At 41.5% G+C, this 144,179-nt stretch overlaps 3 protein-coding genes and 2 long non-coding RNA genes across 7 annotated transcripts; all 5 read left to right on the forward strand.

Annotated features, from left to right (window-relative positions):
• The first annotated feature begins 1,475 nt into the window (after positions 1-1,475).
• LOC105933816 lies at positions 1,476-37,214 on the forward strand. The gene is made up of 5 exons (XR_004933160.1): positions 1,476-1,938; positions 8,820-8,870; positions 29,976-30,091; positions 33,433-33,484; positions 36,139-37,214. It is a non-coding gene; the product is annotated as an uncharacterized LOC105933816 (long non-coding RNA).
• A 2,774-nt stretch (positions 37,215-39,988) lies between these two features.
• On the forward strand, positions 39,989-54,738 carry pparaa (peroxisome proliferator-activated receptor alpha a). 3 transcript variants are annotated; one of them, XM_012873528.3, is made up of 9 exons: positions 39,989-40,324; positions 42,607-42,677; positions 43,896-44,129; positions 45,477-45,631; positions 49,156-49,294; positions 51,722-51,921; positions 52,825-53,091; positions 53,190-53,433; positions 53,513-54,738. In XM_012873528.3, the coding sequence occupies exons 3-9, from the start codon at positions 43,907-43,909 to the stop codon at positions 53,755-53,757; spliced, it is 1,473 nt and encodes a 490-aa protein (XP_012728982.2). In that variant the 5' UTR covers positions 39,989-40,324; positions 42,607-42,677; positions 43,896-43,906; the 3' UTR covers positions 53,758-54,738. The 3 variants fall into 3 exon arrangements, with proteins under 3 accessions (XP_012728982.2, XP_012728983.2, XP_021177723.2); XM_012873529.3 differs by lacking the exon at positions 39,989-40,324 and adding an exon at positions 41,952-42,478 and having other exon boundaries at positions 53,513-53,757; XM_021322048.2 differs by lacking the exons at positions 39,989-40,324; positions 42,607-42,677; positions 45,477-45,631 and having other exon boundaries at positions 43,942-44,129; positions 53,513-53,757.
• A 2,083-nt stretch (positions 54,739-56,821) lies between these two features.
• cdpf1 (cysteine rich DPF motif domain containing 1) lies at positions 56,822-58,207 on the forward strand. The gene is made up of 3 exons (XM_012873531.3): positions 56,822-56,999; positions 57,192-57,303; positions 57,394-58,207. The coding sequence occupies exons 1-3, from the start codon at positions 56,887-56,889 to the stop codon at positions 57,520-57,522; spliced, it is 354 nt and encodes a 117-aa protein (XP_012728985.1). The 5' UTR covers positions 56,822-56,886; the 3' UTR covers positions 57,523-58,207.
• Positions 58,208-60,142: 1,935 nt separating this feature from the next.
• cdkn1ba (cyclin-dependent kinase inhibitor 1Ba) lies at positions 60,143-61,989 on the forward strand. Its single transcript, XM_012873530.3, has 3 exons — positions 60,143-61,094; positions 61,445-61,627; positions 61,918-61,989. The coding sequence occupies exons 1-3, from the start codon at positions 60,710-60,712 to the stop codon at positions 61,923-61,925; spliced, it is 576 nt and encodes a 191-aa protein (XP_012728984.2). The 5' UTR covers positions 60,143-60,709; the 3' UTR covers positions 61,926-61,989.
• A 41,728-nt stretch (positions 61,990-103,717) lies between these two features.
• LOC118566641 lies at positions 103,718-107,996 on the forward strand. Its single transcript, XR_004933174.1, has 3 exons — positions 103,718-103,758; positions 105,396-105,490; positions 106,422-107,996. It is a non-coding gene; the product is annotated as an uncharacterized LOC118566641 (long non-coding RNA).
• The last annotated feature ends 36,183 nt before the right edge of the window (positions 107,997-144,179 follow it).

Below are 144,179 nucleotides of genomic sequence, written 5' to 3' on the forward strand. Positions count from 1 at the left end.
TGTAGGCTATAGCCTACATGCTCAGTCCATACACTACACACACACACACACACACACACACACACACACACACACACACACACACACACACACACACACACACTCAAGCTGTAATCCTGCAGGATATTTCTGTGCTTATGGATATAGGGTGCAGAGCTCGGTCACTGAGTTCAGCTGTAATATCACTTCAGTGCAGCTTTACCACACACACACACACACATACACACACACACACTCCTGTAAAGCATGTGTCATTAGCTGGTGCTGGTGTGTGTCCTTTAAGCAAAAAGACAGAAAAACAAACTGTAATTTTAACTTAATTAATAATATTAAAGTGCTATATTTTTTATGTAAAAATCTCCTGTGAAACGTTATTTTGAGAGAAAACTGTAAAGAACTAAATTAAGAATAAAAAAAAAAAAAATAGAATTAACTCCTTACATAATATATATTTTTTGATATTTCAAATCACATTTAAAACATTTATTTGTAAATAGGTGTAATTATTCTTTTTATATAAATTTCTGTATTTATAACATTTATTAACTTTAATCAGGATTAAAAAGCATAATACACTTCAAGTGATAAAGTTGCCCAACTTTAGTTTACTTATCAGTGAGTCTTTAGCATAATTTTTGTCTCATTTTTCACTATGTTTTTTGCAATATATTAATTTTTTTAGTAAATAAAATATTAGACTATGCTCCACTCAAACTTGAACCCTTATAACAGGTAATAGAAGCTGCTCTGATGGGTCACATCACCCCTGGCTTTTACACTGCTGGGAACCTGCTGTAGATGTTGGAGTGGTCCATGGTTTCCCATCTTCTCCCCTGATATTTCATCAGTTATGCGTCTAGGAGACATGCTGGGTGACAGGAGCAAGTCTGGACTTGTCTGTAAGGTCACCTGTGACGCCAGGGAGAAGCAAACCTTTATTAACTAACACCGAGGAGACAAAAGCAGTAGGCCTTTACAAGAAAAGGGAACTAATTTGCGAGCGGATGAACACATTTCACTAGTTAATTAATTTATTGTGTTATTCGGTTTTTATCGTTTATTTTTAGCTAGCTACTGTGGCGTGATAAACGTTTTACACGGTGTTTTATTGTTGTGTTGTGAGGAAGTGTTTTACACCATGCAAGATATGATTTAAAATTATATATATATAAAAAAAAAACAATGAGCAGGATATTTCCAAAATCATCACGGTGGAGTTAAAAGTTATAAGTGACACTGTGAGCTTTGGTACATCCTTAAATAAAGTTGTCTATTTTAAGGTGTTTGACTTTATCGTTGGAATTGAACTTATAATATAAAAAAAAGACATAATAGGCTATTTTTCGACAACACAAATAATTTAATTTAACTTTATGACCACTGTTTTTGGGGAGTTCAATAAAGCAAATAGTGCTTTTTTTTTTTGGAGCGGCGGAGGGGGCAGGAGAGGAGGGGGGGGAGTGAGGCTGCCTCTGACAGCCATCTCAGCTGAAGTCTGCTTTTTACGCGTATTTCGCCGTTATGAGTCGCCTTCTCCGCTCTCTCGCACACATGTGGACACATTAAATCAGACCGAGGGTAGCACCGTGTGCGTCTGCTCACACACCGGGAGGGGGGGGGAGGGAGAGGTTGTGTAACTGGTTCACCTCAGCTGAACTCGGCGCATCTGCGTTCGTCGGCGGCGAAGGACGCGGCAGCCTCTCCCCCGCGTCCCCGGTGAACTCTGCGAGGGGGGCCCGCCGGCGAGAGAGACACCGGACCCGGGCACTTTCTCTCGATATGTCCGCTTATACCAGCCTCGTTCGAGCCCGCATTGTCGCCTTGAGTTTATTATTTTTTATTTATTTATTTATTTATTGCTGCTGGGGGGAAATAGTAGGAAATAGAAAGCCCCGCGGAGGAGGAAGAGACCGGCCAACTTGAACTTGAGACGTAACGGTGAGTTTTTACGTCATTTTTTTTAAATATATTTCTCCATTTGTTTAGTTTGTATCTCCGTCATGTGTGTAAAATAGCCGGGTCCACACGCCGCGAGCTGCCTCAGTCTCGCGGCCCCGGACCGGGTCAGCGGATGGCGACGCGACCGAAACAGTCCGCGGTCTCCTCTGCCGCGCGCGTGGAAAGTTCCCCGGCGGCAGCGTGACAAACCTGCGCTCATATTTTGGACCGCGTTGTCAGTTTCAGCGCAGGCGTCCAAACGGGAACGCTGTCAGCATATTATGTGAAAAGATGTCGCCGTTTCGTGCCCTAGTTTCTCTGCAGCTGCATTTTGTTTCCCCCCCCCCCCCCCCCCCCTCTTCTTTTGTGTTGTCCCCCCTCGATCCAAACCCAGATGAGGCATCGGTCACATCAATAAAAGAAGCGGACACTTAGTTTTTCACTATGAAATGTGCGTTTAATTAAGTGGCCCCAGATATAAAGCCTATAAGACCCCAAAAAGAACAACAACACATTGCTCTGTGCCCCCCCCCCCCCCCCCCCCCCCCCCCCCCATCTATGTGTCACTGTGGCTTCCTTTTAGAGAAGTTTTCACGATCTCAACCTAGGAGATATAACCCACCACATACTATCCAGTTGTGTGTGTGTGTGTTTTTTTTTTCTTGGTCTTCTTCCCTCTGACAAATGTAAGCTGATTTATATATATTTTTTTAAATCATAAAGCAAATAATGGTAAAAAAAATACACATTTACACTGCAGAATTTCACAAAAATAAATAAATAAAAATAAAGTGTGGATGAAATTGCAAAAGAAAAAGACTGATAGTTGTGCTCCTCGTGGATTCGGGTCAGTAAGATCACAAGATGTCATTTAGGATGACTCTGAATGGACCGAGATGTTATCGGGCCTGATTGGTGATCAGGAGGTCAAATAGTTCAATAAAATAAGCCCCCCCACCCCATCTTATTTATTAAATGCAACAAAACTAAGACCCCCCCCCCCCCCCCCCCCCATAACACATCAGCCAACAGCATGCACATTAATAGACTTTTTCAAGTTTAATAAGCTTTGATTTATAAGTGGCAATGATCTCATATCTCCTTTTTATTTTTATTTTGGGCTTAAATACCTCTATAAATAAACTTTATGCGCTTTTTTTTTTTCTTAAGGGAAATGCCTTAAATAAAATAGAAAAATAAAAAATACCTGAACCTGCAAGTCAGATCTTTAAGAAACATGATTATGCTGCTGGCACATTTTTTTTTTTTATTTAGTTATGTGTTGTAAACATTTTTTTTTTTTTTTTTTTTACTCACAGCTAGACCTACACTGCTGGACTTTAGAACAGGCTTAAGTTCTTCAGTTGTCAGAATGGGCTTTATTGGGCCTTTGTCGTGTGCACAGTCAGGGAACTGGACCTGGGTTACAGTGCCCACAGCGCCCACACGTTAGGTCTAAATATACGAACAGTCGACTGAAGAAAAGGAAACGGTTAGTTTTGGTTTGAGTGTATTCACATTGATGACATCACAAGAGGCAGAAGAATCAAGCTAATTAGCCGGCGTTGGAAAGCTACATGGCAAACCAGCGACCTTTGACACATTTCAGCACAGGTTCTGAAACATTAGAGGTTCAGTCTGTCCTGGCTCTCTTTCTAAACCACCTCCATGTGTTTTTGACTTGGGCCACGTTCACACTGCAGGGAAAGGCGACCCAAATCCCATCTTTTTGCCCATACGTGACCCATATCTGTCTTTTTAATGGCATTGTGAACGGCCCAATTCCGATTTGGACCACTTCCATATGTGGTGCTAATTCGAATACGTACCAGATATTTTTCAAAGCGTCCGCTGTTGAACGGTCACATTTTATCCACCTGTTATGTCACTCTCCTGGCTCTCCCTCCACATCCACACACAGTAGTAGCAGTTAGCGCTCCACGTAAGGCTAGCAGCTTTCTTCGTACCTTAGGTCTTGCTATGATGTCGTCTTAATATTGTCGGCTCCCATTGCTCAACAGCTTTCTAATAAGGAGAGAACGCCGGCCGGTATCCGCGAATCTTAATTTTTATTTTTTTAAAACAAAACTTTATTGAACACGGTCTTAAACCGTTCAGACAGCAGTCTGATTGCGGTCGCATTTAATAGTAATATGAACGGCCACCTAAAAAAAAAAAATCAGATTTCAGCAAATAAATAAATAAATAAATAAAAATCAGAATTGAGCATCAAGATTATGAACGTAGCTTTAGAGATGCACTGATCCGACTTTTTCTGGTCGATCGCGATTTCCGATTTATTTCTAGGTCTGACCCACAGATTAGTCATCCTCTTTTTTTTTTTATAGTACATGTTGTTTTATACACGCTCTTTAGTTTATTGAATAGTGTTTGTTTAATCAATATTTGACGTGCCAATCATTGGTGCATCTTTTATTGTGACCAGATATTCCTGAAATCCTGTTAACGTTCTCAAAAAAAACAGCTTAGGTGTTACAATGCAAAATACAATTAGCCACATAAAAAAAACAAAAAAAAAACTTGATAACATACAAAAAACGAAAAAGACAAAATCGCTTGAACCGATCCTTTGCCTTCTGCTTCTTGTGACGTCATTAAATGTATTTACTTGTGGAAATGTTTTTGGAAGAGTAGATTTGATCTTGACGACTAAAAAAAAAACCAAATTAACAATAAATATCCCGTTATGTACGTGAAAAACTGTCCCTTATGTAGGTTTGATGGATTTCCCAGAAAAGCGACGAGTAGCTTTAATGCAATAAAGGGTCGCTCCCCTTATTTCAGATAAAATGTTTAATAATTACATTAAATACGACAGTTCGCTCTGACTTTATGGCCGTGGTCGTCCTGCATTCAAGGACTAAAATGCAAACATGCGTTTAATGCTGCAGACTTTTGCTTTACACTCAATATATTTTGCAGGGAGACTGAACAGAAGAGCATCTTCAGTGCAGAGCGAGTACTTTTGGCATATTAGTTAAACTGTGCAGAAGTTTAAACGTGCACGCATGCACAGCTGAATAAGGGCTGCTGGTCCCTTCAGCTCCTCTCCTACACATCTGCCTTTGTATTTTGCTTTGTGTATGTGTATGCTGGGGGGGGGGCAGCAGGCTAACATTCTGCTACTATCAGTTTTCCAAGAAAAGATCTGTGCCTGGTGTGAAACACGATGACATTCTCTGTGTTTTTCTTCTCCCTCGCTCTCTGACTGGCCAGAGGAGCGGAGCTGTCAGGAGGCAGAACACGAACTGGGTCACGGTGACCCCCTTGGCCGCCGCTCCGGCTGTCGCGCTCTCCCGCGTGATGTATTACTAGCCCCGATGCGGCGTATTTATAAAGCGCAGCCGCGGCTATAAACAGGAAAGCGTCATTGTGCCTGGGAGAGAAACGGAGCAGGAACACAGGTGGCCCTCAGACAATGGGCTGGCTCCCGTTCCTCGGCGTTGTGGCGGCGACACGGTGAGAGCTGAGCACCGCCGCGGCTACCTTCTGATCACCAGGGTTCAGATGTGGCATGTTGAGGGGGGGGGGGGGGGGGGGTGATTCACCCACATTTTCACTCATTAGCTTTCAGAGCTCCCTCTCCCCCCACACACTCTCCTCTCTCATATCTCACGCAATTGATTGAAACCCTAAACGTTGAGATCAGGCCCAGCGCAGCTTTTCTATGAATAGTTGATTGGATGTAATGGCGATGGCGTGTGTCGTTTCTTGCAGGGCGTTTCAGGTCACGGGCTCTTGGAATTCACCCCCCCTCCTACCCTCACCCTCCCACATGCATGGCTGATACTATGGCCAGACACTCAGAAAGTCCTGTAAATCAGGGCTGCCCGCTCTGGCTGCACCGATGCGCCTAGCTTTTGCAGCGGCACCAGGGGCGGTTCTAGACAGGGGCGAACAGGGGCCTGTGCCCCTGTAGAACTGTTCCTGGCCCCTGTTATGGCCTCTGTACTAAAAACATGATATTAAATTTCTTAGGATGATAAATGCTGACAAAGACACCGTGACTGACTGGTCATTTGGATCAGTTGTATTTTTTTTCTTTATGTTTTTACCCAATAATAAAATAACAAAATAATAAAAAAAAAAAAAAAAAAAAAAAATTAAGGTGTTTCATGTTAAGCTCCCGCTGTATTAAGAGAAGATCAGGGGTCTGCAACCTGCAGTTCCAGAGCCACAATTGGCTCTTTGGCTCACTTAATATATTAAACAGTGAAATGTTGACCTGTTAAGTCCCCCCCCAATCTTGTGTTCTGTGCCCCTGTGAAAAAACACTGGCCCCACCCTGGCCCCCCTGCTAAATTTGGTCTAGAACCACCACTGAGCGGCACCCAAATGTTTCACAGCTCCTTTAGCGGCGCGACATTACAGAGTTATAAGTCGCATTAATGCAGGTTGGGTTGCTCATAGTTTGCGGCGTTTGATGTGAAAATGATTGGTACAATAATGAGGCCTGCGCAACATGCCAAATAAACAAATAAGGCCGATTTCGGTGTCAGGTTAATCGGCCGTGGTGCACGCAGCGCGTCTCCCTTACAGTTGCTGGGCTGGCCTGCTGGTTTTTTACGAGCAGAGAAGCTCCTGGGAGCTCTTGATGCCACACCAACCGTCATTAGGAACATTTAGGCTGCTCGTCAAAGTAAAGACAGATCCTTGACCAGGTCCCATACGGATGGCAAGCTGGTGAAAAGTTTATGAGCCAGCAGAGCGTATACAGCCGGCTTAGCGTCCAGAGGGTCAGGTTCAGCTGAACTCACGTCATTCTGCTGCAGGCTAGATCGCCGTGCTTCAGGTGTGAATGGTTTTACACTGCAAAAAGGGAACAAAAAGCAAGAACATTTTTCTTTTTGTCCTTGGTTTGAGCAGTTCAATAATATAATTTCTACCTCTAAAATAAGATAATCAGACACACTGCACCTGAGATTGAGTTGTTCCTATTTTATGTGCAAAAATCTTATTCCCTTGGCAGATCATTTAAACTTGCCTGCTCAAATGAGGGACAAATGCATTAATTTCCAGAGCATTTTACTTGCTTTTAGTTCCCTTTTTGCACTCGGCCGCCTTGGTTCTTTATGTGAGCTGCGCGGACAGAAGAAAACCCATGAAGGTCTTTCTGCTCGGGATACAGACTGCGTTTTATGGTTACCCTTAAAGCTGGTGCATGTCTGTGGCGGCAGCACATAAGCCAACCTTTAAGTCATCTTAGTTACCTTTTGAGTTTGTTTTTATTTAGTAGTTTTCAGTTGTTCCTCTATCGTTTTTCTGTGGTGCTCAGATCTGCCCCGATGGAAGCCACGTTTAACTGCAGGTGCTTATTTCCATCTTCACTGGAGTTATTAGTGCGGCCAGCCACACGTGTGCGGCTCATGTTTGTGTGTTTTAGTTTTTTTTTTGTTTTGTTTTTGTTTTAAGTGCAACAGGCGCCTGTTTCATCCACATTTGTTCCTCCGCCGCGCTTTAAATCTCAGTGCAGGGCCATTTAAGTGCTTGACCTAATTTCTCTGGCAGCGAGGAATCCGCTGGTGAAGGCCTTCCTCTGTGTGCCTCCGCGCGTGTTGGTGTGCGTTTGTGTGCGAGTGCACTTGCATATTGCTCTGGGTGTTTCCTCCTTGCCTTTCTAACAGGAAGCTGATGTGGAGTTCAGCTGAGGACAAGGAAAAGGCCTTTTCTTTCCACTGTGAATCATTCGAGAGAGAGAGAGCGAGCGAGAGAGAGAGAGAGAGAGAGAGAGAGAGAAGTCAGGCCTGCATTGATTTAACCCTCTGTAATCTGGCCTGCTACTTCTTTCTTTTTACCTTCTGTCCGTTCTTCTCTTTTTATTGTTTTGTGTGGGTTTACACATTTAGAGGGGGGTTCTTCCGGTTACATTTTTAACAAAGTGGCAGCACAGCGAATCTGAATCAACAGGAAAACAGACGCCTATGCGTTCTTATTAAGGCCGCTGATGTAAGGCTGCGGTTTTCTGAGGGTTTCATGACAGAAAAGGACAAAAAGCTTAGCTTACTGCCAGCCTGGAGCCGCGGCGGTGTTCTCCGGGTCGAACCTGATCTGGATTCATTCGGTCTGAAGCTCATAAAGTGTAAATAGGCTCTCCGATAACTCAGGAACTGAACTCGCGCCAGGGGGGAAATGGAAGAAAATGTTGAAACGGCCTGACCTAAACCCTAATTGCACATAATCCTCACCTTCAAAGTGCGGTGTGCACATCGCGGTTACGGTCGCCTCTGGGGAATTAAGGCCGGCCTAATATTCAAACTGAAAACCACCTACTTGGTCCTCTTTCATGTGTTGTGCAATGCCTCCCGATGTGTTTGAACTGTGAGCCTGCAGGATTGAAGCAGGAACAGGAGTTCTTCAGGGGCGTGTTTGGAGAGGGGTCTCAACCAGCCGCGCTCCCTGTCTTCACTCGTCGCGTGTTTGTTCAGGCGGTAACGAGCGGGCCGGCGGGCCGGACCCCCTCAGGAGCCACGTCTGCCCCCAGCAGCAGATGTGCTCGTGCATTCAAAGCCCTTAATGTTTCACGTTTTTTCCCTAATTCACGGAGGGCTGGATGTGATCCGGGTTTGAAAAAGATGAGCCAGTGTTACCTGGAAGCATCACTTATGATTCTGGTTAAAATAAATGACTTGTCAGCAAAAAAAAAAGCCCGAATGGACTGAAGCCGGCTCCCTCGTCCAGCAGAACGACAGCATTGGTTAAGAATGTCCTGTTCCCGAGCCGAGCCGAGCTGGCCGGGTTAGTGGGAGAACGGCACGGCGCTCAGTAACGTCTCCCAGAGCAAGTTGAACCAACGGGCAGGCGCCGTTCCCCTGTTCGCGTTACGCTAACGCTCCCTTTTCTGTTTTGTGCTTGTGCTGCAGGACGAGAGACGGGCCGAGGGAGGAAGGCCTCAGAGACACGCTGCAACCCAGGTGAGCACAGGAAAGAGAGGCAAATCTGGATCTTTAAATGGCAGCAGGACAGACGACAGGACGACTAAAGCTCAGCCTGATAGCATGTCGTTGTCGTTGTTTCCTCCAAATATTTGCATTAATGGAGCAGAATGAGCACAGTCAGATGCTTGCTTTTAAATTTGTGTCCAGCGACGAAGCGGAGCTCTGCTGTGAAGCAATTAGCTGCGTGGAAGCAGGAGAAATGGAGTCTGGTGGAGCATTACAGCAACATTTTGGTCCATTAATGGTTGTAAAAAACAATTTTTGGCCAACTCTAATCTGCCTTTGAAAGCTACACCGTGTGCGTGAGAGAGCGAGGACTCACCTTAAAACGAGATTTCCCTCCTTTTTGAAGCATTTCCTTGTCTGGATTATTTCTATTAAAAGGACAAGTCAGCAGATACAGAACGCTTCAACGTTTGCAGCTGAAGTCAGTCCCCAGTTGAGCTTTTTTGCTGCATAAAAACAAGCAAAGGCAAAGATGGAAGGAGTTGACTTTTTCAACTCTCTTTAACATCGTAAATTAGCGATTAGCCAAGCTGGTGGGGTTAGCATTTCTAGAAGAGCAGACTGCTTTGTTGTCCCTAGAGAACGTGGATGGTTGCGTAACGTTGTAACGGAGGCTGAAAGATAAAAGGACGAATCGGAAGCGGTCGGCTGTGCTCTGATCAGCCTTTCAGTCGTCTGCTTGTGCCTTGGTTTTCTCTAAAGTTGAGGAAACCGCAGATCTCTCAACATCAGCGCTGAGTGTTATTAGAAAACCACGCGGTGGCAGCGTTTTTTTGGTCAGCATTACGATGACGGTATCAGTGGGGATAAATCCAAGCTTTCATCCCGGCCAGACCACGGTAGTTATCAGAAGTCTCGGCCCCCGCAGGCAGAATATCTCCTCATCATGCAAAGTTTGACCTCAGAAATGGCTCAGCCAACAGTTATTCCATACAAAAGCCCAAAAGCCGCACCAGATTGCACTCATGTGACGACGGTACATTTGCGATTATATTGTACAGCGCTACGTAGGAAAGCACAAAATATCGGCATCAACATGGGTATCAGCCGTCTGTCGTCTGTTTTGGTCTAATAAGTTAACTGCAGCAGTTTAAGCGTTGTGGTAGGGCTGGGCGATAAATCGACTTCATCGATTCATTCCAATTTACAATTTATTACGATTTGATTTTTTTTTTTTATTTGGCCAATAGATTTGGCCAATAGATTTATCGGGCTTCCGTGAAGAGAAGAGCATGCGATGCTGAATAAATGTTTAGGAAAATATGTTGTCAAAATATTGCAAAGAGAGAATAATAATAAATTTTAAAAAAACAAGACAAACACTTTAATTCTTTTACTTACTTTTTTAAAAATTTGTTTCAAGTTACACAAGTGAAATGAAGCCTGTTGTTAGCTCATTGTGTAAAACCACTAGCAGCGAACATTTAGTGTTGTTGTCATCGTTTACAGCGGCAGGGCCGCCATCTTGTTCCGCAAGCTTGTTTCACAGCGCGTATTTAGTTGCACTTTTAATTCTGGTCAACTCCCAGACGAAAGTTTTTAAAATAATTTCTCTCAAAGGACGAAAATAAATCGATCGGACATTTTATCTGTAAGCCATATCGCACAGCCCCTCGTTGTCACTTTTTCACGCTGTCGGAAGGGAAGAGAAATCTATGCACTGGTAATTTTATCATCCGTAACAACAGTAATGCTAATAATATATCAATATTGGCCCAGTGTTTAACATCAGCGCTTCCCTACCCAGCGTCTCATACAGAATAGTTTCCTTTTAAAGAGTTTTGTGCAGCTTTTGTGCTTTTAAACACCTCGCTGATGCTGGAAGAGGCCAACTTAGCATCTTCTTCCTGCAGTAACTGCTGTGGTCAGTGCAACCTGGCAACCCCCCCTCCCCCCCCCCAAGTCTCTGATCCACTGATTATTGCTGAAGTTATCGTCCAGTTCCCACATCAACATCCCGTTTCTTGGTGCATCTCTGCAAAATAATCACAAAATGTTCTTTGTACGAATTTGGTTGATTTATTTTTTTTATTTATTTTTTGGTTTTGTGGAACAGGATCCAGATTAAGGAACTACATCAGCAGCTGTTATCATCTGGCTTAGAACGCTACATTTGGTGTCGTCTCTCTCCCCCCCCCCAAAAAAAAATCATACACATTACTCAAGCTAGAATACCTGTTGTTTTTTCTTTTTTTCCTTTCAGCTTTTGGTTTATCACGGTTGTTTTAACTTGCACTGCAGTTTGGTGGAATTTACTGCTGCAGCATAATTCCTCTCCCACAAGATCATTATCTGTTTCTGAAGAGTTCGCTGTGTTTGCTCGAACAGAGCACAGGAAACTAGATGTTCTCCTTAATCTTCTTCTTTGTGCTCTTTCAAGTGGGAAAAGACCCCCCCCACACACACACACACACACACACACACTAAACAGCGATGATACATACAGCGCTCTGTATGAAAGCCACAGAATGCAGTAATTGTATAGAATCATCCAGTCTGCGAGTGCTTTTTGTGGCTGCAAAGTATGATTAAGTGGACACAGTTTGCATGTTTCTGTGTCATACAGTAATTAGTGTGTTTGGAAACAAAAGGGGCTTCAGTTGAATTTGAAATAAAGTTGTGTGGTTTGGAGCGCGGCTCGGCTGCAGGCTCGTCTTCTGACTGATGGGGTGGGACTGTTTGTTCTGTTTGTTCAGTCAGCTCCCATAATCTCTCTGTGACAAGGGCACGCCGTCTTTTTTTCTTCTTCTTCTTCTTTCTTTTCTTTGTTTCATTCCTTTGAAAGGTTCGCCAAAAGATTGTCAAACGCTCTGAATGGTAGTCTAAATATTTAAAATATTAAGCCGTGGGTCTGAGCAGGGACTTGACGTTTGATCAAACCCAGCTTCCTTCAGAGGGATTGATCCTCGGTATCGAGAAGGTAAGAGTTCATCTGCGACACGTAAACCCAGAAATAAGCAGACTGAGCGTAACTCTGGTGTAAGAGGTAGAAACGTGGCCTTAAGGTGGAAATAAAGACAGCAAGGTGGACAACCATGAAGGATAGACGCGTCTTTTCTGTCGCCAGGAATTTGCTTCACAGATAGTCAGAACCTGGAAAACTCAGAGTTTTTCTTTTTTTTTTTTTTTTATTAAAGTGGAACGCTAGGAATAAGGTCAGAAACCAAACACCAGGAAGTGGACGTAGATTCCTGCTGTATAATAAACCGGAGTGGAAATACCACAGCTCTTCGTGCCGTCGGGGGTTAGAACCAAAACGGATGACGAGATCTAACTCCATCCGTTTAAAAACTGGGCAGCTATTTCCACTACTAGTCTACACCTTTGATTATTACACTTGTATTGATAGTTATTTGTAGCATCTTTTTATCGTTTGACATTTAACAGGGTTCCCACGGGTCCTTGAAATCCTTGAAAGTTTGTGAATCTGAAAAAATTTATTCAAGGCCCTTGAAAGTTCTTGAAAACAGCCAAAAAAACACCTTGTCCTTGAAAGTCCTTGAATTGTTTTGTGGGGTTGAAAGTTCACACGGATGACGACTTGTGTCATTATTTTACTACCACACGATCTTTTAAAATTATGTTGACTTTTAATTTGCAAAAGTACGTTGGCTCTTCTTCGTTAGTTGGTAGGCTACGGTTTAGGCCTACGTGCGTCCAATAGGTTACATTCACGCAGTGTTGCCAACTCACCGACTTTGTCGCTATATTTAGCGACTTTTCAGAGTCAAAGTTAAAAACTAGCTTAATCAAAGATGAAAGTAAGTGAAACAAATTGATATAATTCTGAACATCTCAATGCTGCACTTTTTTCCATGAAATTCCATGAAACGGTAGGCTAATGTACGTCTTATATGTAATGTAGTATGGCATAGCCATGTACTGTGGATATAAATGTAGGCTATGAATATGATCAATATCAATGTAGGCTATAAATTAAGTCCACTTTCTTGCATTGCTTCTGACCCAACAACTTCTATGCTGTTTAGTCTTTTATTGAATTTGCATTGTATTAAAATATGATAACCTATTCAGAGGTCACAGTAGGTAAATGCCGCCACGTGTGGTCCTTGAATTTGAGGAAATTGGTCCTGGACAGTCCTTGAAAGGTCCTTGAATTTGATGTTCACCAAGGTGTGGGAACCCTGATTTAAGCAGAAATCTACACGCCCTGATTTGGATCGCACTCTTTAAGGGCTTTAAGGGCTGCTCCTTATAGAAAGCGCTACGTCAGACAGGTTGGAGCGGGAACGAATGCATCCTGATGACCTTGCTTTTTAGACGATCCTCCGCTTCTTCTTCCACGTCTGGGTGGAAGCATTTCTGATATTTGTCAGGGTTCAAAATATTTGAGTTTGGCTCCACGCAGCCTTCGTGTGCCGTTTTGTGCTTCTAGTGCAGAGGCTGCTGGTTGCGTTCTTGCTCAGCCGTCTCCTCCTTCCTCTTTTTGCGCTTCTCAAAATAAAGTTTGGACATTTTGTAAAGCCGATTCAGAGTCGTCCATGTCTGCATCCGTGATGCATCTAGAAAAGGCATCCTATCCCCCGCCTCTAACGGAAGGCCCTGCTTTACTCCCACACCGTGCTCGTTCTTGTTTGTCGAGACCAGGGTTGCCAGATTGGGCGAGTTTCCACCCAATCAGGCTATTTTTGAACACATTTAGCAGGAAAAAAATTGCTTCCTGGCGGGTTTTAAGTATTTGGGAAGCTTTTCACAACATTTGGCGGGGTTTTAGAAAGAGTTACTATCAAACTATATCAAAACAGTCATAATGTGTCAGAAAGCTAAAAACTTTCAAATTGTCATGACTAATTTTACTAGTTAATTTATTTTTGAAATGAGTAAAATGTGTCAAACCTGACATCATCAATAAATAGTCTGGTTAATCAAGCGTCGCTGTGAGACTGTATTGGGCAGCAAATCGCCCCAAATGGGGGTGAGTTCTACTGATCAACCTAAAATGTGTCATGGCTGTGTGTGAAAGAGACATTTTAAGACTGATCTTTGCTTTTTTAGAGAGATTAAGTCAGATTTACAACTCATGATGGGAGGCTATTGAGATATTTACTCCGGTTGCCTGATCGCACATTTTGTGGTGAGCCTCTATGTGCAATGTGTCTTTTTTTTTTCTTTGCTTCAGTGCAGTTGTGCTCTAATAGCGTCTACTTTATTATGTGTTTAAGAGAGGTTGAAATTTAGAATTTTTTTTTTTAAGTTGGGTGGGTTTTGCTCTGTGTTTGGGCTGGAAACAGTCAGATCTGGCAACACCGGTCGTGACTGGAAGCGTTTCAAACAGCCGGATTTATCTTTCCTGTAAGCGAGGGAAAACTGCCGTAGCTTTTGTTCAGCTAGCTGACAGGCAGTGCTCAGCAGGATGCAGTAGGAAAACTAACTTTCCAGTCCTGGTGCATATTAATGGCCTGAAGCTGCCCATGCCTGAGAGCCAGGTCTGACCCACAGAGCAACATGGAGGAGGTACAGAAGACCGGATTATAGGGCATTAAAATTTTAATAAACACGTCCAGTTGCTCTGCTTGAAGAGTTGTGGGACGAGAAGATCTAGTTTTCACTCAGAGAAAACTAGATCTTCGCTGTTTCCTGTCCCGAGGAAGATAAAGATGGGATGAATTAAGCCGGTTTCTTTTCTTTTGCATGCAGATAATCCGAGCCTTCCCCGCTGCAGGGCCGCGGCTCGGCTTCCTGCCGCCGCAAACTTATCTTTTCCTAACTCTCTACAAATCTCTCCCACCATTTCTCCCCTGACCTCAGGATGTTTTTGCAGTCACATCAAGGAGAAGAGCTTATGAAAAGACAACAGCGTGCAATTCTCATTTTGCTTTTCCTCCTTCGCTGCAGCTCCCGTGTCTGTGGCGCTTCTCTCCTCCCCCTGCTGGCTTTCAGCTCATGTGTGACCTCTGCAGGCATCTCTCTATACACGCCGCACATGAAATCACACCGAGTATCTTCTCCATTTGGGGGGGGGAAAAATGAACTAATAATTATACTTATCATTCTTTCTAATGAAATAACCTGAAATCAGCTGCTCAGACGACTGGAAATCCAACTCGCTCCTGTTAAACACACTCCATCCAATAAATGGGTACGAGATTCCCCTCGGCCGGCTTTCTGATTGGGAAGATGAATCCAGCGAGGGGGACAGCGGTTGGGCTATACCTCCCACTCCTTCCTCTCTCTGCAATAAAACCCTTCATTTGTGAAACGCGGCTCAGTGGAGGTCCGGTGGGCAGCCCTCCCTCACATCAGGTGTTGTCCAGATGTGCCGATGAGAGCCATCCTCTGGGCTCTGCTAATCTGTCATTTGGAGACCTGAGAGAGATCACGAAAACAACCAGACAGGCTTTAATCTGTTTGGACGGAGGGAGTTGGGGGGGGGGGGGGGGAGAAACGCTGCGTCGTGATTATTTTTGTGCAAATTCAGCAGGCTTAGTCGATATTATCACGCTTTTGTTCGAACATGTTGAAGATGAGCTGAACGACCACGTGTTGAGGTTATTTACCTGGAGACATTTCTCCATTTTGCTTTTATTATTATTAATATACACAATGTAAGCTGTAAAAAAAAAAATAGAATTATGGTAATTTTTTTTGGATTTGATCGAGCAAATATGAGGTCAGTGTTGCCTGTAGCTAGCCTGTCCCGATTGCTGCTGCTCTCCGTCTCCCTTTATCAATAATTCAGGTGTTTAGAGCAAAGCGATTAACTTATGAAGCAGGAGAACAGCTCTTTTTTGTAAGTTGTGAAGCGGTACCGCTGTTAGGCGAATAATCAACAAGGCGTATCAACAACGAGAGCAGGGAAGCTAACGTTAGCCCGTCGTGTCCTCAGAGATCAGCACAGATCCTCAGGCTTCCTGAGGACCCCTGGTAGCCATGTTTGCAGAATCTGACAGAACCAAACCTTAAAGTTACATGTGTTTTAGAAGAAGTGTGGTTATAACACAGCAGCCCTTTTAAAACCCATTAAAGCCAAGTTGAATCAGAGAAGAGCACCATTATTGGTGAGTTGGAGCACATTCACAGCTATGGAGCAACTACTGATAAAAACTTCTTATCTGAAGGTTTTTATTATGCAAGAAAGATTTTTTTTCCTGCACTTTTATATGAAACTTGCTGCTATTTTATTACAAGAATATTCATAGATAACCACCAGGTAGATCTTTAAGAACACTGGGGGGAAAACAGTTAATTAATAATTAATAAATGTATTATTTTTTAGTATTTCTATATTGAACTGTTGACATTTCATACATTAACCATATATTTAAATATTTTTTTTAGATTAAAGAATGTGTTTACTTTGTAAAAGATGGAATTATAAACATACCATTTACATTTAAAGCTATGGCTCCAGGTTTTGGCAGCTCATTGAAGACAGACGTCGCCTTTTAGGCTGCAATCACTCAACGCTGACCCTCAGCTTTCTTTTTATAGTTATAGTTCACTTTATTTATTTATTTGTTTCTTCTTGGGCCTTAATAAAAATTACTTTATTTGTTGGGCCATGAAAAGTAAGTTAGATAAAAGTATAAAAGTACTGTACTGCACTGTCAGCAAATACGGAGCAGCTTCTGGTCACAAGGCTGTTTATAGATCACAAAGTACCTTAGTTTTTATCTTTTTTTTTTGTTTTGTTTGTTTTTTTGCCTGTAAGTAGTGAGAAATTTTAATGAAGGGGATTTTCTCGCCCTTTGATCTTATCAAGCGATCAGATTTGGACCTTTGAACGCGGGTCCCTGCTCCAGGAGTTACCGTCTGAAGCGCTTACAGCCGCATTTAAGACGTGTTGCACTTCGCTGGTGGAAATATCTCCGCTTGGCTTTCGCTTCCTTCCACTAACATCAGAGACAAATGCTGCCTGAGAGTTTTTAATGCTGTCGTCACCCAATATCGGAAGATAATTTCACTTTAAAATGGTGAATCAAAACCTTAGGAAACTATTAAAAGCTTTTCATTTGATGGGAGCAACAGATATTTTGATATATTTATACTTTTGTAAACATGAACAAGCACATTATTATGAATTTAATATTATAGACATTATGATAGAAATAGGCTGTTAAGTCTTTTTAGCCCACTGTATATCCAGTTGACAGTGACTTGTGTTGGTTGTCTGATATCAAGCGACGCTACCGGTGGATATCCGTCAGCGGGAAGCCCCGAGACGCCCTGCCAAAGGCAAAGGGCGTTAACAGCGTGCGATCGGGTCATTCATAAAACCGGAGCAGTTCAGGTCAGCAGGCGCACTATCAGACCATCACATCATTATGGTTTAAAGTCCAACAAAGTGCTGCTGTCTTTGGCATTTTATTTGTATTGCAGGAGAGCTGCAGACATGCGTGTGTGTGTGTGTGTGTGAGAGGAGGAGCAATCAGAGTGCATGATCGCCCTCCGCCAGACGACCACAATGCGCCGCAGCGAAGCCAGAAAGAATCCCTGCCCTCTGTGTCTCAGACTGGGGGCCAGCCCAGCCTCCACGGAGCGCTCGGCCACCGCCGCATTGTGGGCCCGGGGCCTCATTTGAATGGCTCTTTAGTATTTTTCTGTGAACAAGTCATCGCTATTTGCATTTGTTCCAGTCACAAAGGTTTTAACAGGTCAATAGGGACTCGCTGGCAGAAAACTAACACGCTAGGGTAACTGTTTTCCTCCTCCCCTCACCGGGGTTGTCAGACGCCCAGCCGGCTTGTCCTGATAATATGTAACCCAAGCATGTGGCGTGTATACATCTCCTGCACAAGTGTGTGATTGGTGACAGCGGGGGGGGGTGTAGGGTCAGAAAACAGAAGCTTATACACTCTCAGCTCCCCTGAAAAGTTTAATTAACATGCAACTTACGGCAGCAGCCTGTCTGAGCTGCAGAGGGGGTTTGTTTTGTCTGCTAACCTCGCTTTCACACACCAACTCGACAGGGTTAGCAGGCCTGCAGGCTCTCATTTCCTATTCCCCTCGCTCTTAATAAAACCTATAGCTCGGCGAGGAACAATACGAGAACATACGTGGGGGCCGTTCAGTAGCAATCACTCGCCGCTTGAAACTGCATTTCTTTTCCTGTTAATGAGAATCCACCTGTTTGTGTGGAGAAACACCTGAAGCTTTTGGCTCTCACTGTAGCTTCCTTTGCTCGCGACTAACCGAGACCGCTGCCGTACGTTTGCCATGCATGCTTTGCTAATCAGGATTTTTTGAAATTTTGATTTACTCACTTAAACGTGAAAAGAAATCTGATCATTTTAACAAGTCACATAGAAAACACAATTAGGTTGCGCCTTTTAAATGTCAGAGGGCAAGAGTGCAGTTCTTGGTGCAGAGGTGCTTTCTAGCTGTGAGATTCTCACAGTTTGGTGACCTTGATTTAAAAATGCCACATTACCACCGTGTCATGGTGTTTACACACAACAAACCTCTATAATATGATCTAATTACTTTTATTAATAACAGAAAAGCAGTGACCTCTAATCCTGCTGGGAAAACAATCTCAACATATTGATCATTATTGGTATAATGGTTCAACAACTGATTTTAATAGACTAAAGCACATTAAAGAATACAAACCTGCAAGGTGTAGACGTAGTTTTCATGTTTTTTTTGTTGTTGTTGTTGAAAGGATGTAATGCCTTTTGCCGTTCTGCTCCTTATAGAGCAACAGAAGTTTAACAATTTCCTGTAACGGGTTACCTGGTGGGCCCGTCTGCCTCGGTAGCCACTCTGCAGTCGACATCTCTAGTGTCCCAAAAGGCTGGCTTGCCTTCATGTTCCTCATCCTGGCTTTTTCTATTTTTGTTTCGCAATCATACATATTTCCAATATGTCTGCCATTCATTTTTTTTTAGTAATTTTTCTCTTGTAAGCTGAAGAAAAGTGTAGCTGCCTGGTTTCAGCAAGCTGACCAGCAGTGTGCAGCAACAGGTGGGGGAGGGTCTTTGCTGTATTTTTTCTTAAAATGTTGTACCTGCGTGATGATGACTAAGGCTGCTTTTCTTCAAATAGAACTACTTAAGGAAAACATGTTTTTCTGTCAACTATATAATCAGATACAGACAACAAGCTAAGACTGAAAATGATCTGAATATTCCAGATCTGTTGTCTAATTTTCACCCAATTGGTTCAGAAGCACCCGTGATGTCAAAGGGCTTCGTTACTCATGACCACCTCGTTTGCTGCTCGACCAATCAGGTCCGTCCGTGCGCCAGCGATGGAGATGGGCCAACTTTCCCCCCCCCCGGCCGGCTCCCACCTGTTCATTAAATGCATGAAAACTGAAAACTCTGTCAAAACACAAACAAACGGCGTGTTCTGGGAAGGACCTCGTTTGAGGCTTAGTGAAAACGCAGAGAAAGGTCAGCCTCTTGTGTTTCGATGAATGAATGGAGGTGTTGTTGCAAATCGCTTTCGTTTTCTGCCGAATTCAGAACTGCTGCTTCTATTTAAGGACCCGTGTGTTTTTGTCCTTTGGAGAAAAAAAAAAGAAACAGACCTGAAATTAAACCAGAAATCTCTGTCGGCCTCTAAAAGCCTGACTGCTGTGACCTTAGCTATAGAAAAATCAGAGAAACACATGCCGGGCTCAGATAATGGCTTTGTTATCGCAACCAAACACATTATGATCTAGGAGCTTCAAACCTTCCTCCTCAGAATAAAATTAGACACATACAGAAAGATCTGAGCTATTCTCAGCATTAAATATGTACAAAATGAGTCAATATGATAGTTTTCCTGTTCCAGGCAATAACTTGTGCAATTATTCTGCACACTTGCATATTCACAACAAGGAGCCTCCGGCAGTGACTTGGCTCTCATAATTCAAACATTGCAGTAGACGCGGACTTACAGTGTAAACAGCAGGGACTAAAGCACAGTGCTGGACTCAGTGCACACGGCTGTCTTTAAGGCCTCCTGTGTCCTGTGGTCTGCTTTATCTCCCCTCGCTTGTTTGTGCTGCTCCGTGCGACCGGCCGCTCGGACCTCCGTCCCATTATCTCTGCAACAAACCCCCCTTCCTCCCCCCCCTCCCTTGCACCAGGGTCCCAGGCAGAAGAAAGGCAAAGCCCAGCGTCAGGTGCTCCAAGCTGCTAGCTAGGCTTGCGGCCAGGCCCAGAGGTCCAGAGATCCAGACCTGGCAGCTCCCAGGCTGCGACGTGTGAAACGGCGAGCACAAAGGGGCTCGCTCTATCTGTATGCACCCTACATAGGCAGCCTTTTGTTGCAGCCAACAGGCACATGACTGCTAGCATCTTAACCCCTGAGAGCCAGCGCCTACGTTCCCCTCTCAGTGGACCGTACAACCAGTCAGGGCTCAGACAATAAGACGACTCTTTAGTTCAGCACGCTGGCTTTGTTTTAGTGCCGATTCATGTCTCTTTTTTTTTGTTTGCGTCAGGAAAGTACAGTGTGCTCGAATTTACCAAATCTAGCTCCTTCACTTATGACTAATCCGGTCCTCACCAGATTAATTAAATGTAGGGCAAAAATGTCACATTACAATTTTTTTTAACTGTAGAATCATAACTCTATCACGGTTTGTTTTTTAAAAAAAAGAGTTTACTTTTAAAGAAAATGACATTTCTAAGGTGGGTTTAATCTGTTTGTCTCAAATATAACTGACATTTAAAAAAAATACTGAAGTACAATCTGTACAATTACATAAAAAAATTTAATTAAAAAGGTAGAGAAAGATTAAAGTGCTACATAAATTTAGCTTATAGGGCTGAATGAGAAGGATAGAAATCAAAAGGTAGGCAGGGCCTTAACATTATTCACAATTTGCTCTCATCATATCACCCAGTCCAGATTAAATGAAATTGGGACAAGAACACACAATCCAGGTTCTACACGTCATTATTTATTAAACAAAGAAGAAGCAAAAGGGAAAGGTTTGTCTCCAAAATGAAACAGCACCCTAAAAATCCCTGATATACGTTCAAAGGATTTAAAATAGATTTTTTTTTTTTTTATGAAAGCACCTAACACATTATAGCTGTAGGTATCTGCTCATGTTTCTGAACTATTCAAATGTGAACATTAAGGGAAAACCCTTGATAGGGAGAAATAAATGAGATGCACTGTTAGAAGGCATTATAGGGCTGCTGGAAGTTAGATTAAAACTACATGTCCATTCAAACAACATACTTGTACCAATACCCATTTACATTTATTTTAGGATATAAAACCATATTTTATCACCATGATTTACGCACTCTTGAGGTTACAGGAGTAGAACTGAATAGTTTAATAGGACATACAGTGCACAGGCAAATTAAAAGTGCTGAAGCGCCGATGGACCAGAAATGATGCCTGCATTTTAGAATAAGTTCCTGTATTTAGTTTTTACCAGAATGAGGCTTTTACGCTGACTGCTGGCTTTAACCAGGGATGGTAAAAGAATTTATTAGGTCTGAAACGGCATGAAGGTGAGGTTAAAGAGTTAAATCAGGTCATTACTCGACAGAACAAACAGTAACGGCATGTGAGCTTTGTCATGTCGTCCAGTAGATAGTTTAATTTACATAATCTGCAGATACTCTATAGAAGTTATTTATATAAAGTTTCAGCTTTACACATGAAGAAAGGTAAAAGTGTGTGTCCTTTAATAAAACATGTGTAAATAAGCCCATATAAAATCAGGAGGGTGTTTAAAAAGAAAACAGAGTACCGACTCTCACTGATTTAAATACAGCCACGGATAAAAAGATTTTAAAATTTTCTTTAAATATCACACAAACATCCCGGAGACCAATTTCTGCTTTTTCTCTATATTTAGAAACATTTTCTTAAAAAAAAAAAAAAAAAAAAAAAAAATCGGGGTTAAAAGAAAACAACTATTAATTTAGCTGTTGATTTATTTTATAAAATTGTAATTGAGTCAGCTTTTAATTTGGTAAATTGTAATTAGCCCATTTTTAAATTTGTTTGAAGATAGTTGGGTGCTTCCCCCGAGCAGTGTGTGTGTGTGTGTGTGTGTGTGTGTGTGTGTGTGTGTGAGACAGTCTCTTTCCTACATCCTTATTTAGCTGATGATGATTTGCAGAAATGAACACGCTGCGTTTTAGATTCAAATAGCATCTTGATTTTACGTATTTATTTATTTTTTATGAGCAGGAACGATGTGAGTCACATTAGAGCCGGTCAGCCCCATTAGCTCCTCCATCGTTCGGGCCCCGGCGGGGGGGCGTCCGGGGTGCGAAGCCTCCCCATTCGGGCCGAGCCAGGTGACCTGGGCCCGTCCGGGTGGCGGAGTGCTCTGTGACGTGGCACCGGAGTCGAACCGACAGCAGGTTCGAAGGCTTTAAAAGCTGGAAGCGCTCCGCCAGAGGGCCAGAGAGCCGCAGGAGGCTAGAGAGCTGACGTCCGATGAGCGCTGCTGATATAATCATTTATTAATGTGGGGATGGAGGCTGGAACGTGAGCAGTAAGTAGCTGCAAGATGGGAGGGGAGGAGATGCTTTTAGTGGGTCTGAAGGAGGAGAGGAGGGGAAAGTTAGACAAGAAAAAGGCTCATTTTTATTTCTCTGTTGCTCTTCAGTCTCTTTCCTATGATCATTTCCAGGGGTATTAAGAATTAGGCTATTCCTGGTTTTACAGGTTGCAGGAGCTTAAAGTGAAAAGTTATTTAGTTTTGTTTGGAAATTTTAACTTTTCCATTCTTAACACGATATTTCCAAGTTACATAAAAGAGTTAGATATCGTATTAATAAAAGTTTCTGTTGTCTTTCGGATGGGCTGGGTAGCCTGTTTGCATAACTAAAAAAAAAAAAGTTGAATAAAATGACCCAAAGAAGCTGAAAGTAGGACAGTAATATTCTCCAAAAACTGCCCCTGTTTTAGTTTAGAAGGAAAAAAAGCACCTAGGCTGTCAAGTTGCTGCTTCCTTAGGATTTATTGTCTCTTGGGCTGTTTAGGACGGCCGTCGTCTGTAGCCAGCGACCGCTCCAGTTCGCCTCTCCTCTCCTCCAACCTTTGCTCTGCTGTGCTGCAGAGCAGGCTCCCCTCCACCCAAACCAGCTCGGCTTTCTGAGGTGAGTGGATTAATGATTGTCAGCAAAACACGTCGGAATCAAAGTTAACGCTGAGCGCCTGATAAAGGTCGTGTGTGTGTGTGTGAGTGTGTGAGCAGAACCTGGGAAGATGATTTTATCTGGCAGATCTATGCTGCTTTGTCTAATTGGTTGATCTTCTCCTTTTAATTGCAAGAAGCAAAACTTTTATGCTTCGTTTTTCTCGTACAATTAAATACAGAAAGTTTTAGAAGCAACCACAATATTTGTATTTGTGATGTTGGAGCATGTGAAACATTTGTGATTAGGTCTGATTAAATTACTTTAGTGGGAATATGTAAAAGTATTTCTTATTCTCTAAAGTGTTAGAAGTTAATTGGTGTTTTTTTTTTAGGATTTCACATTGTTGAAGTTTCAGGTGTTGTGAAAAAGAAATTTTGCAATAAATTGCACTGAAACGGGGGGAAAGAAATCAGTTTCCCCAGAAATAAATGAACACACGGTACAAATAGTTCATAAAATATACTTATCCACATTTTTATCAACCTGAAAATTAGATTAATTTAGAAAAAATGCACCAGATCCCCAATTTTTCTGTTTCAGGTTTATTGCTTGTTTAATAGAAATAGTAAAAAAAAAAAAAAAAAAAAGGATTTATTGTCAAATTCAGTCCAGTAAAATTAATTCCAGTAGTGAAAAATATATATGATCCTTTTTGGTTTGAAATATAAAATTTTTCTTTTCCATAATTGAAAAAAAGAAACTCACACATGCAAAAACATTTACAGGGGAAAAAACTTACAATTTCCTCTAATTAGTCAGTGTAAAGAAATTTTTTCTACCGACTAATTTAAAATTGTTGCTTTTTGAAATTGAATATCTAAACTTTCCTGCGAGTTGGAGAGAAATCCTTTAGTTCGGGTGACTCTGCTGTAGTTTTACTGTATTTCTGTCGGTTCAAAGCCACAATGTGAGTTTCTATCTGAGCTTATGTCTCAGATCAGGATTTTCCTGTTTCCTGTTTCATCTGCTTTTTTGGAGGGGATGGGGTTTAATATGGTCTGTTTACACAGTAATGGATAGACTCAAAGAAATATTGCAATCCAGTTATTTCAATCATACAGTATTTAAAAACCTTTGTCCTCTGTTTAAACCGAAGGGGATGAAAAGCAGCCGGGTTAACCTGGCTGCTGCTCCGCATGTTTCTCCTGTGGATAAAAAAAAAAAAAAGAAGAAAAAAAAAAAGAAAAGTAGAGATGTCGCCTAATCTGCTGTTATTTAATAGCAGTTGACCACTTTATTATAAGCATTGTCCAAAAAGCTGCGTCCACCATCTTGTCTCCTCCTGTCCTCCATTTTGTGAGTTTTTTTTTTTTTTTTTTTGTTTCTCCATCCATCCTCGCTCTCCTTCGGCTGTCAGAGTTACACCAAGTTCCTTCTTTTGGTGGGAAAATAAAATGATTCACTATTTCTTTTTTTTTTCTTTATAGAAAATATGTTTTTTTTATTTTTTATTTTTTTTACCAGATTTCATTTTAAACCGTCACAGATTTTAGTTGCTCAGGTGCTTTGCTTCAGGAGTGAAATCTGCCAGCAGCAAGCAGGGGTTTGCTCAAGGAGGGCCACGTCCCATTCAGCTGGGTGCTTATCTCTTCAAAACAATTTGTCGGCGTAATCAGCGGCACTCGAGTCAGACTTTAGGTTTTACACCTCAGCAGCGCGAGCGACCGTGACCTGTGGCCCCATAATGGCCGTTGCGGGTCACGGAGGTTAATAGAGACTGATGTCTGAGGCCCCAGAGCGACATCCCAAAGGAGATGGCCCCTTAATCCTTATTAGGCCTCCATGTTAGTGATCCTTACCTTTCAAAGCAAACAGCACGCGCTCTTTGCCGCGGGGCCCCGGCGCTGCACTTCTGACCTCAGGGTCGTGGCCTTTTGTTCAGAACCCTTCAGAGGACGACCTTTGGGGTCAGGGGGGTAATAGAGAAGTTGTTGAGGCACGTGCCGGCGAGGGGCCCCCACGGCGGACCGCCTCACAGAGGGAGTCGGGCCGCGGCAGCAGTCACTGCAGAGAGGTGTGTGTGTGTCTGACGGACTGTTGACGGATAGATAGCTGGAACCTGCAGGTTTAATTTACTGCATAGGAAGTCCATGAGAGCGTTCACCATACAGGGCAGCTCTACGTCTGCAGCCCAAACACACAAGAGACCTGTTACATATTTAGATGTGTTACATCTAGGCAGGGGCAGGTAGCCGAGCCTCACGGGACGTAAAAGCACCAAAATTTTTTTATTTTTTTTTTTAAATTCAAAAACGACCGGGAGGATGAGAGCGACGCACCCTCCTCTTTTGTCCAGTCAGCACCGGGATGATTCTTTGTTTGCTTTTGCATTTATTTTATGTCATAAACTACATGAAACACCTGATAGCAATAAAGCAATAAACAGCAAAAATTTTTTGCAAAGCTTTAAAAAGCTTAAGATCTAGAAACGATAAATATTTTTGCTGCCACAAAAATACTAAAACATATTATTGCTGTTTTCTCAATATTATATACATGTCATTTTTTAGCTAAAGAAGCGAAGCAGGAATTTAGAGCGCTAAATGTAATAGTAGCTTTTATGTGCTTATTGGTCATGCTGCCCGCCTCGTCCGGCTCTCAGCCTGCCTGCTGTATTTTTGAGAGGGACGGGGGCCCGTCTTTGGTTTCTGTCATCCCTGACTTTCTTATTAGCGAGGGACATGTGTGAGAGTCTCATTTTCAGCCAGCTGACTAGTAGGGCGCAGCAACAAGTGGGAGAGGGGCAGCGCTGCTGTACTCGAGGTGACTTCAGTGCTTTCCCTGGCATCCGATTTAATAATAAAAAATAAAAAATCTGAGCGGTATGATGAACATCTCTCTGTGTGCGTTTTTGAGAACCGCATCTTTTTTAAAACCTCGGTGACGCCTTTAAACCGGCCCACATCCGGATAGAAAACATTTACGTTTCGGAGGGGTCGGGGGGGGGGGGGGGGGAGAAACCCAATAAATCTGTTGAAAGGTTTCTGCTTCCTTGCTGTGTCTTATTTTGCGGCTGTGATTTTCACCGTGCGCGTATACGTTAACCACAGAGCTGATGTCCCAGCTGCACCGGGCCCTTATGCATGTTAAGTGTTATCGTCTGCGGCTGTGCATTTGTGGGATGACTCATAAAGACGCGACAACACAGGGGGTCCGACGGGACCTCTGAGTTAACAGCTTCTCCGTATTAGTTCAGGAGGGAGTTAATTTTGACCGCCGTGCAACATGAGTTGCGCAACCCCCCCGCGACCGTCTGTGGGAGGTCGGTTTTTGCTAAGTTGTCTTTTCAGATCCCCCTCTTGTTTACTTTAATTCTTGCAGATCTGCAGGACTGTTAAAGCCTAAACTGCTTGTCTCGTCTTTCCGCACCTCCTTCAGATATGCACACAGTTTAGCCGCCCGTCGAATCCTAATAATGCGGCAAGCTTTGCTTAAACCTACGCTAAGGCCCGGGCACAGATTGCTCTGCCTTGAGAGGGGGAAAAGTTTGTAGCAGGCTCGTGGAGATGTCATAAACGAGGGCTGTTAATATTGGAGTTTCATCAATGGCAGCATTACGCAGGCCGCTCCTGCAGGGGCGAGGCCGCCGCTGAGGGCTTCAGTGTCAGAAGTTGGCAGCCGAGCCAAAACCAAAGCTGTATCCTCGAATGAACCCGAAGCAACAGGCTCTGCCAAGTTTTTTGAATTCCTGCCACATGTCAGATGGTAAACAAGCAACTCGCAGAAACAGTGTCTTAGACAGAGGACAAGGAGCTCAGGGGGAACTCTGCAGATCACACACGAGACTTGTGTGTGTTTGCACGATTGTTTGATTTATATTCAGGATGCAGTTGTAGTGGTGTTTTGTACGTGCAGAGATTCCCATTGGCTCCCCAGACGTGGCGAGATGTGACGTCACGGGGGGTTCGGGCCGGCGACTGTTCGGTGCTCGACCCATTTTTCTCATCGAGGGACACGAGTGCGTTTATATCCCCCCCGAAAAAGTGCAAAAGAAGCGGTCCGGCTGCTGGCGTCCGACCCCCGGTGCTGATCTGAGTCTCGCTCTGGTGTTTCTGCATCGTGCGACATTAGAAACGTCGAGATCCGTCCGTGGAAAGCTGAAAAGAGGACACTTTCCCTCTCTCCCAGTCACACATGCAGCAACGTAACATAACGCCTTCTTCTTTCAGCCTCCTAGACCGAGCAGCCATATTAGTTTGCTCTCCTGTTCTTCGTCTTTTATGGAAACGTGCGAAGGGGGGAGGCGGGAAAAAAAAAAAACCCAACCCGAAAGCATTTCCCCCACCGATCGTTTCTCGTCTCACTGAGGCTCGGAGGCGTGAGGGCAGATTTAACTCAAAACTGGGATAGCTTTGCTCAGAGATGTGAGATCCCAGTCAGTTTTCCCCTCTCTTTTGTAGGGCTGCTACTTCAGGGAGAGCAGAGAGAGGTGGGGTTGGGGAGGGGGGGGGGTGCTGTGTGGAGTTCTGGTTTCTTTTGGGAAAGAGATGACTGCAGGGGAGGGGAATTGCTTCCAAAAGAGAGGAAGTTGTCTTTTTTTTTTCTTGTGCCATGGGGGAATCTGTTGCAGCTATGGGGCATGACAGCGTTTCTGGACACACAGAAGTTTTTTCAGGGTGGGGTGGAGCGAAGGGGTGGTGGGGGCTGGCTGGCAGCAGACTGGCATGAGTAACCTTCAGCATGCTGATGCAGAGGTGAGACAGGAAAAGGGAGGGTAGGTGCTAAAAAAGATAGTCCTCGTTGCTCAGAGCGGAGCTGTTTATTAGTCTGGAAGAGAGAGGGGACAAAACGGAGCGGGCTGGACGCTAAACAGCCGGGCGAAGGGGGGCGGGGGCGCGGAGGGGGGGGTGGGGGTCTAGGGCTGGCCAGTCACGGCACATGCTCTGCGGTTGATATTAAAGGGTTTTTATTGCAGGGCGGACTGTTGCAATCACGGCAGCGTTGTCACACCCAGGTGCTTATCTGCCGTCGTCCGCATGCCAGAGCAGTCGGCGCAGCTCAGTGATGTTCCCCCCGTGATCCGGGAGAACGAAGACGGCGCCGTTGAGCGACCAACGTTCTTTCTGGCCTTGATGAAGTTGAGCGACCAACGCCTTCTCTCCCCTGGCTGGAAACCTTCCTGATATAAAGCGTGCGTTCAGGTCCAAAGATTAATGGCCGACGTCAAAGTTAGCCGAATCCTTGAATCTTTTGTAAGTTTATCTGCTTTCTATGACTCTCCTCCTGAAGGAGAGCAGCTCCTGACCGTCGCCCCCCCCACCCGCCCGCCCCGCCTCGTGCACACGTACGTCGCCGGACTCGGTGATGAAAACGCGTAGCGTGCACACTCCCACACGTCCCCTGTTTCATCATCAGCTGAGCTCTTTCTCCTCCACTCACAGCGCTCGTCCCCTCCCTCTCCGGGCTCCCTCCCCTCTTGGCTCCTGCTTCGGTTTCTAGCCATCGCTCCTCGCCTCCTCCTCCTCTTCTTCTCTCCCTGGGTCCCGGCCACATGCGAGAGGCTAGACTAGGACACTGCAGCTCTGAAAAAAAAAAAAAAAGAGGGGGAAAAACGCTCTGTTGCTATTTCTACAGACGGGCCCTCCCCTTAAGCTACCCTGTGCCAGAAGAGGGAGGGATTCTTCACTACTCGCAGTCCTGGGATTTTAACCCTCTGCCTACTCTCACTTCTTCTCGCTGCAAGATCTCTTCCTCAGTGTCGTGCAACAAGTGCCGCCGCTTCTTCGTCGTTCCTGCGCCGCTTGGGGAGGCACTTCCTTTCACACTCATTCTGATTTTCGGGTGGCCGAACTTGAAAGAATCTGCGTTTTGCTTTATTCCCTTTTCGAGCACGTGCTCCTTCATTGCTCTTTCCCACGAGAACCTCCCCCCCCCACCCCCCCTTCCACACGCACCTCCTGCAGCCGAGGACGAGCGTTCGACCGTTGTTGGACTGGCCTTGGGGATCGTGTTGCCTGAGCATTTACCTTGAATTCTCCTCCGATATTTTCCCATGCTCTTATCTGCTTTGCCCTCCACCTTCCATCTGTGAAACCGGTCCCTCTCTTTGGCTTCACTGCCCCACCCTCCTTTTTTCCCCTTACTCTCCCTCTCTCTCTCGCTCTCTTGCGCGCGGTCCCTCTCTTTCTCTCTCTCATGGGCAGTCTTGAGTGAAAGGGGAGCAGGAGGGTGGAGCGGCGGCCAGGCTTTTCTAGGACAGGTGCCAATTTCTAACAAAAGCCTCCAAAAAAGGGATAGATTCGAGCCAGGAGGAAAGAAACCGCACGCACCGAGCAAAGATCTGCAGTAGTACCACGTGTGGGCATGTGTAACTATTCGTCTCTCGCAGGAGATTTTTCTCTTCTTTTTTCTCCCCCCCCTCCATTGCAAGCACGAGCAGCCGCCGTGGAGATCTTGAATTCTCTCGCTCCCGTGGAGGCATTTGAGTTTCGAGCTGGGATAAGAGGAGGGGAGAGGCAGAGTTGGGGAAGAGGCAGAGAGGGAGGAGGCGGAGCCAAAGCACCCCCCCACCCTTCCCTGCATTATTCATGTTCCCGGGCCCGGCGCTGCAATCTGACTGGCTGCCCGGCGTAGCATTCATCCAACATTCAGCAGCTCTGTTTGCTAACATTCCTCATTCAAAGCCCGGTGAACTGCCAGACGGGAGGAGCACGCAACTCCATAGGAAACCCACATGGCCTCCCCTATTGTGGCGGGCCCACAATCGGAGGTGGAGGCACGGAGGAGAGCGAGACGAGCCGGTTGGTGAATATTAGCCGAGGGTCGCTGTGGGTTTTTGTGAGTCGCAATAGAGCGTTTGGGGCGATCGCAGAGGTGCGTTTGTGGCAGAGGGGAAAGGCTGATGTACGGAAAAAAAAAAAGGCGTCGGGCTCAGGCGGAGGAGGCTGATACTTTCCGGGACGCTGAATGGCTCTCAGGTTGGCGTGCCCGCCTACTCCTTGCAGCGAGTGCAGAGCTGTGTGACTGAAGCTGAAGCTCCCTGTCTCTGCCCCTTCTACAGGAAGGAAATGTGGGCATACTGTGTGCTGCTGCTGCTGCCGATGTGTCCGGCGCAACGAGTCGGTGGAGAATCCAGCGGTCTGGCCCGGATAGCTCAGTCCGGTTGCTCCAAAGTGGGTAAGTCAGGCGGCGTGCAGTTAAGGTGGTGTGAGCATGTGTGTGTGTGTGTGTGCAGAGGTTTTCTTTTACAGACCAAAACGTTGGGAGCTCCATCTCCATGTTCGCTTGTTTTCCATCATGTCTGGCCGCTCGACTATCCGCTCGGACGAGGATTAACATGGCGATTCTACCAACTTAATCTCTTTGTATTTTCTTTTTTTTTGTTTTTCCTCTTCGTCTTTTCGTTTTGCTTCCCAGAACTGTTTGTGTGTGAGGGAGAAGTCTTCCTTAGAGGGGAGCAGAGAGGGGCCGGCGCTGTAACGCAAGGCTGAGGGCAGGCCAAGGCCTGCAGCACAAGGCCAAGCTCACCCACTCTACATTGTTCCTCCATACATCCCTCTCCTTCCTGATCAGTCCCGTGATCGTCGAGCAGAACGCCATTAGCCATCGTTAAACTCTCTTTCTGGGTAACATCCACTTCTTTGCTACTCATAACAGTCAGGAAAACGTTTGGCAAATGGGTCGGCGCTGACACGTGGCTCCCCGCGGTTTTTATAAAGCCAGAACAAACCGTTTAGAGGTATCGATCACTGTGCCTTTTTTTTTTTTTTTAGACGACCAACTTTAAAACATTTTTATTTTTTTTTACAATTTCTCTTATACACGCTTCGATAAATATTTTTTTCTTTTGTCCTCGGGTAAATCGACCCAACTTTGGCTGAATCCTCATCATTAACTCGGTGTGGGTCGACCAAAGATCTGGGAACGCTGGGTCCTGCTTCATCCAAGAAGAAGAAGAATATGCGCAGTGAATTTCTCTGCGTGACGTGAGATTTTAGACGTAATTCAAAACCCGGAATAGCGCCACACCCCCTCATCAACACCACGGAGCGTAGCCGCTTTTAATCAGAGTCGGTAAATCAGGTTATTAGCCCTCCCTAAATGAAAATAGTGTGGCTTTGTGTTTTTATCTGCAGTAATATCTCTTCACGGTGCACATCAGAGTCGGCCATGACCAAACAACAGAGAAGTGGAGGAAGCGTGAGTCATCGCAGATACCTCCAGTCTCCTTCCCACCTACATCCCACATTTGATGGGCCCTATTCATCTGTCACTCTGGCACTACAGGGCCCTGCACAGGCTACTTCATCACTGTCAGCCTCACAAGAGGCTCCCGATGTGGCTCCCCTTATTTACTGGCTCTCAAGCCCTTTCAGCGAGCCTCGCCGAGGTGAAATTAGGAGGTAAATCAGAGGTGTTTGGACAGGGGAAGAACATCCCTGTTGCCATCCAACAGTCCCACAAGGAACAGCAGTAAAATTCAATATAGCATGTTATTGTCTTTTCCATTTCCTCTTTCACATTGCGCTGCATTAGCGTGCTGGAGCGCACCGTCTGAACACGCTTTGATTGTCTTTCCTCGCTTGAAAACGGCAGACTGTTTCAGAAACTTTAAGGGATTGACTAAATGTTTTCCGCCGACAAAACCCGGGCGCATCTGGCCCGTGGAAAGGCACGCGTTTTTTAAAAGTTTCTTTCTTTTTTTTTTTTTTTATTCTGACTGTACGTTTATCACAAAAAACAAAGAAAATCCTGCCGTTTATTCCGATTGCAAAATATTTTTGTCTGGACAAAAAGAAAAATAGTTTAAAGAAAAAACAAAACATCAACAGAAAAACCTCTAAGTTACACCAGACACACAGGACCCAGTCTCTCCCCCCCCCAACACACACACACACACACACACACACACACCCAGACACATTTGATGCTATGTACCCCACAATGAACCGAGCCTCCTCAGATGAATGGGGTTCCCACGCCTCTCCTAAGGAGTGCAGGGCACAGCCTCCTCCTTTGAGCATTCACACACACACACACACACAAACACACAAACACACACACACACAGTACATGCACTATAAAGGGCCTCACAGTCTTTCATAAGCAAGCACACGCAGGTGCATGCGAGTATGATGCAGTGGCACACACATGTATTTAAGCGGCACATTTCTGTAAGCAGGGACAGACTCCCTTCAAACGCTTATTTGTTATTCTGAACACGTCACGCGGCGATAAAGATTCGGTTTTAGCAACAAAGTCCGACAGGGGGATCTTTGTTGCAGTTTGGCCCCGAAATGCAAAATGGTTTCATTTGTGATGAGGAGTAACAGGAACTAATGAGGGGTGGGATGCATTCAGTGTGCTTTTTACTTTTCACTTAAACGTGAATTTATTTATTGTCTAAAGACAGTTTGCAAGACAAAAAAAAGGGTCATTTATTTTCCGAAATGTGGAATCGGGTCAAGTCAATGACCTTCAGACATACAGATTCAAATCATATGTCATGTGGTACTTAATATTATTATTATTATTATTATTATTATTATTATTATTATTATTATTACATGTTATACATTATTATTTTTATTATTATTTCCTGTGCTTTTTTGTAGAATAAAAAGCAGTTTAAATGCAAACTTTTATAGGATTGTCCAACTTCACCTTTTCTGAACCCTCAGTAAACTCAAACACCTAGCATACGTGAGTGTTTGGGGGTTTTGGAGCCAATTAATGTTAATAATAATAGTATTATTATTATTAATAATGATAATAATAATAATAATAATAATAATAATAATAATAATAATAATAATAATAATCTAACATTATATTCAAGATAAATATTTTCTAATAGTAGCTTTTTTTATTTCGACTATTTTGTAGCACAGTGTGTCTGTGCAAATTTTTGTTTCTTTCCTCAATGAAATAGTTTAACATGCTTTTGCATTTTAATTACACACACACATATATTTTATAAAAAAATTTAGCCTTTTATGATCTGTGCATGTTGCTACTGTTTCTTTTTTTTTTTAAATACACACGTATTGTTGCCGACATTAAGGCTTCTTTTATAGTAACCGCAACCTGAAAAAAAAACTAAAAATTAATAAATAAAATGGTAAAATTGCCTTTTTTTTTTTTTTAAAGTCAGGATTTAAACTCTCATTCTCCTTCCTGCTGCACAGTAACTCTTCTGGACTGAGAGATAATTATAGGGCTCCCTCACACTGGCCGGTCCACGGTACAGTAATAAAGTCTTCCAGGCTAAATTCAGCTGCATCATGCTGATCTCTGTAACATATGCACCATCAGCACTAATGGCTCACTCAAGTAGCTGTTTGGCAGCTTTACGACCTGACGGCTACAGGCACACCTTGGTGTGTGTGTGTGTGTGTGTGTGTGTGCGTGCGATCATATTAATGTGTTTCTGTATAAATGCCTTGAAAGCCCAGTGTTTATTAACGTGTGTGTTTGCAGACTGTGGATTTATTTATATTCTTCTCTTTCATTCACAGGCTCATTATTTAGGAATTACTCTATTTTTCCTGGCTGGAAGTCAAAATTGAGGTTAGTTTAACATATTTTTGCAAATTTTCTCAGCTTTTTTTTTTTTTTTTCTTGAAACATGCTTTGCCATTTAAAGTTGGATACGTTGCTCTCAGATTCATTTCTACGTGTGTGTTGATGAATAATGCCATTCCTGGTGCCCGGAGTTTGCACATTCCCATTAGTTGGTTTCTGCTTGGAGCGGCCTGCAGGCATACAAACACAAACTTCCAGTTTGCCTTTAATTTGTTGAGCAAAGTTGCTCGCAGCGCACAACAGCGAGCGATGCGTCTCGTCAATGTCAACTCGGGTGTATTAGGAAGCATGTGCAGCAGCACCAAGATAATCTCCTGGAGGGAAATTAGTCGGGGCAGAGAAAAAGGGGAAAGAAAAGCCGTCAGCCTAAAGGTCAAATGAAGATTAGAGGGAAACCTTACACGAGTGCACGCTGGCCTGCACCCCGGAACTGCACAAAGGCCTCATTGTGACCGAGCGCCGCTGCTCTGCACAGACTCCCCTCGGCATTCTTGGGGAGACATGACACCTGTTGGTGGTTTTGGTCAACTGCACGCAAAGCCTCTGTGGTGCTCGACGTTGACGTTTTTAACAGTATCGTACAGATTAATGCCATCAATTGCACTTCCTTTTGAGTCTTAAGTGTGTTTTTTATTTCCCACGTTCAGCTACTTCCTTTTTTTAACTGTACAAAAAAGAATAATCTTACAAAAGGAGGTCTGGATAAGTATTGCAAAAAACAAAGCTGAGCAAAGCATTAGTAGATTTTAGATTTTAGTGGCACTTATCTTCTGGCCAACGTCCATTTCAGGTTTTCTTTCAGGTCCTATTTGTATGGAGTTAGATGTTTTATTTTTCTAATGTTTATAACACAAGAAAACTACAAATGTTCCTTGATGGAGGTCGTAGTTTAGAGTCCAACAGAAGTTAGAGGAATTACACATTTATACTCGCTGTGTCCCTAACCTGTTTCTGATTTTGTGATTCCAAAATTTATATTAAAGTCCAAACTGTTGGTTGATGCATTTATGGACTGAAAAAAGTTGGGGATTTTAGATTGTGTTGCATTTAAAGACAAAATAATTCATTTTCTAGTATTTGAGCTGCAGATCTGCCATCAGAACAGATCGAAGGAAAACAGGCAGATTACATTCTCAGACCGACTGAAGTTTAAACATTTTTGTCAACAAAAAGGCCAATTTCAATGCCTTTTTCAACTCTCGACCTTTATGGTTACCTGAGCATTAAAGTAGAGAGAATGTGAGTTGGTTTAGATTCCAAAAACTGAAATAGCCCTTTAGCACAGCTCCGAATCCCAGCCTGGTCTTGTTTCTTCATTTGATGAGCTTAAAGACAAAACTACCTGCCTACTATACACTCTCAAAGTAAATGATTCATACTCAAATGTACAAAAACACTGGAAAAAATATGTATCTGCAAAAATGTTTTTCCCCCATGGTTCCCACTTATTTTAATTTCTAAGTTCCGATCTTTGAGCATTTGATTTATATTAGCCGTATTCATTGTTTGCAGAATTCGCTCACTAAAAAGCGACGTGACCCTGAATTTGTAATAACATCTTAACCATGCCTCAGTTTCTTTGACACAAACTGGACAAATCTTCTTTTGGACATTTAAGAGTTTAAAAAGTTTGAAAAAGGCTCTCGGTTTGGGACAAATTAATACTTGTAGAATATTAATTTATTGCGAGTGTTTACATCAGCCAAACTCTGTCTCTGTGGCAGTATTTCATAAGATTAAATCATCCTTCCTGGAATATTATCTCAATCATTCACATAATAAATGGTATGTAGATATTTTCAGGAACTATATTTTGAGCAAGTATTTGAATGTAAGTTTATTTACGACAAATCAAATAAAATTTCACCCATTTAATCTTATAAGTCCATTTTCTTGACACGTTGTGCACTTATACTGAGACTGACCTTTGGGCCTTTCCACTCCAGGATAAGAAAGGTCCTGCGTGGCGCTGTTCAGGATTAGCAGCGAACGCGTCGGCGCGAGCTGCACACGCTCGGCTCCGCCGTCGTGCCTCACAGGCTCGGACATTAAGTGGCTCATTCAGGGGATTTGGGTGGCATTTATGAGATAACTAAACCTGCTATAAAACAGCCGCAAACCGGTGTGCGCGAGAGAGGAGTTAATGCAGTGAGTCACTTTTATAAGTTCGACCCCGCTTCAGTCTCCTGTCGCTCGCCAACTCGAAGAGGGAAACCGCAGCAGAGCCGCAGCCTCAGAGCCCCGTCTCACTCAGGAAACTCCCTGAAAGCGCCGCAGCCTTTCTGTGTGACCTCTCATGCACTGTCAGACATGCATATTGATGACGAGCCGCTCCGTCTATTCCTGTAAAATGAAGACACAGAAACTGTTTCTGCAAATAGCAAATTATTTTTGTGTTTTTTTTCTTTTTTTACAGACTACAAAAAGAGGTAGTCAGGAGGAACAGGATGTTCTCAGGTTGTTCGTGGGCAGCAATAGAAATCACGTGCAGGAGTGTGCAGGCATCCAAACACAAACTCTTAAATTCCCCTCGCTCCGCGCGAGCAGCCAGGTTCACGCATCACATGGGAAGTGAAAGTGTGACCTTTGGACTGCAGGTCGACAGCGGCTCACTCTCTCCTCTCGTTTGTCTGCTTTAGGTTTAGGAAACCTGAGAGGAGGGGAGCTGAAGGAGCGCTCAGACCTGATACTGCAGAGGGGAAGTAACCTGAAGAACTCAAGACGTGACGTGCAGGAAGTAGACAACTGTGTTAAATTACCCCATTAACCCAGAAAAAAAGAAAAGATTTAGCTGCAAAGCTAACAAGCTTTATCTTTACTTAAACAACTTCAAGCGTGGAATCAACCCGGTTGGTATCATTAGATCAATAAGTAGAAAAGCAGCTTTACCATTTTTGCCTTTATTGTTTAGATTGTGTTGATTTGGACTCTGGTTTTAAAATATAAGACCTATAATAAATTAAGTGAACATTTATAATTGATACCTAGGATTCCTGACATTGGGCCTTGGCCGGTATGAGATTTTCACAATCTGACAACCTTGAGTAAAAATAACAGGATTTGACTATATTTACTAAAATAAAATTTGTGTAAAAACAACAATCAAATAAAAAAAGTATTCCTGCTGCTGCTGAAAAAAATAATAGCATATTGATTATTATAATAGCATTTATTTAAACGTTAATTAGGAGAGCTAGCTCCTCTGGTTGCTAGCCCGCAGTCCGCTGCTTATCAAACATGCTGCCAGTGGATTTACTGTCATTTTCAGTCTGCTCGCTATAGAAGAGCGCTGGGCAGTGTCCCTTTAATCATCATGATTTTTTTGTGATTGCAAATATTCCCAAAGACCTAAATATAGCTTTCCTGTAAGCGAGGGAAAAGTGCAGCTAACAGGCAGTGTGCAGCAGCAAGTAGCACCAGACCTGCATTACACTGTATCAGATCCAGTCAGAAAAATTATGATGATATGACGAAGAATTGTCGGACTTAAATACTAATATTTAAAATGAGCGACATGTTTGTTGGTTGTCTTTAAGTTTATGTTTCCACAGGTTGATGATGAAGAAGCGACAGAGGCGGCAGATAAACTGTCCTTTGGGGTGAGGTAGTAGGTTGTATAGTTTTAGGGTCGTTCCCAAGCTGTCAGATGACTATACAACTTACTGTCTTTCCTGAAGTGGCTGTGAAAGCTTCATCGTCGTGATCATCAGTCGTACAAATCGGAACTTGTGTGGAAATGTGCATTTTTTTGATTTATTTATTTATTTTGGCTGTTCTTTTGTTAATTATTTAACAGAGCAGAGATGAGGAAATGATCATCCCTTAGTATTGGAAAAGTCCACTTATAGTAACTATAATTAGAATTATGACATAAAATATATTGAAAAGCACCAACTTGCAACAGATGATTTTCATATTTTTTATGTAGTATACTTTAATTGTTATAATTCCCTACCTCATTGCCACTAGTTAATCAGCAGACAAGTTATTTTAATCACCTGTCAGTGTATTTTGCAGCTCCACACATCTTCTGTGTGCATGCCTAATGTAAATGATCATCAGCATTGTTTTGTAATTCTGCTCCAGAAATGTACGGTTGATCGTCATCGTATCTCGTGTCGTAACAAAGTTGTTTGGCCGTCATTCACGTGGCTTCAGCTTCAGCTTCACGTCCTCTTTCCCCCGGAGACTCATGGTGTTCGCACAGGGTGAGGTAGTAGGTTGTGTGGTTTCAGGGTTGTGATTTTGCCCCATCAGGAGCTAACTATACAACCTACTGCCTTCCCTGGAGGGCAGCAATACATCACAGGAGCGCACGCCTCTTTGTCTTCTTCTTTCTGATGACCGTCACAAAACGCGGCGCATGACCGCCATTCAGTTTCCCAACCGTCTCTGAATGGGTAAGTGTTTAATGTGCAACTTGACTCCTTGTGCAGACTGTACAAAAACCGTATGCGTGCTTTGTTCATTGATTTGCTATGTACCGCTTTCAGAATTTAATAAAGACTTAATAACAGCGTAAGAATGAGTAAAGTCGGGTCTTTTATCCTACTATATTCTACAGCAAAGATTATTATTGAAATATTTTCTCCTTGAAATCCTGACTTGCTAATCCCTTTAAGTAGCTCATTATATAGCAGAGTACTTATCTAAGAAGCTTCTGAAGCTTATCTCCTTATCTGTCTTCTTTTTTTTTCTCTTTTTTTTTTGCATTATCTGTCTTGCTCTGGAAAACACAAGCAATTAATTTGGATTGTGCAGGTTTAAAATCAAAGATAAGGATTTCTAGCAGATGAAAAGTCGAGCTTTAAAGATTGCAAACAATTAGGCTTTGATACACCAGCTTTTACGAAAAGATAATATCTGGATTTGGGGCTAAAATAAAATCCTGGGATTAGTACAGCACGAGTCTACAGTTGCCTCACAAACGGAGGAGGAGTGTCGAAGGAAAGACAAAGCGGGAACAGAAACACCCGCCGCTTTGTGTAAAACCCACTGAGCAGCCTTGCTGGAGTTTGAAGTCAACAGGAAGAGAGAGGACAGCCGAAAGGTTCGCAAATGAAATCCCAGGATGGGATGAGGACACATTTGAACCCTTGCCATGCATTCCTTCACAGTAGATGGCGCCAGACGCTGTCGGTGTTGGGAGGGCATTTCCACTGAATCTTGGTCGTCTGCACTAATGATTTTATTTCACACATCTACTGGCTTTTTTTTTAACCAGTCTGTTCCCCTTCGGAAGAACACACAGAAGAACAGTGATGGGGTCAAAATTCTAGGTTTCCTGTTCAAACAATGCCGAAATGGCTTTTTAAGTATGGAAGGCTGAAAGTGCCTCAACCCAATAAATATGGAAGTTCAATTTATAACGTACAAAAAAATACAAAAGATTTGCTTTATCATTAAATTATAACTTAAACGTGTCATTAACTGGCTGAAATTGAGAATAAAATATCACATATTGCACACAGGGCTGCATGGGGACGCATTTGGGTAGCACTGAAGCAAGAAGGTCTTGGGTTCAACTTCCGTTCTGCGTGGTGTTTGCATATTCTCCCCCATGCATCTGTGGGTTCTGACTAGTTAACGTGCCGTACAAGTACAAGCCATTTACCATTTCTCGCTGGGTACTCCTGCTTCCTTCCGGCAGTCCAGAAATGTGACTTCCAGATTCACTGGCCTCTTTAAAATGCCATTAGGTGTGAGTGTGACCTACACCAACCCCTATGACCTTGCATGGAGAAGCAAGTATAGACGATTGATGGATAGTACATACATTATGTCAGTAACTACATGTTTATTTGCACACAAAAAAAAATCTAATTAATTGTCTGAGATAATTGCTTGAAGGAGGACTTCCTGTTCAGGTTAAACAACCAGATGTGATTTTATCTTAATTGATCTGATAATGTTATGCTGCTCTACAGTTGGAAAAAGGTATGCTTCTAACATGTAATGTAGTCAAAGAATATTTTAAATGTTTTTTTTTAAATAATTTTAATAAGTACAAATAAATTGTCTTGATTGTGTATCACCACCACATGTAGCTAATGTATTAAATATATACTAAAAGTAATATTTCTTTGTTTTTATATTAGATGTTGAACGCATTTGTTGTTTTTGTATTTATTTTGCACAATGTACCTCTAAATATTTAAAACTGTAGCTATGGCTTGTCAACCAGCTCACTTTAATTTAATGGATGGCTTTTTAAAAAATGACCAAAACCTAATTAGATAGTGAAATAAGTATATATGCTTTTGTAAATTAAAAAATTGTACTTGTGCATCTATTGATATTATGTGTTTAATTATAATTTTAGTAAATTATTGAACCCTTGGGTTTAAGTAATGATATATTTGTTGAAGTTTTGTACCTTTAGCCCTCCATATTTACCATTTTTTTAATCTCTTTATTTCTGGTTTAATTAAATTTGACAATTATATGCAATAACATTTGTTTTATGTATTTATTGTTGATTGAATTTTGGCAGTTTGAGCCTGCTATACTAAATATCACTGCTACGATTAATTGAATGCATAGATCATGTTTAATTTAGCTGCGGTCCGGGCCTATGAGCAGCGTCTGCTCTTTGATTCGCCCGGTCTGATTGGTTGGATCTATAGGTGTGTCGGGGGGCGTGGCCTTCCCCGCACAGGAGACGCAGCTTGTGACGTTGGAGAGAGGAGGGGTGGGGGGAGTCGGCAACGCGTCAAGGTCCCAACTGAGCCGGTCACAGGACCAAAAACACCTCCCTCCCCTCTCATCTAGTCTCGGAAAAACTTTCAACACAATCTGGAAATGCTTCGAGTGGCAGGGGCGCAGGTAATTTTGAACTCCGTTGTTAAAACTGCATTTGTGCTATTATTTGAATGTGTTGCGTTGATTCTGATCTTTGCTGCTAACCGAGACCAGTTTCTGACTTTGGGCTGAACACTCCAACAAGCCTAAAATTAATATTAATATAAGCAAAAAAAAAAAAAAAAAAAAAAAAAAAACATATAGAGAGCTAGATTTAGGAGAGGTCAAAAACGTAGAAAGGTTTTCTCCTCCATGAATATCTAGTGATCCTATGCTGAGATCAGTTGTATCCTTCGTGTCATCTGGTAACATGCTTTGTTGAGTGCGGCAGGCGTCAGCCACCACAGCTTCTGTTTCCACTTCTCCTGCGGCTCTAAAGATAGAGCACGCTGGGATTGGTGTTCCTCAGGGGAGTTCAAACACAATGGCCTTCTGAGCTGATGAGGAAATGTAGGCAGCTGAGGGTCATCCCGAAGATGGGAAGTTAAGTTCCCTCAGCGTGGTCCCAAACTCAGCTGGTGGCTTGTTTAATAATACTGCAGCACAGAGAGACCTTGAAGGTGTTGACCTTTATTCCCTATTTTCATTTATACTATAGAATTCATTAAGTAAGCATGCAATAGAAAACGCAGATGAGAAACAAAATATATAAAACAAGCATCATTGTTCAGAGCCTCTCTCCTACTGTGGGTATGAAACAAATGGTCAGAGAGTAGGGTAGGCTTTTTTTTTAATTTTGCCAATTTAAATACCTTCATTCTGTACTTATGCGTCCACATTTTGTCTCTTCCTACTTATCAGTGCTCTGAAATCCTGGCATATCAGTTTATTACTCCTTATAGTAGAGTGTTGAATGAATTAGGGCAATAAATAGTCATCATGATGAGCAAAACTCATTATTTTTCAATACTTTGTATTACACCGTATTTCTTTGTACTAGGGTTCGGCTCTCTCTCTTTTTTTTTTTTGGGCCATCTGAGCCTTATGGATTGTTAAAGATTACAATTGCTGATAAATCTAAAATGGCTCTTAAATGACCGGTTGTCAAAGTAGGTCTCCCTGGAAGAATTGAATCACCTGAAACTCCCTGCTGCAAAGAGCTCCAGTTCAGACCCAACTAATTAGCTGCATGTAAAAAACAAAAAATGACAAAACGACACAGGGGTAAAATGAACAGCACCACACAGGGTCACGTAACCTGACCTCCTCAGCTCCCCTCACTATCCTCTACATGTCACACTTGTTGCTGGTAGACTAGATAGATAGATAGATTAACTTTATTGTCCCAAAGGAAATGGTGTAGAATGGTGTTGACGTGTCCAAATTTGTCAGCTACTAAAGCGGTTCTGAAAAATCGACGTAGAGGCACCGCATACAGCTCCATTCTGTAACCCAAAAATCTGATATCCAACAACTAAAGCTGTAAAAGCATGAAACGGTGAATGACTTGTTGATAGTATCCTGTTCCAGAAGGCCCAACTTTGTAATCAGGAGGGGAAAAAATGGGTACAAAGCAACACAAACTATACAAATTGTGAAATGGTGAGAGGTGAAATAACCAGCTTCTCATCACCCTTCACTGTCCTCTGCAGGGCTGTCCTTTTCTAGCTAGGGTAGGACAGACCACAGCACAGTAGCAGTAGCTCAACTCATGTCAGTCACCGCTCAACTCCTTTTAGAAGACTGAGCTCTGATTGGTTAGCTTGAACCTCTTCTGTGTGAAAGCTGACCAAACGGGTAATATCACAAACTCGATGAACTTGCTTCCAGACATAGCCATTGGGAAAGCTCTGCTGACAGCCAGAGGCATCACTCAGTCAGAGGGGGAGATTCTTCCCGTCAAAGCCTCTTGGCTCACCGTCAGCTGTCTCACTGCGGCTTACGCCATATCCTCCATACATCGTGTATTCTGCGATGCTCTGACGACTCCCGCGATCACAGACGCACGTTCTCGTTCCCCTTTTACCCAACTCTAGCGCTCTGTCGGGACTTGTTCCCCTGAAGCGCTGCAACACGGGGACTAGACAAACAAGAACAAGCCTGCTTTGATCAGTCACGTTGTCAACGTGTCACCACAAGAGTCCAAAGAGGCAGCGTGTTTCGCCACATGCAGACGTGATTTCACCCAATCGGCGGTTTCCAGCGGTCGTTCGTTAAAAGCGTCTGTTCATCAGATCTGTAAACTGAAATTCTTCTGTCACTGTTTTATTTTTACTTTTTTTTTTTTATAGCTTTTTTTTCTAGTCAGATTTCCATATATATTCATACCACGACATTAGTTACATCTCTGTTCCCTTGTATTACAGGAGGTTGGAGAGCATGTTTTGTGAGGAAGATCAAGACCAGCTCGTTTGTGACCCTGAACAGGATTAAGCAGGTAACGAGAATCAGTGAATGGATGGACAATGAGCTGCTGCTGACACACCGATTTAAAGATTTTACTAACTTAAAGCCTTGTGATTTATCCCCAGCCTGCCATCACAACCAGTCAGTCAAATCTGGTTGCCTGACTTGTGTGTCTGACGGAACAAATTTAGTCGCTTATGTTATATGTTGCTAAGGTTACACAGATGTGACACATAAGAACATGGTGAACATGCACAGTTGCTGTATGTGTTTGAGCGGTTCCAGACGCTTCTTTCCTGTTTGGCATCGTCTCAGTCGATGTTGATGTTACACAAATCTTTTCTACATTGTATGGTAATAGCGGATGATCTGTCTCCCCTGGATGATGTCACAGCTAACAGAACGCCAGACCAGGTGTAGCTACTGTGAAGAAAAAAATGACAGAGAGCAAAAAGTTAAAAGCTGAAATGACAACAAGCAATGCAAATTGGAGAGCAGTAGGAGAACTCAGCAGAGTGAGAGAAATAGATCCTGATGGCCGCCAGCAGCCTAAGCCTATAGCAGCATAATTACAGAGGTAGCTCAGAGTAATATAAGCCCCTCTAACCAGAAGCTTTGTCAAAAAACCTCACCTAATTTGATGAGTCGCGCTTCGTATACATCATACACTGCAAAAAGGGAACTAAAAGTAAGTGAAATTTTCTTGAAACCATTGTATTCTTCCTTAATTAGAGCAGGTAAATAAGACTATTTGCCAATGGAATAAGATTTTTGCACTTAAAATAGGAACAATTCATCTCCATCGTCTGATTTCAAGTGCAGGATATCTAATTATCTTATTTTAGGGGTAAAAATACTCATTCCATTGGCAAATAGTTTTATTTAGCTCCTCAAATCAAGGAAAAATACACTAATTTCAAGACATTTTTACTTACCTTTAGTTCCCATTTTTGCAGTGTATAAGTGATAGAGTGGTTTATTTACCTTCGAATCAGATGAGTGATAAAGGCAGTGTGATGAGCTGCTCAATGTTTAGCTGGGTTCTTGCGTCCGTGCCAGTTTAACTAGACCTGCACTATCAACATTTACTCTATTAAAAAGCCCTTTGGCTTCAAAGTGATGATGGCCCGGTCACGAGGTTTATCCTCCTTCCCAAGACATTAATGTTGACCAACTGATGTTTTAAAATGTTGACTTTCTCTGAATTAGGGTCTTGTTTAACCCTGCTTCTCCTGCCTTTCTGTTACAGTCTGGAGAATAATGGGTAATCCCTATAAGTTTGGATCACCGGTCTCCAACATGGCAATTGATCTCTACAGTCCTCCATCCCCTCTTGGGGAATCCCTCCTGGACAGTCCACTGTGTGCAGACCTGATGGGGAATCTTCCTGACTTTTCCCAGTCAATAGAAGATGACTCACTGGGATTTGATTTCCCGGAGTACGAAAACTCTGGTTCTGGGTCCAATAACTCTATCACACTGGGTGAGTAATGGTGTAAAGAGCTAACCAAATGCAAGCTCAAAGCTTAAAGGTGCAATAAGTAAGAAATTTACTGCAAAATTACCCAAAATCATTCTCATTTGTCACCCAGGATGGAAGTAATATTCCATTCTTAGTCACGTTTTTTGCCTTTCAAACCTAGAGGTACGGTCCAGAACTACTTCGGTGCAGTGTGTAGCCGGTCTTTACTTCCTGGTTCCTGAGCCAATCATAGGGAGTTCCCAGGGTTCCCAAAACCAAGCGCATCATTTTGATATTTTGCCTATTCTGTGGAAGTAAAAATTCACAACAGCAATGGACCGTTGAGGGAATGGCTGTTCTCTCTGAAGGCATTCGTTGTTCCAATTTGCAACACTAGGTGTCAGTATTATTGTTCTTTTAAAGATCCAGAATCTAATATGGCCATCATTGCAGGACTAACGGTTATGCTTTGTAATACTCATGGACTGATAAAGGAGATTAGAAGTTCAACACTGTGTCTCTGTTGTGTTGTTGCTGCAATCTTTGGCAAAAACTAAAAATCTTTTAGATATAGTGGAGAAAGCTACATGCAGACATTAATTCACTTAATGCAGTGTCTCCAGGAATATTGAAAATGCCTGGAAAATAGAACACATCTTGATTTATTAAATCCATCTCTCCCAGTCATCCGCATCTGTTTCCCTGTCATATTTGTTGTTTTGTACATTTTGGGACTAGAAATAACATTTATACAATTGTAAGAGCACTGGATTTGAAGGACAAAGATTAAAAGAGATGCATAGAGATGAAAAGCCACTTTTAAGTTAAAAATCTAGCGCTTATTTAGCTTTAGCTATTTACATTTTTTTGAGGTAAATTCAACTTTCCAAACTGAAACTCAGGTTTCAGGATGCATCCTAGTTGAATTTTTCTTTAACTTGAAACTTGAAAATCTGATTTCTTAGAACAAATTGAGCATGCCAAGATTGATGTTTTTTTTTAGATGTTTATGCTAACTGTTAAGCTAACATTGATCAAAGTGTGAGAGTTGATGAGCTCACAGAAATTCATAAAGACATTTAGACCATTGGAAAGTCATTAGATCCCCATTCAAATAACTTGTTACTCATTTTAAGTGAAATTCAAAGTCCAGATGCCAAATTGTGTGTTTATGTTATAAAAACAAAGTAAAATGAAAGCTAGTAATATGCGCTACGCTAACTGGCTGCTGGTTTAATTTTCACCAGAAAAGTGTTTATTATTACACAGTCAAACTATTCCTTAAAAGCTACAATTTTTATTATATTATCCATGAAATTGGATCAAAACTTTTTCTAGAAAATCCCTTTTCTCTGCTCTCTTTTATAGATACGCTAACTCCGGCCTCCAGTCCTTTGTCTGGGGTGTGTGGCGCATCGCTTTGTCCAGATGAGGGTAGTAGCCCCCTTAACCTCGAGTGCAGGGTGTGCTCAGACAAAGCTTCAGGCTTTCACTATGGCGTGCATGCATGTGAGGGCTGCAAGGTAAGAAATACAGAACGTAGGATTAGTTTCAGCAAACGACATTGCAGAGAGAGAAAAAAAATGGTACAAACATTATAAAGCATTTGTACACAAGCGCAAAGAAGGATAACATGCGTCATCCAAACACATGGCAGTCGCGGCCTGCAGAGGTGTCTGACCTCGAGGCCAAGTGGAAAGTTTCTGAGGCACGGAGGCAGCCGGGTCATGTGAGGTGGGTGACGTGGCACCCTTGGTTCTCTTGTGACCTCTCTCACATACGTGGGGAACAGTCTACGGCGCTGATAGTTTAGCTCAGCAAGAAGCCTAAGTGTGGTCATTTAATAAGCTTTAACACAGAGAACATTGTGTAACGGACCGTGAGCTGCCGTCATTAGATCCCCGCTCGAGTGTGTGTAAAACTAGCGCAGATATGTCTGGTCATGTGACTTTGACGTAGAACAAAATACCTTAAATAAACTGCTATTTGTTTTTAATCCAATGCTGCGTGTGCCGATTTTCCATGTCTTTTTCAACTTTTGTCCTTATCATCATCATCATCAACCATAATGTGCAAAAAAAAACCCAGAAACAATGTAATAACTTTTTTTTTTTTTTTTCTGTGGACTGCTTTTTCCTTCTCAAACCAATTTACTACAGAGGAGATAGGCACAGACAGGAAATTGATGTTTCACAATTGTTATCCATTTGTTTAGCTTTTGCTCAATGTTGTGTTGGTTACACAATACAAATTTGTCAGATCTGCGGCAAAAATTATAACAGCTTCCATATTTATTTATACTACATGGGTAGAGATATCTAAAAGCCAAATAGTCTCAAATTGACACATTTTAAACGATCCAACCTTTGATTTGGTCACATTTATTCAGAGGAAAAAAAAAACATTAGGAAATAAAGTAGTTTTTCTTTTCTTTTTTCCCTTTTACAATATCATCTGAGAAACAATTATTGACATCCCTAAGAAATTCTATAAAATATTTGCAACTAAAGGACTTGGTGCAATATGCTTAAGGCATGGCTCTGGGATTTCCCTTATACCTGTTTTAGCTCTGCACCATGGCCCTCATATAGGCTGTCATTCAGTGGTTTTCAGAGGTGGGGACCCAGGTTCAGAAAGTAAAAAGCCGGTCCAGAGATTAGTTCCAACCATGTGCATTTAGCTCTACGGCATAGACGGGGATTAAAATCTGGTTAAGTGAACAGGATGAAGGAAAACCAGGCAGGGCTTTTACTTTCCTGAAGCCGGACTCCCCTCCTCTGGTTCAATACAAGATAAACTGTGGTGCACCATCCTCAGCCTTATTTATTTCCTGCATCAGGTTTTGCTGATCTTTGTTTACGATGTTAATTGGTTGACTTTAACTTTGACTTGATATATTTCCCCTTTAATAGGCAGGCGTATGACTCACCTCCTCCAATAATGCTTATCTTGTCGTCAGAGCAGCTGCCTATGCTGGCCCAGTAATCCACTATGTCAAAGGGCTGCTGCGCCAAATTTGGCACGTGGTGACGTGGAACCTGAACCTGTTAGACGTGAACTCTGAAGGCCCTTTGCTCCTGCATTCCCAGGCTGATATTGGGCCAGCGTGGAAAAATCCTGCATGCTCTCTGGATCTTTTTCCATCACCTCGCTTTCAAAAGGGTAGCTCTCTCCTCACAGGGAACATGGGGGTTCTCTCCTCTAAAAGTGTGGTTCTCTGGCTTAAGTTTGTGCCTACTATATCAGAAGAAACTCAGATCCGTAGTAAGGTCTATTACATTAAGGAACTAAAATGTGTTTAGCATTCCGTTATGGTGCTTTTCGTCCATAAGAAATTTGCTAGAGGAACATTGAACCTTAAATCGGAAAGTTTTCTTTACTCTACATGCAAAATTTCCCTACTTGTCTCTGAGTTTCTCTGTTCCTCCAGTCATAGACAAGTATATTTGCACAACCACACGTTTACCCTCCCCTTACCCAGCTCTGCTGTCATGTACTGCTTTTCTAATACCTATCATATGGTGAACTTTATGTTTTGGCCTTCTCCTTTAACTGCGTTCACGAAGATTTCACCCAGTTCTCCCACAAAACCAGATGGTTCTGGTTAAAAAAACGACACAAAAAACGTGATATGTGACACATAATAACCTCTAATAGCAACGTGCCAAAACTGCTCCTCAGCATAAATGCAGCCAAGATGTTGTGCAGGATGATGGCTGGTGTGTTTTTTATGACCATGTGGCTCCAGATGCACTGCCAGAAAATTCATTTTTCCCTACTTGACAGTGAGGGTTGCAGAGTGTCCCGGCTGATGTTTCATTGATGTGTGCGGGTGAGGGTAAATCAGAGGATCACATGTTTTGGCACATGTGTGACATCTGTTTGCTTGTGTTGGCTCGGAGCCGGGAGCGAGTGTTGGAGGGTTGTATCCTGTCTCGCCCAATCAGGGACCTTCCTCAGAAAGATTGTTGTTTACTGCTTTTTTTTTTTTTACCACTTTGGTTTCGGTGCCTGCAGTTCAAAAGAGGATCAAATGGATAGAAAAGTTGATGCTGCAGGTATGTTGTAGGTATTTCTGAGAAGATGGGTACCATATTGCACTAAGAAGGGATTTGTTAAATTATCCTTAAACTTTTCAATGATGGATAGTAGATAGTCCCTTTAAATGAACTTGATGGAGGATGAAAATGTTTCCGTATGCATGGATGAAATAAAGGTAAAGTGATACCTGGTACCTGAAATGAAGTTGTCCATGCATATTTGTGGACTTTTTGGCCTCCAAAATGCTGTGTCTAGCAGAAAACTAACTCCACACATCAACCTGAACACAGGATCCCCCTCAGTGAAACATGGTAGTGGCAGTATTATGTTGTGGGAGATGACTTTGCAGTTAGATACAGGGAAATCCTGGAAGAAAACCAGCTTGATGCTGGAAAATACCAGATGCTATGTATACTTTCTCAGATATAGAAATTTTGTATCATTTTCATTCCTTTTAATAATTATGTGCCGCTTTGCTAATGTTTGATTTCCAGCTTGATGCAAGCTTTTAATTGATTCAAAACTATAGTAAATCCAAATTTGTTTCATAATGACATAATGAAGAACATTGCACCTCTGTAGGAAATACTTTTTTTTATCAGGCCAAATTCACCTTTACCACTTTGTTTCCCTGATGCTAAAAAAAAAGGACAAATCTTGCTTAACTCTGTAAAACATTGTAAGCTGAAGACTAGCTTTTGTTAATGCTTTACACAGCTGAACCTTATTGGGTTGACTAACATTGAAAGAAAAAAATCACCACACAAAACTGAAAATTAACAAAAAAAAAACAACAACAACCCTTTATGTATCTGCTTTAGCAAAAATTTAAGCAAAATTAAATCTGTTTAAAAGTTCTCATCAGGGCAATCCAGATTAGAGGCTCTTTTTTCCATGCAGAAGCTGGAAGAGCTTTTTTAAGTTTGTGTGTGTGTGTAATATATCGATGTGTATGAGCTCATTTTCAGATGAGGCTAAGCGGCAAATTTCTTTGTGTCTCGATCAGGGTTTCTTCCGGAGGACCATCAGATTAAAGCTGGAATACGACAAGTGTGAACGCAACTGTAAAGTCCTGAAGAAGAATCGAAACAAATGCCAGTACTGCAGGTTCCAGAAGTGTCTGTCTGTGGGGATGTCCCATAACGGTAACGCTTGTCCTAAATCTGTTCACTGCACACATTTCTCTGGCAATGCCGTTTAAATCTACCGTTGAGCTGCTCCTCCTAAGGCTGGTCCTCGCGGCAGGATTTTAAAATAGTCGGGCGATGTTCAAAGCCCGAGAGACCTGTGTGTGTTGTGTCCAGTCAGACATCACACGAGAACACATTTCCCTCCGGATCGATCAAATATTAAACGGGAAATCTTGCAAAACCTCTCAGAATGAAATGTGGGTACAGAGTAAATAAACATGGACGACCAGGAAGAAGAATGGCGATAGTCTGTGGACTGATTTTAACAGAGAAAAAACATTATAAAAAGAAAAGACGTTGGTTAAATAAGTGGAGACAATGCAAACTTTTGCTCCACTATGATATGGAGGTGAGTTATCTTTTTTTTTTTTTTTTTCCTCCGGGTTTCCCTCACCTTGCTTTCTGATTTGCTTACACGTCACATTCATCGGAGTAATAGGAGCTGAGAAAGTCCCCCTTTCTCAGCTCGTTTGTCCTCGGGGGACACGACACGTGCTAGGATATCGGGGCAAGGCAATTCAACATGATGAACATCCCCGATTTGAAGTCAGAGCGGTACAGGCGTTCCACAGAGTGGACCCGATCACTCTTAACACACCACACACGGCAGAACTATCGCTTAAGATTATTTTAAGACACACAACGATAGTCGTGGCCTGTAGGAAGGGGAAGATCGGGACAAAAATCGGCCACATTACCCTGCCGTGTGATCAAGCCTTTAAATGGACAACTGCAGATAGCCTTGCTAATAACTAAGTAACTAATCATTTGAAAACTGCAAATAAATGATGGGTTATTTTCTATATTTTGCTTCAGCAAATGTATCAAAATGAAAACAATGATCAACATGTATAGATAAAAACCCTGTTAGAACTGTAATTGACCTATTATGTGTATTTCCTCATGGAAATTATGGATGTAATAAAAAAAAAAATTTAAAAGCACAGTTACATCACGATCAAAACCTTTCTCAGTAAACCAAGATAATCTGAAGAGGTTGACGAATGTCTGAACCCAGGTTAACTAATTAACGATTCAAAGATTAAATATAGAAATATAAAATAAAATATTTGCCATGATTTTAAAAGACGTTTCATTTTGAAAGTCGACACCAGCATAAGAAAAACTCTTATCAGGCCACCTTTATGTTGAAGTGGGCCGTCTACATAAAGTGGGTAGATCAGGATTTTCCCCTAAGTGTGCTTGGAAGCAACGCTTTGCCGTATGTTGGTCGCTAACAAAGCGTCTCTAAGAGCCGGTTCTTTGAAATGAGTGCTGAGTCGCTTCAGGCTGCGTTGTTGCGCCTGTATATCCACATCGCTGCTATAGACACACGGGCCAAAAGCACAGGACTTCTCACACGTCTGCAACATGTATGTTTTTGTGGCATTGTTTTCAGGTGAAACAAGTAGTGCTTATCTAATGCACGGGAAATGTTCCAACACGTGAAAGGTAATGCGCTTTTGGCCCTTGTGGCGTACCGTAGTGACATGTACATGTGACAGAGAACAACTGCTGCAGAGACAACATGCAGAAAGGGTTACAAAATTAACCATTGCAGGAAATGCAGTGAAATTCGGATGGATTTTGATTACATCCGTAATACAAAGGCAGAATGTATTTTGCTGGGTCAAAATCTCATATTGAGCTCATTCCCCAAATAACCCGCTGGTGTCTAAGAGAGGCTACAGTACATAAGCACATAAGCAAGTACTTAATATAAATAAACAATGTGGGTATTTTTCATTCATAAGTCTTTTACAAACATTTTTACATTGTTTTAGTTAATAAATACATTCAAGCTTCAATAAAGTCTGAGTGGTCACTACTGCGACAGCCAGCTCCTTCTAGTGATCCGAGCCATAAGGACCGAGTCTCTTCAAAGAACCGGAGGTCCCATCACTACAAATCATAGCTGTGAAGAAACATGTTCCCATGTAATAGCCGCACGATTTATGAAGGCAATCATGTAGGATGACAGTGTGGAGATCTGTTTTTCAGTCAGAATCTTCATATGTGCTCTTTACAGCGGCGGAACATGTCCCTCTGTGATTTAGCTCCAGCTTTTACATCCTCTACCCCGACGGTTATTTATAGAAGCATGTCCCGATGCAGCTGGTTCTGTACTGCTCCACATCTGGTCCGTCACTTGCACTGACTGCAGAGAGGTCATTGGGTTTGTTACGCTGACCCCTTACAGCAGGTTGACACATGAGCGGCTCGGCAGAGTACCTTGAAGAAGAGAAATGCAGAACAGAAGGCGACACAAACGGGGTGACTTTATTTAGGCCCGTGCATTTACAAAAAAATCCGATCTGTATTGTGTGCTTTTTTTTTTACGACTATTTCTAAGCCTCTAACGGTTCATCTTTTATCCACTAGCCATCCGGTTCGGTCGGATGCCCCAAGCAGAGAAGCTGAAGCTCAAGGAGGAAAATAAAGTTGTCGAAACAAAACAAGAAGATCCCATCAAGGCCGACCACAAGATTCTGGTCAGACAGATCCACGAAGCCTACATGAAGAACTTCACCATGAACAAAGCAAAAGCGCGCCTCATACTGACCGGGAAAACCAGCAAGCCGGTAAAAAAAAAAGAGGAAGAAATTGAACACTTTCTGTTGCAACTGAAAGGCAAAAGTTTGGGATTTCCAAAGTAAGGCTATGTTAAAAGGTTTTGAGCATTAATAGCCTACCTGTCGTAAATAAGTCTTTGATTTCTTCATTTACTGTAAATAAAAGTTAGTTAGAGCGGGAAGATATATAGTAGCTAACGATTAAGACAGACTTCTGCCGTCTTAAAACGATTTTACAGCATATCAATACTATTTAAGAAGAGCCCTTGGAGGGTTGTTTATAGAAAAACTGATGCTTTTTGGCACAGGAAATAGATTTAAGAGATCATGCACCACCGAACATCCTCCTGCCTGAAACACGTTGCGTTCCCCGTCAGAAGTAAGATAAAAGTAAGAAAGTGTAAAAAGTCTTCAAAATGTTTTTTTTTTAATTAAGGGGCAGGAATATTTTTGGCCTTTTAAAGTTCTTTACATGTATATCTGGCAATAACTCTTAACTTAAAAGTCTTACACTGCAAAAATAGAACTAAAAATAAGATTTTTGCACTTAAAATGGGAACAACTGATGTCAATCGTCTTATTTAAAGTTCGGGATGTCTAATTATCTTATTTTAGGGATAGAAATACTCATTCCATTGGCAAATAATGTTATTTACCTGCTCAAATCAAGGGCAAATAGACTAATTTCAAGAAAACTTTACTTATTTTAATTCTCTTTTTGCAGTGTAGAAGCCTTTAAAGTCCCCTCTCTCAGCGCGTTTGACAGGTTCAGGGTTCCTGAAGGTTATCGGCGACACCCAGTCGCTCATATCCGTTTTAACAGAACCTCGTTTAAAACATCCCGAACCATCCCTTTTAACCCGGGTCCTGTCCACAGCTTGCAAACCGTGTCTCCTGTGTCTTCGCGAACAGCCTTTCGTCATCCATGACATGGAGACGTTTCAGCTTGCCGAGAAGACGTTAGCAGCCCACATGGTAAGGACGGAGTCCGCGGAGTCCGACGGAGACCTCCGAGCGGGGCAAATAATCCCGGCCATGGCGTGCGAGGAGCACCAGCAGAGGGAGGCTGAGGCGCGGCTTTTCTACTGCTGCCAGAGCACCTCGGTGGAGACGGTCACCGAGCTGACCGAGTTCGCCAAAGCTGTGCCCGGCTTTCAGAGCCTGGACTTGAATGATCAGGTAGCTGCAGGAATCCTTAACTTCTAACTTATTCTGCTGCCAGCTCATGTTTAATTCATTGTTATCACTTTTTTTGTTTGTTGTTTTTCCATCTGAAGGTGACTCTTTTGAAATATGCGGTTTATGAAACCCTCTTCACCCTCCTGGCGTCATGTATGAACAAGGACGGCCTCCTCGTGGCACGCGGTGGAGGCTTCATCACCCGCGAATTCCTCAAAGGCCTCCGGCGGCCTTTCAGCGACATGATGGAGCCAAAGTTCCAGTTCGCCACGCGCTTCAACTCTCTGGATCTGGACGACAGCGACCTGGCCCTCTTCGTAGCGGCCATCATCTGCTGTGGGGGTAGGACGCTTCCAGCGGCGCTTTTTAATTCATCTTTAACCGCCTGAAAGGTGCTTACTCATCCGTTGTTGCTTCTCAGACCGTCCCGGCCTGGTGGACGTGCCTCTGGTGGAGCAGCTGCAGGAAAGCATCATCCAGGCTCTACGGCTCCACCTGCTGGCCAATCACCCAGACGACGCGTTCCTCTTCCCCAGACTGCTGCAGAAACTGGCCGACCTCCGGGAGCTGGTAACGGAGCATGCACAGCTGGTTCAGGACATCAAGACAACGGAGGACACGTCGCTGCACCCCCTCCTGCAGGAGATCTACAGAGACATGTACTGACAGAGTTACTTCGAGTTCACATTAGGGTGAATGCTCCGAACAGACTGTCCCGGCCGTCACCTTCTGCACAAGTATTAACTAAAAGCCGAACACTGAGCTGAACATGCAGTCATGTACAGTTAGGTATACATACATTTATGCACAGTAACCGGATAGGATTTCTCTACATACATGCACTGATTTGAGCCCAGGAACATGAAGCACAGATTTCCTTAGGTGGGGTTGGAATAGTCCTATTTCTTGTGTGTATTTATTCAAACCGGCCTAATCTGCCCTTTTCTTTTTTTTTTTAAGATATACTGTTGGAGAAAAAACATAAATCCGTGCTTTAAATGTCTACTGCTTGAGATCAGGTTCCGTTACCACGACTTCTTCTATTGTAAACTGCAGTTTCTAATGTTGCAAATTAATATTAATCTTTCAGTGTGCTGCTTGAAAAGCTCGGAGATCGCCGCGGTTTGCCTTTGACCTTTTCAGGTTTCTAATCTGCCGAGTAGAACATGTCTTTGTCCAAGCCCTGTGAATTCAACTCACTGGCCTGTATTACATATTTGCACTAAAAACACAACGATCTGTAGAACTGGTTCACGTAATATTTTGGAAATATAACCAGAACCCATTGACAACAGAGAAAGATAAGGGGGCTACCAAAACAGGGAAGCTTGCTGCCTTATTTTCTCATTTCAGACATTGAGCCAATCTTGTATGTGCTAATTAAGCGCTTTATATTTTTTTTAAAATCATGTACAGTACACGCAATTACTTCTGTAAAAATAATTACTCTGTAGAAGCATAATGTGAATTTATATATTTAATTATTTTATGTACAATGCGGTGATTTATATCTACTGATGTTGTAAAGCGATTTATCTTTTTAACCACTCTCTTCATTAAAATTGAGTCAACACATTTTTTTTTTTTATGTTTTCATTCCTCACAGGTAAGCTGAACTGGTTTGGTCCCAATTGCTGCAATAAATAATTTTTTTTTTTATTTTTTTTTTTTGGTGAAAATTCAGTCATCCAAGTCATGATCAATCCAAAAAGGTTATTTTTTTAACCTTTTTTTTTGGATTCATTAATTCATATTGATTAATTCATTGTTGTATTGCAGATAAAATATGTTCTAATTAATGGGTGCTCCATAAAATAAAATAAATCTGTATCTGTAAAAGGATTATACATTTTCTGTTACATCCTGGACAAGGCCCTAAATTGATGGAGTACTAATAAACAACACAAGATACTGCCTGTACTGCCTGGCAGTCTATACCAATGAACTAGGCTGTATAACTGCATCACCCTATGTCCTAAAAACATATCAATCACCATCTTACTAATGCACTTGGATCGTTTTATGCTACAGCCACCAATTGAAGCTTATTCTATAAATGGTACTTAGCACTTAAGCATCATAAATAAATAAAGCAGGATTGTTCAGGTTTTTTTTCCCCCTTCACTATTAAACAAATCATACCATCAAGTGGCTCTCTCCGAAAAAAATTCCACCCCAGACTAGTATATTCAGTGAGACCTATCCTAAAATAAGTAGAATCAATTTAGGCTCAGATGTAAAATACTCTTTTTATAAATGACAAATATAACATTCTGTTATTTGTCTATAAGGAACTGAGAGGGTTTGGGCCTCTATACATTTCTGTATTACTGATTAGATATGAACCATCTAGACTCCTCAGGTTACCAGAGACCTACAGTATATAATCATTGTTTCTAGACTGTAACTAAACAAGGGCATGCTTCCTTTACCTGTAATTCTTACGCTGTTTAACTTTGGACGTGTAAGAAACTGTTGGCTCCTTTCAATCAAGACAGAAAACAGTATTGTTTCTTGCAGCTTTAATTTTCAATATTAATTTTATTTTTATTATTTCATCAGGTCTTCCCTTGTATTATTATTATTATCTTTTTTTTTTTTTTTTGCTTCTTAATGTTTGAGTAATGCCAAAATTCTGATGTAATTACCTTGTATTAGTTATCCTCTAGTGGCATTCTTTGATTCACTATTGTTTCTGTATTGTTGTAATTAGTTTATTTTGTCTCAGAGAAGTGTACTCAAGCTTTTAAAGTTCTCAGTATCACTAGTATCACTTATGAAACATGTTTTTTTTTATGGTAATATAGGTATGCATCTGTCCTGAATTAAATCACGCCTAACAGGAGGTAGTTTTTGCAAATGCATTTGTATTTTATTTAGGGGATTGTTTCTTGTCTGCTGCCTTTCTCCATTTTAGGTTTCCCAGGTATCCAGAATGTGTCCACTGTTTATCTTGTCAATCTTTGGGTTAATCTTTAGGGAACACAGTGTTTTTTTTGTTTTTTTTTTGGCACATTATATAGTAATTTTAGTTATTTTTTCTGTATATATTTTATTTTATTTGTCTTAATGGCAACACACTTTGGTAATGTTTTGCTGTTTGTTAATTAAAAGTGCTAATGAAACAAATTTCATATTGACGTTTGTATTTCTTTTACTTATGTGTATTTTTCTCAGCTCTTAGAAACATGTATTTTTTTTTATTTTATCTCACCTACCATTTTCTTTTTTGTCTAATACCACTCTTTCTGGGATTTTTCACAGCCATTTTATCTCTCATCCTGGACAAGCATGCATTATTTGAAAACATGTGCACATTTGGTAATTTTATTAATATCTGCAGCCATGTTATCATGCCTTTTATTATTCTACCGCTCATTTGCATTTACCCTGTAACTCTGAGATTTTCACTTGGTATATCCATGATTAACACGTGATAAAATGTTAAATAATGAGCAAAAGTTCAACGTTTTGAAACTGCTAAAAGATTTTAAAATACTGCAAATAAATAAAAATATTTGACCTGGACAATTCATATTTCTGAAGAGGAAATGTTGCCAGTACAGTCAAGTATATAATGTATGTTTACTTTTAGTGGCTGTGTGTTTAAAAGTATCAAACCAATATATGATTATAAAACAAATAAATAATAAAAGAAAATCACAAAATAATCCTAACATTATCAGAACACGGACGTCCCACACTGGTGTCTTTACAACTCCAGTCCAGTTGGGGGCGCTACTTCCTCACTCAACAGGATGGGTTCGTACTGAAACCAACTCGCAGCTCAGAGCGATGGAGCAAACTGCGACCGAAACCCCTCAAAACACATTCAGTTGTCAGCTGTGCGGACTGAGCACCTCATTTACGTACTACGGCCAGAAACCACCCAACACCAGAGCCATTGTGTGAGTCCAAACGAAGCTAAACACTCGTTTGAGAAGCGCTCCGGTGCTAGCCGGCGCTAAAGCTAACGCTACAGGAAGTAATTCCTTCAGACCACCTTGTGACTATAATGATACATTTAGTCATTGTTGCGCCTCTAAGAATAGCCGAGGCAACTGTAATTTAAGACACGGTGTTTTCTTGCCCTCGTTCAGGTTGCTTGAGGAATGTTTTGTGACGAAGGATCCCTTCAGTCCGGATAAGGAGAAGTTTCTGGTGCTGGGCTCGACGTGCAGCCTGTGCGGCAAGTGTGTCTGTGTGGGACCGGTAAGATGCACGGCTATGCATCTGTATCTGCCCTGCTACACACATTTCTTTTACTTTCGCTCACGTGTCGCGCTTTTTTGTTTTGCGCAGGACTGCAGCCTGTTCTACACCAAGAGGTTCTGCGTGCCGTGCGTGAACAGACACCTGGACCAGTTCCCCCAGCAGGTTCGGGCCGAGCTGGCGAAGAAGAGCCAGAGCTGCAAGCCCGGCGTGTCGTGACACACGAGGTCCCGCAACACGCTCACCAGACTGCGCCAGAGCTTGTTGTTTTAGGCTGAAAATGGAAGGAAAAACGTTCAGACCTAGACCTGCGGACGGAAGTTGTTTAAAAGAAAAAAAAAAAAAACATGCCATGGAATGCGAATGTAACTTGTTTCTGCTCTTATTTTGAAACTCCGGAGCGACCTTTTATGTTAAAGGGCACGCACTGAGGCTGCTGAGGCGCCCTTCTTCTTGAGATGTGAAGCGATCAGCAGCTGTGACGTCACAGAGGTGTTTGGGGAGCAGTAACACCTCTATTAACACTATGAAAAACAAATTAATAACTCCAATTATTCTGCTAGTTCGTGTTTCGAGGGGTTGAATCTGACCTAGCAGCTCAACAACAACATAAATTAAAAAATAAAAAAAAGAGAGAAATGTTTATTGCCATGCAAAAGAATTCATCCTCTTTGAACTTTTTTCACATTTTGTCAAAAAACAACAACAAACAAACCCTGAATGTGTCATGGTTGTATTTTGTTTGATGGTTCACAACACAAAATGCGGCGTAATTGTTTTTACTACTTCGCATTGAAAGTGGGGCATGCGTTTGTGTGCAGCCCGCGTTACTCTGACACATCTAAATAAAATCGAGATTGTCTGCAGAAATCACCGAACTGGTAAATCCACCTAAAAAAAAAAAAACACCAAAAAAAAACACCCTGCACCTGACCTTGAACACATGGTGAAACATGGCGGCGGCAGCATCATGCTGTGGGGCTGCGTTGATGGGGTCCTATTAGACAAAATCCAGGGCAATCAATAACCTTCATAACTCATCTATTTAGTAAATAAAATTCACTTTTGTGTCATTTTTAAAGGAACGAAAACGCTTTTTTCAGACCAGTTTGTGGAATTGTTCTGCATTATTTCGTCTTTTGATGTCTTAGCTGTTGCTTTTGTCTCCAAAGAAATGTTTATGCCTTTTTTTTGGGGAAATCCCTGCCTCCCTGTTGCTCGCTTTTCCCGCCCGACCAAAGCGAGATCGTGAAGGCCTGTTCGCAGCCCGAGTGAGGCTCGGTACGAGGCGGCGCGCAGTTTTCCGGCAGCACAAACACATTACGGATTAAGTGGCATCCTAAACCGATAACATCTATATAACAGATGGCCCCGGCTGCCTTTATCACGAGATGTTTCGAGCCTCCGCGAGGGTTAATTGAAACAGCATGGCCTGGAAGGCAGGCCTCACTATTATTTTCCCCCTTTACATTTCTTTTTTTTTTTTTTCTTTACTGGCAAAAAAAAGCTGCGGAGGAATCCAGATGATAATGACCGGCGGGGGGAAGAGGATGTTGGGACATTGTAAAACTTCTGTGAGGAGGACTTCTGCCTATTTAACTCACTCGCTGCAGATGCGACTCTGCTTCCAGGAGGGAAGAAGATCCTCGAGCTCACTGTGGATTTAGCTCCACCTACCCCTCCCCTCCCCTTCCCACCCCCCCCTCTCCTTTTCCCGTTTAATATTTAAGCCTACACTAGCAATTACGCCCAGTGGAGCACGCAAACCACACCAGTGCCAATGTCTGAGCGATAGGCGCCGGGCCAACGATGACGGAAGGCCTCCGCTCCACAGCTGATGTCATCGGAGGCAGAGGTGAAGCTTTTTTTTTTCTTTCTTTCCTCCTTCCTTTTCTTTTTTTCCTGTTCTCGTGGAAAAGTTTCACCAGAGGGACCCTGAAAGCTCCAGCTTAACACTGATTGAATCAAAAGGTGCCGTTTGAGTCGCGCCAAATGAGATCAAGCAGTGCTAACATGTAGGCTCTCACGCAGTGATTGCCTGATTGATCCGCGTGATAGAGCGACGCGTCATCGCGTTGTTACTACTACTATACTACTGCTGCAGCAGCGGGAGTCACGTGCTCACTGGCTGTTTTACCCCGGTGCAGACGTCCGTCAGTCAGAAGCCTTGAATCCGATGGTGGAAACACGGACTAGTACCTGGTAATCTCTTTTTAGTCACATTTCAGCCACAAACTTCAATCTATTGTATTGGGATTTTAGGTGACCGATACAGAGTAGCATAAAATCGTTAAATGTTGTTTGTATTCAGTCCTCTTCATCTGGAACGCCCTAAATAAAATACCCAGAGCAGCCAGGAGTCACACAGCTGACCTGAACACACCATCCTCATGTTGAAGCACGGCGGTGGCAGCATCATGCTGTGTGGCGATTCCTTTTTTTTTTTTTGCAGCGGGGTCAGGAAAACAGTCTTCATCTTGATCTTCATCAATGTCTAAACGTGAATAAAGGCTGAATAAAGTCGCAGGAGGTCTAGAACGTCCCACTTCCCCCTTCTGACAGAGCGCTGACCCCAATCACGCAGGTGTACTGCCGTTTAAAAAGTCTCCTTAGTGGCCCAGTCAAAGTCCAGGTAAAGAAAAAAAAAGGTGACTGAGAATCTGCAGCTGAAGTGGAAAAGTGCACCCTCCATCCAGTCAGACTGAGGCTGGGCCTCATTTTTACTGTAGATGTCCAAAGGAAGATTCCCCGTTTTATAGTTGTTCCACCCACGCCAAAGTCACGCACTGCTTTTTTTTTTTTTTTTTTTTTTTTTTCTGCCGGCCTATCCCATAAAATCCCGTTTTGAACACATTGAATCTGGGTGTGTGGAAACGAGGAGAAGAGGGGGGAGAAGAAGAAGAAAAAAAGGGACTCGTGGTTTACTTGAGAAAGTAGTGCAGCTCCAGCTCAGCTCTGCAGTTGTTGTTCCCCCCGCTCTGCGCGTGGGGCGGTGCTCCAGCGAGCGCTGACGATTCGCTTCTCTCTTTAAATAGTCCGGTTTCCTCCTTCGCTCACAACTCCTTTTAACGCCATGTTATGACCTGACTTGTTTTCATCAGACTTTTACTACGAACCTAACAGGAGTGGCTGCGTGAAAACACCCCCCCTCCCTTTTTTTTTCTCTCCCCCCCCACCCCTCTCCAGGAGACGTCCCGTGTTTATTAACGCTTAATTTGGATGATAGACGCGGAGGATGCGTGCGTCGTTCGTGTGACTTTGCGCTTGGAGGGAATACTTCTTTTGGAATAGCAGTTTTTAAAGGGACCGAGACCTTGTTTGTCTTCTCTTTTTTTTTCGCTGCGGGTTTGGGCTTCTTTCTTTCTTTTTTTTTTTTTCTTTTTCTTCCTCCCCCTCTCCTCGTCATATGTGCAACAAGATGTCAGACGTCCGCCTCTCTAACGCGAGCCCCACGGTGGAGCGGGTGGACGCGCGGCCGCCGGACAGCGCCAGGCCGGTGCGCAGGGTGCTGTTCGGCACACCTGACCCGGAGGAGACGCGGAGGCAGGCGGAGGCTCTGCAGCGGGAGGCCGTGGAAGCCTTCAGGGAGCGGTACAACTTCGACCCGGTGGAGGACCGGCCGCTGTCTCCGGGGGACTACGTGTGGCAGGAGGACGCGGACGCGCCGGAGTTTTACCGCAGGCCGCCGCGGGAGAGCCGGCCGCCCCGGGGCGAGGCTGGCGAAGACTGCCCGGAGAGGAGGACGGAGGCCCGGTCGGCTCACACTAACGGTTCGCGGAAACGATCCGCAGGTGAGGGGGGAAAAAATACTTTTTTTATTAAAACTGTCACGCTTTTTTTTTTTGTTTGTGTGTGTGTGTGTGTGTAGTTGCTGTTGTCGAAGCAGGGCGGAAATAGTAGAAGCGTCGCTGCGTTTGTTTTTCTACTTTTATTACAATTCAAATCACGGCTTTTTTTTGTTGTTTTTAAGTTTGCACGCAGATCCATATTTTTTATGTTTTTTTTTTTTTTTTTGAGGGGCTTTTTCTCGCACCAGAGAACAGTGGAGGCGTTTCCTGCGTGCACGCTTCTTTTTTTTTCTTTTTTTTCTTCCTCCTGCTCTCTTTTACTTTATGAATTGATCGATTTTTGGGTTTTCCAGATTGTCGCTCTGACGATTGCCCGAGTAAAAGCGCAAAGGTGCATTCCGACGAAGACGACGATGATGAAGAGCAGGCGCTCGGTGCAGGAAGCCAGGCAGAGGAGAGAGCCAGCAGGTCAGAAGAAGAAGAAGAAGAAGAGGAGGAGGAGGAGGAGGAGGAGGTCCCGTGCTCCACGGTGCCAGGTTAGAAACCATTTTCTCTTCATTGCTTTTTGAATGGCTGCTGCACGACTCCACAATGCGTGCAGAGAAAGTAGGAAATATGCATGCACAGCCGCTGCACAACATATGCACTCCCTGCTATACCCTCTCCCAAATCCCCCCCCCCCCCCCCCCCCACCCCACCCCTGTAAGTTTTCAGCTCTGACCTGTCACCCCTTCTCTTTGCTTGTGTGAGTGAATGCATGAATGACATTATGCATGAGCCAATGCATTTTGAACCAACAGTCCCGTTTCCTTTTTGCGTCCCACAGAGCACTGAGACCTGGCGCCGGTGGAATACTGTAGGCTTCCTCTCCATCCGACAGAAGACGCGGCTGGAAACATGAAAAAACGAAGCAGCTTTATCCGAGAGAAGGGAGGAGGAGGCTGCACAAGCACTGAATATGTACACTATCGACTTTTGGCACTCGTATTTTTCTATGATAAAATTGCCTCAGAAGCAGCAGACAATGTAGCAGTGTGCAAATTGATTTTTGCTCATACTTTTTTTTATATATAAATATATATATATATATATATATATATCTACTACCTATGTTTCAGATGTAGCAAATAATTGGTTTTCATACATTTTTGTGTAAATGCGTGTATGAGTGAGTTTGACTCAGGGAGTTGCGGTGCAATTCCCATCAGAGAAATCTGAAAGTTATGTAGTATACAAAATGCTAATTTGTGTCATTATTCAGGTATTTGATGTAAGTTTTTTTTTCTTTATTAGAAGAAGAAAAAAATGCAGATTTCAGACATCAGGGTTACGTGGAAACAAAATGTTCGCTTTTTCTACGGTGTTGTTGAAGGCCCCCCCCATGGTCCAAACTCTAAGTTGTGGATGCATGAAACTGGGAACAGCCATGATAGATAAAAGTTTACAGTCTTCTTATTTCCCCTATTTTTTTTAATTTGTTCTCTAAATGGGATCAGGTTGGGAATGGGGGTTAGGGTGCAGAAACTGTGCCATCCCCCACACACACACCTCCCTCCTGTGATTAAAACTGCTGAGCAATACCCACCATTTTTTTTTAAATAATAAAAAGAAACAAGTGTTTGCAAACAATCCCAAAAGTTCAATTTTATTTCCTAAAATTCGGCGACTATATTTTAGTGACACACATGCGCCCTCTCCATAAGTAGGTGCGGTCCAGGGTTACATGAATGGAAAAATAATGTTAAAACCACTGGGCTTCTCGTTATGCAAATATGTGAATCAAAGAGCGGTGTTTTGTGGTGTGGAAATCATGTGGAGCATGTCATTGATTGCACTATTCATTTTCTCATTTAGGTGAGGGCAGAAATACAAAGTGACACCCCCCTTCCCCCCCACGTTGTGTAAAACTTTGAAGTTTTTTTTGTTTTTTTTATTCTTGTTGATTTGAAAAACACTGTAAGACTATACTAACTTATTTATGTCTTTTTGAGGGCGGGGGCGGGGGGGGGGGGGGGGGGGGGGGGGTTAATGTTTAGCTTTCCAAAGCAACATTTTGTGCATTCTTGTAAATATAGATTCTTTTCATTGTTTTTTTTTTGTTTGTTTTTTTAAGATGAATAAATGAAATTGCTAAACTGAGCCAAATAATTGCTGTGGCGAGTTTGATTTAATTTTATTTGAAAAATCCCACAAAATGAAAAAGTTGAATTGCTGCACAAAGCAAACACCAGCACATATTTACATTTTTTATTTTTTTTTTCAACTTTCTGACTAGAATGACAAGGTCGTATATTTGCAAGTCTTGCTTAAGGTTCAAAGTAAGCCCAGGGATTTGTAATAAAAATACATTTTTGGGACAAGAAAGAGAAACGTGCACCTTTCATGCTTTGAAACGGCAGCAGAGTGCAGGCCGTGACTGCTGAATCCCTTTAGTCTGGAGTTAAAAAACAACACTGGGCAAGTCCTGAGGAAAGGGGGGGGGGGTGGGGGGGAGAAAAAAAGAGAGGGAAGAAAGGTTTTCACTTATTGGCATTCCCAGGCTCCAATCACAGCAGAGTGAAGAAAAGCAGACCACTTAGCCAGCAGCCATTCAGAGAGCTGTGGGAGGGAGCCGAGGACAGTACAGGCTGTTCTTTTCATAAGGCACACACCACCCAATTAGTTTCATTGGCTGACTCTTTCCTGTTGATACTAGCGTGTAGGAGTCAAGTACAGAGAGAGCGAGAGAAAGAGCTCCTCTCATGATATCTCACACTGGCTCTGAGTGTCTGCAGGATTTACGAGTGAGCTCATATATTTTTTAGTGCCATTTAATTTTTTCTTTCTTCAAATTCTAGCAACAAACCACGACAATATTGTTTTTTTTGACACTGTCCTCAAAAACTCAACATCCACTTTGCAAGAATCAGGCATTTCTGCGCATCTTATCGGTCAGCCGGGGCGTTTTTTTTTTGCGACCTCGGCGTCTGCTTTGTGCGTTTTGTCATCGCCACGTTGGGCGTTGAATGTGTTCAGTAAGACGAAATGTTTTTGCTGAAGAAGTTTTCAAAGCAGGCCACACCTGTTTCCATTTCCAAAGCTTTTTTGACCATTCTCAGCTATTCTGAACACAAACTGCTCCTTCATTTGGTACACAGTTGACAAAACATGCTATTATTATTATTTGGGTGCGTGCGGCTTCTGTTTCTCAGTAACTGGAAATATAGCTTTTAAAGGGCCTCCTTGTACAAAAAATATTCGACACAATTATTTTAATCACACCTGTATTTTTGGGAGCTCTTGCAAATGCCAGAGTTAGTAGGGGTGTATCCTAACCAAAGGCTAGCATTTGGAAGTACTCTGCATATTGTGAAGCAAATGGTTTTATACAAACTATTATAATATAATAGTTTGTTCTTCCGCTTAATTATCCTTATTAAGCGTTAACATAGCAGAAACAGCGTCATCGTAATTTTGCAGTGAGATGGATATTGATGTAATTCACAATAAAACATGGAAGGGTTGGAATAGTTTAGAATATGTTGTCACAAGATCAAACACACAAAATCCCTTTGATGTCTGATTATGCACTATGCTTTTGTCTTGCATTAATACGTATAAAAGGCATGCTGGGATCTGTTGCCGCCATGGTAACTGTATACACAACACAGAACTGTGTTCAGGGCCAGCCCAAGGATGTTTGGGCGCCCTGAGCAAAATTTGATTTGGGAGTCCACCTGCTAACACGGCACCACCATGCTAAATAGTTTGGACAAAAAGTACATTTAGAATAAAATGCCGCACTTGACGGATCTTCAAAAAAAAAAATTGTAATATCAAGCGACTATATCCTGAGGATGTAGTTTTTAAATGGGGATTTTATTCATCCAGGAATAAAGGCTAGCCAAACCAACCCTGGCACACTTGGCAGCAACAACAGCCAGCAGGTGTTTGGGAAAGCTGCCTCTTAGTTTTTTACACCGATGTGGAGGAAATCTGTCCCCACTGATTAGGGTTGTCCAGCACAAACGGCCTGGTTAACAGCACTTTAACCAGGCCGTTCCAAAACCTTCATTTTGTTTTATTTGAGCCAATCTGAGAGGACCTGCTGGTGTTCTTTATCTGCTTTTGAACCAAACAAGCTTAAGGCCACCAAATCATGGCTGGGCATTCCCCTCCAGGATGTTCTAGTAGAGAGCAGAACTCACGGTTAAATCAGCTCCAGCTTTTTGTCCAGTTGGTGAAGCAGCGACGAAGCCCCACACTACAACACTACCACCGCCATGTGTGACTGTCAGTGTGATGTTTTTTCTGCTTGGATGTAACAACACCTTCCAAGAATGTCCCCCTTTGATTTGTCAGTCTACAGAATATTTTCCCAAGCGTTTTGATGATCATTACGATGTTTTCACTTATTTATTTTGACAAACGTGACACAAACTTCTCTGTTCTTTTTTTTGCTCAGCAGTGGGTCTGGCCTTTGGACTCTCCCACGGAGGCCATTTTTAATCTTATTGTTTCATGAACACTGATCTTCACTGGGGCAAGTAATGCCTGCAGTGATTTAGACGTTAACATCTGGATGACTCTTGGAGTAATTTTGGGACACCGACCTTCCAAAGGTTGATGGAGTCTCAAAGCCTTAGAAATAGCTTTGTCCCCCCTTTTAGTCCGATAGATGTCAGCGACTTAGTTTCTCACCTGTTCATGAATTTCTTTAGATCGGGGCATGATGTGTTGCTCTTTGAGATCCCTTAGCCTACTTCATGTTGTCAGATAGGTTCTATTGATGTGGTGTCTTTATTCTACAGATCTGGGTGTTGCTAGTGAAATCCAGAAAATTTTATTAAAACAGCATTTGTTTTTCTCATGCTATAAGAATTAAAGTGAAAAACAAGCAAAATAAAAGAAATCTGTAAAGGGGCAACTGTTTTTAATCAAATGTTTATGACATCATTCTATAAGATTAAACAAATAACACTGCAAAAAGGGAACACAAAGTAAGTAATTAGTATATGTGTCCTTACTTTGAGCAGGTAAATAAGATCTGCCAATGGAATGAGTATATTTCCCCCTTAAATAAGATAATTAGATATACTGCTGTTGAAATAAGATGAACGAGACGAGTTGTTCCTATTTTAAGTGCAAAAATCTTATTCCACTGGCAGATAATCTTAATTCACCTGCTCAAATTAAGGGAAAATACACTTATTTCAAGACACATGTACTTGCTTTTTGTACCCTTTTGCAATGTAGGGCAAAAAGCAAAAGTTAAACCACAATCAGCGTTGAAACGTTTAGCTTGATTTATAGACTTCTCACCTGTACGGCTAACTGAAGGCTTGAATGGACGCACTGCCGTAAACACATCCAATGATATTTATTTGTAATGTGAGTCGGTTAGAGCCTGAGATATTTTAGACCTCATTTATGTTGGACGTGACGGTTGAGACTATTTTGAAGGTGTTAATGTTGGTTATCATCGCCATGTGTCCAGATGTAGATGTGCCTTGATCAGGGCTTCAGGGTTCCATCAGTCCCTGTACACCTCTAGATCGTTTTGAACAACCCTCAGTTTGCCTTCAAGGCGGAGAAACTTCACTGGATTTGCAGCAACAGTACACATATAAAAAAAAAAAGAATAGTCGGTGGTATCTAGAGATGCCGCTTTGCTATCTCACCGTCCATAACTGTGTGTCCTGGGTAGGTTTGAAGAGGGAGGGTTAAAACAAAAACAGAGAAGGGTAGCGTTAAATGGGAAGAGCGGGAAAAACATGTTCTCTGGTTATGTTTTGCTGCAGCCGAGCCAAATCCCATCCAGTTTAAGATGTAAACACAAGAATCTGCCAAAATAGCTCTTTTTTTTTTTTTCTTTACACAATTTGGTTTTTTTTGCTCTTGGCTGTGTGAGTTTTGCAGCCTGCCTGTGCAGACCGCAGATGCTGGATTTCCTGCTGGTTCAGTGCTGGAGTGTTTAGTTTGACTTGCAGCAGGGGTCACCAAGACTATGCAGGCCCGCTGGGTTCTCTGTTCACGAAAAACTAATGTTCTGGGACGAGTCGTAGAAGCACAATGAGTCTGCAACAGTTTCCCCCAGTGCACACGGGAAGGGTTTAGCTCTGTTTTCACCCTCGCAGACCTTTTTGAGAGATACATTGAAGCAGACTTTTGATCCGTTTCAATTCCTCACAAGCGTCTCTGTTACAAAGCAGAAATACAACCCTGTGAACGTTTTTACACGACGCAGATTTAATCTGTTTTTGCCTTTGCGTCAAGACTTCAACGCTTCGGCCCATCAAACATTTTCCTTCTGGCAAGGACTGTCATAATAAATGCAAAACGCAGTGTTCAAATCATGATTTCTCTTTGCAGGCGAAAAAGATGTAGTAGGCTAAATGAAATGCACACATTTCCTAACCTAAAGAAATCGAAGGACAGGACAAGCAGCAAAGTTCCTGCCATTTATCGTTCCAGGAAATGTTTGCAGAGGTATTTCTAAGGCTTTGGGACTCCAGTCAGCCAGAGTGAGAAACATTATTCACAACTGGAGAAAACATGGAACAGTAGTGAAGCTTCCCAGGGATGGCTGGTCTAGAAAAATTACTTATAAAAACGCTTCTAAGAGGTCACAACAGAATCCAAAACAAGATCTAAGCCAGGGGTGTCAAACTCCAGTCCTCGAGGGCCGGTGTCCTACAACTCTGCTTCAACACACCGGGGTTAGATAATCGGGTCATTAGCAGGACTGTGGAGAACTTGACTGCATCCCGAGGAGCTAATCCAACCATTTCATTCAGGTGTGTTGGACCAGGGACACATCTAAAAGCTGCAGGATTAGCCCTCCACGACTGGAGTTTGACACCCCTGATCTGAACAGTCTCAGTTAAGGTCAACAATAAGAAAAGAGACGGCGCATTGGTTAAAAAAAAACAATTTCGTTACATGTCAACTTGTACAGGTTTACACAACTATAGAAAGTTAGCCTTTGCAAAATGTGGACAGAACTGACCGAAACCAACTAGCCAATCAGAGAGCCCCTTAGAGCTTTAATTTGGGCATTTGTTTTAGTAAACGCCTTTTTTTTTTTGTCATAGTGCCCCACAAATCCACAAAGTTTGATCAAACTGAGCTCTGTAGTGGCTTTTATGTGTTTTTTTCCCAGACAAATAAACATAAAAAAAACACATACCTCTGTCTCAGCTCTTCTGCTGAGAAGAATCAGGTGACTGAAGTCAGGACAGAATAGAGCCAGTGTGTTCATGCTATGGAAACGAACTGTCTCCAAGGCTGACTGAACGCTGAGTTTCTCTTGCATTCAAACACCCTGAGACACACACAATCGGGGCCTATCATGGGGATTTGATTTCTTGCATTTGACCCTAAGGGGTTTGCTGAGCTTGAACAACAGAAGGGGAGAAATTCAGTTGACATAATTCAACAGTCGACTGCTGATCTGCTCTTGTCTTGCTAATAACCCAAGGCCTGAATATATATCCCGAGTCAGGCATCTGTCACTTTGGGTTCAGCGTGTGCAGGCTTCTGAACGCGCATGGCAACCGGAGCAACATGACACCAAACACTGAGGGATGTAACCTAAAAACGCTGCTGTCATATTTCAAATATTTATGCATCTGACAAGTGTTCTGGTGCCAGTATAAATTTGTGCTTAGGCACTTTTCCATGTGTCTGTCAGTGGGTCACCTCGGCTAGATAATCACAGAGTTTGCAGCAGGAAAGCAAACAGCGCAGCAATGAAAACTGTTGTTTATGATCTCTGCGCAGCTGACACCGTAGCTGGGACTTTTTTTTTTTTTTTTTTTTTTTTACCACTGAGTAATGTTTGACCCGAGGACAGACGTGTGGCTGCAGGAACCATCAGCAGTCCCAAGTCACACTGAGGTCTGAACAGCCGACTTTTATTATTGTTGGGGAAATAATGGGGTGGCTTGATGACTCTGTGGAGGGCAAAAGTTAAAGGTCAACTCTTGACATGACAACTCCAAAATAAATGGTTTATTCCGCTGCTAATCAGAGGCAGAGCATCCTTGAAATTACAAAGTTTTTGTTTTTTATTAATGCGTCATATGTATTTAATTATTTCTAATCACAGCACTTGCATATTTGACTTTTTTTTTAGTAAACACACAACGTTACAATAAATCCTATTCGTATGTTCTTATCAGTTGTTGTTTTTTTACGACATTATCAGACCGAATAACTCGTTGAAATTGATCTGGATACCATTAGTCCGAGTTCAAGCTTCAGACCTGTTTCTTGAGCCCGCAATTAAGCTCCAAATTATTTACACTGCATATAGATCTAATGGTAAAATCATTTTCATTCAGATTCTTTCTGACTTGGATATTAGACAGGCATTTCTCGAAAGGTAATAAGACAATGTAAAACACGCATAAATTTTGAAATTATTTTTTCTCTTTACGTTTTCTTTTTAAAAAGTGACACACTGATATTTGTTTATGGCCTTTTCAATAATCAATGGAAAATATCTTTTGGCATGACAGCAACCAAATCATTCTTATAAATGCTGACTAGATTAATTTTGAGGATTAATCGTTAAAATCGTTGAATGTAATTGCAATTACATTGCAATTGTTTACATTTCAATTGTTTACTTTCAATCACTGCTGCACTTTATATTGTAATTTACTAGCTGTATGCAACGAAATGTCGTTCTGTACGCACTCTGTGCATACAAAATGACAAATAAAGTTGTCTAAGTCTAAGTCTAAGTCTGATGAACAAGTCTTTGAGATTGGAGGGCCTCCATACTATCACCCTAATGTATAGCTCCCTACCCAGATTTTCTATCAAATCCAAGTCAGTACTTTTGGCTGGGCCAGTCTAAAACAATGTTAATTACTTCCAGAAAGAAGAAACATGTTGGTAAAAGGTTACTTTAAACCTAAATCTGCTAAAGGTATATAATCTTTAAATGGAGTGCTCAGTTCAGATTTTTTCTTAATACCTATGTGCTGAAGTGACCACCGCATGTGCAGGGGAAGACGTAACGTCCCATGCAGCACGGTGTGTTGACAGAAATAAATATGGATGTTCTGAAGACAAAAGTATGACCAGCCCCATCAACGGTGTTTACAATTCTTACTTTGTTCAGTTTACTTTTGATCTCGCCGCTTCCTGCCTCCTTCTGATGTAAAGCTGTGACTTCAATGACATAACGGTTGAGTGAAATGCGACACGACTGTTCAGACTGAGGTCGCTTTGAAAAACATCAAATATGCATCTGATTTAGGACCAGGTGTTAAAGGTCCGATTTGACAGAAATCTGATTTATGGTGTTTACACCGTTGTTAAAGAATCAGGCACTGGTCACATTTTGGCCACCTGTGCCTGGTGTGTGAACGTAGTCTGAGTCCGGTCAGGACGCTGAATACCATCTGTGATATTTTCTGTGGTCCCTGCAGTCGGTTGTAGCCTGTTTTTATCCTGACATGTGGCGAACTAGATGAGCAGAAAAGAATCTGCATTAATTCAGAACTGGACAAGCAGATCCTCAGACAAGTTATTGAATCATAATCATTGAACTTTATTCCTGCTTTTGAGTGGAAGTATGACTGACTTGACTGGTGAATCTGTACATGGTTTCGTGTGTACATTTGAAATGCTGAGGATTGTAGCAGAGTTTCACTTTGAGTAACCCTGTGACTCTATTGTCTGCTGTGTATCTAGCATGAGTTTTAGACTGCTACACACACATATCTAAAACATAAGTGACTTTGCACTTTGACAAGATATGGTCAAACTAATCAAAATCTATTGTGAACTTTTTCACAATATTAATAAAAATTAATTAAAAAAAATCTATTGTGAACTTTTTCTTTCCAAATGCAAATTTAACTATTTTATCCGCGAGTTGAGACGTTCAGCCTTAAGAGCAACACTAATGACCTTTCTCCTGGAGTCAGCAGTATCAGTATAATTTAACTGATATCTTCATAAATAGATAAGTCCATTGTAAACATGGCAAAGCTTGGCTTTATCTGTGCATTGTAGACACTTATCTTAAGGGTGTTGAAGACCTCAAGCCATTTTGCAGTAAGTGGATGTTGCAATAAATAAAGCACCAATTTGTAAAATGAAACCAAACAAAACCAAAGATTACTGAAGCTCCTTGGCAGCTCAAATAGTTTTTCATCCCTGACTGAATTTACCAGTCGATCACTCCTCTGTCTGGTTCTGTAGACAAAGTTTTATTGGAATTTTGATTTAAAGATTTTAAAAATCCAACTAAAACTTAAATTTAATGACAGTACATCAATCACCAGGATATCTGGCAGCACATTTCAAGGTAATGGCCCGTTGTCAAAACTATGCTGAAATTAGTACGTTGTGCTACGTGCTAAAGCTAACAGTACAACATGGATGTTTGAGAGCAACATAGAAAGGTCAGTAAAGCTCTATGCAACGCTCCGCTGTGTGAAGACATACCGAAGCAGCAAAACAACACAAACTGGCAACATGCTGGTGTGAAATGATGGAGCACTGACTTGACCCAAACCAAATTCAATGCTCCAGATGGTACCAATTTAAGATTAACACATTTATTTAAACAATACTTGGAATTATTTTTTAGGTGCTCAGCCAAAACTGGAAAAGTGTTTTGACCTAGCTAGACAACCAGGGACGTATTGTCACATATTGTAAAAGAGACAAACACGCTTGGGTCAATAAATCAATATCCTGGCCATGTTTATAAAAGCTGGGACAAGAACAGTAGTTAAACTGTAACTGCTGCTTGACTCAACAGTTCATTAAAAAGCCATTTGATTGAGTGAAGCTTTATCTCAAACCCTGTGAAACCCAGGATACGACCACAGTTGACGTTTTTAGGACAAGTCGGACGTTGTCCAAGTTTTCCAAGCACCAGATGTTTGGCAGAAATTTTAAAACAGCAGTTCTACAGAACTATTTCATTTTGTTGTGTTATATCATTAAAAACAACCAGAAGTTGAAAATTTTAAGTCTAGTTGGAAAAATGAACTTGAAGTCAGAATTCTGAGCGGGAAGGCCAGAGATTTTGTGTTAGTACTGACCTCAAAGTCCAACATGGCTGCCTGGCATATAAACCTTAGTGACAGCGGCAGAAAAAAATGCATTTCTGATGATTTGTATGTCTTTTAATCACATAAACTGCACTACACGACCTCCTTTACTGAACATACAGTGTTTGAAATGGCGAGAATCACATTGTTAGCCTGTACTGCTAGTCATAGTGAAATTTCTGCGCGTATCATTTAGCAATTGTATTGCTTTTCAATATTAGAACCTGAAACATGGTTAACTTGGGTTTAATATTGTTCCCACTTCCTAGAGCCAAGTTCTCATTTCAGACACGGATATTTGAGAGCAACATAGAAAGGTTAGTAAAGCTCTTGAACATGCATGAGCAAAGTTGTAAATCTCCCAGACAACATAAGCTAACGCTAGCTGTTATTAGCTTGAGAAACAACCCAATGACGAGCTTCTGTCTGGGCTCCCCGTTCGAGATGCTCTACGCAACGCTCCGCTCTGGCTGTCTGGGACTGTTTCGCTACTTTCTGAGTCGAGTGTCCAATAACTGATGGACTTTTGAACAGAAAATCCTGAAGGAGACGGTCCTATAATCAGTTAATAAACTCTAAGCTCATGCTCACTTAGGTTATGAAGCAGAGCAACGATTGGAAGTGAAACCATCAGCTCCACCCAAAACAAAAGTTTTGGAATGGCCTAGTCAAAGCCCAGAGAAAACAGAAGAAATCTTTAAGGTGGCAACCCGTTTTTCACAGCACTGTTTGTAAGTGTGTTTTCCCAAAACTGTTCTTGATGGTTTAAGCAGATAGAGCAAATCTACTTCAGAGATACTTTTTTTTGTCTTTTGATATTTCTGTTTGTTTCCTTACTAGAGCAAAATCAAAACAAGAAAGTAGACACCTTTGAAGGGTTTTATCTGTGTTTTGGTGGAATCAGGGCCTCTTTTTGAGCTTTAAAGCCTCCTTATACAAGCTCACTTGCTGTGCAGATGCTGCCTATAGCTACCACTTCCCACACACTTTCACTTGTGACAAAGCCCTTTTATCTGGTTTGTAGTCAGAGACTAACGTCTTAACCGCACAAGACATGCAAAGGGGACAACTTTTTGGCACTGATCACATCAAACAAGGGCAAAACCTGCACCCACGCCTGCAATGGTGAACCACTTCTCAGAGCGTTTATGTATGTTTGTATGTATATATGTATGTAAGACAGCGGAGGAAAGCTCTAACCGAAAACAACAAGTAAATGTATGGCTAAACCACAAGACAAATGTCACTTCCTGTAAAACATATGACAGCAGTGAAAACCAGGGTCATTCGTTTTCTCACAAAAATAAATAAATAAAAGTAAACTCATTTATAATACTTGAATTTACAGGTGCAAAGTCCCAGACAAAACCGAAGTTGCGTGACAGCGTTTCTTGTCAGGAAGACAAATCAGCAGAGTCAGCTCCAGCTGCTTATCTCTTCTCTGGACATTAAGCATCTGTTTGCGATAAATAGGCACACACTCGAAGGCTCAGCGAAACCAACACCTGTGAGCCACCTGGGCCGGATCTAAGCTCACAAGCCCCTTTTTATGATGGATGATGATGCATTTAGCTTTTGATAAAGTCTTAATGAGGCTGTATTGGTTGAATATTAACTAAAAAAAAAAAATACTAGCTCCAGGATTGTCAAATAAAAGCAAATGCAGGCCTGAGTTAGTGTTACTACACTGGCACAAAGGGGACAAAGAGGGAGCTGACTGGTGAATACAAATTCTAGTCAATGTATGTTTTTGAGCTCAAAGTTCATCTATGAATGAAAGTAAATATTTGTCTTTGGTGCAGTTGTGATTTCATATTTTGCATGTATTACAACATATAAACAATAGATACCTTGACTAACAATGCCAGTGCTGATACTGATGGAGCAGCGGAAGGACCAAATCTGAACAAGGACAGGCTTTAATCCACTTCTTCTCTACAACAGGAGGTTTGCTGGACTATACAAGTGACCTAACCACCTCTAAATGGCTAAGAGTAGAAATGACTTTCACGCTTTTTTTATTTTTTCATTTGAAATTGCTTTGGTTGTTGTTTCCGTCAGCTGCGTCTATTTTAACGACCCATTTTCCCTTGTCAAGGTAATTTGATTTCAGAATCCCTGCATCATCGGGGATGTTTTCTGTCAACGTCTTTCACGCCCTGCCGAGTTGCATTAGTTTCTGAACAGTCATAGCTGCTGTTTGCAGCAAACTAAACCTTTATTAGCCTCCCTGGTAAAGATGTAAAGAAAGCCAGAAGATTGATTGTAACTACATTAGCAAGGGGAAAATGAATTTTATTTTTGATCACCAGAAAAACAAATCTAAGCATTTAAGCACTTTTCCATTCAGTCCTTTGTTTCAGTGTAGATCAGAGTGTTTAGCAAACATCTAATTAACATCCCAGTTACAGTCAGAGCAACAATTTAAAAGTTTCAGTAAGCAGGATGATAAAAGAGGTAAAAAAAAAATCTCCAAAGCCCAAAGACAACTGCAGCACGAAAGGCACAACACCAACTTTTCCTAACTTGTTTGTCTTATCTGCGTGCCAACATTCGTTTTGGAAAACATGCCTGGAGAAAAGCTCCACAAATTTGCTAAGCTTTAGCCAAGTTTAGCCAAATTTACAAAACTCCACTGAGACTTTAACTGCAGCCAAACGCTTTGGTTGAAATAAGCCTAAGATAAAATTTTATTCTTACAGCAAACACACACACACACACAGTGGGTTTTGGCTGGAACAAAGGGTGAATATATGGAAAAAGCTTCTCATGCTCACCATTGGATATGGTGGAGGATCTGTGGTGCTGTGGGCTCGTTTTGTTTTGTCCTTACACTCTTAACCTTGTCACAGTGCGTGGCATCCTGGAACATCTGTAATATCACAACGTTTTAAATCAAAATCAGGTTGCCAGGAAACTCAAACTGGGTCATCGGGTCCTTAAGTGGGATAATGATTGAAAACACATGAGGACGGAAATCAATCTCAGTACTCAGTCCACAGCTGCGACTGAGTCTTTTGTTTATTGGCTACAGCTAGGCATACCCATGGCTGATGCAATAAGGTGTCTTTTTTTTTTTTTTTTTTAATGATGGAAAATTTATATTATTTGCACTTGGATGCTGATTCAGCTGTAGGGTTGTTGAGAGAGATCTTTTAATCTCTCTCACTGCCAACTTTCTCCTCCACTCTATGTGTGCTTTTTTGTTTCATTCGTCAACTAAATAAGACGCTGACTGTCACTTCCTTTATGCCACAAGTCTAAGAAGCAGATTTAACTCAGATTCAACCCAGTGTTGTGGATATTCTCTGAAACTCCGCTGTCTTCTCCAGTGAATGCAGTTCTGACCGCAGCCGATTGCGTGCTACAGCTAACTACATCATTGGACTTACTGCCAGTTTCCGCACCAGCAATGAAAATACTGGTGCAGAAACTTATGTGCTCTGAAGGGGCTAACCTTCTACATGCGCTTCGCTCTCCCCTTGCAGTAGCTTCAGATGGATAATATACTGTATGTTATGAATGTACATGGGCATCTTTGGAATATCCCTAATTCCTATCAACTTTGGTTCCAACAAGGCAGAAGTTTTAATGTGATCTTAAAAAATGATGTTAATCAATTGTAAACCAGACTCCCATAAGGTCTCAGAAAGTATTTATTTAGACTACTGCATATTTTTCTTAACAAATCTGTGGATCAGTCCCTCTCCTTTGTGTGTTACTTGTCACCTTGGATTTCTCCCATGGAGGCCATTTTTGCCTGGTCTCTTTGTCTAACTTTAATCAGATGACCTTAAATGAACCAAGTGAGGCATGCAATGATTTAGATGTTGTTCTGGGTTCTTTTGTGATTTCCTGGATGAGGCGTTGATGCGCAGTACATTTTGCTAGGCCAGCCGCTCCTGGGAAGGTTTTACCATTGGTTGATAATTGCTCCATTGGTGAATGATGTATCCCACTGATTCCTTTCAGGACTTAAAGATGTTAATGTATTTTTCTTTAAATCAGAGCTGAATGTGTTGCTTTTTGAAATCGTTTAGCCTAGTTGATGTTGTCAGAAAGATTATCTTAAAGTGAAATCAGGTTGTTCATTCAATTACAGGGGTCTGGGGACGCGATTACATTTTCACATGAGACCAAATTGGTTTGAATAACTCATTTTGCATAATCACAGATTTATCATTCGAACACTGCTTTTTTTATTTACTCTGGTTATCTCTGTCTGAACATATTTAATGGTCTAAAATGTTTGATTGCGCCAAAAATACCATGAGAAATCTGCAGGATGGGGAAGTAGTTTTTATTTTTATAACAGAGTACATGCTTACTATGAGAGCCACGCCAGAAAGATCAGACTGATTTCAATTAAAGGGAGATAAAATGAGAAACCTTGAAAACCTCCGGTTTTGCTCCACAGAATTATATTATAAAAAAACGAGGACTACCTCAACACTGTCGTAGAATACTCCCGTTATGTTTGCTTTCACTTACCATTTAGCCGCATCAGTGAAGGGAGGCCACAGTAGTCGGTGAATATGAGCGATTCTACCACAACTTCCACTCTTCCTGCTCACCCTACAGAATACAGAGTACATAACTGATGCAGTAATTTTATGCCAGAGAGATTGGTAGACAAACATACAGGCCACAGCGTAAACTGAACCAGAGTATGAGCTGTGGCTGTTGTTAATTTCCCAACCTGTCTGTCACCCAGGCCGTTTTCTGCAACCGAGTGCATTCGGCGTTTCCTCCATGGCTCCAAGAGGCCTATAAAACGGGCCATAATTGTTATGTAGATGAGCGATGAGGTTATGTCCTTGGGTGTATAAATATATCTTTATATGAGGGCATGGAAGGTAATGAGCAGTCATTATAATAAAGGCTGCTTTATGCAGCACAATGAGTCACATGCCAAGGGCTCCAACACTGGTGCATAAACACACACAAACACAGTGAGGGCTGGCTGTTTGCTTTTTGTGCAGATCGCTGACACCAAAGTAGTTCGCTGGTCTGCCTGGGAATGAGAGATACATTAGAGAGAGAGAGAAAGAGAGAGAGAAGGCAGATTGAAATGGAGCAATTCTACCACCCAGCTGCAGGAATGTCTTGGCTTTTGCAGACATCCTCTACCTTCAGCGCGTAAAGGGAGAGAGGACTAATGTGTTTGGCACCAGCGCCCTCTAAATCAAACGGAGGCCGCAGTAGTTTGTGAATATGAGAGAGGGGGGAAACCACTGCAAAGAAACCATCAATTATATTTTGACATTATCGCTGTCGGTTCTATTTTCCTGTGCTGAAAAGCTGGAATCACACATTTAAACACTCCGGGTTGGCCTATTATGATCTTTACCACCAGAGCATGCACCCGTCCTCTACTCTGAGCTTTGTCCGTCGTCGAAGAAACTCTGAGAGGATGTCCTGGAGCTTTATGCCACATTTTTCACATTTCACTTTTTTTAGGTACAAAACTTGGCTTCTGCGACAGGATGTTAATTTGGAAATGATTTGGGTGCATTTTGTCAAATTGCCGCACTAGAATTGACCCTGGGATAAAATCAGCAGATAACACTAAGGCATAGCAAATAGGCTCTGTCATATCATGTTGGGCTTACAGCCCTTTTCAGTGGAACTCACTGGTTTTGTAAATTACAAAAGAACTTTGTAAATCTTAGATCAAGGCAGTGGTCTATGCTGTCTCAGGGAGGCCGAGAGGTATGATCCATGGAAGTCATTTTCTGTTTCTGGAGTGCAAGTCTCCATGTGTCATTGAAGAGGCATGTCTGTTAGGACAGCCCAAATGTCCATTCTTATCCGCCCCCTCACACCTTGACTTTTAACTACCTCAGTGATGTCAGGCTTGATAAATTACTCTTTACCCTTTGTCCTCAGACTCTGCCTCCTTTATGTACTTTGTGACCAATTTGAAGAGTCATCAAAGTGCTCCTTCTACAGCCTACATATATCTTCAGTCCAGGATCAGCTGTTTACTCCCCAAACAATTCAAAGCCCTGGAAAGTACCTGTTTTGTACCTGTTGTCAAATAGTTTTCCAGGACTTTCTTGAAGCCAACCAAAAGTGCCCGTCCATAGAATTTCGGAATTCCTCCTATGCCCAAGTTTATGCTTTTTCAGCCACAAAATCTGGAGTTATTGTGGGTTTCTGGTACCTGGTCTGCCATTACAGTAGTCCCTTAAAACAACCAAGGCCTGAAGCCATCTTTTTCCAGCTCATTGGCTTCCATGACTGCTGGTGTCTACCAACAGATCCTCTGATTGCCTTTGAGGCAGGCTCTAACTAAGGCAGCAGTGACACGATTTAGCACATTTAAAAGGACTATACAGACATTTTACACAGTTTAGTGAGAGGAGACAAAGGGAATACAAGCTTACGTTGCAGGATTGAAGTTACTCTTTACTCAAGCATGTGCTGCTATTCTCACCTCTTATTCTTCTTTAGCTGGGGACAAGTTGACCAAAATGGGGTCTGTCCCCAGAAATTGGGGACGTCAGGTCACCCTACCCCTGGGGGACTTCAATACTCATGTTGGCACTCATGACAGTGTTACCTGGAGCGTTGCTGTTGGAAGGAACAGTGTCCAAAACCTGAATGCAAGCTCTGTTTTGCCTTCATTCTAGGTATGGGATTTCCATAACAAACACCAAGTTAAAGTACAAAGTGGTTCATAAGTAAACGGTCTACCTTCACTCAAAGGTTGGTGATTGATTTTATCCTCATTGAATCGAGCCTTTGGTATTATGTTTCGGACACCTGGTGAAGAGAGGGGTGAGCAGTCAGCTGATCACTGCATTGTAGTGAGATGGAGTTTTAAGGGAGAACTGGTAACGTCTGTTGAAGACGGGCTTTCAATTCCCACATCTGGGTGTATTTCATGTTTGGATGGAGGTAGGGGATATTGTATCTGAATGGGCCATGTTCACCACCTCAGTTGTAGATGTGGTTTTTAGGAGGTGGCGTTAAGGTCGCTAATGCTAAAGCTAAACACTCTAGCATTGCTAAGACAGCATTCAACATTAGTACTGCTGTGTTTCCTACACTACTTAAGGTCCATTCATAACCTACGTATGGCCTACACGTCCGTATTTCTGTCCGTACGTTCTATCCGTTGACACCTTCATACCTCTGTCTGTTGAGGTACGCAATAACCAATATTTTGTAATATTCCAATTATAGTTCTGGTTTATGTCTTTGTTTTTTCTCCTCTCTCCTGTTTTTTATTCTCTTGCTGTTTTGATTTCTGTCTTGTCTGGATCCTCGTTTTGTTGGTGTAATGTTTTTGGTTTACCGTGTTGTTGCCTCTTCTTCTGTCTTTAGTTTGTTCTGCTTAGGTTTATTTTTATTCTTAGACTTGTCCTATTTGCTCCCTTAATTATTTCCACCTGGTTTTGGTTAATTAGTCCCTCCCTGCTACTGTGTCTGCCCGCCTATTTAAACCCCTCTTAGTTTTCTGTTTGTTGCCGGGACTTCACTATCATCTCATCATTCCGTTGGTAAGAGCCCTCCTGTATTCTTGTCTACCCTGACCTGTTCTTTGTTTTTTGAGTCTGCCTAGCCGTGTGATGTCTGAATATCCACCAGCCTGGATCCAGTCTGTTTGCCTGTTTTTCCCCTCACCATTACTTCAATAAACTCCACAAAAGGTTTACGATTGCGTCTGGTTGAACTCTGGGTTCATCTCTACACAAAACATTACATATTTCCTCTAGGTGGCAGTGCTGGGCGCCAATAATTTGTCATTGATCAAACATGGTGACGGTCCAAGACGTGATTTTGTTGTATTTGCTCCATAAGTAAACTTTTTGTTTGTCCCTGTGCCCCGGACACGACACAGCATATATGTGTAGGTAGTTGCGAACAAGCTCTGCAAGTCGTTCCTCAAATCCTGTCATTGTTTAAAGCCCAGAATTATAACCTTCTTCGTGATTTTGTTGCCATATTGTACTACAAACTCAATAGCGCCCCCATCTTTTCCGGTAGTATTGCTCCGTATTGATCCGTTTCGTCCGTAATCGTAAGCTCCCAATTTTCGTGTCTAAATACGGACAAAATCGACGGTTAGAATGTATGAAACACTGCACACGTATCCGTATCCGTCTTTTACGTGAGGTATGAATGGGCCTTTATTCACGCTGCCATGAGCCGTAGCCCACCATCAGCACTCATGCACACATTAATATTTGTAATAATGGTATTTAAAGGTACATTTGGGACTTAAAGGGGTTGTTAAAAACAAAATGTTAATAATTTCTTTGTTGTTTAACCTCAACCACTAACCCAAATATCATTATGCCTCCTGCCATTGGCGACATTGTGAGTTTACACCCACTTTAAGCCGTCATGTTAGTAGTCCATCACGACCTGTGATGTCAACATTAAAAATCTACTATTTGTTGATCTCAAATTGGGCAAACCATCATTTTGAAAGTAATATAGATATTTTTTTTATTTGATTGCTTAACCTCATATATGGCTCCCTTCACTGTGAAAAAGGTGGCATTCCATGACCCAAAAGCTAGACAATTCTGTTTAGCAGTTGCAATTAGCATACCCCCAACCGTGCCTACTACCCAGTTTGCATTGTACACTGCTCACATCAAAAGGGTTTCCTGATACTTTTTTTTTTGTGCCTGAGCCTGGCCAAATTTAGCAACCCACAGCTTGAACAACAGCTGAGCTCCCCTCCCTGACTACATGACCGGTAGGGTATTTATTAAGATCATAAATCACTTAGTGTGACCTTTTCCCTGACGCCATTTTACCATCGGAGACTACCAGGAGCCAAAACCCCAGACATCAAATCCCCCAGTATCATAGGAGTACACAAACTTGCCGTTGCACTTCTTTGGAGTGATAAATGGTGTTCAAGTTCAAGGTGCAAATATTGAACCCCTGTTTTGCAATGACTTCTCTATCTCACACACAGTGTGACATCCCCTCTGGCCCCAATATAAAAATCTAATTTATTACTATCAATTGTATTTCTTAAAGAAAAATTGAAATCGGCTGAAATAGATTGATACTGCCGAACTTTTTCATGTGTTCATGTCATGTTTTGGGTCATTTTACTTATTTGTTTTTTTGTGGATAAAGAAACTTCTAAATGCCCCCTAAACTGCCTTATAGGGCTTCCCTGTATGTTTACACACAAAACTGAAGTGCTTTAAAAGCACAACAACCACTTTACGAGCCCCGTGGAATTTGGATAAGGCTTCATACTGAGAGAGAAATGGAAGTGTGTCCCAAAAAGTATGGGAACAGATTAGAATCATGTTTGGTAATTTAAAAATATGCAAATGTACAAAGCAGTTTTTAGACAAGAATGCTTATTAGTATAACTTTCAAGTTTTTCTTAGATGTAAGATATGAGCCGTTAAATACCTTAAGGTAGCACATGATCATTGCTGGAACATTTCTCATATTCATCATATTATTACAGCTGAAGGAGCTTACTCTCTCATCTGAGGCTATCTTTAAAAAGAAGGAATGGTTTTATCACCCTTCTCTTTAATGTCCAGAGCTGTTAAGGAACACATCCACTTCTGGCCAGATTGTTGGTCAACTTCAAAGCCGGCAGAGTAGCCACAGGTCAGTGGTCAAACTGTTTGTCTTCCTCGCAGCGTGAGTGCAGTCAGTGGTCCGTGAAGAAGTTAGATGAAATGGGAGATTAGTCGAGATTTTATCTGGCTAATGTATGCTTTGTTCTCTGGCTTGCATTCAAAAAATTGTTTATGCCATTGATGATGGCATTGCTAATATAAATCTTTTAAAAAATAAATCGGGGAAAGACACGCAAGCTCACTAATAAACTATTGTATCTGTTGTTGGGTTCAGATGGCATGTTGAGTTTCTGTTGTAATTGGAGTCAGTATGTAGTAGAACAACTTTTCACTGTATTTGCTTTTGGGTTGGTTTCACCTTTGCACACCTTGAGAGGGAACTTTCTAACCACCCTTCTTGGAAAAATAGCCCAAACTCAAACTCAGCATCTGTGAACATTGCTCTGGAACTCTTGCTACAGGGTTTGTACTTTGGCTGGGCCATTCTACCACATGCACACCATTTCACTGTAGCTCTGGCTTTAGATGGGTTGTGTCACTAGAAACAAATGCTCTGCAATGGTGTCAAGACTTTTGCAGACTCTAACAGGTTTTCTTCCTAGATTGTACTTTATTTAGCTCCATCCATCTTCGCATCAACTCTGACCAGCTCCTCTACCTCTGCTGGGGGGAAAGCATCTCCAAATTGTGATTTGGGCACCACATTTCACCATAAGGATGTTTTATTTTCAGGGTTTTATGTGGTGATGTATCATGCCCAAACATTTCAATCTTGGTCTCTTTTGACCAGAGTGCCTTCTTTCGCATGTTTGCTGTACCGAAGTAATAGTTGTACTGTGAATCAGTTATTCTAGTTCAGATGTGGATCTGCCCCACTTCTCCAGGGTTACCATGAGTCTCTTGACTACTTCCCTGAATAATGCTCTTTTAGACTCTGCCTGTCAGCTTGGGTGGAGGGCCATGTCTTGGTGCATTTGCAGTGTTGCTGTACTCCCATAACCTGGCAAGCCAGGTTGATCATGTGTAGCACTCTCCGTTCTGCACATTTTCAACCTGAGTCTGCTCTCATCGTTCCGGGAAAGGAGGGACATTCAGCCGAACTTTAGCCTTTGGTAGGCGGGCACTCGGGGTTGATTTTAGCCAATCACGGTATCAAATAAAAATGTAAGCAGCAGGCGCCAACAAAAACTGCCACAAGTTACGCTGGTCAAGGTGGTTTTATTTGGATAGTGACACTCATGACAATCGTGGACTCTGACAATACCTATCTGATAGCAGCAGCCAAGCGTGTGTGCTCCTGATTAAGTAACATACAGTTGCATTCTACTTATTAGGTAAGTCCTAAAGGGCGATTGATAGCAACTGAATGTTATTTAGAGGGTATCAGAGTAAAGGGGACAGACACGTGCCACACTCTTCAGGTTGTTTATTGTTAACAATTGTGAAAACCAAATGTCGTTTTTCTTCCACTTCCCAATTATGCACTACTTTGCATTGAGCTATCACATAAAGTTCCCAAAATGCATTGAAGTTTCTGGCCAAAATGTAAAAACAAAAATGTGAAAAAGTTCAAGGTGTATGAGGGCCTGCTCTGCACAACACCATCAAATTGCATCTCCGATAGAGCACATTGTTTGACCACTGCTTACTGACTAGAGGACAAAATGGCCATTTTCTGAGTTGGAGCTCTTGTTTTTCTAACTGATGCTTCAACCTCGAAGCCAACACCCTTACATTTTTGGAGGTGAGCATTTATCTACTCCAACCGCCAAGCCATAACTCATCCTATTGTAGGAAATCGCATGGAGCACTGGGGCCCAAACTCATTCCTTGTCAAAACAGGACATACTAATGCGGCCATTAAATTGAAAGGAATGTGGGGAGCACGTCTCGTAATTTTCTCTCGCCGTCCCACTCGGCCCCTGTGCCTAGAGTTTGCTTTTGGAGGAGCAAAATAAAAGACAGACCCCAGATCGCATGCTCGGGGTTTTGCTGCGCGGAACCTTAAGGGCAAATCCGTGTGTGCAAGTGAAGGAATATTGGGTGATTATGAAGGGCATATGGAGAGGACAGGGAACATATTTCACAAGCTTTAGAGATCAAAGGGTGGCAACGTGGTTGTCTCTCCTGCTCTCCATTTTTTTCTCTCTCTCTACCTTTCCTTTCCTCTCTGTTCTTTTGGAGGGGCTCATAAAGTCCACTAATCTAATTATAGCTTGCCTAAATAGACTAAGTGGAGCCTCGTGTAGGGGGAGAGATAACTGGGGTTTGGAAAACCATTCGGACCTTTCAACTTTCTTACCAAATTTTCTTCTTTGCAGCTTGGTCCTTACTTCACCGAGGACAGGATTTTATCTCCAATTCTGAATCTGAACCAAACTCATTTAGGGTAATCACACGGGCATAAAATAAGATAAGAGGTAAGCAGCAACTGAAAGATAAGACACACTTGTACACTGAGGTGGCTCTTAAAACATATAGTAGAAAGATGCTTTAGAAAGGCGTTGGATTTGACATACTTCAATACATTTGAAATGGGCCTGAGTAAATAAAAAACAAACAAGGATTTCCTTTTTTGTAAAACAACTTTACCATCTGTGAAAAGCTAATTGCCCCCTAAACCTACAGTTAAACATTTGTTATAACTATCAAGGCATATTTTACGTGGCTACGGTGAAACTTTTGCCCACTCTTCTCTGCCTAATTGTTTTAATCCAATCACATTGGTTTTTTTTTCAGCATCAACAGCATGTTTATGATCATGCAAGATCAGATTAAGTCCAGAATTTGACGAGGCCACTTCATAATCTTCATTTATTATTATTATTATTATTATTATTATTATTATTATTATTATTATTATTATTATTATTATTATTATTATTATTATTATTATCCTCTTCATTATCCAAGCTGTTCAGAACTGCTGGTGTGCTTTGGATCATAGTCCAGCTGCACAAGCGCAAAGTTAAACTGGAAGTCATGAAATAATGGCCTGATTTTCTGGTAATAGGAAAATTCATGTTTTCATCAGTCACAACAAGCCATCCAGGTTCTGAAACGGCAAAGCAGCTCAATAACATCGCAGGCAGCCGGTAACTGATTGATTGAATAATTTCTTGATTTCACAGGTCTGCACAAAACAGTGAAATTGTACTCAGCTTTCAGAAAATGTGGTTGATGCACACGATTTAACAGGGGCAGCCATGGAATCAACCATCATTTGAAAAATAGTTATAGTTTTTCCTCTGTTATTTACTGTCTGCAAACACATTTTGTTTGATGGTCTGAAAGACTGGACTTAAAAAAAATGCAAAAGAGAAAGAAATTGCTAAGTGCTGCGTATAAAAAGTAAGTCAAAATCAAACATGAAACTGCAAGTCTTACAATAATGCCGAAAGGTCTTTGAACAGTGTTAAAAGTCAGCTTGGGTAAACGTACTGCAAGATGTGGAAGCTGATAACATTACTTGCACTGTCATTTTGACCCTGCAGGTGTGCCGCGGTGGCCAGTTCTGTTTAGGTTGTGGTATAATGGTATGTGATTTTACTGCTGAAGGGTGTGGCTGTGCTCAAGCAAACATACAAACACATTTGTGCATGGCCAGAGCACAAGCACAGAGCTTTTAACTTTTAAAGAGCTATTCATGAACATTTGTGGATCAAACACAGGCTTTTCTTAATTATACTGCGTTTGGTCAGCAGCTGAAATTGATTAAATATGGATTATTTAATAGAGGATCTAATTTTATACCTTTTTCATCATATTGTTATACATAAAATTATTCAGATTTTCCCTTCAAAATGTAACTGCAGGAACATTGGTAAGATTGGTAAAACACAATCTATTGATTGATTGATTCCATATTTAACTTAACTGTAGGGCTGTTCCTTATAAGTGCCTGGGTAATATCATTTTTAAAATAAACTAATATTTGCCAGATTGGCGAAGTTTAATCTAGGCGTCATTTATTCAGCAAGACTGACACAAGTAAAACAGATAAAGTGCTTGTTCATACAAAAGCACTAGCACTGGAAATAGTTGGGCTGACATGGCTACTACCCTAAATAACTCTCCTCCTCCTCTTTTGGTGGCTGATGAATGTAGCAACTTAACTTGGCATCTTTGAGTGTAAAATTAGAAATCAGAATCAGTAGGATATAAAACAGAGGAGAGGCCTAAATATTAGCTTCGGTGTTGTAAAGGAGAGCACAAAACGGCTGATTTCTACTGTAGTGCATTATAAGCTTTGGTACTGTAGCCCAGCGAGCAGCAGCAAGAAGTTAGAAAAGAAGCAGCTGCTTTAGAAATAATAATTATTAATTTAGCAGAAACATAATTTATCAACTTTATTCATACTTTAAAGGTGTAGTGGATGATCTTTTTCGGCTTCGAGTTCCGGTGGTGGGGGCGGGTAACCTTATCTATTGGTTGTCCCACATGCTAATGATTATGATGCGCTCATATAACGCCAGTGTGCGTGCTCGTTCCTTGTTAGCTTCTGCATAGTGGCTGGTCGTGCACACTTCTAATGTTTACGTATCCAGTCAGCTCCAGTGTTGGCTGCTCGTTGTAGCTCCGCTGCTCTCACCGTATGCTTTGAAAATAGCCAAGAGTCGCAAGAAGCAAACTGTCTTACAAGTTTATGAGAAGAGGAGGAAGGCCTTAGTAGAAAGAAGTAAGACCAGAGTGAATTAGGGAGATTTTTTCCGAACCCCCTGAAGAGCAGGTAAGGTGGTCTGGCAGATGTACCTGCATTTCCGGAAAAACGTCCACGGTACCTTTAAGTGAAATATGAGTGTAATTTCATGTGGGGAGCATGTTTTACACCCATTTGTTAAAGGCGCAATAAACGATTTTTCACCACTAGGTGGAACTTGAGCACTGTCTGTGCACCAAAACGTGATGTGTATCAAGCCACGCCTCTTTCTATCGCCATTCGCCACTCCGGCATTCGGCACCCATTTCCCCTTCTCACCCATTGGCTCATTTGAGCTTATTTGCAACGGATTAAAACACAGCAAAACAACATCACCTGTCAGAGGAACGTGTTAAGCGACAAAGTAAATAACTCATAACTTTATAACGCTGTTTGTAAGAGAAGGATTTGATCCAATGGGTGTGCTCTCCGACATTTTGTTGCTGGCAGTTTCTGGGCAGGGAGGGGGCAGCTGTTCACGTGCACGTACGCGCATGCGAGGACGGCCCGCCTATTTAAACAAGAGATTGGAGAACAACACAGAGAGATGGTGTGTGACGTTTAACCATAATCCATCTAAAAAGATATCTTTAGCACTAAAAACTATTTTTAGTGCTCTCTATTTAAAATAATGGAATTTTGCTTGTTGCTCCTTTAAAGCCCCAAGTTAAGCTGCATCCAATTATAGGTGCAGATATGATGTGACAAGTACCGGAGCTTCACAGGGGTATGTCTCAAAGTATGTGATTATCAATTTGCTAGAACTAAAACGAGTTAAGGCCTATTTTTTTTAAAACAAGCCTCCTATGTCAGGTACATATCTTGCGTACTGCGATAGACTGGCGATTCGCCCATTGACAGCTGGAGATATGCACCAGCACCCCTCGCGACCCCACAAGGGATAGACGTGTTAGAAAATGGATAGATGGGTGGATATCTTGTGTAACTCACACCCATGTCAAAGCATATTTCTGCCCCCAGACAAAAATTCCATCAAAGTGGGCGGGGCTACACAGCAATGGGAGGGTGGTGTGTTCAGGATGGGGGTGAGAAGCAGCAGCTAGCTTGATTTGCCATATTGAATTATTCTAAGATAGCAGAGTTACGCTGGTAGTTACGCCACGGTTCGGTCTTTTGAGGTGGAGCACTTTCACTCCCCTCGCCGCTGGGATTTGAGGAAGTCATTGTGGAGCCTAGCTGGCCAGAGCCTTATCAGTCTGAGCCGCTGGCTCAAGGCACTGACTCAGCAATGCCTGAAGCTGGTGCTGCTGAGGCAGTGGAGGACAGGATCGATCCAGCTATATATTTATATTTATTTGCTGCTTTGTAATCCATGATTCATTTGAAACGTGGAAACCAAATGTGGTTGCTCTCCTCTTGGCTCTGTTTGCTCTGACTTACGGCAAGCGGGTTTCAGTATGAGGCAGCAGCGGTTTGCCTGTGAGGCAAGCTATGGCAAGATGATTAACATTTAATGGCTAGACTAGATATTAATTACTGATATCTGCAACATAATTTTTCTTATGTTGCAGATATCTTAAATCAAAATCCATACTAGCCACAGTGACATTATGACCAATCAAGATTGCGCTATAGATATCGATAATGGTAATCACGGGTAATTAAACTCACTGATGTTAAAAATTTTAAAACGCTTGCCATACGCCCACAGCGGCAGAACTACTGCCGTCAGTTTCTCCAAATTACATGATAAAAACTTTTGAACCAATAGCAATTGCCAGATTTGAAATTCAGTGCAAGACCACCATTTAACCTTGGGAGGGTGCCACACTGAGGGTTTCAGACACAAAAGCAGGATGTCAACAAATATGCACTAATTTATCAAAAATAATGACCAGGATAGTACTATAAAACAACCATGTTAACTGTTTATTGGCGAAAAAAGTTTTGATTTGGGGTTGAGTTACTCTTTAAGTTTCTTTTTTCACTTAAACACATGAAATCCAGTAAGTGCTGTTGTTTAAACCAGTCTAACCAGTGACTTCACAGTAGCCAGTACAATAGTCCTGATGTTTGAGATCTGCATCTATCAGTTGGAACTCTGACAGGTGCACTTGTGAGTAAAATGGGTGTGTACAGCATGAGGTGAAGTGTAAATGCGTGAGGCGTGACTCCCAGTAGGCTTAAGCCCAGTGAAATAGCCTGGGTTTAAGAGGTTGCATACCAAAGGCAAAAACATTTACAGTAATCCGCATAAATCAGGCTGTACAGGTTTTTAGTAACTCAGCAACCTGCGGCGCTTTGCCCAATCTCATTCCATTACCTACGCCTCTGCTGTTTGATTTCTAAAATCATTTATTGTTCTGAGAACTGATTAAAAATAAACATTCCTCCCTGATAATGCAATGTGAAACAAGTCTTGATTATTCTGTTATTATAATAATTTCTTAAAATACTTTTTTTTTTTTTTTTTTTACATTAGCAGAAGTTCTTTTTAAAGAGAGTTTTCTTTCTTTATTGAGGAGTAGCTTCATATGTTGAATGTTGAGCCAAATGTGAATTTCGGCTCTTGTCAGATGTGCTGGTGGAGAGCCCTTCTGGATACATGTGTGCTGGAAGATCTAAAAAAATAAATAAATAAAATACTGTAGGAACCTTGTTCAGGCCTTATCTTTAATCCCCAAACTCACAAACAGTGGCTCTCAAAGGTGAACACTGCCCCTGTTTACACATATAATGCGCAACTAAAAGATCTGTAAGAAGGAAAACATTAAAAAAGACAATATGTTTGCTTAGATGTACACTCTCTGAAACTAGCATTTTGCTGAAACACCCTTTGATTCCATTTCTGTATTCAGTTATCTTTGGTAAAAGGCTATTAGCTTCCCACATCTTGACTTGGTAACATTAGTCCGATCAACCTCGCAAGACCCTTCAGATATATCTCAGATTGTGAGGACAAACCATTTTCAGCTGACCCCATAACTTCTAAGTCGTCCTTTTTTTTTTTTTTTTACCTGTGCTTGGACTCAATATGATGCCGACAGTCAAGTCCCTCTTCATCTTTAGCTTCAGGGCAGACACCTGAAGGTTTGCGTCCACATTCACTGATGTTTCGGGAGTTTTCAGCCTGGTCTACATGTTTTCCCTAGAAGAAACGAATTCTGTCTTGCAACCCTACTTGTTAAAGCCAGATATACGCAGAATACTGGAGGCTGTTGTTCCATGTAGAACACAAGCAGTGCTTGTCTGAAGTTCCTGCAGCTCCGTCAGTGTTGCTTTCGGCCTCTTGACAGCCACCCTGACCAATTTCCGGGTTGTTTTTTCATCCGTTTTGAAGAAATGTCTCATTTTTGTAAATGTCTCGGCTGTCTGACAGTTCCTCCAATTGCTGCTAACTGTGTTTCAGTGTGCGGTGGTGTGTTTTTAATGCTGAAAAAAAGGCCCTAAACTTGCCTTTGACTACCATGCAAACTATTGCTTCGGCTAAATGAAGCAGATTCAGTTTCTTAGTGGTTAAAGGGACGTTCTGTCATTTTCAGAGCCTTTAAAGGTTCCCTGGTGGATGGTGTGGGGTCCTCCAATCAATTGTTTTACTAGCCTTCACATCCAGAGCGCAACTTCTTCGGTCATTTTGTAGGGTTGGGTTGACGTAAGCATTGATCCTTTAGATATGTTTGTTCTCCACAAAACGACACGTCTAGATTGTCTTTTCATGGACGGACACAATTTGTTGCCTGATTTCTTAATACGTTGTCTTCATGTGTCTAAATGTAACCCCTGTTTAATTTATTTTCTACATAAGTAGACAAAGTCAGCAAGTTTTTTTCCCGTTTTTTTTTTTTTTTTTTTTTTGTTTTTACAAAAAATGTGATGGCAGCGTTAAAGTAGAGAGGCAGTTTATATGTTTAGGCAGTTGCTTCCTCAGGGAGTTTTGGACTTTGTTCCTTGCTCAATAACTAAGTGCAAAACGACATTCTTCACATTTTGTCAAAGTATTACTGAAAGAAAAGGTAGAACGGGTTCTGGACGGACCCTGCCTGCAGCGCTAAACTCTTCTAAACTGTTTAGCAATTATAACTCATGTGCCTGAGCAAATTCTCAGTTATCATTGCAACGGCAAACGGGTTTAAATCGGAGGCAACTGGACTTTTGTTCAATTCTTTCTAAAAACGTTTTCGACACCTATCCAGGCGTCTTGGATCATCTGTTTCTCAGAACGAACAACCATGCGCACACCCACTCATGCCTCAGGGATCTAAACACCTTTGTCCTGTTGTTTTTTCTTCTTTTTCTTGTCACCCTGAGGTGGAAAGACTGGTGGGCTTTAAATCACTGTCTTGCTGCATAACCAGATTTTCTTCGTCATAATAATCCTTCAGAATTTTCTGCCTGCGAGCAGCTTTTAAGGCTCCATCAATTATGTGAAGTCGTCCTGGTCCTGAAGCAGCAAAACAGCGCCAGACTCTCCCACTGCCACCACAATGTCTGGCTGTCAGTGGGATGTTTTTTTTTTTGTTGTTGTTTTGTTTTTTACTGAAATGCTGTGTTACCTTTCTGCCATATTGGGCCCTTGATTGATGAAATCTTGACTCAGATTACCTTGGAGAAGGTCTGTTTTCAAGCCTAGCGCCAAATTCACGTGTGGATGAGGTCTGAACTTTGACAGGGCCATTCTAACTCACAAATATCCTTCAACCTAAAATATTCTGCTGAAGCAGTGGCTGTATTTTTTTAGGGTTTGACTTTCTGGAAGGTGAGCCTCTGAAGCAGTTTTAAATCTCCTGGAGCCTCTAACAAGGGTTTCTTTCAGCATCAACCTGTATTTAGCTCCGTTCAGCTGTTCATCAACTCTAATAAGGTTTCCTCTCCCTGGTCAAGAAAAGCATCCCCGCATCATGATGCTGCCACCATTGTGCTCCACAGTGGGGATGGTGTGTTTGGGGCGTTCTGACCAGAACATCTTCTTTCAGCTGTGTGCCGTGCAGCCCACGTTGGCTTTTTGGCAAACTTTATTTTAGATTTCTTTCAACGACGGCTTTCCTCTGGCCGCCCATCCACGCAGGACGAGTGCAACTGTGGTTGTGCAGATTAAATTACAGACAGACAAGTTGTGCCTTCGAACCTGGTGGATTTTATTCAGAGACTTGAGTTTAAACTTGGCTGAATACGGCTTTATCGGTACAGAATCCCAGTTAATTACTTTGAATTAATTTTTGGCTGGAACCTGACAAAACGTGGAACATAACGCATAAAAAAAAACCAAACAAGGGACATGTATTTCGCAAGAGCACAGACAGACATAGTAAAGGGTGTCAGCTTGACTCTTCCTGGGCTCACGATAAAGAGCTCCCCCACCCCCACAGGCATGATGTGCATGAGAGCAGACCACTGCGATGCACCAACCTTGATAAGATTACTCCCTGACACTCTTCCTATCTCTCCTCCTCTACTCTGCACTTTACTGTGCATGCCCCTCACTCCCCCCTTGGTGCCCCCAGGCCACTGTAGCCCCACCCTTTCACCCCCTCACTCACACACTCTTCATTCCTGAACATCCCCTGCACCCCAGCACTCCTTACCTGTCACAAAGAGCATCATAGATCACCATACTTCAATTTATCTATTATCCATCTTTCTGCTCCGACTGACTCGCCGCCGCCCCACCAACCCCCCCCCCCCCACCCTGTTTAGGTTCATGCAGGGTTAATACGTCACCGTGAACCCGCTGACCTCATGCAGGAAATAGACAAAACAAAGATTTCCTGTGTAGAATTACAGTTTGTTACTGTATGTTAACAAACTGTGGCCAAGTAATGACAGGAAAAGATTAGACTCTCATTTGCAGGAAAGATATCTGGAGGTTGACGAACGTTTGCTAGCTGCTTCCCATCATTTTTGCTCGTAAAAGTCTCCCAAAAAAAAAAAAAAAAGTCATTAGGGCAGCCGTTAGCGGATAATAAACGCGCTTCCTCCTGAGATGAGACGTGGATCTGCATTTATCCGACATCCTTTAGTTCTAAGTTATGAAAGTAGATTTGACACGATGCGTTTAGCAATGCGGCTGTGGTTTGGGTCGCTGAGTTGTCATGTTCTGGTCATTGGAGAACGTTGAAGTTGAGGATAAAGAAACCAGGAAGGGAAGTTTTCTCGTTCTTCTTGTTTGTTGGCTTTATGACGGGTGCCTTTGATACTCATCAGATTGCCGTCAGACCCTGTCTGGTCAGAGCACATGACGTGTACTTCTTATTTCTTTTAATGAAAACATAAATCAGTCTTAAACTTTACAATGGTCAGTGTGCCACATAATGAAAGCACCTGTTTTACCCCCCTGAAAAGATTAAATGTCATCATGGACAGCCCGCTGTGGTCAGCTGACAGACTACTTCTGTTTTTGTTTTTTTTTGTTTTTCTGTCACATTTCAATGTTTCAGATCATCAGATCTTAATATCAGACAAACATAACCTCAGTAAATACAAAAAAATAAAATGCTTTCAATTTATGATTTTACTTATCGAGGGGGAAATAAACCATCCTGACCCTATAGTGGAAAAAGTAAGCGCCTCCCTGTCTGCTCATCAAATAATTACCACGCTTTTTTGTTACGTAGAGGTTTAAGATGTGATCGGAGGTGCAACTGGAATTGCACAATTAGACGAAACCGTGAGCAGCGGTGAAGCAGGATAGGCAGAGAAACTCCTAAAGAGGCCGAGCTGATCTTTACGCAGCGGGGTTCTGACTTTACGAGGAGAAATCAGCAGGAGCCCGCTCATTCCTCAGGCTGACCTGATAACTCAGCTTTGCCTGAGCTTCTAAAATAGGAGCGACCTCCAGTGCAGTTTTAAGTGTCCCTGACTCAGGAGTAAGTCAGCCGACAAATTTACCCTCCATTAATGACGGTAATAATACCCTTTCGGGGCTATTTTCATCCAGTGGCGGTTGCCATCAGATACATTTTTAGCCTGTTTAAATGATTTGTGCTTTTTTTTTTCCAGCTCCTAGTCTCTGAGGGGAAATGGATGCTGACAGAGAGGCCTCTGACCGCAGCATGGAGCTACGTCAGGCCTATTAAAGCACCAGAAGTTCACTAAATATAGGGAGCACTCCTCAGGTCGCATGCTGCCCCCCCTCCCCCCTGCTTTCTTAACGCCACTGTATATGTGTGTGTGTGTGAGACGGTTATAGATGCTGGACCTTTTTTCCTGATTCATGAGACCTAAAGACCAAACTATGGTGATGATACTTGATTAATATTCACAAGACAGACCATTCCTCATTTGATTTCCAACTATCTATTTTGTGGTCGACATTAAGCCCGGTCTAGTCCTGAATCACTCTGATGCTATGTGTGTGTTTGTAATGGAGAACGCAGTGAGCAGCAAGCACTCCTTACCGTATGTCTGTGGAACTTTGTGTGCAGTTGGAAAACAATTTAAGTGCAGAGATCCACCAGCGAGAGTGGCTCGTGTGGCAAGAACAGGAAATTTCATGATGAAATCACGCTTCTGGATCCCGTTAAACACATTTTAATGCTATATAAGTATTCTGCTGTGTCAGGAGAAAGTATTTGTCACTTTACACATTTCTCCTGTTTATTAAACTTTTTTCCAAATTCTTCATATCGTCAAACACCTTTTTAGCAATGGACAAATAAACCTTAAGTAAAACCAAAAAGCTGTTTTTCAATCTGACTTCACTTTGCAGGGGGAAAGGTAATCCAAATCAACCCGGCCACTATGTAAACATATTATTGATGAGAGACAAAGTCATTAGTCGCCTTTCCGTCAATGTTTTTTGATGCACATTTTGACGTGTCGCATTAGAAAAGGTCGATGGGAATGGCAAAATTGTAGTTGTAATTGTAATTACAATTGTAATTAAATTGTAATTGTAGTGTAAATGCACTAAAGAGGAGACAGAAACATTTATGGAATTAGTTCTGATGTATCGAACATTTACCTGACGTGACTGAACAGCTTCTGTTGTCACCGTCTTCCTGAATATTCCCATAACCCTTGAAGACAGAACTGGAAGCAACAACAGGTATGTATGGACCGACGAAGAGACTTGCACATTTCTTAGTCTTAAATGGCAACGCATTCATTAAAATCTCACTCCATTGCCGATCTGTGGCCCGTGCTAGATAGCAACCTTTACTTCCTGTTTATTACAGCCAATTTCAACGTGTGGCAACATTTCGCTGTGTGTCGCCTTGTTAATTGGCTCTTTAGCAACACCCTGCAGAACTTGATTGACATCTAAAGCCCTGCAGGTCTTTCTTGCCTCAGTTAAGGTCAGTGTTCCTGATGTAACAAAACAAAATAAACAAAAACGGCATCTGTGGGAGTGTTGTATTTCAATAAAAGCCACCATACCTACAGTCAAACGTGATGGCGGTAGTATGACGGTCTTGGGGTGCTTTGCTGCTTCAGGATCTGGACAACTTGCCCCGATTGATGGAACCATGAATTCAGCTCTCTGAAAGATAATCTTGGAGAATGTCAGAGCATTTTGCAGTCTTCCCCTGAGCAGCTCAAACAAAATTGCATAAGGATGGTTTTGGAGTAGCCCAGTATAAGTGTGGTCCCTAATTCTGATTCGGATGCATGTCGACCCCTCAAAAGCCCTGGCTGAATTTAAACAGTGACTCTAAAGTGATGTGGCTATTGAGGAAGGTAAACTGACTCATTGCCTGATGTTATAAATGCTTGATGTCAGTTTTTTCAGCCAAAGGTGGAATAAGCAGTTCGTAGATTTAGGGGACAATTACATATTCACATAAGGCTGGGTAGGTTTGGATAACCTTTTCTCTTGATATGTGAAATCATAATTTGAAAACTTCATTTTGCATTTTCCTTTTTAACAATTAAGCGTGGCAAAAAAAGATGAGGAGATCATCTTGCAGCTAATACATTCTCTTGCCTGTAAAACTCTGACGTTAAAAGACTAAAGCCTAATGAACAACATCTTTTGTTTTGGTTTTAGGACACGTACAGCAAGCTATCCCATTCTTTACCGGTAATCCTTGAAGGATGCAGCCGTTCTGAACTGGTATCACCTGCCAGTCCTCCTCTGCAACTTCAGTAAACTTGTAACGATTTCCCTTGTCAAACCTGTCCGTTGTTATGGTACGTACGCTACGGTAGGTATGTCTAACTTGCTCCACGTAGTTGAAAAAGTGTCTTTATATGAATAGGCTTCATCAGACAGTTATGGCTGAATGCACGCTGAAATTACAGACCATGGAAGGAGTCGTACGTCGGGTTTACTGCCCTCGTAAACCCTCGCATAGACAAAGGTCAAAGATTGCCTTGGATTCTGAAGCCTGGTGGTAAGGCAACATAAAGCTTATGTTATAAAGCAAGCACAAAACGTGACTAACCGCCACAATTACAGCGGATCAGTTGTCCATCCAGTCATGTAGGAGGAAACTTTTTTTTTTTTTTTTCCAAAGCTGAGCCCAAGGACTTTCCAGATAGGAGCTCATGATATTTGTAGTTAGGCAAAGGGATGGGCCCTGAACCAAATATGGAAAGACATTCTGATTTAAAGCACTAGGGTGACAGCCTGTACATGCAAACAAAGATATATGATTCACTCTGTGTTTGAAGGGCGTGGCAGCTGTTTGTCATATACCACACCCTCCGTCGGCTCACCTGCAGACAGGTTCCAGTAACCATCATACAGGATGCCAGTAGTCATGGTTTCTGTGCAGTTTTACCCACTAAAACTATTAGCCAGATGCAAATTGACTACATCAAACCTTACATGCAAATCACTGGATCCTGTGCTCTAAATCATCATGTCCTTATCAGTATTTGAATGTACAGCTACCCATAATGGCATTGGCTGTGCTTAGACAAAACATTAGTCAGCATTGTTCCACGGCTTTTATTATTCAGGTCTGTCTCGTTGTGCTGGCTGGCGCATTGAAAAGATATGCAACGCGGAAGCCTGCTTAATTCGCTCCAATTATTGTCAACAAGGAAAACATTGCTGAGCAAGGCTTGGTTCTGGAATATTTCAATAAGTAGAGTCTGCTTGAATGCCTTAAATGAAGATTTTCTTTTCAGATCGGTTGCATGGAGTAGTTACAGTATCAAGAAAATATGTTCGCCCCCATTATACAGGTCTTCAAAGGTTTCTTATCTGTCGTGCTTAAATGTTTGTGATCGTTTCAAGGGGGGGGGGGGATTACTGTCTAGACCAACCAGGCCCTATGTGAAAAATGTATTTATGCGGCAAAACTATTGATTGCTTTTGCCTCCCTTGACAGCCACAACTGCCTTCAGGAGTTTGCAATAACTCTGTCTTCGACATCTCTGTGGGGAAACGTTGGCCCACTCTCTTCTTTACAAAATAGTTCAGCCCCATTGGAGGGTTTTCAAAAGGTACATTTCCATGTGTGCCTTAGATCATAGTCCTGCTGCACAAGCCAAATGTGCTTGAGCTTCAGTGGCAGGTGGACCTTCTCCTTCAGGATTTCCTCCGTGAGGGCAACATTCACACTTTCATCACGTGGTCTGGGTACCAGAGAGGCAGAGAAGCTCCAGGCAATAGGTGTGATATTCGATTTAACAGAAAATACAGCTGTTCTCAGAAGGCCCCAGAAGTTCATCGGAGAAGATTAGTGAACAATTGGTGGACGCACTATCATGTGGGGATACTTTTCTACGCCCGACGTAGTGGAACTAGTCAGAGTCACCATCCTCTTCCCCCTGTGCTGTTATTATGGTTATTTCTGTTGTTACCAGGCAGTTAGTGATACGTTTATTGATTTAATCCTATTTGCCTCAACTGGTTAAACCGTATTGGTTAAAAACACAGGGAGAATAAAAGCAACGCAAACGTCAAAAACGTATTTGAAATCCGATCTGTGCTTGTTTTCTGCCTCAGAGGCGGATGAAATCTGACCAGTAACTTGAACTACCCCTATTCATGCATGCCAACATGGTCTCAAAACCTGCCAAGAGGCTAAATATCACATATGTGCCTTATGTGATCCATTCTGCTGAGTCCTTTATGGTTGCATATAAAAAATAAACAAGCACGCTGTCATCACAGAAGTCATTATATTTTAAAAGCCAGCCAGTTAAAAATGTGCTGATAGTAGCAGGGCGGCAGCAGAGAGCTGAGCCCATGCCAGGGCTCAATGTGTGCGAGGGGAAGAGTGAACTCACAGCCGAGTTCACAGGAAAGAAGTGCACACGTGCACGTTTGTTGGATGGCACGGCGCAGCGCCCTCGTTTTTTTGGCGTGTTCGGGTGTATTTGCCGTACGTGTCCTCACGCGGATGCTGCTCCGCGCTGTTAACTCATGCCGTCTGCGGTGCCTTCGAGAGGGGCCTCCTGAGTTTTAGCACCATAACGGCAAAAAAAAAACCGAGGCTCCTATTGGGATTTTAGGTCAACAGGATTGTCGCAGTGTGACAGGGTAATGGGGGTGCATTCTGACACATACAGGCTTATTTATGCAGGCACGTTTGGGATGTGGCGTGTTAACAGGCTTATGTGCTCAATCAGTCATGAGGCTTTGTGAAAGCCTGCAAACAGACCGACACACACCTAAACTGAGCTGCAGCCTCTCCCATGCAGGAAAGTTCACACTTCTCACTGTATTTTGCTCTCAGGGTGGCCCACATGTGTAGGCTAACAGAAAGCAGAAACTCTATGAAATGGTACGTACAGTTTAGCTTCCCACTGATGCGTCTCCAGTGATGTGAAGGCTTGAATTAGGTTTGGAAACGTTGCAAGTGGATGTTTCCCCTGCCGGCTTTTGGAGCACTTGTCGATCGAGGAGGTGACTAAGGTTACAAAACACACAAACACGGTGTAATTGGTGTTTACTCTGATTTGCAAAGCAAAGCCAAGGAGGTTATGGATGCGTTTCTGCCACGTTTCTCCTTATGGAGGCCTCATTTAAAATGAAAAGTGCTTATTGTCAAATATTTTTATTCTAATCTTTTGTGGTTATTTACATGCACAAATACCACCTTTTTTTGCTACTCAGTCTATCACCTTTTATCTCAGTGGTGAAGCAGTGAGTCAGTTTGCGCTATAGTGGGAGGAGGTGCAGCAAACTATAATACCACATAATGTCAAAGATCATCATCACTGTTCACATGACCCGGTTCATTCCAGTCTGCAGCTATCAATGTGAAAACGCCTGAACTGATGCCAACTATTTTAACAGAAAATAATTAGTGGAGAGTGTCTTGACACAGGACGGTTAGCTAAAATTTGTGTGAAAATTAAACTAGCAGAATTATTTTTGTTTTAAAACTGAAATGACATTTTTGGTTAAAATGTCTGACTTTACCAAATATGGAGTTCTGAGATAAATAGTGGAGCAAATAGGTCTAATTTTTCATTAGAACTGTCCACTTCTTAAAGAAATCGTGACATTTCTTGCAAAGAACATAATATTTAATATGTTGTGGAATTGTAGGCCCTAAAAGCAGGCAGAATAATGAGAGGGCCGTTTTTTTAAATAAAAAAAAACATCAAAATGTTAGGGTCGATGAAGCAGAGGAAGAAATGTGATCAAACCCACAAGTGGGGCCAAGAACAACAGTATGAATACAATTTATTTTGGTTTAACATTATACAGAACAAGCACTGTGGCGTACTTGTTAGCATAGCTGTTTTGCCGCAAGAAGGCCTGGGGTTGGAATCCGACTTAGGGTTATTCTGCATGTAGTTTGCATGTTCTTCCTGTTGTAGTGCTTGGATAATGAAATTATGGATGCATGTATTAGGGAAAGAATAAAGAGAATAAAGTTAAATAACAAAAGACAGGAATGAGTAAAACCCTCAACAAAGAATGTAGACCAAAGCAAACTCTTACAGAGTATGATAACATGCGGGGGATGGAAAAAAATCGGAATAAGAACTGTTTCTTCGTAAATTTGCATCTTTGGATTTAACTCTGGCCACCACATTTGGATCCGTGTTTTTTGTTTCTTGATTCAATCTGAATCAAGAAAACTTTGTGCTTTCTATAAAACAATGAACTACTGCGATCCATAGCATCTCTTTTCAGAAGAACTAATAACATGTGGGGCTGTTCGTTGCATTGTGAGTTTTTAAAAAAAAATGGATTTGAGTTCATTTCTGCAACACATACTTCATGATAAAGCTTTATGCTCGGTGGTGAATCATTGTGAAAATGGAACAAAGTGGAGCTTCGGTTCCCCGTTAAAACCTACAGTCTTCCGCAGACTGATACTATGCGTGGGAGGGTGAAATAAAAACAAAACGGGTGACTTGCTCCTGGTCCTGAAGCCGTTGATGAGGCTGCTGAAGGAGACGCTGATGTAGGGAGTCACACACATGCACACAATCCATTGCCTTTGTAAACCACTTCCGCTTGAACCATATAGTGGTATGATTATGAAAATATTAGGAAGAAGTGGGTTTGGGTTAGCCAAAAAGTCTCATCCACGTTGGTCAAACATTTGATTTTGCTTTTGTGACTTCAGAAAAATGAAGCGCAACGTGATCTGAACAGCTAAGGATCTGAAATGAAGGATTTCGATTTGGGTGTTTTTTCTAAAAAGGCTTATCTGACAAAAGCAACATGTAACTACTTCCTTAACTACTTTTTGTGAAGCTAAAGCCACTAATATATATATATATATATATATATATATATATATACACACTGAAGAGAGCAACTGTAGTCCAAGGAGGACTAGAGAGCCACATGGTTGTCCTGAGTAACACGACTCCTCATCACAATAAACATGGAAACTGTAGCTACTGTTGACAGCTATCCTTCCGCTGCCACAGATACTCGACATGCAAACTTCTCAGCTGCTGAAACTAATGCTCATGTTGACAATAATTATGTCACATAAGTCTAAGGATTTAGGTCTGTCTTTGTCAACTTGTCTTCACCAGTTTGCAGAAATGTTAGGGTTTTAATAGCAGTAATGTTTACAGCACAAATATTTACACCTCAGATTTAGTCACGTTACAACTCAATATATCTCACTGAGATTATATGTACAGCTCCGAGCAAGAAGAAAAATTATACAAGATTTTGAACTGTTTGTTCAAAAATTAATTCTTTAAAGTGTGGCGTTCCTTTGTCCCCCCCCCCCTTAACTCTGACACCACTGAATAAAATCCAGCTCAACATGATGGAATGTCAAAAAAAAGCCACAAAGTATATATTGGGAGTGGGTTCTGTAGACAGAGCCTGAGTGAATTAAATCTTGCTAATTGTTCACTTTGGAAAGAGACAGAAGGAATTTCATAATAAGCTTCCAGTCTGCAGCGAGACTTCACAGTCTGTGACTTGAGAGTGGGCGAGAAAAAGGGGAAAAAGCACACCGGATGAAATAAGTAACATATAAATGGTGCTTACACCTAATGCGGCTGTGATTTCTTGCATTTGCATCAGTTTTACTGAGGTGGCGGCTTTACTGAGACATGGTCTTCTGACATTGTGCCCTCGATTGGGTGTTTATAGGGTTGTTGTCTCACTGGAAGGTGAATCTTTGCCCAAGTATGAAGCCTCTTGCAACCTTTGAGAGATTTTCTTCCAGCTTTGTCCCGTATTCATCTTTATCCATCTTCCCATCAGCTCTGACTAGCTTCCCTAGCCTTGCTAATGAAAACCCTTCCTGCTGCACGATGTTGCCACCGTGATGTTTTATCGTGGAAATATGTAATGGTTAATGAATGACATCCCCGACCACCAGTACATCTAGTACAGACAGCTTATAATATTACATGCTACGTGCCAAACAATGTCACATTACCTTGGATATTGTGGGTTAGTGTGTAGTCTTGTTTGATGTCGAATTACGGATTACGTCCAAGTTGAAGGTGGCGCTCAGACCAGTGACGTGCGGTCAGGGGAGGCTGGTGAGGCAGTGCCTCACCAGCCATCATGGAAAGAAAGAAAATATATAATCATAAAGTAATTTAAATTGTTATATTCATCCGGTGGTTTGTACTAAAAAATATTTATTTTTCATGTAGCTTCACCAATTTCGATTTTTATTTGTTCAAAATCGCAGAATTTTCTTATTTTCCCATTCAAATGCTTGGAAGCGATGCCGGTGAGGCAGCAGCGAGCTCTGCCTCACCTTGGATTGCGCAACCCCTGGCTCTGCGCTGGCTGCTAAGCGGAGAGAGCATGTTGCTGTACGGCGTCAATAAAATGGTTTAAACAAATTTAATATGTGAACTTATTTCCAATAATTTAGCTTATGTATATAATGTACAGTGCTTTTTGTCACCAACTGTGTTTCGTGTAATGAGCGATTATAAACGGCAGAGAACAGGTTCGAGGTGAGGCAGGCAGTTCTCTTGCCTCATGGCAGGGGGCGCTCAAGATCCCAGACGTTCGTCTTGTTCACTCCTCAACTGCCGAGTAAGTGGCAGCAAGCTAGGCTAAACGATTCGGGAAGCAAGTCAAGTGCAGCGATAGATTATAATAGAGATAGTGATTTTTTTCCTCTCTTGCATTCATCCCTCAAAAACGGTGAGGGATGAATGCAAATCTCCTGGACAGCTTCTCAACTTTTTGGCCGAGAAGGCTCTTGTTGTAACTGTTCCTGAGGCGACAAAGTTCCTCCAGCTCGTGCTCACGGTGCCAGCTACTACAGCGTGAGTGGAGCGGTCATTCTCAGCCCTGAAGAGACTGAAAACATACAGCAGGAACAGGACGGATCAAGGAAGGCTTTCTTCCCTGGCAGTGATCTCCATTGAGACAGAGAGACTTTTAAAACTGAAGGAAGATAAGGAGGACTTCTATCGCAAAGTGACGGATGTTTTTGTGCAGAAGGAGCGACGCATGGACTTCATTTATAAGTAAAGGTAAGACAGTAATAACATTTATTTTGTTTTGTTTTTTAAGGAAATGTGTGTTTTGTGAGCTACAGTTTGTATGTGTAAGGATGCAGAAGTGAAACATAACCTGTAAACTGCTGTCAATCTATGCATCTATTTGCAAATCTGATTCTGATGACGTCAGTGCCTCACCAGCTATGAACCTCACCGCACGTCACTGGCTCAGACGCACCACTGACACAGTAACATCCAGAGAGAAATCAGCCAATCAGTATGAAGACTAATCAAAAGGCGGGAAATCATCAGCTTATATGCTTTGTGTGAGACAGCACAGCATTTTTCCTCTGTCTCACACAAAGCGTTTAACTAGATTTCAGCGGCAAGCAATAAGTTCCTACTAAACACAGATAGCTACCCATTACCCATTGAATGCATTGACACAAAAGCAATACAAAACTTGTTCACAGATAATAAAAAAAGACAAAGAGATGCATTAAGTTATGTTTTTGATTGTGCTTGTGCCCCCCCTTTTTTTCTAATGCCACCCTGAGAAACTGCCCATTTGTCCCGTATAAAAAGTTGTCACTGGTAAATATAGTGTTTTCAGAATAATATATAATGTCAGTTTTTTGCTGCACATTGTATTTACTACCAATCCAATCAAGTCAAACATTTACTTGGATTCATTGGCTGCTGCAGAGACATTTTAGGTATTTTTAAAAAGCAGTTAAAACTCGTGATTTTTCTCAGAAAATAGTTTCTGATTCTTAGCCTTTAACATTCTTGCATTTCCTAAAGACCTTCCTCTACAGAAACAGTCTGATTAAAACCTTATCTTCCCTGTCTTAACCACAGGGTTCTGTGCAACACGCAACGCCTCTAGATCAAACATGTTTTAAATTAACGTAATTCCTTTGTAGAGCTTTCATAATGCTGGTTGCCCACATTGTCTGAGTAGATGATGAGTTGGTGAGTAACCACTATTAGTATCTATCACAGGCTCTTGGAGTAAGCACCAATTTGGTGAACTACATTTTCTTTTGTTTGTTTTAGAAAACACCCTCGTCTGCCGAGTCAAGCTCACCTGCATGACTTGTCTTTGCAGAAGGAAGTCCAATAAGACCAGTTTGACTACAACTTGCTTTGAAAATGTCCGCCTAACCTCTTGTAACAGATTCAGAAATTCTGACCGGTTTGAAGAGTAATCTTGCAGCAGATATGTCTACAAGAACCATGACCAAGACAAATAAAACCAATAACGACAACAATGGATTCATTTATCCCATTCAGGGCCACATTAGGTTGGAACAGCTGTCAGAGAGAAAGAGACGGGCAGAAAATGACAAAAATGTTATGAGTGATGAAACTCTTTTGTCATTGTTGGTGTTTTCTCATTAATCATATAGAAATAATGCTGGAGTAACAAGTGCAGACGGAGTTTGTTTACTGTGTCGTTATGGTGACGATCAAACAAATACTTTGGGCTCAATGCTAGCTTCATATTGGGACGATGTAAAAGAACTAAAGCCCTGTCCACAGAAAAAAACAGATTAGGTGTATCCGCAAAGGTATTTTGTTGTTTAGGCATTTTTGAAAACGGGTCCCAGAGTTGACATATTTCAAAAATGCCGGTTTCGAGTTTCCATGTGTACATGTGAGCCGCATCTGTTCGCGAAAGATGACGTTTCAGTTTCGCCTCTCTTTGTCAGGCACATGCACGTCGCTCTCAAAAATAACAACAAAGATGCTGTGGTCCTGTGTTGCTGAACTTCACATAAACTGTATGCGATTGTTTTTTTTTTGCATCTTTCTGTTACAATGTCACAGCGCCACCAATGGGCCCGGCATATCTATGACAGCGTTATCAGTGGTACAAAATTATTTATTTTTTTGGTCATGAAACACAGAAATTCTTGTCACCTTTAAATTTTCTTCTTACGCTTTTATGTTAGGACTAACATCGATCCTCTCCTTGCTATGCTGTCTTCTCTCTCCTAATAAAAGCATCAGTATAAACCTGTTTCATCATTAAATCACATGACTTTTCAGCACACTTTAGACCGTTTTTTTTTAGCTACAGTAATAGTTTCAATGCATTGAAGTAAAAATAAAACAGGGTTTGATTTATTACTGCTTTATTAATAATAGAAATTTAAGATTGCTAATCCTCAAAGTATAGAAATAGCAGAACATGCACCATGTTAGTGATGGATTCCTGCACAACAGCATTGAGCACACTAATAAATAATATAAATAATTTTTCCCTCTATTTCTTTTCCAATTTGGGCTTGATGCTGATTAAGCTTTGCTTAAAATCTTAAAAAATAATCTGATTAATTACCAGGTAGAAGAATGGAAGCTATCTGGGCGTTTCCCTGTCTGGCTCGTCTGGCGTCATGATGGCTTTAGTGAGAGACCAAAGGGCGATGTATAAACTGACTCATGTCACCCGCAACTCCTGAGGGAAAAGTTAGAGCTCTAAGACTGAGTGTGCGGGGACTAATTATGAGTTTTCATGGTTAGAGTCTTACAGAGTGATCTCAGTATGGAGAAGCAGGTAGAAATTGTATTTCTCAGTCAAAGTAACCGCTAATCATCCAGAGCACCGTTCATGCAAGATGCACCACAGTGAGAGCACAGTGATGGCCTCTGTAAACAGAAACAGGGGAGAAAAAAAAGAGTTTGAAGTCACACTGGTAGACTAATTGTTACACTGTGTGAAGTAAGTTCTAATTTAAGAGATATGGTGTCAGAACCCGGCTTTTCTCGACCAAATGAATCTGTGGAAATCATTGGCAACAGCTCGTCCCCGTCAGGATTTCCACACATGTAATAATGAACTGCATGTGGTCTGAACATCACCAGGGAAACACTGAAAAGCAATCAGACCCACCTTTAGATGGAACACCATACATCCCTCTTTTTTCCCCTCTATAAGTCCGTGTTGCATCTATGGGTTTTAGTGAAGTTTTGCCAATTACAGTACAATAAAGCTGATGTAAGAAACCTGTAAACTTTGACGGTCTTGTTAAAATACCCCGTTTGGTTTTATGAGTCAAACGTAAAAAAAATAAAAACTCAGCTGTTGAAATCACTATCAAAAGAAACCTCATTATTTCTCCTGTGTTTACAGTATTTATATTCCTGCTTTGTTTGGGCCAATTTTTATGCGTGATCACATCTTATCCTCTTCCGTTGGACATAGACAAATATGGACCACAGCAGATTGAAATGCTGAAGGCAAGAACCAGTAAAAAAGGGGCTTATGGTTGTTCTGGACGTTGACCAAGACTTGGACAGGTATGATTTATCCCACACATGTGCTCTGCATCTAATTTATAACAATGTGCTGCTTGAATTTCTTTCTTTTCTTTTCTTTCTTTTTTTTTTTAATAAAAATCTGTTTTGTGTCTCGGGAGGCATTTACTTGATTGCACCAGCTATTTTCTAATCTGGTCTTTGTTAAACGTTTATTATTAGCTTCATCTTCTTGAGATTATGAAATATTTTCAATTCAGAAAATTGAAATAAAACAGATGCCTAAAGCAGAGCGCGGCAGCTAAACCTCTTAAAGACTACACAAAATGACTAGATACGAAAAAACAGACTGAAAAATTGGAAAAGAATGAGAAATTCAATTGAGATATTTACCTTCTTCCATAATAAGTCGGTTTTGACACCTCGAATCAAACACATTAAGGCCTTTACTACCTAAACTCACTCTGTTTTCCATTTATCTAACATTTAAAACCATTACCAACTGTACCTGATCACAGTAAGGGTATTTAAGTACTGCTTCTCTTCTGTTTCCATTTCTCTTGTTTACACCAGCGCCTCCTTTCCTCTAGCGCTTTGTCCCTTTACCTTGGAATGCTTATTAAGCCCCATATTTTCCCATTTCAAAGAGAACAACCAACCACATAATCCTATTTGGTCCCCGGTCGGGTGAAGTAATATGTCACACGGAGTGATGGGTGCACATTATGTGCCAAAGAAATGACTAACAGCTGATGTGTGGAAATATCTATAGCATCAATGCAGATTCCAGCATGTGTGCCGTCTCCCTCCTCCTCCCTTCACTCCCCCTCTGTTTATTCCTATTTTCCCGACAAATGAAACTTTTCTCAACTTCTTTCTGCAGGCCCGCTGCCCGTCTCATTTTTCCTTCTTCTTTTTTTTTTTTTTTTTTTTTTTTTCCACCCTGTCTGTTTCTCCTCTAACAAATAAACAGGTTTCACGTGAGCTCCTCTTCCACTCCGGCTGTTCAGGGAGGGCACCACCCTGTCTGGCCCTCGTGGCGACCTGGGCCGCTCTGCGATTGGCTGGAGCCACGGCGCTGTAGCGAGCGGAGCCGCGAGCCGCAGACAGGCATAGCGTGTCTGAGACAAAAACACGGGGCGTCCTGCCAGTTGTTGTCCCCCGAGGAGTGAGGACTGGGAGATGGAAAACATGGAGTGAATGCCTTGCTGGCTCGAGGTCAGCTCGGTGTGGAGGGCTTCTCTGCAACACACTGTGCATCTGCTTTGCAAAAAAAGCACTCTGGCCACACAGCAGATGACTGCTGTTAGAGTTTTTTTGTAAAAGAATATTCAATTTGGGAGCACGACCCTTTTTGCGGCTGGATGATTTAGCAAGTTATAGATTTTTGAAAAAACCTGATGGAAACTCAAACTAAATCTGCTATAAGTTTAAAAGAGCAGCGTGACTCTGCAGGAACTCGTTTGTCGACTTCCCCAATCATATATCTTTGATTCACAGCTGCCCTTATTTGAACTGTTGCGTCAGTAAATTTAAACCTAAACGGGAAAATTCTGATAGTTTCTGACAGTTTTTTTTTTAAACATCACCGTAGGTTTTATTTTGACCTTTGCTTCTACAATTGGTATTGTGTTGTCAAGACGTGACATTTTAAACAACTTCCTCCCAGGCTATGCACATAATGTCATCTCCACCATTCCAGTGTAAACCAGAATGTCTGGTTATCTTTACATAGAACGAGCGTGTGTTTTAATAAAACCCTCCCCCTTTCTTCCCCATAACATTATCTGCTGTATTGTATACGTTAATTATTGGTTTGACATCTGTAATATGGTTGGGAAGCGGTATTTTTTCTCACAGGAAACCTAACCGCATGCCAGTCGAGAGTGAAGCTTTGAGCCAATCAAAAGACTCCAAGACTCAGATTGATCACCTGGACCTGTTCAAACTGCCTTAGGAAAATCATTTGCTTTGTTTTTTTTAAGGAAAATCGCCTGCTCGTTTCCCACAACCTTCCCAGGAAGAGTTTTTCCAGACACACGTTTCCCTTTGTGGCTGATCACAATGACTCAGAGTGGTCTGGACACCAACGGGTGCCTGCGTGAGACGTGTGACATGTTTGATCAGATACGAGACTGTGAAATCCCCCGGTATTCCCTACAGTGACAGTGGAGGTGAACAGTTGTCCTGAAAGACTGGCTGAACACCTTTTCCTCCTTTCCTTTAGATCAGGTAGTAATCAGCTTAAGTCTTGATCTGTTGACACAGTGTTTCACGAGAATCTGATGAAATCTGGATAACCTTTAGAGCTTGACTAGTCGGGTAAAAACAAAAATGTGAATATTCCTTTATTACTTTAGACCTGGAGACTTTACTTCCTATGAGAAGTATTTATGAACTTTTAATTTGTTCGTGTTTATCCCAGTTTGCTACTTATGGTTGTAAGTGATAGGTAGTGTAATTGATACAAAATGTATACTTTACACTGTAATACATTATCTGGATTTTCTCATCTCTGGATGACATGGACATTGTTGCTAATTGGATAATAAATGTTACCGCTAAGAAATATAAGAAAACTGAATGATTGCTTAAGATTTGAAAGTGATTATTTATAATATTACACATTCAATACATTCAGTACAAAAGTAATTTTATTTAAAAATTCTTGTGTATGAGTACCTAACAGATTGAAGAATTCCTTGACAGTGAAATTAGTCTGTTTTAAAATAGTCAACATTTAACTCTGAAGTTGGGTTTAGATGTGTAGTATGGAAATAAGAATGGTTTGTGAATGAGACAGTCAAAGGATAAATCAGGAAAGTCAGGAGAAGAGGGGAAGTATTTAATTGACATACTTAATGTCTTAGCCTATACCACACACAAATCCTCTTCCCTCCTTTCCAACCTTTTTTCTTTCATCTGAAGCCTCTGGAATTACACATCTTAACCTGCTACACAGCAGCTGCTTTTTGTGGTATTACCAATCTCAGTCTGTGTGTCATGCAAAACAGACCTATAATTCCCCCATAGTCTAGACTTACTCACTTAAAAAAGGCCCCAATACTTTTCAGACCTTCAGCATTCTTGCATACAGATCCAAACAAGTTCTTGTGTACACATCCTGAGCCTGGGGCTTTTATTGAGACATTTTAGTCGTTCCTGAGGTCAAGATGGAACAATTGTACAACAAACAACTTACAGCTATATGAAAGAAAACAAGATCTGCGTGTCATGTTGTGTTGTTGAGTTTAAACCCCAACAAAGGCAGGACACAGGAAGAATAATAATGAAGAATATTTATTAAGGAAAAAATGACTTACTGTGAACAGAAGGAGGTACGGAAGCAAAAGGGCATGGAGCAGACCGTTGAGACATAGACGATGGAAACAGATTACCAGAGGCTTTGACAATGATTTAGAAACCTAGGGAGCATACATAAGCAATGCCGGACGTTCACACTGGATGTTTTGGGCATGTCTTCATCTTTGTCGAAAATGTCGGAGCCTGAGAGAAAGGTATGGAAACCTAAAGTCAGTGGATTTAAAACATATACCTAATTTAATACCTGCCTTTTGTATACCATCCCTGAAAGCTACCCCTAAAATCGGTAGGTGAGAAACCTAAACTGAAGGTCAGTGAATTTTTACACGACTTTCTGTCTGGACAGATTTCTGGTCAGAACAGACTTCTGGTGGTTGGGGGCAACTTCATTTGATTTCCGGCGTGTACTTTTGACATTGATTGTAAAAATAGCGGTACCCTGCAACTGCAGTAGGGTACTCTTGAGGGAAAACGGCTTGAATGCACTACAAGGGGGACAGAAGGGAAAATAACTGGTCATAGTAGACTCCTGGAAACTCTGGGAACTACAACTCAACAAAAGGAAGCATTAATGAAACACTCAACATTTACAAAACTCAACAAAAGAATTTGAAGGATTGTGACACTGGGTGGGTTTTTGATTTTATTGTATTTCCAAAGGTTTGGAATTATACATATAGGCTCAGATTTATACATACACACCCTCTATTACAGGGGTGTCCAGGTCCAGTCCTCAAGAGCTCCCGTCTTGCAACCATTCTCGAAAACATCTGAATCACACAATTGGCTCATTACCAGGCTGAGCTGAATGACTTCTGATGAGGAGAAAGGCTGCATCTAACAGTTGCAGTATAGTAGCTCTACTTCGGTACCCCTGTACAAGTTTCTAGTTCAAATTCCCCAAGCAGATTGCACCTTGACTTCTTCTGTAATACTGTCTTGATCTGTTTTTGTTAAGAGTTTCATTAGCCTGACAGGAAGAAAGGTGGGGAAATAAGGGAAAGATAAGTCAATTGTATGATGAAGTACTCTTTCATAGTACCATATTCTGGATAGATTTGTTCATTTAAATTTGTTGGTTTTCTGCAGTGGATCGGGGTTTTAAACAGTATATTTACATATGTGTTGAGGTTTGGGTCTTTTTGCCTGCCTATTACGACACCTTAACGCAGTACCATGGAAGTTTTGACCCAATTATTAGTTTTATTTGAGATATAACAAGTGGTTTTTCAGGTCAAACAGCACTTGGCGTGCATCGATGCTCAGTGCAGGCGGCACTACTGAAAACTTGCCTATCCTTGAGAGGATCAGATCTGTCGCTCAATAGGTCATGTGATCTAGAGCACAGCTTTGCAGCAATCTGAGCTCCCCTTAAACATGACAGCTAACCTTACGAGCTTCTATTTTTCTCACCCTCGAGTCAAAGTTTGTCATGGACCCGGTTATTATTACAAAATATAGTACATATAGTTCACAAACCTGCATGTCAGCTCTTCTTTGTTGAAATTCCTACAGTCTTTAATAATCAGATGATTGAGCTCGTGGTCTGCTCCGTCTTTCTCTCCTACGGCTCCTGGAGCCCCCTCTCCCTCGGGCTCTGCATCGTCCTCTCCCTGTTTCAAAGGGAAACATTAGAGGGGGTGAATGTGGCCTTGTCTTTACAAGTAACTTGATGACTTCTCAATCTGCTTGTCCAAAGTGGTCTGCTATTAGATTCCAAAACATGGAGGGAGACTGTTTAATTATGCAACAGTGCAATGTTGCCAATAGCCTTCAGGGGCACACTAAACCTGGAAGTTACACAGTGCTGCTTTAACATTATCAAGTTTAAAACATCTGACCACAACTGCCACCCCCAGATTGAAAAACATTGGTTAAGATGTTCAAGAACAATAAAAGAACATCCAGGACTCAGGCATATAATAAATTGGAAGATGTATGTGAACCATTTTCAGCCAGAAACACAGAAGTAGAATTTAAACTGTTTATTCTGAACTCAGGACTTCAGGAGAGCATCCGCCGAGGGTTAGGGATAACTATGAATGGAGACGTAGGTTAGTGGCTTGAAGGAGTCCAATAAAGAAATACATGAAACCAACAAAAGCCACTAACCTAAATCCGTGAAACAAAGACGTGGTCAAGAACTTGGTCAGGTAACGTGAAATGCTGGATACTACTTGCTTGTTGGCTGGCAATTATCTGGCCCCGTCTGCCTGCCACAGGCTGGCAGACGGGGCAGCTTGAGAACAGCTGAGAGGCATGCTGCTGATTGTACTGCAATGCAGCAGGCAGCAGCAGGGCTTGATTGCTCACAGGGAGAGCAGAGCAGGCAGACGGGCCAGAATCATAACATACTGTTCCCAAATACACATAGATTCTGACTTTATCCCTAAAGGGGACATATCATGCAAAATCCACTTTTATATCCCATAAATACATGTTGTGTACTTGAAGTCTCTAAGAGTGCAGAGAACTTGAAGGCAGTCTCTCCAGGTGCTGCGTAGATATATTTATGTTCTTTTTGGGTTATAATTTTCAAGCTGTCCAGTGTTCTCTATTGTTTTTTTTGTTTTTTTTACAATTATATCACATTATTTGCTGCTAAACAAATTCATAGACTTCCAGCTAACCAATTTTGCTAATCCGCTATTTTTACGTTTTAGCTGTGATTTTGGGGTTCAAGCTCAAGGATGCCGAACGTACAAGTGAATATGTTAAAATGTTTGGTTGCCAGCTTTTTGCTAGTAATCCAGCCTATTCAAATAAATACTACTTAATTATGCTAGGAGGACTGGTCAAATAACTAGCCGTAAATATCCACGACTTTTGTTAATGGCTCCTTAAAGTATGCAGTTTCGCTGGGACTTCCTCTAGGACATTTATACATTTGTTAGCAGCAAATTCCACAAAAAGTTAAAACTTGGGCTGCTAATTGTTGCTTTCAAAAATCATTGAAGTTGTTGGTGCTTGAAACAGGGTAAAATTGATCATTGTAAATTCCAAATGAACATGCTGATGAAGAATGTATCTCTGACCAGAGCTCCATATCGTGAAGAGATTTTTTTTTTTTACCATGAGAATTAAATGTTTATTTTTGAAAGAGAAGATGTTGTTCAGATAGTCAGAAAGTGAGAAAAGAAGGAACAACATTGATGTGCTTTTCACACTTCTTCCTCCTAAGCGTCAGTCGATTTGAAAAAAAAGGTTTCCTTTTTTTTTTTTTGAAATCGAAGCATTACAGGATTAACAAACCATGCCTGAGTCTGAAGTATGTGAGCTATTGAAATTTGAGGGAATTTGCAAATATCATTAGATAATTCTTAGTCGCGCCTGAATTAGAAGTTATGACATACTACTATCATAAAGTTTTATGCGGTTAAACAAACACCCTACTTTGCTTCTTTTTTTTCTTTTTTTTTGGTTAAGATGCATCTTAACTAAATCCATCTATCCAATTTACTTTGTCATAACTAGTTAAATTGTGTTTTTTTTTTGGAGACTGGTCTACCTTTTGATATGAAAGCTTGTACAGCGCTGTCCTGTTGACTAGTCTTGTGATTTAGTAGTTTTGGTACAGTACTATGCAAAGCTATTCATACTTGTTGAACTTTTTCTGATTTTGTCACATTTAAACCACAACTCTTAATGTTTCATATTATGTGATAGATCACAACAAAATTTTGCAGAAATCTACATGGCTTAATAGTTTTTTTTAAAAATTGAAAATATAAAAAGGGTGGTGTGCATTTGTAATGACCTTTTACTCTGGTACCCCAGATATAAAACTGTAGAGAAGCCTGAAGCTTGGTTAGGTTATGAAAAATATATATCACAAGCTTTGAATGTCACACATGGCATTAGTCAGTCCATTGTTGGAAAATCTAACCTACCAAATCATAGCTGTCTAACCGGCGGACAGACCTGGTAAGAAGAATGTTAATCAGTGGAGGTGCAGAGATCCACAGTTCAAGGAAAAAAATCAGTTGACAGAACAACTTTTAGCTGTATTTTCTAATATTCTGTCACTAATTAATCTGCCATTTATGAAGGAAAAACATAAAAAGTCTGCAGATTAATTTAAGCCATGTAGGGGACACAGCAAATATGTGGAATAAGGTGCGTTCACCAAGTGAGACCAAAACCTTCCTAAATGCTATGCGTAGAGGAAAACTATCATGCACATAACCCTTTGTGAAGAAGAATTAACTAATTTTATTCTCTTAAAGACCTACCCTAAGAACTCCTGCAAAAGACATTAAGTTAGAGTAGCTGACCAAAATTGCGTGCCAAACTCTTCAATTTTTTAGTTTTAAGCACATTTCCATCATACATAATTTTTCTTCCACTTTACAACTATGCACTGGCTTGTGTTAAGTTACACCGCATAGGATAAAAACAATGTGAAACAGAGAGAAAAAAAAAATCTAAACATGGCATTTACAATTGCTTATGCGCTTATCCTCAGTGATCACCGCCTGGCCTGTGATGCTCTGCCACACTATTGGATTTTACTCAAAAGGTGTAGAAAGACCCATCTTAGCGATATATAAATATGTATAGAAAATGAAGAGGCCATTATATAAGAGTTTTTATTTTTTATTTTTAACCCGCTTAATCCCCCATGGGGTGGCGGGGGTTGCTGGTGCCTATCTCCAGCGTTCACCGGGCGATATATTTATATATATATATATATATATATATATATATATATATATATATATATATATATATATATATATATATATATATATATATATATATATATATATAAAACCACCTCAACACTATCTCACACAATTAGTTTTCGCAAAACGTGTGTACAACATGTGCATCACTGCTATAGAACTGGTGCAACTGAGATTCGGCTATAGCAGCAATGACACAATGATAAGATTATTCAATATCATGCTTTGCTATGCAGATGCTTTACTCACCTCAACATGCAAGACGCTTGAAAGTGAAACTGCCAGTTTGACTTGCTTTCTTATTGATTTGACCATTTGGGGCCTCTCACAGAGCATTAAATCACATCCTGGCAGACGTAATGCACGCCACAGACCATAGATTTCACCACACCCTTGATGCCCATACACATGAACTATTCAAAGGGAGTTGCATGAAAAAGCAGCACACATACATCAAAGATGTGACGGAAAATTATCTTCTTCAAATTTTCCCTCATTTGCACACATTCAGCCCCATGTGAAACACATCGTTGAGTACGCCAGCATACATGGCAAGACAGGAAACTGTGTGACAGCAGCATTGGTAAAAATCACCCGATGAGTTGAGCTTACTCAGTCACTTCCCAAACTGAATATGGCTTACACAAGCATGTCGTGCATGAGTTGGCTAAGATGGATTTATCAAACGCCATGCTGTCACATCCCAGTATGAGTAAGTGACTGAAAGGAATCATGTGTCATATTTATTTTTTTATAAGCTACTCCTTTTCTTCTTATATTTAGGACTACAGGAATGTAGAGGATTTACTCGCCCAAGCTTTGGACACATCCCAGTCAAAGGTCTATTGAAGATTGCATTGCAATCAAGTTTTTTTTTTAATGCATTTCAGTGAACGCATTTACAAACAGCTATTTTTTTTCTCCTGACAGTAAAGATGATACAGCCTCAGATAAGTGTCCGGAGAAAGGACTACAACTGAAGGCTCATCTAAAAGCGTGGTACGCTGCCTTGCTTTAATGGCCAGAAGCTTCCTGTATTTTTCACTCCAAAAGAAGAGCTGTTTTTTTTTTTTTTCTGTCACCAGGATATGATGCATGACGATGACACAAGACCTCCAGCAGACAAGGTCAGAGGTACTGAGCATTCCTACCGCTGGAATGTGAAAGACACTCACTGTCAGCATTTCTGACCCTACTTGGGGTTATCAGGTAGCCGAAGATGCTGATCCAAATCGTTAGTATAAAACAGAATGTCATGTGTCAGCTGAGTTGCTCATCCTGAAGACTAGCAGGGTCAGAAGGATCGTTGGGGTCAGGAGGCAAGCATGTACAGCACTTACAGACAATAGGAGGATCTATAGGAATGAAAGCTTTATCTTCTCGGTTTGACTTGAAAAGCCCTGATGAAAGAGAGTTCTTGACCAAGGAAGATAAATATCAAAGCTCTCCAATCATGTCTCGTATCACATGTTTTGGTGTTAGTCCTATGATTGCGATAAGGAATGTCAAAAATGTCAAAAGAAAAAGCATCAGTAAAAACTTGCTAAAACCTCTTCCAAAATCCCACAGGAGTTTTTAGTTACTGTAGTCAATTTCTAATGCACAGTAACCTTGCAAAAATGATTCATACTCATCGATGTAATTCTTATTTTAGCTCATTCAAACCATAAACCTCAGCGTATTTTTTATTATTTTTTTTTGGTCTATCAAAGGGGTGCATACTTGGAAAGTAGAAGGGAACGGATACATGATTTGCACTCAGCCCCCCCATCAGTCGATATTCATTAGAAACGCATTTCCTGTAATTAACCAAATGTGTTTCTGATGATTACCCAGCCGAGCTTTTTGGAAAGGGGATTGTTCAAGAAAGACAAGCAGAGACCTGCGTCAAATGGCTCTCCAACGCTGCAGCTCCTCCAGAGTAACCAAAGGCCTCTTGACTTGTGGTCTGTGATTTGTGCTCCCCTTTTCTGCCCACTTAGTTTAGGTGGATTACCATATCTTGGTAAAATTGCAGTTGTGTCATACAGTTAAAAACATTGATATATGTTGTTATAATGTGATAAAGGGCAAAAAGTTCTATTAATACTTTTGCAAGACACTGTTTAAGCAAATCACAGTGAGCTGAGATAAATGGGTTACCACAATATACTTTTGATGTTACCAAACATTATTAAAACAGTCCTTGGAAATTCATTACAAACGTTAGGTTAAAGAAGAGGCTAAGGGCTTAACATGCTTCCACAATTGCTTTGCATGACTCATGAGCAAATATGCCTCTCTCTCTCTCTCTCTCTCTCTCTGATGTCCTCTTCATCCTTTGTCTTCTTTGTTCTAATTTTAAAACCCTGACATTGACAAATAAATAACCTCCACTTGGGGTTTTCAATGAGTCAGCAGAGCCTTTCATCGCGCTGCGAAGTGTCTGGGGGGTTCAGACGTCTGAAACTGGATCTGAGCTTAGAGAGAGACTAACTCTGGCCTTTAACCCCTGTCTGCATCCCTTCATCTCCCACGAGATGTGATGCAGAGCTGGATGTTAAATGCTGCCAGGCCTCCTGGACGTCTGATTAAAAGTCGCTGCTGTCCTCGCGGTGCACCTTCATAATGGGAGACACAAGTCAAAATTACTTGACAGATGCGAGTACTTGTTTTCTTTTTTTTCCTGTTGACTGCCTGTCTAACCGCCTGTTTATATTTATTTCTCTTACGGTAAAAGAACGTGCTTATGATTAAGCCGCCAACCACAAGCCTCTTTTTCCCGCTTTCGTTCCCTGTAGTCCTGCCGCCCCTCATCCAGCCTCTTTATTTTCCTCTTGTGGCTACATATGTTTACAAGAAGCAATGAAGCTGCTCTAAACTCATCAGCATGCTGTCCTTCTAATTTAGCTCTAATTTATTTCTGCATTTTTGCATCTCGGAGTAAAAACCAAAGTAAAAACTTGTTCGGGGGACTCAATGCTAAAGTTCTCGACTTTAGTCTATAATTATTCACCGAGTATTCTTAGGTTGTTTTTTTGTTTCTTTGCAGAACCGCCAGCAGAATACATGAGAATGTACTTCTAAATATGAGGTTCCTCCTCAGACAGAGAAAGTAAAGTAACAAACTAGCAGTTTTGACTGTCTTTTTGAATCATTGGCACACTCCATGCTGTAACATATTTGTGGTGGAGAAATACAGCACAGTCATTGGCTTGTATTGCTAATTGTAGTTTAGTACCAAAGGAAATGCTCTCAATTTGGGTGTGATGTCATTTGCAGTTCCTAGCTCCACCTTCCGGGACAAATCAAACACAACATGACTGCATGTAGCCATATTTGACAAGCCTGAAAGTCCTAATGATTAGTTGTAAGTAGTAGCATTAGCTAGCTAATGTTAGATGTAGCCTGCTAAATACATGAAAAAAAAAAAAGCTTCTTAACAGCCAAGATGCCTGTTTTTATACTTTTTGTGCATTCCGGTTGTACTCAGAAGTTGGAATTTCCTATCTCCAAGTAGGACATTTCAACTGGAACTCCCCCTAAAGTCGGAATTACAAGTCGGAATGTCGGAGGTACAGGACCGTACCTGACTTCCACATTCAACATGGCTGCTACTTGCGACAACAATGAGTAAAACTTCACACTTGGACTGTTTTTAGCAGTTCTCTATTATTTATGTAATATTTAGTCAGTCGTACACGTGCTACTTTTCAGTGTTCATAAGACAGGATGTTTGAGCGCTATTATTTATATGCACAAAATACTGCGTAGAACAGGGTAATTGTTTTAACAGTAATGGTTAAACAGGCAAAGAATTGCCCCCAATTGTTGTTTACCATTTCAAGTTCAGTCAAACAAAGAATTTTGCAATCAAATGAGACCTCAAAACACATTCTGAGGCTCAGGTTGGCTGTATTTGTTCATTCTATAATGGCTTGGTGTAAGAATCCATATGTTTTCCTACCGTCAGACAAGCGGGAAACTGGGATGCAATAACTTTGAGATGATGTGATCTCCAACCTCCCAGTTTCAAGTTCCAAGGTAAATGGATCGCAACATAAGCATGGTCATTCTAAACGAGTCTTGAAATCCCAGCTAGCTGTGCCCATTGGCATTGATACTCTAATGTTGGCTTTAGCATGCTCAATAGGCTGGTAAAAAGATGAGCTGCTTCACAGTTTAAACATCAGGGAACGGCTGTCATATTACTAGCAAAGCGTGTGTGAGTTAAATTGAGTCTTAAGTGAACATTTATTCAGCAAGAAGATCACTACCGGGAACGTCACTTAATGTCTTCGCTGTTTTACCCGCACATTCGCCTTCACCGTCACTTTGAGGATATTTTAGACTACTTGCAACGTGGTGAAAGCTATATGACTTTGCAAATACTCCACATGCGGTACAGGAAAACAAGGCCGTTTATCTGCGACTGATAGCTCTGGAATGCCGTGGCATGCACGCAGAGACTTCAGGTGGTGGATTACATGAGACGGTCTTGTGGTGGTACTAAGCTGTGCGTTTTCCATAAATCTCGAAGCATAATCCCCAAACCAGAAGGTAGTTATTGCCTTTCAGAGTTTACAGCTAAAAGGCAGCGTAGAGTTACTGCCATGGTCTTTCAGCACACTACGATAGCATCAATGGCTCAGTGTGATGCTCTCTCTCTCTCTCTCTCTCTCTGCTGCAAGTGCGGCAATTGAGAACTGATTCTCTCCACTGCCGACTCAGTCCGGGGCTCCACACCGACTGTTGTGCTCGTTCTGGACATTTCGCCACTCCCTGTTGTCCTTCATCTAGTTTCATGAGCACATCATTTCTCATAGACGAAAGAATAACAATTCTAGCGCCTTTCAAAATACATCCGTCAATCAGCGTGTGAATTATTTTTTTTTTAACATATGCCGGTTCAGCCATTAGCTTGAGGTGGGTTGGAGAAGGGATGCATCCAAATGTTGCAGGATAGGAGCTCTGCTGGACTGGTCTTGGGCACGCCTGTTCTAATACATTTAAAGGCATACTATGCAACATTTTTCAGTTAATTAATGTGTTCCATACCGTTTTGGATGATTAAATGAGTCATTTCAGGTCGAACAAAGGTTTTCTCGGCCTCGCTGGTGGTCTGCAGGGGAAATACCGCACTTGCAATTGCAGGATCCCTCGGCCCGCACCCACAGGCTCAGAAGTCTGGTGCATCGCGAGAGTCGGTCTTGCTTTACGGCGAGAACTGCTACACGCCCCCAGTGAAAGGTGTGCTCGTTGGTAGCGCAGTGGCGATATTTGTGCAGTTATCATGGTGGAACCAGCGAGAAAACAGCGGAAGCCCATGTCGGAGCAGGCAAGAAAGAGGAAAAGGGCTCTGGACAGAGAGAGGAGTCGTACACGGGTGAACATCGGGCAAGCTTTTTCCAAATGGCGAGAGCTAAAAGAAAAAGAAGGCTGCAAGGCTAATGCAGACCTCGCGTTTCTGCTGATGTGATTATAAGTAACATTGGAATGGTTTCTATCTCTCTGTGCATGTTCATACCTTCACTGTGTTAGTCATTGTTTGTACTGCCGTTTTTTCGACTTTTCGTTGCGTTCGCCTGTCTGCTAAACTCAAAACAACCGCGCCTGGCTTGACGGAGAAACCAGAACAGCTGAGCATCTTTATGACAGTGCACTTTTACTTTCGCCCTCTGGGGGGGAGCCTCGCTGGAAAATCAACCCCGGTTGCATAGAATACCTTTAAAGTTAACGATTGTTCCCAAACATTTTGTCTTCTGATCCACAAAAAAAAAAAAAAAAAACAGTACTTTGTGACAGGTTGGCTGTTATTTAGAGCTATGATGGCGGTTCAGACAGCTTCTACAGCCTATAAATTGCACTTCTGTTTGCGAGAGCAGCATAAATATAACAGAATACATGTGTTAGTGTAGTCAAGTGTAGTCAAGGTGGCCAAGTCATTTTAAGCTGTAAGCTGTTTGGGCTTTATAGTGTTAAATATAGAGAATGAGTGGATAATTCCAGTATGGCTCTGGAGTCCTCCATCCCTTTTGTGGCACAGTGTTGCCCAAGCTGTTTGACTCATGGGTGACCCCGCAGTTGACGAAGAAGCTGTAAACTGAAGTGTAGTATAAATATATTTAAGAAATCTGTTTTCCAAAGGTTTTACGAGAAAAAAAAAGAAAAAAAAAAAAGTTAACGACTCTGGCAATAAAGAGCTGTTCCCCCTGTTAAATCTGGGCAAATTACGAAGTGCTGAAGCATGTGATATTCCCATTGGATGTTCGTTTTGTTTTGCGAGATTACATCGTTAGAATATCAGTTTGGTTCTCTTTGCAAGCAGGTTTTAAAACCCCTTGAGATGAGTTAAAATGAAGAGTAAACAACGAGCAGCCTTTGTTGCATGTGGCATCGCGCATGCTATGTGCTGCTCAAGTCCAGAGTTTGGCAGACAGCTTTATGTGTCTGGGCTGGTGCACAATTCTCTAGACTGTGTAAAGGCAAACTAGTGGCTCAGGTCACAAACAGCAACAGAACAAGCTACAAATAAAGGGGTTTTCTTTCCCTTTCAGCTGAACTTTATGTTGTTTTCTTCTATTCTGGTGGATTTACAGGGTAACTGAACACCAGTGTTAGAGAAGCAGGCTATTAGCACAAATTACAGTGTAAAATATTTCATGCCCTGGAACAACCACCGACTTCTGTGTAGCTTATTGTAAGTTTTATGTGATATACTAACAGAAAGATGCTTGTGAAATGGAAAGAATCACACATTTTTACAAATAAATACCTGAATATTTTGCCTTTGTATTTAGCTCCCCCAAGTTATTCATTTGTGGAACTAACATTCACCGCAGACAGACGCCTTTTAGGGTGTGTCTCTAACAGCTTTTACTCATCTAAAGATATATAAGTTGATCTATTTTTTAATTTTTATTATTTAAGCTGACTTTGGATGGAGCTTGTCTGTGTAGATCAATTTTTAGGTGTCCTGCTGGAAGCAGAACCTCTCCTGCACTCTCAGGTCTTATGCAGACTCTGATGTTTTCTTCTGGGATTTCCCTGTATTAATATCTCTCCCTCTGCCCATAATTGCATGCCAACTATCCTGTCCTTGCTGGAAAAAAAAAAAACAACAACACCCCCACAGCATGGTGTCATCAACATGTTTCACCTTGGGCAGGGTGTGTCCATAGTGATGTGCAGCTTTAGTTTTCTATCACGGGGTTTTTGTCTTGCATGTAGGAAAGTTACATTTTCGTCACATCAGACTAGAGCAGCTTCTTCCACGTGACCCATTTGGCATCTTGGCGGCTTCTCCGATGATCATTCTCCTTGTCCTGCCTGTCAGTTCAGGTGAAGTCTTGGTTGCTCTGTGGTTGTGTCATGGTCTTCATTGTCTTCGCTGACCTGTATGATTTGTTCCTTGGTCTTCATAATGCCGTTTGTTCACTAATGTTCTCTTAAAAAAAACTCTGAGTAACAGCTGCATCTATTCTTAGATCACATTACATGCCGTTAAATTATATTAAATAGGAGATTTCTGAAGGTAATTGCTTGCCCTGGATTTTATTTGGCGGTACCACATTAAAAAGGGGCTGATTGTAAATACACAGCTCACTTTTAGGATCTGCATTTGTTAAAAAAAAGTAAAACCATACCTTATTTATCTTTTACTTGACACTACTTAGTGTCAATCTAGTAAAATAAATTACAATAAAAGCAATAAAGTTCAATGTTCCAACCTAAGGTCATAAACTTTAAAGGGTGTGAATACTTTTGGGAGGCACGAGACAGAGCTGTTCCACGTGAAACTTTTAGTACGTTTCGGTGCTTTGCAAAACGTGACTTTATAGCTTAGAGCATATAAAACAAAACAAAAATTTTACTCTGAAAAATCAATATTGTAGCAGAAAAAGAAAAAATTGTATAGTGGCTTAAAATCCGGCAAGACGTGTGTCAGTAAGGAGGTGCATTTTTTTAAAAGGTCACATGTGCATGAGTGTGCAAAATTAAAAAGGGGAATTTTAAACCCCCCAACTATGCTGCAATTTGATTTACACCAAACGGGACGCTTCCAGCTTGAAGTAATTAAAACAAACTGTGGACAGCAGGAAGACACAACTCGTGGAAAACGCAGAAAAATTGTGTTTGGAAAAACATTGCGGTTTGACTCGCTGATTAAATTCTGAGTTTGATGGCAGTCGCTTTTCAAAGCGACAGCTTTGACGCAAGTTTGTCAGCGCAAATCATATGTAACATGAAGATTAGGATACAATGCGCGCTTATTAAACTGTTATTGTTGGAAATTAGAACCTCCTGTTTGCTGACACGCGAGCATATAAATCAGACTCGCGCATACACAAAGAGACCGTTAAAGACAGCCGGCTAAAGGCAGAAGCAGGGGGACGGCAGTGACACAGCACAGCTCAGCACACATATGTTGGCAAACACAATCATACCAATTAATGTCTAACCAAACGGAAATCCTGGCAGTTCGGTCGTGTTTCATAATTTGGTTGATCACACCGTGTCACATAAAGCATCAGACGAACTCCATGTTGATGATGTTGACATTTGTTTTTGACCCTGTGCTGTGTGGGTCGTGTTTAAGCAGCAGAGCGGGTGGGGGGGGGGGTGAGATACAGCAAGAGGTAGACTGTTGATAGCTGCTGTCTGGTGTCGCAGACCGCATAGGACTGTGAAACCACAGCTGAGGTCTGAATAATGAGGAACTATAACTGTCGGGTTCACCTCCAACGCACAAACACACACACACACACACACACACACACACACACACACACACTCTTCTGTGTTACCCTAAGACCTCCACCAGAACATCGGCCATTAAGATTTCACTGCTTGGTTCAGGATGAGAAACCCTTGCAGATTTATTCTGTTAATAATTAGCAAGACGAGATTTAAAGTTGGAAGAATATTAGTATTTTCACTTCTAAACTTCCTGGAGGCCTCCTTTTCTCACTTACATGACCTGGGTTGTTTTTTAAAAATGGGCACAGGATAGACTGGTGGTGGTGGTGGAAACGGCACGAGCGGGAAAGACGAGGGGAAGGGAAAGGAGGATCTGAAGGTCAGCGGGTTCTTCCACGCTCCACTCGCTGGTCATACCACAGAATCACGAGCTTCTCCTCCCGTTCCTCCTCCTCGTCTTTTCTTCCAAACATACCCGCAGCCTTACCACACGCTAACGGTCTGAGTAAGAGAGCAGGCTGCTTATGAAATCCAGGTTTGCCACATCTCTCCTCACTCACTGTTGGATTAAAAAAAGAGAGAGACTCCTAAGTCAGTGTCTTTTCAGCGCTGCCCATTTGTTTCCATTGTATCCCCTTCTGTGCAGTGCCTTATCTATATTTGGATTTTTTTTTTTTTTTGTGTGTGTGTGTGATAGGTGAACAAAGAAACTGTAAAATTGTCTAATAGAAGCAAATTTATGCAAGGTTATCCAAAAGAGAAAAAAAACACATTTTACCCCAGGGATTGTGTTTACAAAGGAGCTATAAGTAAGATATTTACTGTAAAATCAACCTAAATCATTTTCATTGGTCACCTGGGATGGCAGTAAAATTCCCTATAAACAATCGGTCCTCTCCATCAACAATGTCTTTGTCAAGTTTTTCTCCTTTTAAACCTAGAGGTACGGTCCGGAACTACTTCAGTTCAGAGTGTAGCTGAGTGTTTACTTCCTGGTTCCTGAGCCAATCATATTAGAGTTCGCAGGGTTCCCAAAACAGACCGCAGCATTTGGTATTTTATCTTGGCGAAAGAGCTGCCGCCTGCAAAAATGGAAGCCAGTAAGAGAAGCGGACCAGAAATAGAACAGAACACAACAACATATCCCTGTCCTGTAGAAGTAAAAAAATTCTCAACAGCAACACACCGCTTAAAAGTTGCATATTAGATTGTTGTGATTGTCAAGCTGTTGTACCGATGTGCGCCACAAGGCGTCAGTATTACTTACAGCTACTTTAAGGTGCTTTGCATTTTTAAATCAAATCTCCTGGAACATGGTGGTGGCAGTATCATTCTGAGGAGATGCTTTTCCTGATAGAGCAACTGTCAGTGGTGCAATGCACATATCTGTCATTTATGGAAGAGAGACATGGAGAAAGTCGTTGTTTAAATAAACCAAGGTAAAGTCACATTTAATTTTTTTAAGCTGAATACAGCACAATCCTGGATAAAGGCTGCAAAAAAAAAAAAAAAAAAAAAAAATCTCAGTGGTCCTATATTTCATTTAGATCTACCAGAATAAAGGAGGGTGAATAAAACTACACAGCGCAGTTTTCAGATTTTTATTTGCAAAAGATTCGGAAAACTACAAATAGTCCTCCTGCCACTCCACAATCATGGGCCACCCTTAGCTATGACATATGTTGGTCTATGACATAAATCCGAAATGAAAATGATTTAAAGTTTAGGGTTGCAACGTGAAAAAAGATCAAGGAGCGTGAATACTTTGCAAAGCACTGCATGACGACAAGCACAAAGCTAGCGCAAATGTCTATTGACACATGAGGTGGCCGCACTTCTGCTTGCGTGCATGCTTGCGGCTCACTTGTTGATACATGGCCCATTTAATTTTCATGGTTCAGCTTGGTCACAACAAGCTGGTTGAAACACTTGAAGTGCTTGGCAGACGTTCAAAAGCAATATGGGCTGACATATATTAGCAGCACATCTTACCCAACTCGAATGTTACAAGTCAGAGATCGCTGGTTTTGATTTGGGGGTGGGAGGAAAAAAAATAAATAGAAGAAGCAGTTTTGTGATCCAGATGTTTTGCACGGAGACATGCAAGTAGTGTGTGCACAAAGCAGGGGGAAATATCAGAGTGTAATCCAAAGCTTGAAGGAACATAATCCTGCTCTATACAAATAAAATAAACCGACCGCACAATTAGAGCCAAGCTTTTTGGGGTTTGTTTTCAGCTAAATAAACACCGAAGAGTACCAGAGCAGTGCAGTGGGCATAATGACACACAATTAGTTTCCTCAAAGTTTACATGTTGGTGTAGTAAAAGTTTCCCATCGTTCCGAGCATTCACGTTTTCCACTAGAGATCGAGAAGTGAAGCCTGATGTTAAGACTTGGCAAATGAGTCGAACAAAATGGGGATGATAGCACCAAAAACGCTTTTGCTTCTCACATTCAGTACGGCAGATAATCCCAACAGAAGCCTAAATTTATGCTGGGAGGTTCTTCATACTGATTTCACACTGCTTGTATTATATTTTCAGTGGGCCCGCAATTTCCAGTGTAACATCTTTATACATTTGGAAATATGTTCAGATTTCATGTTTTAAAAAAATACATTAAAACAGCTAAATAAAAAAAAAAAACAAGTAGCATTCCCTGAACAGTTTAATTATGGTGTAATCCTGTGGGTGATTTGGAAGTTTAAACAATTGTAAAGATTTATTTTATTGATTGAGTGATTGATTTTCATGGTTGGGGTTCTGTGGAATAATCCAGAATCAATATCTTACCCTCAGCATGCAGAGGACAATCTCAATAGCCTATAACAAAACTGAAAGGACCTTAAAAGGCATGGCACAATAGTGGTGTCTGGTCGGTGGCAGACACTCCAAGGCAGCTAACCTTTATGACCCAGTACCACACAGGAGCGTTGACAAGCACTGAAAAAAACAACATAAATACCATTGACATTTATTTTGAAATAGCTGAACTGTGGTTTGAAACGCCCCCTGTTATCTAGCTGTTACCTTTACTCTCAAGTCAGAACTCACTGAGACAATATTGACTTTTTGTCATTATTGAAAAACTATAAATTAAACTTATAAATGAATTCCTTTCTTAATAGCTCTGAGAATTACCCAGAATCCCTTGCTACTCATACAAATGGTACCAACAACTCCCTATGAACCTCATTAACTGTAACAACTGCACTTTATTTCCTGGACAACAAAAAGGCTATTTTCTTGCCCGCCTCACCCGCTGGTGTGCCCCACATTTAAGAATCATTGCATTAAAGGTATAATTTTAATCTGTAAAATACTTTAAACTTTTAAACTAAAAGATTGGTTCAACTTTTTTTTTGTCTTTTTGGTTATTAGAATAACACCATTCTCAAAATATTCATCCGCCCTTTACTTCACTGTACTGGCTCTCACCGCACATCCACACAGACTTCTCTACAGCAGTAGCAGTCACAGTTCCACAAAAAACCATTGTTAATAGATGTCTTGTTTTCTACTTTTCTTCTTCATGTTATGATGTGGTATTAATATGGTCAGGTCCCGTTTCTCAAAAGAATAAGAACACTGGTATATATGTTTTTTTTTTCTTTCTGTAAACATTGAGCTACTGTGTGACTTCTTCTGTTATACATGCATGCAAGTCATCTTGGGGTCTTGAACAGTTCTAGAAGAAGTACGATAGAGGTTGCATTTAATTAATAGTGTAACCGAGCTTTCTGGGTTCATTACTGACGCCGTTTACGGCTGAATGAGTCCGGACTCAGGGCTAGGCTCTTGCGTCGCCGCATGGTGTATTACTCTGTAATTACAGTGTGGGGGGCTGCCTGTTGGGCTTGTTTGTTTTTCATACAGCTGTTTGCTTGTTTCTAAATCTTGGTGTAGTGATGGACTCTGACCTGAACCTCCTAAAAGCATCTCAACACAACTACAAAGTCAGTCTTCTATCACCTAAAGAACATTTCCAGGATTAAAGGACTAATATTTCAGCAGGATCTGGAAAAACTGATCCATGCGTTTATCTTTAGTCAAATCCATTCCTGCAACGGTGTTTTCACAGGTCTGCCTAAAAAGTGAATCAGACAGCTGCTTTTGATCCAGAATGCTGCTGCCTGCATCCTCACTAAGACTAAAAAAGTAGAGCACATCACCCCAGTTCTAAAGTCCTTACACTGGCTCCCTGTATCTCAGATAATACTTCTGTCTATAAATCCATGAATGGCTTAGCACCTAAATACAGTTATCAGTGTATCAACCCTGCAGACCACTCAGGTCTTCTGGCTCAAACCTACTCTGGATACCTAGAACCAAACAGGGAGAAGCAGCATTTAGTTCTTATGCTCCACTTATCTGGAACAAACTCCCAGAAAACTGTAAAAGTGCTGAAAGCCTGAGTTCCTTTAAATCAAGATTAAAAACCTATTTGTTTAGAGATGCCTTTAAATGTTAGTGTTGAACTTTTTAGTCCAGCTTGTCTTATACTTTATCTGACCTACTGCTACTATTCCAATGCAATGTGCTTGCCTCTGTAATGTTTTCCCTCTGTCTCTGTAAAGCTTTTATTTCCTTTGTTGTTTTGTTCACAAATAGCACTTTGAATCATCTTGTTACTGAAAAGTGCTTTATAAATAAACTTGCCTCGCCTTGTGTAAAGGCTAGCTAGTGGCTCCAGAATGTCCAACATTGTCTTTGTTGCAAATAATCAGATATCTATGAAAATATCCATTTAAAATGAATGTCAGAAGATATGAAGGTTTATTTATCAGTTACATTAGATTTAAGTTGTTTGAAATGGCAGAAAAGCAGTTAAAAAAAGGCCTCCTGTCAATCAAACTTTATTGTGACTAGAACTGTTGAACCAAACAACAGCTCTGACTGTCATTTATTGCAAGTAGTATATTGACTTCTGATAACTATTCCACAGAACCCCTCTTAAAAGAAGAATCCACACATTTGCTTTAAATGGTAGCTGTACTTTTATTAACATCACTGCCTTTAGGCAGGTCTGCAGTTGCCTTGGTTAACATAAAGAAGAACTGGTTGAAGATAGAGAAGACCTCTCTTTACACAGAATGATAAATATAAGCATGACTCCTATTCTACTCACTATTTTTCCTTTTTGGTTCACCTATCCAAAATTCTTTAGACAGGTCATTTGGTGTCAAATGACTTATATAAAGGTGATTCAGTGAAGCTGACATTTATTCCCATGAGGGTTAATTTAGATCATATCCTCAGGTTTTTACATATCCAGTGTCAGACCTAAAATCCTATATAAAAAAAACGCACAATGACATTTTTTTAATGTTGAAATTGGAACAATGAAACACACATTAGGGAGAACAGGAGGCCACTACACTATATAGCACACATGATGTATGTGGGTTTAACTAGTGCTGCAAATTGGCACGTGGCCACAGGAGGGGTGTTTACAAAAGGGATTTAGATACTTAGCGTCCTTTTTCAGCAGTGTGTACACTATCTCCTCCTCCCCCTCTTTGTGTAATGTAACCCAAAGTGCAAATAGATCTAATATTACAAAAGACCGCAATCATACCAAAAGGAAAAAGTCGTCATTACATCAGTTAGAACTGCTGGAGTTTAGGTATGCTGCTTAATGTGATGTCTGATTCTGTAAAACATTCAAATAAGAAATGCTGTTTTCAAGAAATAAACAAAAGAATGGCCTGAGAGTTTTACTGACGAAAAGACATGGTGGATTACAAGGCTACTAGAACGTCACCCATCTGCAAGGACACTTTTTTTTCATAAAGTAAAGCATGAAAACAAGAATCCTATATTGCTGTCTTGTGGCCAGTAATTTTCTTCGGGGCACCCATGGGAGCCGTACATTTTCACATATGGCAAGGCGAGTCGGGATTTTACGAGACACATTGTTTTGGGATTCTGTGAGAAGAAGGGGAGGGTGGTGGTGGTGGGGGGGGAGACTTTAACTGTCTGTGGCAGGACAGAGTGGGTGAAGGAGAACAATGTTTTGATCTCTTCTGCAACATTAAAAACATTTCAGAGCTCAGAGTTACTGTTGCTGTCTTTTTTCCTATAGCTACATGTAAATCTGACAATTGTCTTTGTTTTGAGCAAATTTCCTACACATTTTAACCAAAAGCACATCTGAGTGCACACTCCCTGTCCAAGTGCAAATAGTAGCCTATCAAAATTAAAAAAAGCCTATTTAAATAAAAAAATTCAGGTCAGTTTCAGCATTAAAAAGACAGAAAGTCTGCCGTTTTTCACAGTTAGATGAAATCTTTACTCACTGATCCCAGCAAAGATAATGCAAGAAGCTTTCTCCAAAGGAATCCCAACCATGAAACAATGATTCTTCCTCAAAATGGCATTTATGTAAATTGTGTCAAAAGACAGTATTTTTTACACATCTTATGTAAGTTTTTTGGAATTATGGGATTTTTTTGCCATTTTTATTTAAATTGTGAGTTTGGGTGTATGCACCTCAATGGCTGCCATTCAGACTTGAGTGCACCGCCCCCTGGTGGAACATAAGGTGAACATGAGATTGGATTTACTGGATCTTGTTTATTGCCACAATGAACATAGAGGCAAAATGTGTCACTGCAATCTCGTTGCACTGTATGAAAGTCTTGAAGTACTTCAGAGGAGCCAGACTTTCTTGCAGTCTTTTAAAGTGGTGATGAGCAACCAGTTCCCCAGTTTCCAAAGCTTTGCATTGGAAGTCAAGTTCTTTGCAGTTGACCAAGTCAGCCTGTTAACATGTGTAGCAATGTGCACTTAACCAAAAAGAAGAAACTAAACAGCAGAAGTGGTTTGCAGAATGGCAGTGAAAGGGTTCATTTTAGACGGTAACGTTTTCTTCAAAGTACTGTGGTGTCTTCAAAGTAATTTAGCAAAAATGTCTGCTTGATGAATCACAATGAAGCTTGATCATGTTGCTGGGGAGAGGGGTGTCTGGGTTTTTGACCTTTGACCTCTTACACCACGCCCTAAGTCACAGAAGATGATGGATGGATGGATGGATCTGTAAGTTGAAAGGGAACCCTCTAAACTGCCAGTTTTCACTCAATCCCACAAGTTACCATGAAGTCAATAAAACGCAGCAGCACCCACTGTTAAAGATCACCAAACCTTTCTACACCTTTTCGGTTCTTTTTGGACATTTTCTTCCTGTACAGTTGCAAATTGGCCAAAGTTGCCTAATTTAAGCACCTGTGCTTAATAACTCCTAAGGGAGTTACCGTATTTTTCACTATAACTATAAGGCTCACTTAAAATCTTTAAATCTTCTCAAAAATTGATGGTGCACTTTTATAATTTGGTGTGCCTTATATATGATTAAAGTTGTGCTTACTGACCGATTTTATGTGGTACAATGCACTCAAAAATCTGTTAAAATTTGTAAGTATGACTTTGGTAAGCAACAAAGCCACTCCTCTCAATGGATATTCAAAGTATTACGGTATACTGTGTCACTACCTGATCGGACCCCTGAGGAGTCTACAAGACTGCCTGAATGTAAAGCCAAAACTAGAACTGTGTTCATGTAAAGGCCCCCACATACTCTGAGGAGGCCCGGGCGCACTCGAGGCGTAATCTGTGTGGACTCCGCGCATACAGGTATGTGTCACACTTTAAACTTCTCACAGGCAAGAAGTCTTTACATCAAACTGTTTTATATGTGAGACTGAACTAGATACACTGAGCTGCTCCAAGCAGGCGGTTGCAAGGATGCACGGCATCACAGTCCCTCTCTGTAAGAGTATGGATGGGCCTCCATTTTAACAGAAAATGGCAAATAAAATGATCTACGGTCGTCTTTGCTTGTTTATACTCCTCCACCGACAGCACATCTTCGTATAGCAGTCAGATGGTGGAAACCCATGTGGCTGACATGTTTGGCCCCTTTCAGCCGCTGAAATCAGAAATAGCGACACAACACGGCATTTCCTATTGGGTGTACCGATGCAAATGTATTTATAAACTACAAATTTTAAGTTAAGGGAATGCTTTCATTTTTGATGTTATTAGACTTTGCCAGGATATGTCTTTATAAAAGCAATACTTGATTTTTGCTAATTAAAAGCCAAATCAGTTGTACACTGGCCCTTTAAGAAAGACGGATATTAACTGCAATAACAAAATCTCACACTGACAATTTTGAAAAATGAACCTTTGGTTTAAATGCATTTAGTCAGCTCAGAAAAAAGAAATCACAACATTCAAAAATAATATCTTACTGTTATTGGAACACCAAACAATTTTAAAAAGGAAATGCAATAAATATTCTTTACTTTTTTAGGCTTCTAGGGGATTAAAGACATAAACGCTAAATTCTATTAGCCCCTGGCCAGCAAGCTAGCTGAGGACTCTTATTGATCTTACCACCACTCACAGGTAATGGGGTATTAAGGGAGGTCAAAAACAGTCCCAGAGCTCACTGTTGGAGAACTGCAGCAAAGAGATAACCAGGGCTCCGTAAAACCATTAGATCCTTTCTTTTATGCCACCTGGTTGTTTGGGTGGCATACCTGGAAAAAGCATTTTCCGTCCCGCCATCATAAACATAAACATGAAGCGTTTCCTAACTCCACCAGAACTTTAACTGGTACCACGGGATTTGGTCAAATTAGACCGTTGCCCATATTTATGTCTTCATAATGAACGGCATCTGGCAACAGAAGCAACAACGCAAATCCTGTCTGGATGGACTGGGGTTTGTGGACGCTAGAGCGGACTAGGAGGTATTAATCAAAGCTAAGTGCAAGCCTCCAGGTGGCTCTCTCATGAAGCACAAGATAAATATAGGGGTAGAGCACTACATGCTCTCTCCTAAGCCCAATGGAAGATATGTGGTGGTGTGGGCCTGCCGTCGCAAACCTAGTTAGGGCGAATTACGTCATCAACTCCTTGAAATACCAGGAGATTTTAAATAAATCTCTGTTGATGTCTGCCATGACGATGAAAATGGGTTTCAGTGGGTCTCTCAGCATGGTAATGATCCTCTACAGGGATATGGTTCAGCAGAATCAGCCTTCTTCCGTGGACATCTTAGACCCCACATAAAAAAAAAAAAAAAGAAAAACCTCTGATCTGATGTCCAACACACCTGAATCAGGTCATTCAGCCCAGCTCAAGCCTGATTCAGGTGTGTTGGAGAAGTTATCCCTCCAAAAAGTTGCTGGACAGTAGCTCTAAAGGACAAGATTTGGTAACCTCCATACCAATTGAGAAATTGGGTAAAGAGGACTATTCAACATGCCACTGTTAGATTATGCTGCTGAATTGATTTAAAAGGCTGTCCGCATATCACAACAAACGCGCGCGACAAGTTTGGAGGATGCTGTTTTTCTTTTTTAGCTCTCCGCTAAAAAAAAGAAGATACCCAATCTCAAAGGGATCCCATTAAAAATAGGGTTGAGCGAAGCAAAGTTCCACTCCCTCATTGCTTCCAAGCTCCTCCGCCCCAAACAACCTGTAAACCTCAGATTTACTGTTGTTACAGCTGAGCTAAATCAAAGCGTGCCGTGAGCTCAGACGGGAAAGCCAGCGAAAGAAGGAGGAACTGAAGTGGCCCGAGGTTAAAATCCCCAGACAGTACATGGACGGTCGAATGTAGTGGCTCAAAGTGGCATTTTCAACATGCCCGGGCAGAAAACTCTTATTTCCTCGTGTGGACGTGCACTTTGCCTGATAGGAAACTAAACTCATTTCAGACGGACGGGGCACGCTCTGTGCTGCGGTAGTGGGTCACCCCCTGGACCTGCTTCTCCTCAGAACTTCTGCTCTTCCACTTATCTCCCTCAACTGTCTTCTGCAACCGCATTCCTTCAGGGGACAAAGGAGTCTTTATTAGACATTATTTGTCCAGATGGGAAATCCTGACAAGGACTCAGATAGCGCAGAATTGCACGTGTCAGACGAACATGATTCTTGTTCACGAGCGTGGAGAGCAATAATTGTGCAGATGTTTCATACTTCTGGCCTTTTGTTTAACATAATGCAGCTGTTTTTGCTGATTGGCTGGCTAATCTCCCCGACAAAAACGCATTGGGAATGTGTTTGCAATCAAAACGTGTAATCTTTTCAACATGCTGAAGAACTGCTCGGGATAAAAGATAGAATCCGGCAAGTTGTCATGACCCTGGATGCTGTTTGGCAGCGTTGAGGAGTTGTACGTAGGTGTTCGCGATTTCCGAACAGTTACCTGCTAATTATTTGCAAATAATTCTGGCGTGTCTCACACGGGCGCACACAGAGAGTGATGACTGTACTGTCACTGATGTGGTTGAGTGTTGAGTGAGGACCAGTTCAGCTGCAAAGATGAGAGGAACCGAAAGATGTTAGATGTAAGATGTGACTTTACGAGTTTCATTCATGTAAGCTCGTAAATCTTACTGGATTTAGAAAAAAAAAAAACATTATTCAACGTTTTTACATTTTGTCAGATCAGAGATATAAACCATTGGGTTGTATTTGGATTTTATGTGCAAGACCAACACAGAGAAGTGCATAGTTGCGAAGTAGAAGGAAAACAAACCCTGGATCACCTTTGGCTGTAATTACAGATATAATCTGGGGTATATCTACCAGCTTTGGACATCCAGAGACTGACATATTGGCTGACATATTTGCCTCAAGCTCACACCTTCAGTCAGATTGAATGGGGAGCATCTGTGAACATTAGTCTTGCTGCAGATTCTCAATGTGTTTTCGTTCTTTACTTTGACTAGGCCATTCTAACTCCCAAATGCTTTGATCTAGAGACCATTCCGTGTGCTGAAAGCTGTATCCCTGCCTCTGCCTCTGTCTCTGACAGGCTCTCTTGCCAGATGTACCCCCTTGTTCAGGGTAATGTTCAGCGTTACAGTGCCGTGAAGAAGTATTCACACCCCTTTGGCCTTCAGATTTTGTTGCCTCTCAACCTGGGATGGATTGAAATGGATTCTTTGAGAGTTTGCAATTTCAGCTGCAGAACAGGCCTACAACTTTGATGTTTATTTTGTGTGTGTGTGTGAAGCAAACAACAAATATGACAATAACAGAAAGCTTCAGCATGCATAGCTGTTCACTCCTAAAATCTGTAGTTTATAGAGCCTCCTTTGGTGGTAGTTCCAGCTGCAAGTGGCTTTGGATCAGTTCCTATGAGCTCACCACATCTTGCCTCTGGGATTTTTTTGTGCCCATTCCTCAAGGCTAATCTGCTCTATATTCTTTATGTTGGATAGTTTTCTCTTGTGAACAGTGATCTTCAAGTTTAACCACAGATTCCACTATAGGTGTTGCTTTAGCAGTCTGCTTAAGGTCATTGTCCTGCTGGAAGGTGAGCCTCCGTCCCAGTCTCAGATCACAGGCAGACTGACGCAGGTTTTGCTCAAGAATATTCCTTTATTTTGCACCATCTATCTAGCCTCAATTCAGACCAGTCCCCCAGTCCCAGCTGCTGAAAAACATCTCCACAAAACGATGCAGCCACCACCACGTTTCACCATGGGGATGATGTTCTTGAGGTGATGGGATGTGTTGGATGTCTTGGTGGCCGAATAGTTCAGTCTTAGTCTCACCTGACCAGAGCAACTTCTTCCACGTTTTCTGTGTAAGCTATAGGCTTGTTCCAAAACATAAAGAAAGCTTTCTTTAAACAAAGGGTTTCTTTCTTCTTGGCACTTAAGGCCAGATTTGTTTAGTGCAGGGGTTCTGAAACTTTTCGTGGCCAGGGACCCCTTAGCAACGGTAAAACATTTTCCAAGGACCCCTTTAGATCCCTCATGCCGATAGTATTTTTAAACAGCCTTTTATACTGTTAAATGCATGAGGAATTATGTATGTTTTTAAAAAAAAATATATATAACTACACCTAATTTTAGATATTTGATGGAGATTAGATCCTCATTGTCGATAAAGCCAAACTCAATGTACTGCTGTCATATTTCCTAATTTTCGTTGATTTGGCTTTTGATTTATTTGATGAGAGAGACAGAGTTAAATATTTGTCCATTTTGTTACTTAGCTCAATCCTGACACATCCCCAGCAGTACCTCCTTAGGCCCGACAACATGCATGTCACAGACCCCCAACCCGTGGTTCGTGGACCCCCGGGGGTCCGGGGACCCCAGTTTGAGGGCCGCTGTGGTGCATGACCAGTAGTCTCTAGCCTTGTCTCTGACCTGTCCTGCCTTGTGTCTTGGTCTTGTGATGCTGTTTGTTCACTAATGTTCTCTATCAAGCCTCTGAGGCTTTCACAGAACAGCTAGAGTCATAATGCTGCACTCTGAAGGGAGTTGGTTCCACTGTTTGTTTGTTTTTTTTTTTCATTTGGTGGTTTCAGAGTAAAGGGGGCATGCCACAATTTTCAAATCTTGATTTGAAAATGTTTTTAAAAAACTGTTCTCAACGTTCTTCCACCTGTTTCTTTTCCACTACTTTGTTTAGTTTTTCCATGAAAAAAAAATCCCCACCACACACACACAACTTTTTGATTATAACTTGAAAAAATATGATAGGGATCAAGGGGTATGAATATGTCTGCAAGGCACCGTGCGTCTTCTTTTTCACTGCAACACTCTCTTGCCCTGTCGTTTCCTGCTTCCTAATGCTCACAATTTCACACGCTAAATTCCCACCATCCAGCCCGCTGCCTTTACCTCTTTGAGTTCACACCATCCAACTGTGTCACCTCAACCCTTTTTTTTTTTTTTTACCCCAACCCTCCCTGTCCTCCACGTCTTCTTCATCTTCTTCCCCTCAGCCTTTTCTCATTAATATTTTTCTCTAAACCTTTCACTCCCAATGTTTTCTTTTCCCCTTACACTCCTTATCCCCTGGACACCCTCTCTGCTTTCCGCACTCCACCGTCCACCATGAAATCCCAATCCAGCTAAGTTCTCCTGGGATCCAGGGTTACCAGATGGCACCGACTTAGAACCCAAACATCTGCGTCACCCTGCTCGGCTGAAAACCGGGCCCCGAAAGATATGCAGCTGTATAAACAGCCCGTGTGTAAAAATGCGAGCTATGCAGCTGAGCATAGGGATCCTCACTGGGTCGCTATGAAAAGAAATATTATTAAAAATAAAAGTAATGGCTGAGGAGGAAATACCTTTGCTTAAAATATGTGGCTTCGGCTCTTGGGTGACAGTGGGGCATGGGAAAGATACAAGACAAAGTATCCAGGCTAAGATTAAATCCATTAGATGCATTAAGCTCAATTAAAATCATTTTTTGTCCAAGTCACAGCTACTTTACATAGCACATCAACAAAGTACAATCACAAACATTGAAATACAACAGAAATGTTCACATTCTCTTGGTTTAATTATAAAGAACTAACAGAACAAAACAAAAAAAGAAAATTTTTGTTTTTGTTGCCCCACTTGTTTGACTGTTGAACTTCCCCCAGTGTTCTCTATAGAAAGTAGTAGTTTTGAATCCCTCCCTGTTGTGAAAATATATTTTACAGTTTATTAAGCCGTCCCATATGGTCCCAGAAACGAGCTTCTCTCTCTTTAAGGCCCCGCCCTAACGGATCTTTTTCTTCCCGACTTTGTGAAAGCGTGGACCTCTTCTGAGTTCCTCCAAGGGTTTTAAAAGCCACCTGTAAAATGTAACAATGACACTTATAGTCACGTGGAAAAAATAAGACATCATGAAAGCCTGTGTGTTTTCCTAACATGTCTGGACACGTGGAAACTTTGTGTCAATTGAAACACTACTGAACAATTCATGTGCTGTAAATAAACAAGGAAAAAACAAAGAAGTGGCCTTTTAAGTTCGAGTAAAATTTGATAAATAAATCCAATTTCTGTTGAGGAATATATTGGGACACCCCAATATTTATACCCACTGAAAATGGAAATAATTGCACAAGTATATCACATCAGCTGCACATCATTAAAACATAATTAGTCAGCATTTGGTTGCAGGTTTGCCCTGTTTACACCTTAGATACTTTGTTGCTCCTGACTGTTGAAGGGAGAGTGAACACTGTGGGGAGATCCAAAGATTCAGAAAGAAGATTTTTGCCCATTATGAGTGATAAAGAAATTCAAGAGATCTCATAAGAATTTGAAATATTTAATTTGACTGTTCAAAAAGAGATCTTTAGGAGAGGAAGATTCAAAACAACAGCTAAGGTGGCCAGGTCTGGCAGTCGGGGCAAGTTCACCCTGAAAGCAGACCAGACGATGCTAAAAGAAGCCTCCAAACCCCCGGAAGTGTCATCATTGCCTCAAAAGCAGGCTCTTGCTACTCTTGATGAGAGAGTGTGTGCATGTCTATCAGAGAGAGGCTGAACAAGTTTAACTTTCATGGTAGGAAATGTTCGCTCATCTGTTCTTTCGACAGATGAGTTTAAATACTAAATTATTTGGACACCATTACAAATTACATGTTTGGCATAAACCAAACACAGCATTCCAGGAAAAGAACCTCAAATTAAATTTGAAGCACATAGCTGGAAGTGTCAGGGTTTGGGGATTCCTTTGTTTAGTTTTATTTAGCGTATTTTCGGACCATAAGGCGCACCGGATCATAAAAGGCACTGTGAATTAACGTGTCTGTGTGTTTACATCCACACATAAAGCTCAGCTGATTATAAGGTGCATTAAATATTCTTCCCACGTGTGTAATATCACTCCGCCTCTTGACGTACACAGTTCTCTCTTGAGAGGGAGAGCTATCCGTCTCTGTCGGGAGGACAGAGTAGTTGGACTACACTGCCCTGTTTCTAACATAAGGCCAAAATAAACGTAACTTTTATATTGAATTAACTTACTTGTTTTATTTTTGCTAGCATGTAGTCCGGGCGCCTTGTTTTATCTTTGCTAGCATGTAGTCCGGGCGCCTGCATTACATGAATGCACTTCTAGTTTAGACATTACAGTCAGGCAGTTTTATAGACAGCTCAGGGGTCCAATCAGGTAGTGACACAGTGTACCGTAATGCTCCAAAAATCCATTGAATGGAGCGGCTTTGTTGCTAACCAAAGTCATTCTTACCTATTTTAATAGATTGTTGAGCGCATTGTACCACATAACACTGGTCAGTAAGCACAAGTACAGTAATCATATATAAGGCGCACCATCAATTTCTGAGAAAATTAAGGATTTTAAATGCGCCTTATAGTCTGAAAAATATGGTAATTGGTTAACATTTCAACTAGTACACTATACATTTTTCAGAATATAGTTGACATCTCTGTAATATGCTTTATGATGTTTTTTATTCTTTTGTGAAATGGGTTTATGTCAGTCTTCTTTGCTTGGAGAATAAGTGGGGCTATTTTCTTGTTGGTTCCAGGTATTTTACAAAGCCATGCTAACCAAATGCAAGATCCAGTTACATGTTAAAGTCCCATTTCATGTGATCTCACCAATTGTGACATGAATATGAATATTCGCTGAATATTAACAATTTTCTCGTCGATAGCCTGTAAACCTGACATATTTACTTACTGTTATTAGCTATTGTAGAGTGCCCTCAACTTCCAGTTCGTTTTATTTATGTGGCAGCCATATTGGATTTTTTGCTCAGGGATTGTGAGGAACACCAAACATTCAAAATAAAACTTATAAGGGAGATTTTTTTGTTTATTTTTTAATTGAAATTTCCATGGTCCCACACAGGTAGTAGCACATGTTAGCTTATAACAAATAATTTCCCACCTTTTCTCACAGGTTTTTGAAATAGGTCATGTCGGTAGTAGCCCAGGGCAGCATAAGACAGGGGGAGCAACAGATATATTTTTTTATTTAATCTGACAATTGTGCCTTCCTCGTGTTTTCTATTGCTTTTTTGGATGTATAGTTAATGAGAAGTGACACAATCACAGTAGCTGATTAATTAGTTTAGCTGTCTGCTCGGGTAGCTGGTCTGCAGACCCCTACTTAACAGCATTGCAAAAGTAATGAGAGGTGCTCCTTTAATACCCATCGATATTTTTTTGAATATGATAATTCCAAATTTGTTTTGTAAAATAAAATTGTCATAGCTTTCCTTTAGCTGCCCAACCATAAAATTTACAGAAACAGGCTAGGGAGGGGCACCACTACACTGAAAGAAAATCTAGCCACTCTGTCTGTTATCTTTTTAAAAGCACTTTGAGTCATGAGAACAGTATGCTTGAACATTTTAGTAGTAATTATTTAAAATCATGGTATACCTTGAGACTGTAAATCTGCCCATATATATATATATATATATATATATATATATATATATATATATATATATATATATATATATATATATATATATATATATATATATATATAATCCATACACATAAAATAACCAGAATATCTTAACAGCCAGGGTAGAAACAAAACTTACTTAGGTGAGTTTGAGTCTGAGCTGGACGAGTATTAACCATGTATGAACCATCTGGAGGAAAATACAAGCTGAGCTTATGAAAAACAATCTAATGATTTAGTAAATCTATGTATGAGCACGGCAGACATAGAAAAGTGTAAGAAAAACCTCATTTTGAACTCGTGCATTTGTTTTGTGCATGTTTATAGTGAAGTATAGCTGTATATCTCACAGGGAGCCATTGAGCTTGTTTTCCTTTTCTTTAAACACCAGGACAACACTCGGGCCCACTTGAGAGTACTCTGGGTCTGGATGAGGACAAGAACCTGGCAGCTCACCAAGAATAATGTTTGGTAGGGTTGTTTTTTTTCACTGTTTATTACATTCTGCGGAATCATTTCAGTCAGAGATGGGGACTTAAAATTAATCCTGATACATTTTCTGAAACATTCTTTCTTATTTTTGTGGCATCGTGCACTTTTAAACTCTACCCTTCAGATTTGCTTCCATGAATAAATCAGAGCACCTTTCGAGTTCACTCTGTCTTTTTAGTAGAAGCGTCAAAGTGCTTTTGAAGATCAAAGCAACGTTCGTGCTTTTACACCGAGCCACTTTCACATTTAAGTCTTCCTCTTAATTGTGGCCAGCTCACTGTAATGGCAGACAGCCATGGCTTGGCAAGTTTTCCATCACAAAGCAGCGGAAATCCCATTCTGTCCATTGTTTGAAAGCTCTCCCGATGGAACAGCAGCCACGGATCTCAGCAGCGCAGCTTTTAAAATGCTCTGAGTAACATTAATAGAAAATGAGAGCCAAGCTCTCTTCTGAATGACTTTCCAGCACATTACTGCCAGGAAGCTGCTCCTTTTTAAGACAGTGGTGTATTGGTGCTGCTATGTCATGTTTTGACTATAACTATCATAGCGTTTACTATAAATATACACATGACATTCGTCTTCTCCAGAGCATACTGCATCTTTGAGGCATATTTAGGTAATTATTAGGGAGTTTAAAATAAACACATTTGGATCACACAGTTCTGTTAGTTACATGATGGTTCATTGTGTAGTGGTCAGGTGCCTAATGCCAAAAGTCCTCTAAAATCACTGCAGATAATGGTTCCAACCCAATGTCTCAGGTCTACAGTGTCCCGCATATTTCACATTTTCTCTCAGCTGGGGAACATTTTTGTTCCGCGACTGGGAACCTGTAGTCTCTCAACGACCTCATTCCACTGGTATGTATAGCATGTTACACCGAATGGATGTATATTTGTTTTTGTTTTGGAACTGTTCCCGGGAGATTTCCTGGAATGTAACCAGTAAATTCTATAGAAGTTCAAGGAAATTGTAACACAGTTTCAAGAAAGTACCTGGTATGTTCCAGCATATCCTGTAAGTTTCATGGAAATGCTAGGAAAGTACCAGCAACATTCTGCAAAGTTGCCTCTAGGTTTCAGTGAAGTACTTGCTAGGTTCAGGAAAAGTAACCAATTAGGTGATGGAAAATACTTGGTAAGTACTGCAAAGTGATCTCAAAGTTCTGTTAAAGCATTTGAGAAGTTTTGGAAAAGAAACCAATAAGTTTCAGACTACTTGGCAAAATCTGTAAATTAAGAAGATTTCTAGTTGCACTAAGCTGATAGATCAGAGGATCCTCATGGTCAGGGCTAAAGCCAAAAATGGGATGAGCTTTCAAAATCCACCCAGAAACAGGTTAGAGAAGTTTCATCCGTCATTCATGTGCAGAATATTATTTTAATTCAAAAGATGAACATGTTTATACCACTATTAAGTCACAAGTTCAACAAAAAAGGGCTGCAGCTAAGCAACAGAAGATGGAAAGCTTAAAAATAAATAGGAAAGGGTTGCCATTAAAACTGAGAAAAAACATGAAAGCTATTATTACCGTTAGGACTCAAGTTTTCAGTAATCCAACTCCAAGGACACGCTAAGTAAGGCAGAACTGGAGATCTTCTAATAAGATTAGCCAATAAAAGCTTATAACTATTACATTGCTGGACCGCATGTCTAAAACTATTTAATTAGCTAACTGAATTAGCTAAATGTGGCTGGACCTCCCATCAGTTTCCTCTGAAACACCTGTATCCAAAATCTGTTCTTCATCATCTCAGGCTAATTTGGCCACACTCCCCGGATCCCCAGAAACTTTCTGGAAAATGTGAGGGGTGGTGCACATCATTTGCCAGGAAGGAGAGTACCTTTGAGGTCAGCCAATAGCTAATTCTATTGGCAAGAGCCTGTCACGGCCAGTGGCACCTTTTAATCAGTGCTTTTCGGGGGAAAAGCCTTTGCTTCCTGTTTAATGCTTGTTTACATTCAATGGCATACATATGCAAAAGTTTTTTGTTTTTTTTTTGTTTAGAGGCAAATTACAAAAGCAGATGATTGGTAGACATTGTTGGGATTCATTTTGCAAGCTCTGTTTTCTGTTGCCTTTATAATGAGCTCGTCCGGGGCCTTAACCCTTGGGAGCCGTATAATCACAGTTTAATGAGCTGTGTCAGGATCAGCGCTGAGAGCTGAGGGATTTAGAGAGTTTCTGACGAGGCTGCAGGGCTTACCTGTTACAGACATCTGGAATTAATGGTAATAATGCGCAACTTGTATGATTGTTATTTACGCCTCTGGAAGGAGGCTGTGACCTCTGGAAGTCTCACCCTGTCTGAATTACTGTATATTAATCAGAATGTTAGTTCCCAAAATGCAAAGACCGTGGGACTTTCTTTCTTTGCATTCTGCCGTGGTGCAAAAAATGTTTAATTGTGTACAATGTGTGCAAAACCACAGGGATCGTGAAATCACCAGAGCACAGAAGGCAATTTCAGAGGAATACATTAACACCTTTGCAATAAACGGTAGCAACCAACAGGACCTTGCTAACAATAGTGAGGAGAGCTGGAAAGCCATTGGATCGTTGTGCTGCTGCGGCCTAGTCAAGAATATCATGACCATATAAAAAAATACAAAACAACGTATTTTCAAATAAAAGTATATACGCCAAGTGTTCTTCCTGATAGATGAATATGTGGTCCGATCAGCAGAGGAAAACATTGTGCCATCTGGCGGCAGTACCATGTAACTATCAGACTATCGTCCTGCAATGCATTGCACTAAAGTGACAGCTCAGTGTGGCTGAAGACCAACCCGATCTACAGAATTACGGTTACTTAACCTCTTTCTTTTGGTAATTTGATAATTTAATCGTAAAATGTTTGTATGCGACCAAAGTGAGCTATTGGCGTAAGAATTTAAAAAGTCATAGTACTTGACTAAGCCCGTTCAAGGTGAAGAACTGATGGGAAGACTTAACCTTGCCTGCAAGCTGGACACATGTTCATGTTCTGTTCATGTACAGCACTTTCAATGTCTTGTTACTGAGAAGTGCTATATAGACAAACTTACGTTACCGTCTTGTCCCGCTCCCACCTCAATTGTTCAGGACCAAACCAAAACGAATCAGAGCAATTACATTGCCGTATTATGGTTTATACCGGGACATACATCTGTGACGAAAGCAAGAAGCAAGGTGTCGAGCCCAGAGCCGGACCAAAATAAACATGGCGGCGCAGGAGGACACAGGCCCAGTTGTTGCTATCACATCTGTATTGTCAAAAATCCATGATTGTCATAAGTGTCACTATCCAAATAAGCGTGCCCTGACTGTGGTTTCTCATGAAGCCTGCGGCTTATATTTTCATTTGATACCGTGAATGGCTAAAACCAACCTTTGGTAGGTGGGCACTAGGTGTCGCTTCACCCAATCAGCTTGGAGGGTTCTGCTGAAAGTCCCTCCTTCTCCCGAGCGGATTCGATGGGAGCAGACCCAGATTGATAATGTGCAGAACGGAGTAGGCTACACATTATCAATCTGGATTGCCAGGTTAGGAAAGAAGTTGTCCATCAGGATTTTCAGCAGAAATTACTCCATCATTATTGACAGCAAGTTGTCCAGATTCTTAGTAACCCAACATCATCCCTACCACCACTACGTTTGACCGCATATGCTATAATCTTCCATTTTTGCTGTGTCACTTTTATACCCGGTGTATCATTTGGACACACCGTTGGGGTAAACATGGGGGTAGAAGTTGACTGAAGCCTTACTTAGCTTGATTTAACTGTGGTTGTTTTTTTATGTTTTTTTAATATGTATTAGTTGGTAGTCAGATGAATGCTGCTTGTGTAAATTAACTCTTGTGGCTAATTGTATATATTAGTTTATTTGTAACTACACTATTATGTGGAAACACTCTAAAATTGATCGGTAGTATTAGTCTATATAAGCAACTTTTTAGGCGGTAATTGTATTTCCACATAGGATAAGATTGGTTTGTATCACTGGTTTCCCTTAATGAATAAAATCATCATAAAACCTCCTTTTTTGTATTACTACCCAGAATAATTACTCCGAGTCTGTCTGATTAAAAATGTGTGTGGACAGAGCTTGAATAGGATAGTCAATTGAACTTGGGTGAACCAGAACTTTGACAGAAAGAATACACAGCAGTCTTTATTTTTCTCTAAGTACTGTTGATTTATTGAATTTCCTAAATGTCTTTATTATGTACTCACACTGAGTCCAGTGTGGGCACATAGGCCTGTGGGTGCAGGCCTTTAGCTATTACAAGAGGAAACTTGTCAATTTGGTCACAGTCTCGACAGCCCAGACTGTGTTGGTTATGATTGGAAGAAACTTATCACCGGAGGCAACACTCTGAACCACTAACAGATAAAAGGACAGAGTCAGTGTTTGTACAACTGTTTCCCATAAGGCTAGTACCAGACGTATTTCTGAATGAGACTACATGAAGGTGGATTTTCAAAATTGCGAGCGCTTTAACTCTCAATCCGTTGAGATCATTGAATGCCTCACTTGTCGGGGCTTTATGTGCAGGAATTAAAAACATATGGCAATATTCTTGCAACACTGTGTTTACTATGTTCAGTCAGTTTTATCCTGTCATTGTTTAACTGGTTTATACAACACCCTCCACACTTTTTTGATACAAAGGCATACACATCTTTTTTTGCACTCAAACAATCTCACATTGAAAGTGTTCAAAAAATAAAACCTTTAATTTGGGGCCATTTATATAGTGGGGGAAAAATCTCATTTTAGGAAAAATAATGCTCCACCAAAGTAAAGTATGTTTCTTTGTTTGTTTTGTTCGTTTCACTTTTCTGATCTGATAACAGTTTCCAGGAACATTTTATAATAAATCCATGTCTTCCTGTTTTTGTTTTAAAGGTGATGCGTTCTAGCCTCGTGAGACCATCCTGATCTCGCAAGCTTTCAAGGTTTCACTTGCAGATCAGTCTGGCTACTCTCCGTTAAAGAAAATTTGGAGCCGTTCACCAAACGAACGTCCAATCAGCGTTGGCTTTGAGGCGGGTTGAGGTGTGACGCAACGAGAAGATCGACAGTTCAGTCTAAACAACATGGCGGCTTCAGCCGATGAAACTAGCGTTAGCGTGGCTATCGAGCAAGTTTTATCAGAATTACAGAGTATTTCTTTGCTGAGCTAACGAGCCTTTACCTGCAGCAGCAAGAGTAGCTTGGCTTGTGGTTGTGTTTTCGCCGTCGCTCGTAACAGAGCGACGACGAATCTGATTGGTTTATTTGGCCCGTCTATCACCAACATAGGCCAATCAGCTAACCAGTATTTTCGCCCCTTCCCAAAATTACTTCAACGGAAGGT

The sequence above is a fragment of the Fundulus heteroclitus genome, chromosome 17 (assembly GCF_011125445.2).
Source record: "Fundulus heteroclitus isolate FHET01 chromosome 17, MU-UCD_Fhet_4.1, whole genome shotgun sequence".
In the NCBI taxonomy this organism is placed as follows: domain Eukaryota; kingdom Metazoa; phylum Chordata; class Actinopteri; order Cyprinodontiformes; family Fundulidae; genus Fundulus; species Fundulus heteroclitus.

Coding starts and splice junctions, on each gene's coding strand:
- pparaa (XM_012873528.3), top strand. CDS start 43,907: ATGGGTAATCCCTATAAGTTTGGATCACCGGTCTCCAACATGGCAATT. Junction 45,632..49,155: donor ATGCATGTGAGGGCTGCAAG/GTAAGAAATACA, acceptor TGTCTCGATCAG/GGTTTCTTCCGGAGGACCAT. Junction 49,295..51,721: donor TGTGGGGATGTCCCATAACG/GTAACGCTTGTC, acceptor TTTATCCACTAG/CCATCCGGTTCGGTCGGATG.
- cdpf1 (XM_012873531.3), top strand. CDS start 56,887: ATGGAGCAAACTGCGACCGAAACCCCTCAAAACACATTCAGTTGTCAG. Junction 57,000..57,191: donor CCCAACACCAGAGCCATTGT/GTGAGTCCAAAC, acceptor GCCCTCGTTCAG/GTTGCTTGAGGAATGTTTTG. Junction 57,304..57,393: donor AGTGTGTCTGTGTGGGACCG/GTAAGATGCACG, acceptor TGTTTTGCGCAG/GACTGCAGCCTGTTCTACAC.
- cdkn1ba (XM_012873530.3), top strand. CDS start 60,710: ATGTGCAACAAGATGTCAGACGTCCGCCTCTCTAACGCGAGCCCCACG. Junction 61,095..61,444: donor TTCGCGGAAACGATCCGCAG/GTGAGGGGGGAA, acceptor TGGGTTTTCCAG/ATTGTCGCTCTGACGATTGC.